The 144179-nt window shown below is 41.7% G+C and overlaps 7 protein-coding genes across 10 annotated transcripts; 3 read left to right on the plus strand and 4 right to left on the minus strand.

The window, feature by feature from the left end:
* Window positions 1–269: 269 nt before the first annotated feature.
* Window positions 270–13586, minus strand: faxcb (failed axon connections homolog, metaxin like GST domain containing b). Its single transcript, XM_073485861.1, has 6 exons — window positions 13327–13586; window positions 8323–8458; window positions 7430–7626; window positions 3052–3269; window positions 1123–1239; window positions 270–592 (listed from the first exon to the last, which is right to left on the minus strand). Exons 1-6 carry the CDS (start codon window positions 13584–13586, stop codon window positions 270–272), a joined length of 1251 nt encoding a protein of 416 aa, XP_073341962.1.
* Window positions 13587–16762: 3176 nt separating this feature from the next.
* On the minus strand, window positions 16763–25404 carry coq3 (coenzyme Q3 methyltransferase). Its single transcript, XM_073486101.1, has 6 exons — window positions 25112–25404; window positions 24002–24139; window positions 21278–21377; window positions 18960–19226; window positions 18016–18175; window positions 16763–17309 (listed from the first exon to the last, which is right to left on the minus strand). Exons 1-6 carry the CDS (start codon window positions 25288–25290, stop codon window positions 17134–17136), a joined length of 1020 nt encoding a protein of 339 aa, XP_073342202.1. The 5' UTR covers window positions 25291–25404; the 3' UTR covers window positions 16763–17133.
* Window positions 25405–25995: 591 nt separating this feature from the next.
* pnisr (PNN-interacting serine/arginine-rich protein) lies at window positions 25996–33487 on the minus strand. Of its 4 annotated transcripts, none has more exons than XM_073484908.1 (12): window positions 33409–33487; window positions 32775–32883; window positions 32419–32595; window positions 31847–32082; window positions 31299–31461; window positions 30279–30469; window positions 29931–30071; window positions 29726–29825; window positions 29074–29127; window positions 28457–28651; window positions 26905–28027; window positions 25996–26354 (listed from the first exon to the last, which is right to left on the minus strand). In XM_073484908.1, exons 2-12 carry the CDS (start codon window positions 32860–32862, stop codon window positions 26321–26323), a joined length of 2502 nt encoding a protein of 833 aa, XP_073341009.1. In that variant the 5' UTR covers window positions 32863–32883; window positions 33409–33487; the 3' UTR covers window positions 25996–26320. The 4 variants fall into 4 exon arrangements, with proteins under 4 accessions (XP_073341009.1, XP_073341010.1, XP_073341011.1 ...); XM_073484909.1 differs by lacking the exon at window positions 33409–33487 and adding an exon at window positions 33304–33322; XM_073484910.1 differs by lacking the exons at window positions 25996–26354; window positions 26905–28027; window positions 28457–28651; ... (1 more) ...; window positions 29726–29825; window positions 29931–30071 and having other exon boundaries at window positions 30381–30469; window positions 31911–32082.
* Window positions 33488–40309: 6822 nt separating this feature from the next.
* Window positions 40310–76986, minus strand: usp45 (ubiquitin specific peptidase 45). The gene is made up of 18 exons (XM_073485112.1): window positions 76665–76986; window positions 75910–76020; window positions 74045–74214; window positions 73015–73115; window positions 72463–72563; window positions 64053–64204; window positions 62622–62717; window positions 61715–61845; window positions 55259–55346; window positions 52670–52751; window positions 51692–51783; window positions 50861–50917; window positions 50513–50644; window positions 46502–47165; window positions 44538–44635; window positions 44319–44405; window positions 43896–44040; window positions 40310–42452 (listed from the first exon to the last, which is right to left on the minus strand). Exons 2-18 carry the CDS (start codon window positions 76010–76012, stop codon window positions 42322–42324), a joined length of 2430 nt encoding a protein of 809 aa, XP_073341213.1. The 5' UTR covers window positions 76013–76020; window positions 76665–76986; the 3' UTR covers window positions 40310–42321.
* Window positions 76987–77407: 421 nt separating this feature from the next.
* On the plus strand, window positions 77408–79781 carry tstd3 (thiosulfate sulfurtransferase like domain containing 3). Its single transcript, XM_073485200.1, has 4 exons — window positions 77408–77662; window positions 77800–77967; window positions 78511–78670; window positions 79180–79781. The coding sequence occupies exons 1-4, from the start codon at window positions 77524–77526 to the stop codon at window positions 79235–79237; spliced, it is 525 nt and encodes a 174-aa protein (XP_073341301.1). The 5' UTR covers window positions 77408–77523; the 3' UTR covers window positions 79238–79781.
* Window positions 79782–82255: 2474 nt separating this feature from the next.
* On the plus strand, window positions 82256–86334 carry LOC141012631 (desmin). The gene is made up of 12 exons (XM_073486156.1): window positions 82256–82479; window positions 82726–82879; window positions 83063–83212; window positions 83672–83791; window positions 83872–83967; window positions 84050–84184; window positions 84267–84377; window positions 84472–84582; window positions 84731–84855; window positions 84953–85134; window positions 85339–85843; window positions 86241–86334. Exons 1-12 carry the CDS (start codon window positions 82256–82258, stop codon window positions 86332–86334), a joined length of 2007 nt encoding a protein of 668 aa, XP_073342257.1.
* A 6236-nt stretch (window positions 86335–92570) lies between these two features.
* Window positions 92571–98217, plus strand: prdm13 (PR domain containing 13). Its single transcript, XM_073484556.1, has 4 exons — window positions 92571–92738; window positions 94241–94372; window positions 94506–94626; window positions 96728–98217. The coding sequence occupies exons 1-4, from the start codon at window positions 92571–92573 to the stop codon at window positions 98215–98217; spliced, it is 1911 nt and encodes a 636-aa protein (XP_073340657.1).
* Window positions 98218–144179: the final 45962 nt, after the last annotated feature.

Genomic DNA, 144179 nt, shown 5'->3' on the forward strand with positions numbered 1-144179 from the left:
CAGTTCTGACGTTACAGGAGGGGACAAACCATACAGTAGCATGTGTGTTATGAGGTTCAGTTTGAATGCTCTGCATATTAATACCCAGTCTCATCTGAAGGGTGCATCATTTGGAGTATTGAGGGTGGAGGGGCTGGAATAGTTTCTTCAGCTGTGAGAGCTTTTGTCTGGCTCACCTGTCCAGACTGCCAAGCTATCAAGCTAACCGACACAACTTTTCCCGCCTCCTGTCAGTCTCAATCTATCAGCCAATCAAGGCCATTCTCAGGTCAAACCTCCAGGTCGGGCATTAAGTCTTCCTTTAGCTGAATGTCATTGTCAGATCCCGTGCCCACGTCCGAGTCAAAGAGCGAGTGGTCAGAGTCGGGAGAGTGTGTGTGCGTGTGTCCGCCGGCTGAGTTGCTGCTGCCGTCGCTGTCTTCCAGAGTGTCAGTCCTGGAGAAGAGGCCAAAGTCCAGCAGACCTGTAGGGGAGCCGCCGCTGCTGGTCTCACTGTCTCCGTCATAGTAAAGATCCTCCACCTCCACAAACCACTCGGGCCAGAATCTCCTCCGCATCCGCTCGCAGAACATGGCCAAGTTGATCAGCTCTCCTGTAAAGACATCAGACAGAGCAGGTTCAGATGAGCAAGCTTTACCAGGTACAGAGGAAACCAGCAGGAGACATTTTGAGTCTGATACAGTGGCAGACAATACATCTGGGAAACTTTGCAAGACACAATTTGTGTTATCCCTTCATTATGAGCCCTTTCATAACAAATTACTTATCAAACTGACAACAGAGAGCCTTCATTTGTGACTTTACAAGCTCTGATTTTGCTCTCTGAAAAGATAAGAGACTCAAGTGTCTCCTACTCTGTGCAAAATATGAAAGCAACATTCAAAGCCTGTGTCAGCTACACTGCATTGCAGTAGAATATCGCTGCCATCTAGTGGCTGTAATAGACAAATACATCTACAAACCAGCAAGGAAAACTGTAGATGACAATGTATGTTATGCTCAGATACTGCAAGAGTATCTACAGTAACCATACAGTAATTTAATTCATGTGTTTAATTCATTTAATTTCTTATTAGAATATTCTGTTTCACTCATATCCGAGTCCTTTACAGACGCACTGACCTTTGATGAGTTGCTCTGGCCGTGTCCCCGGCAGAGTCCACATAGCCTGGGCCAGATGCCCAAACACTGTGGCGTCTAAAGTGGAAATCTTAGAGCCCATGAAGTACTTCTTATCTCCTACAGGACAGAGAATAAAAAGCAATTTGAAGTTTACTTCAGAGAGAATATTTCAGTTTACTTTTAAAAACATTTTCTTAAATGAACAAATATGGAAATAAACAAGCTAATGGTGGTTAACTGGAAATAAAAACCCTGTTTTGGTAACCAAAATAAGTTCTATCAATACTCTAATGCAGTGGTTCCCCATGTCTTTACTGCCAGATGCAGCCCTGCAGCCCTCTCAGATGAAGTCAAGTTTTATATAGTTTAATTTCCTGCCACTGCCTCTTGAAGTGGCAGAAGCTGGATCCTTGAATCATTTATCCATGACTTTTAGCTAACTGTCTCAACTGTTTATGCGCTACTCATTATTTCAACTGATGTTCCACTACTTTCAGAGAACTATTTGAGCCATTTAGCTATTACTTTTAGCTAACTATTTAAAAATCAAATCTGCCTCACAATCTTCCAATGTAGCCCCTGGCTACTGCAGAAGTACCCCAGGGATACTAGTGCCCCTGGTTGGGAGTCTCTTCTAATGCTTTAGAAAGGAAAACATTACCCCCCCCACACTGAAATGTAATCTATTATCATTTTTTTGATAAAAACTTGTAACCAATGTTAATTAAAGAGAAAAGAAATTAAACATGTGTGGCCTTTAATACAATTTATGCTAAATCAATTATCTTCTCCTTCCTGGTCCCTTCAGAGAATACACTTCAAAATAAGTTCACTTCATACTGAAGCTGGTACAGCTGCACTTTTGGCAGCAGCAACAGCTTTTACATTCACATTCCCGGCACTTGACTGTGGAACAGCAGAACATTAAAAGACTATCTTTATGTTTGCAGAGTGAACTGATGCTTTCACTCTGGGAGGAACTTTCCGTTTTACAACAACTGGTCGTCAGTTGAAACGGCACAAACAGATCGATGAGCATTACTTTTGTTTCCAGCTTCCGACTCTTTGTTTCCATCTGACAACACTCACACTGATATTGTATCCCTGTGGCTGACATCCACAACTTTCCCAGTTTTCATTCATGTCTCATATACCTCAGTACGAACACAGAGGTAATATGTCCTGTATGGATATATACGGTTATACATAAACCAAATAAACTGTATGAATGAATCTTTAGTATATCATCTGAAAGGAAATTAAACACATTTATATGCTACTTAATATATAAGATATATAAGATTATGTCTTCTCATGCCAGGATAAGGTTTATTAGTTTGCATATGCATTCTGTAATAATTTATCAGGGTCTATTAGTCTTTAACTGTAATTCCTAATTGGACAACATTAGCCTGCCAGCGCCATCAAACGATTTTCATGTTGGTCATTATGGCCTGGCAACGCTGTAACAAATTATCTTGACGCAGATGTCGCTTCAACATCACTCATATTAACACTTCCTATGTCTGACTGGACAGATGAGCTTTTCTTCAGGCCGTCACTGTTTTTACTGCTGATTTAAAGGCAACACAAAGCAACTCGTCTGGAAATGTTGGTACATTTCTCCACAACCATCCGAGTTTCTGAATATATTTGGAACTGGTTAGAAACAAAACAAAACTCTTTCCACTAATGGTTTTGGGATTTGTAGTAACAAATGCATGTAATTCTATTATCCTACATAAAAAATCTGGTAGCTCTGTTATCACATTATATAACAGAGTAATCCCTCGTAGGTTGCCGCTCATAAATTTGATGAGGAAAGTGTTCGTCCTAATGGAAATACATTTTAATGGCAAAGGTTTGGAGAAGAGGCATTAAGAATGCTCATCCACACACACACACACACACACACAGTCCTCTGCGTACCCAGCAGTGTGGCCAGCGTCCTCATGTCCTTCTCCATCAGGGCGTAGACCTCCTCCTTAGAGAAGCGTCCGATGCCGTGGCCGTACATCTCCCTGCGCACCATGCTGCCGTTCAGGTGGCTCAGCAGCCACTTCAGAGTGTCGCTCAGAGGGCCGCTCATCGCCAGGAGCTTCTGAGTTTCCTCCAGGTTGTCCACCCACTGACAGTAGGCTATCGTCCTGAGAGAACACACACAGGAGGCGACATCATGTTATCACTGGTTACCTTCCTGTGTCAGAGAAGGAATGGGTCAATCACAGATCATATTTTTCTCTTCGTGTCTGAAAGCTCTGTAAAGTATCTCTCCATTATATTACAGTAATCAGTAATACCTTTATTTGCCCAGTACTTATATCTATAATCCATGCAAAATGTTTTCAATTCTGTGTCATGTGCAGCCCATCACAGTTATATCACTCTGACACCTGTCTGGAGTGGTCTTTCTCATCTTGTTGCTCTTCCTCAGGTCTCGATTAAGATCCAATGGTTCCTAATAGAGCTTGACCAATACTCAATCCTTGGGGTCCATGCTAAAACAGCTATTAGTGAGTAAAAAATACCAATATACACACATTTTTTCCAATGAGCCTTCAAATGTGATTTAACTATAGACTTCTTTGTCTAAAATGACATCAGCATTTCTGCATTATAATCCACAGAAATAAACCACTATTTAGTTTATTTGAATTTTGTTCCGGCGACTCACTACATCGAAAACGGCCTTCTGACAGCCGCACCAATCCTCTGCATACTACAGCATCATGAGCATCTGCTCTAAAGAGATGCAAACCTACTTGTTACAAAAGAAAAACACTGAATTTTGACTTATCTGACTGATCTGATTAATGTTAGAAGACTGGAATCCCACTGTTTGGCCAGTAGCTCACCTTGTTGTACCAGATCTACCAAGACACCTTCACTCTTCGTCACTACTGCCTCCTTTAAATGTTACTTAGTTCAATGCCTAAAGTCTGCAGCCAGTTCAGTTCTCGTTCTGGCAGAACTTTCCTTGTTTTGTGTCGACCTCAGTAAAGATCTATAAAACATGGATGTCAGATATCATGCATGTTTTCTGTTCACTGCACATCGTCAAAAAAGGTGTCGAAAAGCTCTAATCCAAGGCTATTTATAGCAACATATAATGATATGCATTGTCCCACTGGGCAAATCTGTTTTCAGCCAATCTGCCTCTGTGATTTAAGCAGCACGTGAATGGACAGCTCTACCAGTTCACATCAGGGAACTCACCACTTACAGGTCCTTTTCTGGGCAGTGAAGAACATGGATTATAAACCATCAATCATCATTTGTAAAACGTCTGTCAATATACAACTCATATGCTGCTAAACTGCCCCGTTGCTTGGCCTAAATTAGTGTTACTGTTGTCCTGTTTGTCATATCTGTCTCTGCTAGAGTCTGTTTTGTAATTTGCTCTGCTTCTACTATTGCCCATATCTTTTTTTTTTGCTTTTAACGTAACTGACATCGTGACTGCTGTTTTAAACTTGTTTTGTGATTTCAGTGACTGACTGAAAACCAGCTAATTCTGGCATATTTACCGTACTGTTTCTTATTACGCACCGCCCCAGAGAAATAAACTGAATAAGAAAAAGGAAGTTATGGATACTAAAATCAATTCTTTTTGCCAGCAGACTACTCCTTATCGGTAATTTCAGTTCTGTAGTGTCAACAATAAGACTTTTTCATCAGGGATCCAGCCTGCGTCCTGTTGCAAACAAAGCTTTGTGTCCACTGGCAATTAACCTCGTCCCAATCAATAAAAGTGCACCGCCGCATCCGTCCCACTGCCCATTTATTAGCTGTCAGCTCTCAACCGGCTGCCAGAGGACAACATCAGATATTCAGCCCTTGAAACTGTCCGGCTGCTGTTATGCACAAGAGGAAATGCTCGGAGTCTGTCGCTGCCTCTCGTACAGAAACAGGTCGGAGGAGAAAAGGTGACTGTGCACACGTCCGAGAAATACCATTCCAGATTTGGATTAAAAACTGCTGAACAAAAGCATACACTTATTGCTGCAGCGCATGGATTCAGACTCCCTCTTGCTTGTGTAAGGAAGCCCGGGCAGCTACGTGAGCCGTCCTGACGTCAAGTAGAGATTTGTCTCACAGCAGCAGACAGACAGATCCGATGTGTCTGTATGCAAACAAGCCTGACTCAAAGCCTCAAATCCCTCTCTAGCTCAGCTTCTATTGAGCTGCATCTCCTCCTTTGTGACCATAATAGATTTAATATAGGAAACCAATAAGAGACGATTGTTTTACCTGCATTTATCTAATTAAAATACGCAAGAGCGACTGTCTCTGATGTAGGATTCATTCATCGTCCACTCTGCTCTGTTGATGTTTTTCCAGGCCAGCTGTCTGTGCGTGTAGACACTAACAAGATTAAACTTTATCCTTACACACTTGCACTTTCTCACACCAGCTCATCAATACAGACTGAGCTTCTGCCTCAGCTCGTCTGAAAGCCTTGGAGCCTCATGTCAAGTTTCTGGTGGTAGTGGCTAACCCACGAGCTGTGATATGACTGTAAAGGAGCCTGTGCCTCCAGCCTGCAGTCCTGTGGATCACTCTAGATGACCGGTCGCTCAATATAAATTGAATTAGAGCATCTGGCCCATACGACCTCTGGGAGTGGTGACTGCACAGTGGCCACACGCTACTTCCTGTTACACTGAGAATTACATTTGAGTCTTGGAAATAATTAAGTAAGACACAAATCTCACAGATTGCTGCTACAACAAAATAAAACATGCATCAAGACCAGATCTGCTGAATTGAAATAGATTTTAAGATGTTTCATGACTTATTCAAGAGGCTTCTTCAGTGGATTTTTCAGTATACTTCCTTTGTTTCCAGATTTGGAAAAAAAAAGGTTTGAATACAAAAACCCTGATTAGCAGAATAAAATATCAATTTAAGATATAGCCAATCACTGTGAGGTAGACAGGGGAGCAACAACCATGCATGTATTTATGAAGTGGATCAGAGGAACATGCTCTGTTTTCTTTGGTGATTTCTGCGCCGACAAGGTGCAAGCTGCACCCAAATCTGGTTGGAGAAATGGATGTATTAAGGAAAAATGACTGGCGCATAAGAGAGTCTCCTACTTACATGACATCATCAAACATTAACTGTATTTTTTCAGTTAAAAAGTGACCCATTCTCACTACATTTGATCCATTGTAAACCTATAACTAATAATTCATGTGAATTCTCAGATAGCAATGGTGGACAGCACAAGGCACAGAGTCGCTTGTTCTTCAGTTTCCTGTTATCTTATTTTTATAGCAGCATCAGTCAGAAGGGCGGGTGGGAAACTGTGTATGTATGACCTCACCATCAGTTGCTGCCGCTGGCCTGTAGCTCTAGAGCTCCTTAAAAGAGCAACAAGCCGCCACACTGCCCTTCCCTGACATAAATAATTCAATCAATAGGTCTATATGTGGGTCTAAACATGGAGCAGGGCGGGTGGAGGAGCGGTGAAAGGCGAGAAAGGAGGAATGGAGGGAGGACGTAGGTTACATGAATGACCCTTAAAGCTTTGGAGAAATGTCACATCTATATTTGACCCTATTACAACATTTCTAAACAGAGAGGTCACACATGTCACATCTTTTTAAATGCTCTTTCTTAATGGATAAAAAGCCTTAAATGTTCAAAGTTTAGTTCAAAATGTCTCCTGACATTATTAAATAGAGGAGAATGGGCCCTGTCACATTGGATCAAACAGTGTTAGATCAGTGTGTGTGTGTGTGTGTGTGAGGGAGGTGGATATGCGGAAGATGGATGGAGCTTTTAGGTAATGGAAAACACTCGGAGCCTCTCTGGGCGTGGGAGGAGTGGTAAACGATTTCCTAGCAGCAGCGTGTTTCTCACCCAGAGTGACTCACCACAGCGAAGGATGGCTGATAACCCAACGCTGATGGTAAGGGTTGTTTCAGACTGGGCCAGAAGGCATACATATAATGATCTTTAAGTAAGAAAATTAAAACAGGAAGAGCTTAAGACTCAACGTGTCTTTTTTTAGCTGTTAAAAGCGATTTTCACTGAGATCTGTGTGGGTGGTTTCTGATACAGCTTAGCACTGGGCTTATGCGTTAAAGCATGTATCTAAATATGTATATGTGAATTAAATTGTGCATATTCAAGTCAGTAAATGCGTAATTTTAGCCCTCATGCAGAACAGTTAGATTTGGTCCTTGTATTCTTTAAAATCAGCTCAAAGTTGTTGTCTTTTCCATTAGAAATCACTGGAGACTGGGACAAGATTAGAACCAAACGTTCTAACAGGTTCCCAAACACAGCTGTGACTCACCAGTAGAGGTGTTCCTCGACCATTTTGGTGACAGCTCGGGACACGGCTCTCTCCTGCGGGGTGAGGTTCTTGTTGAGGTTGACGCCCAGCTTCTCCTCCAGGAAGTCCACGATGAACTCGGACCCTGACGCCTGCTCGTGGTTGTACTCCATCCAGGGCATCTTACCCTGCGGCGACAGCTTCCCATCGAAGTAGTTCTGCAGAGACAAAGTGCTCTGTGTGAGAATATGCAGCCAGGAGAGCCGGGGAATTGAACCAGCGACCTTCCAATTACGACCCACTCTACCTACTGAGCCACAGCCGCTTTCTGCTGCACAGTCTCTCCTTGTTGTTCAAAATCTGTCAAGCCACCTTTACTCTAGTCAGTTCAACCTCCTTTAAGTTTTATTTAGTTAGTTCAATACCTAAAATCTGTGGCAAGTTCATTCCTCATTCTGGAAGGATTCTTCTTGTTTTGTTTGAAAGATCTGTACAATTCCTCGAAGTCCAATATTACGCATGTTGTCTGTTCACTACACTTGGGTACTCAAAAACTACATTAGACACAGTTTTTTCACAATAAATCCAAGACATTTTTTTAGCTAAATATGATTAGAAGCCATAACTTCAGCAGCATTAGCCTACTTGTCATTAACCAAGAGAATTATGATTGTATAAACATTGAGCAGTTAGCATTAGCATGAGCAGTCATGACTGATGAACAGGCAACATAACAGACTAACAGCTACACAAACTCACGTTTCACCAACACAAACAAGACACTGAAGGCTGTTTGAGCAGCTGGTGATCTCTGGGAAGTGTAGTTGAAAAACACCCCAGTGAGGAGCACGTGAGGGTCCTCTCTTGTATCTCTGTGTGTTTAATGAGCTGTGTGACAGTGTGCAGAGCGTCACCTGGTAGGGCAGGTCCACCATGCGCAGGTACGTCTCTATCTTGAGGCAGAAGGGTGAGAGGCTGGGCACGCCGTTCTTTGGCCTGGAGAACTGATGGAGGATGATGGCGTCTTTAGAGTCCAACTCCTGCTCCTTCCTGTACAGATGGAGACAACAAGATCTTCAGTAAGTAAACAGTGGCTTTTGGGACGAGTCTCCTGTATGAGAAAAACAGACTTTATGGTGTTAAAACCAGACTTTACTGCATCTGCCACTTTAGATAAAAAGACATTAATGTGACAACAATAATATTTGCTTTTGAGGAATTATCTGACTGACAAGAAGTAAAATGCAAAAGCTTTTTGTTTCCTTTGACGGATTTTCTCAATCTATCAATGTTGTGTTTCATGCTTTTTAGGAACAAACAGCATCAAAAGGCTGATTGTTCAGGGAGGAATATAAGCTTTGATATTTTTTAATTATGTCTGGACGCCAGCAGGAACAACAGCAAATGGAGCACTGACACAAACGAAATGGTATCAGTTGATTCAAATATGAAATTGTCACAAATGTGAGTGAGAGCGACCTGTATTAATACCTGCTTTCTAGGTCAGTCAGAGATGTGGGATAAACACAACAGGAAGCAGGACTTGCTGTTCGCTCTAACAAACCTTCCTGGGAGGAGAAGGTCGCACCTGTAGTTTATTATAGCGCGGTGACACAGCAGAGAGTCCCTGTGTCCCCGAGCTCTGCTTTTTTAAACCCACCCACCGGCAGCATGCACGCTTGTATTTTCAGCGACTGCGGGGGCTTCACTTCATTAACTTTCAGACAACAGCTTTGTGCAGCAGACCTACATTCTGTTGTCCTGGTTGAACTCTATGAAGAAAAAAAATCAATCCTGTTAATCTGCAGAGCTCAGTGGTTCACAGGGTGTTTATTTTGTAATATGTTAATGAATTCATATGTGTGCTTGTTCATGTTAAGCTAAGTTTAGGTAACCGATGGTATTATATTAACAGTAAGTGTTTAAGGGCAGATTGTCATTCGAACTGAGTCAAACTGAGTTCACGTGGAAAATACTGCTGACACTGATCTTCTGTATCTCTCCAGCTAAGCCGAGCGGCATCAGGAGCTTCTGTTAGAACTGAAATGATTGACTAAATAAATGAGTCATCACGCTGCTCCAAGCTACATCAAACACACTGCTGGACATTTCCCAGCGCTCGTCTGCAGACACACTGAGTGCCTGCTGTCCAAACACAAACAGTTATAAACTGTTCTACTGATGGGCTTTTTTTCTGCCTGTGATCCTGGACTCCTGTGAATGTGAGGTCCTGTTATTGGTGCCGATGTGTAAAAGTATTATTATCACCAGGGCAACATGCACTAGGTGAGTAATGTTTGACTTTGATTTATTTTAGACATTGATCATTTAAGATCTCATTTAAAACAATAAAAAAGGTAACATTTTTTGACATGAAATCAGATTACAAACCAACACTGATGTTTCTTTCCATGTCCTGTGTATTTCATTTACCTTCAGTTTGTTAGAATTAACATCAAGAGGGATGTAAAATAGGTCTCATACAAAACAAACAAACGAAAAGAAATCCAACATTGAAATAGACTGCACTATTTTCCTGATCATTACATGGGAACTTTATTTATTACCATTTTTAATATACTATTATATTACTACATACTACATCATTCAATACTTTAAGGGTAACAGCACCAATTTTGCACATTAAAGTGTGATTACAGGTATTTGGGATAACTATTGTGGAAAAAGTAGTGTGAAGCCTTTTGTGGCTCCAGAGGAAGCTCCATGTAATCCGATAAACTGCCTCCAGTGATGTCACTTTGTGGCTAAATTGCATTGTGGGTAATGTAGGCAGCACTATTACCCACAAAGAAAATGAATTACGAAAAACTGACTTGATTTTTACTTGACACTGTCCTCTTACATCTCGAGAATATGACCTGTGATTTATGAAGGCAGGGGCACATCTGTAGCAACAACTGAGTCGGTCAGGTGTGTATGGGGGGGATTCAAAACTGTGGCTTTACCACTTGATCACTACTGCCCAGACTCCAAATGACATCACCAACATCAAGCTGAAGTGGATATACAGTCTATGGTCTCAGTTTCTCACCAGCTGTTATTAAAGCAGCACACAGGAAGTGGTAAAAGCAGACTTTACACACCAGCATCAGCTTCATTTTGCGAGCAGACAGATCCTGTCTGGTCTGATTAGCATCTCTTTTATCACTGCCTCTTTAAGTCTGAATAATTTATTATATCTGTACAGGCGCTGGCAGTATGTGCTCTACTTTTTATATAATTTAATCTTATTTCCTATTTATAAATAATACAATCAGTTGTGAAGGTATTAGCTACAGGTAGATAAAAATGCTGCAGTCTAATACAACAGCCCTGCATTAACCCACTTTCATGAAGATTCAGTTTTTATTATAATTGTCTAAGAGAGGAAGATGTATTTAGTTCCTATCCAAATGACAACCTCCGTAAAGTTGAATCAACACAAATGACCATAAAGTTGAATCAACACCTCTTTGGGCTGTAACACGACTGGGTTAGATCTGTTGAGCTGTGCAAAAGGCCTCTGCTTAAAGATATGAATGAGAAGACACAGTTGGACTGCCCCTTTAATGTTATTTCTGCTCCTTTAAACTCAGTGTTCTGTTCAGAAAAGTGTTTCACCTGCCTTTCAATCTGATTTTGAACTGATGACATGTTTCAGAAGTTGGCTACAGTAAATGACACATTACTGTTTCAGATTTTCATATCCTCTATACATATATGTGAGTTGTGTTGGCTGTACTGTACATGCAGCACGACCCTCCCAAATCCAGAATCAGTCGATGAGGTTGTTCATAAGAGGTCTAACAGAGAGTCTGACCTCTCTGGGGTCAGGTAATATTTAATCAAACATAAACAAGAACACTGTACATACCATATAACACTACCTGTCTTTGTCTGTTAATGACTTTTGTGTCAAAAATGTATATATATTTGTTCATACACTGCCCGTATAACATATAAAACATGAAATACTTTCTTATTTGGTGTAATAATAACAGTTCTTTATGATGTTTTCCATGAACGTGCCGGCCCAGTTTGTCGCGAAGGGAAGGGTTTCTTCTTCAGTACTTTCACATACATATTGGGCTTTAATACAGCCAGATTAGAAGTGTGTTTGTTGTTTTCTAACAATTTACATTTACTAATATTACCTCTTCTGATGGAGCAGTGGGATCTGGAAGAAAATAAGCAGTCAAGCCAACGTCAACGACACACATGCTGACGTAGATTGGGTCTATTTGTTTGTTTGTTTACGGTGGTGGCTGTTTTTCACATGAAACTCAGTTGATATTTAATTATTATCAATAGGTGTCGGCCAGATTACAGAACCTGTGTGATACAATATCGTTTAATAGCACCATAAACTACATCCTACATCACGAAGTCAACCCTCGGCAGAATAAATGTGGGCAGTGTACGTTTTCTGCAACTTTGTTGAACTTTACATTTTATGTTGTGACAAAGCTCTTCTGTTGCTCTGGATAGATTTAGGCACAAATACCACTTGGTCAGGGTTTGGAAGAGATCATGTTTTAGCTTAAAATACCTGTTTCCTCAAAACTATCCTGTGATGCCATGCTATACATGTTGAAACACCAGTGACTCCACCACCATCCCCCCCACCTCCTGATATGACAGTTCATAAGGTCATAAACACGTCATGTCAACATGATATGACACATTTTGTGGAAATGTAAATATGGTATGTAGCCTGTGACACGTACAAATGTGAACTTGGAAGTGGTTTTCCAACATTTAATCCTGGCGACTGGACTGTATAAAGTTGAACCAACACCACATGAGGAGGCGGTTTACCGTAAAAAATGTTGTATTAGACTGCATTAGTTTTAGTCAGGTGTGTGTGTACAGTATGTGAAGTATGAACTCTTAACCGTGTCTCTGTCCTGTCTCGTGTTGCTGAAACTCTTCCAAGTCTTGTAAGTCACTGTCCACAGTCACATGGTGCTGAACCCTTTCCAAATCCCTGTGCAGTCTGCTCTAAGTCTCTCTGTCCACTGCAGCATTATGTCTGATCTGTCCTGTATCCTCCTTTTATGTCTCTGCCCATTGAAATGCAGCTGAAGCCTCCCTGCAGAGCTGCTTCAAAAGCTCTACGAACACTCTCACAGAGGGGACGCGGAGGATAGTAGCGGGCTGCTGTGGAGGAGCTGCTCTGCTGCCAGTGTCACATGGCAGGAACAGATGATGCCGGCAGGCTGCGGGTCCAGCCTCAGTAGCCCGCACGTGATCCGGCAGCAGCGCTCCTGCACGAAACGCAACGTTACAGATTACCAGAGGGGGGAGGAGGGAGGGGGGTGAAAGTGGAAACTACCAGGCCACTGTTACAGGATGTACTTAGATTCCGGCACCGGCCCAAAATAATCCCTCTATTGACAGACACGCATTTCCTGCACTGCACAGTCCTGAGATAATCACGATTAGGCCTCCATGGACCGGTCGCATCTCACTCAGCCGCCTCCGTCACAGCTGTGTGCAGATGTTAGGTGTGTTCTTTGGGTTCATTAAAGGTCGCAGTGGCTCCGCAGCGCCTGAGGAGCGCTTCCTTTAGACACGCTCAGGTGCCGCCGAGGCGGGCACGAGAGCTGGCACACGAGCGGACGCGTGACTTTTCTTTTATTTATTTTTTATTTTTTTCTCCTCCCATCTAGAGTCGTGTCCTTGGGAGGAGGAAAACACGGACTGAAACCTCAGCAAGCACCGCGAGATCTGCACAGAAATCACATCTTATGGAAGGGCTCCCATATACATCCATTCATTGTTTGATCACAGCCCGGTCCAATGACACCGTCAGTCACTGGCAGAGGGTGTGATTAACAACTAGACCCGCAGCTCTGAGGGTAAATAAAGAGGAATAAAGTGGTGGTGAGAAACAGAGCAGAGCTGCCCATCCCTACCTGATGGCGAGCAGTTCATGCAGTAGGTAGGCTGCAGCAGCCAGCAGCGCCCCCCCGGTGATGTACAGGGTCTTCTTCCACCAGGAGTCCGAGCCCAGGGCCGACATGATGCCTCCGTAGTCCTGTAAAGGGAAGGTGATGATATAGCCATACAAAGACTGCTGCTGCTCAGAGCCGCACAGCCCGAGGGGCAGGCTGTGATTCCGCCCGAGTTCAACCACACACGGCCGGGAAGAGGCGAAGCCAGCAGCCCAGTACATCCTCCCCTCCCTCCGGTTACAGCCACCCGGCGTCCTCCCTGCTGCAGTCCCCGTTAGGCTTCATCTAAACGCCCGGCGGGTTGTCTACGGCATGTCGGCGGCGGGGCTCAAATTTCTCCAGATAATCTGAAGGAGTAAACATCTCGGCTCCCCCTCCCCAGGACGATGCTCAGCAGCACCAGGCTCGCCTTCCTTTGCAGGTTTCAGAGCATCATCAAGCTAATCAAGAGTACAACACATCGACTTCCGGTCACAGATTTAAAAAATAAATGTCACTGATGAGGTCGTATTGCAATTTTAATCTGATGATTTTTATGTTCTGTAAACACGCCACCAATAATATTAACACTTCACACTGTTTCAGAGACATTTTATGTAAGTAGGCTGATGAAAACGTGTCACATCTGCTGAGCTGTACATTCAGATTCCAGCATAAACAGATAATTAACTAATTAAAAAAATAATGAAAGCATAAAAGGTCACTTTAATTATTTTTCTACTTATTCTTATTAGGACTGAAACTAACTATAATTCTAATGATCAACTAATCAACCAATTGTTTTTCGGATCAACTGTTTTCTCTCTGTCAGATGTCACAAATGTCACAATTTCCCAGGGCCAACAGTGGCACATTCATATTATTTGTTTTGTCGTAGGCAAAAGAAAAGCAGGCGATCACATTTGAGAAGCTGGAGCCAGACCATGGACCGGCTGCTTTGCTTGGAAAATGACTTAATTATCAGAAATTGATGATGATTAATTCTCTGTTGATCAACTTAGTGACTCATTATTTCTGCTTTAAATGTCAAATTTTGTTCAAGTCAGTTGTTGCCAGCAACGGCACCTGTGTCCATGATGCCTGAGACATTCATTTATACTATATAAAACTTATGTTTTTGGTCAGGCACATTATACATTTTGTATTAACGCCCTATGTTGTCCTGAGTCTCTGCAGGTCTTTCACACAGCTTTGTACAGACATCTTGTTATATTTGAGCATGAAAGCTCATTTTTTCGACCATGGACATCTGACAGAAATAGAAGAAAGAGGAGGACACATAGTGAAAGTTGTGGAGAGAGCTAATAACGACTGGACTTTCAATTATGGCAGCGATACACATTAGGATTGTGGAAGAAAACAGGAGTAACGGCTCAGTTAGCCGTTACTTGTCTGGACTTGGAGCTCAAAGTTGTATTATGAGAAGGGACAGGCAAGGGCTAGCTGGTTAGCATGCTAACTTCAGCAGCATTAAACAGATGTCTTTGACATAGCACCATAATTATTATATCTTCACATTCTGTTGATAATTTCAGTTAATTTTGGAATATTTTAAATTCTTAAGTGGCCTATTGCACCTTTAATGTCACTCGGTGTAATTGAGGAGCGATAAAATAAAGTTGGAAAAACCTGGACCTTGATTTGAAATTCATTTTTCATTTCTTTTAACAAAAATCTTATCGCATTACTTTAATAGTATTACATTTACATGGCTGCATTACTAAAAGAAACAGCCAACTGATCAGCAGTCTGAACAAAAATAATACCGTTCAAAAGCTAAAGACTTTTATTTTCCAGGCGAGCTCGGGTCAACATCCGGTGTGTGGACGCTAAACTGCGGCGGCTTGACGCAGCGGGCCTATTGTCTGCTCCAGTGGAGGAGTCACCCCGCCCTGACGAGCCTCCCGCATCCCGGAGAAAGCAGTGGCTCGCCGTGAGGAGCACAGTGTCTATTGGCCAGCAGCGCTACATGACGACAGGTCTGTGTGTTATATATAGTTTAACTACAGGCTGCTCCACCTACAGGAGGTCTGCTGCAGCCTGGAGCGGCTATTTGTTTACATTAGTAGACTTAAAGCAGCTCAAACTAACATGTGTCTGACAAAAAATCTTAAGTATTCTTTTAAAATAACTGTAATCGTGTTACAATAAACTGTGGGAATATACTCAGTTAAAAGCGATGCAGAAAACAGTTGATTCTAACTGAGCTGCTGCGCTCAGAGCAGGTGACAGATCACCTGCAGGTCCAGACTGAGGTCACACAGTGCGCACAGGTAAACACAGGTAAGCACAGGCAGGGTGTGATGCGTACTCACTCTGGCACAACTTCGGAAGTGTATGAAGACGTTCATCTTGACGGCTGAGTCCACCGGCTGTATGTTGGGTCTGCCTGTCGAGCATGCCGAGAGGAGGACGGAGACAGCTTGGAGGAAAAGCAGATTTGGGTGAAGGTCCTGCAGCTTACATCACCGGTGAAATCCTCCCGTCCGCTGCCGGCCAACAGGTGACTGTCTGCTGTGTTTTAAGCAGAACAAGCTGAACTAAATGGTCTGAGTTAAGTCCATGGCGCGGTGATGAGCGTTAAAGTCCTCCCTGCAGCCATGGCTACTGCAAGTTAGGAGTGCGTTCCCGCGGATTGAGGGAGCGCGCATTAGAGCAGGAGCGTTTGTTATTGAAGCCAGCTGAACTAGTGTGGGGAAAAAGAGTGCACTGCAGGCACCGTGCAGCCAAATGTGAAGTGTGTGGCAGCCCTCAGGGCTGTCCCGTGTCCCTTATTATATATACAACACAGTGGTTATCATTTAGAGCTGCAGAGATTCATTATTTTGATAATGAAATAATTCATTTGGGTAATTTTTTGGGTTGTGGACAAAACAAGACATTTGAGGACGTCATCTGGGGCATTTCTCACCATTTTCTGATTTTTTTTTAGACCCAACAACTTCTTGCTCAATCAAGAAAATTATAAAAACAATTAATATAATCGTCAGTCATCATCAATTGTATAGTCCTTTGAATTTGATCATTTCTACACAGTGAAATGAAAATCTTTGGTTTGCTGGGACCCACTAAACCGCTCCAGAACCCCTTTAGTCCCAAGATGCTATTTTTTGCATCAGAGAAATGATCATCTCGGCTTGCACTTACAGTCTGGTTATTAGTCTCTTTAAGAACGCCATGCAAGCATGACTTCCCCTCTGCCACGGGCCTGATTTGTATTATATAATACTTCCACATGAGATATAGTAATCATCCCAGAGGATGTGACTGTCTCATCCGCGTGTGTGGACACATGAGTTTCTAAAAACGCTCTCCAGTGAGCAGCAGAGACCCACGTGAAATCATGTTGGTTGTGTTGTCAGCGGCCAAATAAATCAGACTTTTCACTCTTCAGGAATGCAGCTGATGAAAGGAGCATTTTAATCGAGGAAATGGCAAATCACAAAATACTCAAGGTTAAATATAAAGCTGATTCAGTACGGTGTATACTGAAAATGATGAATATGAATGTTATGTAACTCTGCTGCGAGGGATTACAGGATATACAGATGCTTCGTACGGCTCACAGAACATTTCTTAAACAGCCTGTAACAACACAATGCAATCTGATTCTGAGGGCAAACCAGCAGCTACAGTTCATCTCTAACTCTGTCTCCAGGCTGTTTGTCCCTTTCCTTCAATAATCTCAGTCTTCCACAGGCAAGTTAGGACTCCACACATCTGCACTGATGGTTTTCTATGTTCTGACTTGTTCTCCGGTTGTTCGGCTCAGCTGTGTGTGGCTGCAGTGTCCTCCTCTGGGTGGGAGCCGCTCTCCGCAGCCTGCTCGTCTCTCACTTTGACAGCGTGGAGGGCGTAGTTGATGGCGGTGCTGTTAGTCCAGCTCCAGGCTCCTGACACCGGGTTATACAGCATTCCCTGGACAGACTGCACTGAGAAACCGTCTGAGAGTGGGTGAAAGGGATACAGAGGGTTAGAAGAAGAAAAAGCATGACAGCAACACAAACTCTCCACAAATTTTTCTTTCTTAAATACCTGTTATATAATAATTTCAAATCAATTCTTGCCACTCAGAATGAGTTAGTTAGTGACTGGGAGAGTCTTTTTTTAATTAAAGAAATCTCTCCAAAACTATTAAAGGTTAAGTTCACCCAAAAAATGAGAATTCAGTTAGAAAATTCAGTAAGTTTCTTAATCCACAACACCATTTGGGATCCCGGGGCTTCTGGCGACTTGGATTACACCATTATGGAGCCATTTCATATTTTTATTTTGACATTTTAAAACAAGTCCCCATCTACTTCAGTTGTTTAGGAGAATGCTGCAACACTGTTTTGCTGTGAAGCTCCAGAAATGTTTTGTGGACTATGAAACTTCACCTGACTTTCCATCAGCCAGGGGGTGAGTAGATCATGACTGAATTTTGATTTCTGGGTGAACTGATCCTTTAAATGTCATGTGAACATGTAACATGTACATGAAAAATATGTTTATTAATTTACATGTTAAATTTGTATCTGCTGAAAAGACTGGATTGTTCAACCAGGCCTTGTAAATGGAGTGAAACATCTTTCAGAGTGAGCCAGTGTTGTGTATCGTTTACTATGGAAACCACTCTCATCCCGTCATATAGATATTAGAGGGGCTTACTGGACTCCAGGAGGCGCTCCAGCTCTACTGGGCTGATGAACTTCTCCCAGTCGTGCGTCCCGCTGGGAACGATGCGCAGCAGTTGCTCGGCTACAACAATACCCAGCGCGTACGACAGGTTGGTTTTATTAATAGTAGTGATGAAGAGTGAGCCGCCTGGCTGCAGAGAGAGAAAAGGAACAGTTTCACTTTATTAAGTATTAAAGTACCACAGTATTTACAGGAAGTATTGCTTCAGAATACGCATTTGACGATGACAACACATCCCTGAAGGTACTAGGTGCACAAGCACAGTTCGACCTGGGTCATTTGGGTATTTATAGAATGGATTTAGAGCTTTCCGTGTACGAGACAGGAGAGAAACGATGCCAAATCTCAAGGTTCAACCTCGGTCAAGATTAAACAACTTGGAAGGAGAGTGGAAAAGATGGAAAATAAAAAGAGCCAGAGTGCAGTTCTGCTTTAAATTGAATCCAAACAAAACAAGAATTCATGTTTAAGCCTCCCTACATAGACGCCCTGAAGCAAAATACATTTGAAAGGTTGTTTGAGTAAAAAAAAAAAAACAGAAGAGAGAGATTTGGGCCAGAGAGAGAGAGAAAGAGAGAGAGAGAGAGAGAGAGAGAGACAGTCCAGTCGTGCCTAAACCAAATGCAGAGGTATTAAGAGAGGAGGATCCTCTGGTCCACTGACCCAGGAGATCAGCTGCTCTCAGTATTGATTTACCGCTTTCACTAAAGCTTGTCAACGTTCAATGTGACTTATAAAAACACATGCTAACCTCTCCCCAGAGACACACAACAGATGCAAACACAACAAACAGGAACGAAATCACCATAAGCACATTAGCATACGCTCAGATGAACACACAGACACGTACTGTACATGAGATAACAGCTGGAGGCAAACACACACACACACACACACAGTATCCCAGGACACACCTTCAGCACGTGGCTGCAGCAGAAGGCGAATGTTTCCAGGTCGGCCAGATGTTCCACCACCTCGGACGCCACGATCGCATCGAACTGGCCCGCCCCCTGCTCCTCCTCTCCTCCCTTCTCCTCCGCAGAGAGCTCCTCCAGAGTGCAGGCCCGGTAGCAGACCGCGTCGCGAAGGTCCGGGTCATAAGACGAATGCAGCTGGGCTGTGCCGATGCTGTCCTCTACTGGATCTATACCCAACACACTGGCTCCCAGGCGACCCAGGGGCTTGTAAAGGACAAGGAGGAGGGAGGAGAGAAGTCACACCTGGATCTACTGTGTCAAGTTTTAAAAAATGCTTTACAGAGCAAAACTTCACTATCAATTTCATTCCACATTGTAGAAAACTGTCTTCAGCTTCACCACACAGTGTTACAAACAATACAAGCTGATGGGGACACTCTGCTTTTTATCTTTTTATTGTCTCTAACTGTGTTTATTGTACAATTTTCTTGTATGTGAAAACCTAAAATAAATTCTGATTTTGGTCATGACTTTCATTCCTGTGAGTATTTTCTTTTGTTTGGGCGTAAACATAGCTGATTGTAACTTTGTATGTTTTTTTAATAGTACATTAACATGGATGGATGTAAAAGAGTTTTGGTGGAGGTTGAGTTTGAGGAAGAAAACAATTCATAAAATTTAAAGGAACAGGTGAATATGGTACATTTTAAACTCATAGTTATCACCACTAAACTTCCCCAGTTGATTACTTACATTAAGACAATTATTTTTTGTATTACAAGCTTTTTGAAAATGTATGATTAAATACATAAATGACACGTTATCTACTTAAAACTTCACTAATTTGCACTCATTCCCAGAGCAGAAATATAAACATTGGTTAACGCCAGGTTCAAAACTTTCATTTTGTTGCCATATAACCTTTATCAAAGGTTTGTTCAAAGGGAATTTTTGGGGAATCTCTTTTTATCACTCTACAAATCAGAATATACTGTCATAGCATACAGCCATTAAAAAAAATCACCATGATTTTAGGAAAATGTGAGATAAATCTATGAAATGGGTGAAGTATGAAGTGGACAGGGACATTTCTGGCTGAGAATATGAGAAAAAAAACTCTTTCTGAGAAAACAGCCTTGAAAAGAAAATTACATTTTCAGACAAAAAAGGTGAATAGGGTATAAAATTAACCAATAAATATCACCATGACTGAAGTTTTCTGATATTTTCTGTTTAAATATGCAAACAACATTATCTAATTAAATATGTACTCATGTGCATAAATGTCAAGAACAGAAATCTAAACACCTAAACAACACTTATGTATTATTTTATATAATTCTAAAATATATTCTGGATGTTTTGTTTCCTCTAGTATGAAAGATTTGTTATAGAAGCAAAATAGTGCAGAATCTAAAAGTTGACCAGTGCATGAACATATGGTGTTTTCACTGTAGTGTCTCCACAAGCAGTGAAAAGTGATCCACAGTTAAGTCCACATTAACTTTTGACTGTATGAATAGTTCTAAAAACATGAAGTGAGTGCAGACAAATGCTTGTAACATAACAAAAAAGGCATTTTAAAGGTGGCAACAGTGTTAAAAGTGGTTGCATGTGAACTACAACGCCCTCTTGTGGACAAAAGCTCAACACACAGGCTTCTGTGGTGAGCTGAGCTTGCTTGCCCAGGGGCCAATCTCCATCCTCCCACAGCTGATCCCTCCTGATGGGAAGGGTTGTTGTGACGAGACGCCCAGAGACACAAGCACAGCCTCAATCTTAACAGACGCTTTTTGCTTTTGTGTGTGTGTGTGTGTGTGTCTGAAAATGACAGCCTGTGTGGCAGAGCCTTATAAATACAGGACCTGATTTTGTCTTCTCAAATCACACAGCTGGTACGTCCTCAGTTCAAATGAAGGCAAAGACAGAGGCGCTGTCCTGGCTGCCCAGCTATCAACACTAACAAACAGATAAACAACTGTAAACGACCGGCTGTCCCATCCACCAAACCGAGACCAGTCAAATCAGAAGGGAACGAGAATTAGGCTGACGTTTAAATGTTTTTCTGGCCACTGGTATGTATGTGAAAGGACGGGCCACTGTAATGCACCGAAAGCAGAATCTTACAGTGCGAAAGACAAAGAAAAGACTCGATGTGATGTGAAAGGTAGCAACTGAAACTATTGGGAGTGAACAGAGAATGTATATGTGAGGGAAAGATATTTTTGACTGCATGTCCTTGTTTGTACTGTGTCGGCATCTTTCTCACCCTCCCACACAGACACGCACACACACACACACACACACACATTTACCTCTGTAAGCAGGCCTCCTCCACAGCCGACATCCAGTACTCTGAGTCCTGCGAGTGGTTTCCCAGGATGACGCGTGTTGTGCACATTCAGCAGATTATCCCTGAACAGGTAAATGAGCAGAAGGTTACATTTCAAAGTCTCTCCCACGAGCACACCTGTCCTCCTCCACCATACATCCATTGTTTTACAGACACTCATTTGAAAGGAGAAGGACTGAGAAAAGATGTGTGTATTCTTAAACAACCACAGCCTGCATAATGCTGCTTAGCATAAGGAGGTTGGAGACCACGAGAACATCCACATTCTGTCACATCTACCCTCATTTCACCATGAGCTCCGGCATCAGCCAGCTAACAAACACAAATATCTTCTGGCTACAAAATTCACCCGCGTTCTCCTTCCTCCCTACCTACCTTCCTTCCTTCCTTGCCTCTCTAACACACAGTCTGATGACTGTCTGCCTCAGGCAGTAAACATGCAGAACAGGCCAAGATCTGGGAATGCATCATCCTCATTAAAGCTCTGCTGGGGTGCAAGAGCCATTTGTGCAAACAGTGAAGGAAAGAAGATAAGGTGTTGGCAGACATCCACCTAACTAGCTCCCAGCCCCACCACAACACAGACAGACACAGACAAAAGCTACTTAGCACACAGTCTGAGGGGAATATCAAGCCATCTGCACAAGATTAACTATTATTATTTATAATAAGATCTATAATTCTATTGATACAAAAATATTCAAATTACTGTTGTAATAAAAATGAAGAGATTTATTTCATTACTTCTACGTGTCATCATCTTTCACTTGAAATCACATTCAGCTGAAAATCCTGACTATATTTCTCAAGGTGAACTTAATGAAGTACAGTATTTTACAATTGCTGCAAGTACTGACGACAGAGTTCCCATGTGCAAAACTGTAACGGCAAGAAAGCCAAACAGACTCAACTTTAAACACACAGTATGTAATTTCTGCTGCTCCTGTTTCTCAATCATAACAATTGAAACAAGGACGTGGTTCGATACCTCTGTGCAGCAGTGTGGGATCACGGCCACAGGGCGCCCCATGTTATAAAACGTTGAGTAAAATTATGGATTTCTCTGTGTTTGTAGAAAACCCAACAAAATATATAACCAAGGTTAAAGTTACTAGTTATTTTTAATCGTGGAAATTTTACATATTATATCTTTAATGCAAAGTGTAAACACTAAAGGCTTATTACCAGGGCCTGCAGACCTCTGAATCTATGCAACATGTGTCTGCATCCTTCCAAATTTGGCTAATGTAGGCATTACAGGGGAGAGCACTGCAACATTAACTGCCAATTTCTTTATTGCAATTGCCATTATTTCAAATGTGTGGCAATTGGGGGAAAGAGAAACAAAGAAGAAGCTTATTTTATCCTTTATGACTGCTGTCAAAATATTGCATTGGATTAAAAAGGTGCAATATGTAAGATGTAGTTAAAAACAATCAGGAATTAGCTACAATTAGCACCAGAATGTGAAGGAATAACAGTTATGACGTTATGAAATCTATGTGTTGTGTTGCAGAGATATCTACTGAAGTTAGCATGCTAATAAGCTAGCCCCGGGCTGTCCTGGTCCAAAGCTCCTGTGCTAGCAGTATAAACATCAACAGTTGTCCAGTGCTGCAAGCTTCTGGACCGGACCACTTGCTGCACGGCTAACTGAGCTAACTAGCTAACTGCAGCTAAGGTTAGCAGCGGTTAGCGGTTACTCTAGTGATATACTGCCTCCTGTTTATTCTAAGTATGAATCCGACATGTGGCCAGTTCTTACAAATTGCACCTTTAAGTGTTTGTTATAGTATTCAATTGTGGTTTAACATGATATACTTTACAGCATTACACTTATCACTTAGCTTGCTGCATCTTAGACGATTAAACTTACAAGCGATTCAATTACTTACGATTGATTTGGTCAACGAAAACACCAACTTTGTGATCGATACAGATCAGAAATAGTAAACAGTGAAGAGCCCTTTATGAATGTATTTAATGTGGAGTAAAGTCGGACTCTAGACTTAATCAGCTGTATTCCTTATCAGTAATGCAGCATGTTCAATAAATAAAATGAAAGCTTTCAAAAGTCAGGATTGGCTGCATCATAGTAAGATTCTGTCGGAGTCTACAAGGTATAGCAGCAACAGTAGCAGTGGTGCTGCTGCGTCTCATTTAGACACACCCTGAGGGCAGACCCATATCAGGCAAATCAGCCCCACTCAGACATACACTGGCACTGGATCTGTCATACTGTCACCATAAACACACATCATCGTCACCACCACCACCAACAGGACCACAGAGGGGGAAGGGGAGAGCGGCATCGGGCTCTTGGCTGGATGGGTAATGTAATGATGTTGTGGGGCCCCTCAAGCAGATCTTATCAATCAAAACAGCCACAGCCCCCAAATCATGCACGTATGTAGCGTCAGGGCGGCTGAAACGCTATTGGCTGAAACTGTGCTGATGTGCGGAGGAATCCTGTCACTTCAGATGTACGTTACTTCAGTGCATCCCTCGTGTTATCTCTGCATTCAAATAGCACAAGGCTGCTTCTCCTCCAGGTTATGTTTTGACACAGTTGCTTGACGCCTCTGCCAGTCAGTCCCGTGTGTTGACAGTGACTTGGGCGTGACATCTTGGCATTTCAAAAAATAGAATGAATATTAAAGTGCATATATTGTGTACAAGCACACACCGTATAAAAGGCACCCTCAGGTCATTCATGGCATGAAGAGCTGCAAATTCTCCCTGTTCATCCCACCACTTGCCGGCCAGTGACTGGAACCTTCTCACCTCATCTGGGTCCACTGTGGTTTGGGAGGCTGACCGCAAACTATGCATGGTGAAAAAAAAAAAGACAGGAACATATCAAGACCAAACATGACATCTGATGCAGGGAAGTACACAACCTTGGAAAAGTTGCTGTATTTAATATGATGCACCACAATCTTCCGGTCTGTGCTTAAATGATTAGTTCCTTTTTTCAACTGGGTTAAGAAAGAAAATACAGAACTTCTGATGAGCAATTAACCATTTCAGTCATTTAAATCTTTCTTTGGACATTTGCTGGTTTTTGCCTCTTAAATTTGATAATGTTCTTCATTTTATACGACTGAATATTACATTTTTGGGGGTCTTGGTTTGCTGTTTGGATAAATCGAACCAACTGAGTGAACTTGATAATAAAGGACATCCTTCTCAATTTAATTAAAGGTGCAATATGTAAGAATTGACATCTTTACACTCAAAACAAATAGGGGGCAGCATATTACCAGAATAACTGCTAGCTGCAGCTTACTGCAGGTATCATTAGCTAGTTAGCTGTGCAACTAGCAGTCTGGACTGGTGGCTCAGAGCAGTGGTGTTGTGTGTTAGCGTTGCTGTTTACACTGCTGGTACAGGAGCTTTGGACCAAGATGGGCTGAGGCTAGATGGTTAGCATGTTATCTTAGTAATACTAGATATCTCTGGAGCACAACACAACGCAACAACGTCAAAACTGTTATGTTGATTATGTCAGTTATATGTTATATGTTTGCTGCTAATATTCCTACACATTGCACCTTTGACACACACAGTTCATTGAAAAGGTATCTGACAGGTTGATTCATAATAGAAACTGTTGTCCTACTGCCAATCTTTCTTAAGCCCAGTAGCCTACATTTCAAAGCCCCCGCCCAGAAAAGATATTTGTGACTTGACACTTTCAGTAGATGGTGGGTGACAAACTGTCCCATTCACAGCTACTTCTACAGATTCAAATTTGACCCTTTCACCCTTGGGTCCACCCCCTTCACTGCTGTACCTGATGTGACAGGGCACGGCATGTTGCTGGGTCTTCAGACAGGCGCTCCTCTGCAGCCACAGTGTCCGTTGTTTACACACCGCAGTCCAGCTGAAGCCGCTCCGGGTCACACCGCACACAGCGCTCCGTTTACGGCTGTACAGCCCGAACATGAGGCGGCCGAACTTATCCCACAACATACTGTCATGACACAGTTGAACAAGCTACGCTAATTTTGTCCACCACATAATTCAGTTTGACCGAGAGTGCTCCCACATTTTCCACTCGGGTAGAAACACGGCACACTTCGGTTCCTACGAGTCAGACACCTGTTGGTTCCCACCAAGGACGTTACATTAAATCGGTTCCGACCGGAAACAAGTGGCTAAATACTTGGGGGGGAAGTTACAGCGATTTAATTGTTCAATAAACGACAAATTAACATTTTAATTATGGGTGTAGGCATGAAAAAAAAATGCTTGGGTTATTGTCACCACCACAGTGGGTGCTGCTTCAACTAGGTCCAGGTTCTACCGAAGTATCAAGTTTTTCATGCTGTACAGTAAACTAAGCCCTCTCAAAGGTTTATAACTGTCCTTTGAGAGTTCATATCACCTTAATAGGTTTTGTGTCCATGAACTCTTTTCTAATGAGAACCTGATTCAGCTGCTTCAAGACCAAATCTACACTGTAGTGAATCAATTCAACAGAAAAACCTTCAGCAGCACTGATGAATGGGATGACATTTTCAAGCATGTAGCCCTTCTGACCGTATGGGTTTTTCTTAACCATACAGCCCTCAGTGTGATTGTGTGTCGACTTATTATGTAACATTATGAATCCTCATCATGCGTTATGTTATGTTTTACTGTTTCACGCTGCAGTAAAGAGACATTGAGACAAGCCAAGGAACAAACAGTTTTATTGGACATCTTACAATAATGTTTGGGAGAAAAAGTGAGTCTTGTTACGCTTTAAAATGATACAACTTGAGTCTATAGTGTCCACAGAGTCTTATTAAGCTTTGCATAATGATACAAGTGAAAACTCCTACCATTCAAAAAAGTCATGTTCTTCAGTCACTTTAAAAATAACAACATATGTACAAAGATGAAAGAAATGTATGAGGAGGGGTTCACCTACACAACTGCCTCTATAATGAGACAAGCCTGTTCAACTCATGGAATTCAAAATGGTAAAGTGCACAGATCAGGACGTTAACTGTGCTCCTCAGCGTCTGCTACGACGGGAGGGGGATGTCGACCTGAAAGAGAGGCGTGGACATCACGTTAATACTGCACCAATCAAACGTGCCCAGGCAGACTACACAATACAAACATGCACAAATACCCCCTCCCACCAAACATACTGTACTCTTGAGTACAAAAAGCTATACAAGATCTTTGAAACTCTAGAAAGCAAATCTACCCTGCAGTGTAAGGCAAGACATTTCTGTTTTACTAAAGCCTTATTTAAGTTTCCACATTTTAACAAGGTGCAACAAAACAGCCCTGGAGTCTACAGAGGCAACAAGGGAGAATATTGAAACTTCATTTGACTCGTTAGAAATTCAGAAATGGCAAATTTGCATCTGATCAATAAAACCATCATAACACATTTGAACCATTTATTGCATCAGACTTTAAATTTACACAGTTAAGCAGATGTGACTGCATATGACAGTGCATTTCCTAACATTCAGTCCAGAATTTTGCTCTTTAAACGTATTGATTAAAAAGGACTCCAGAGAAATCACAATGAGACATACAATGAAAACATACAGTAGGAATAAAAGAGAAAAAAACGAATACTACCTTGATCGCGACTTAGACTTGTGTTTGCGGCTTGCCTTCTTACCAGACTTGTGAGATTTTTCCGTCGATCTTGAGCGACTACGTTTGGATTTTTTTGATTTCTTTTCCTTACTAACTTCAGGTGTAGGGGATCTACTTGAGTCAGAGTCTGAGCGCCTCCTGCTAGCTTTGGCGGAGCCCTTCTTGCTGGATTTGCTATCCTGCCGTGAGTGCTTGTCACTCTGAGAGTCCGTGCATGAGTCACTCTCTTTCCTTTTCTTTGATTTGCCATTCTCCTCGGTAACTGCAGAGCTTCCTTTTTCTTTTTCCCTATCCTTCTCTTTGGCTTTTGGCTTGTCCTTCTTTCTATCCGAATCTTTCTCTCTATCCTTATCCTTCTTTTTCTTCTCTTTCTCATGGCTATGACTCCTGTCCCTCCTTCTCTCTCTGTCTTTGCTGGAGGCCTTCTGTTTGTGTTTGCTGCTACGACTGTGACTGCTGTCTCTGCCATCCCTGCTCCTTTTCCTCTCCTTCTCCCTTTCTTTCTCCTTTTCTCTGTCTCTGTCTCTGCTACGACTGCGGCTGTCTCTGGCCCTGGCTCGGCCCCTGTCCCTCTCTCTGGATCTGGACCTGCTCCTGCGGCTCCTGTGCTCTCTGGAATCACTGCGGTCTTTCTTGTGACGGCCTGATCTCTCAGCACTGCTCCTCCTCCTGTCCCTGCCCTTCTCACTACGATCACTGCGATGTCTGTGGGAGCTGTGGCTGCGGCTTCGCCGGCGAGCCTTGTGTGAGGAGGAACGGCTACGCCTTCTTTTCCTACGAGGGGAGGAGGATCGAGAAGAACTGCGGGAAGATGCCGAGGAGGAAGAGGAGGAGGAAGAAGAACGGCGGCTGCTGTGACTGGAGGTGGAGCGGGAGCTGCTGCTGTGACCATTGGCTGGGGAGTCGCTGCTGCCTCGCCCTGATCGCTCCTTCCCTCTGCCGGGGTGCTTACTCTCACTATCCTCCTTTTCACTACGAGACCTACGCCTCTCTACCAAGGGCTCCGCCTCCCTCTCTTTTACTTCCTGTTTGTGTGGGTTCTCTGGCTGGCCCTCATCATATTCCCCCTTTTCTCTGCTCAATCTCTCCTTCAACATCTCTTCTGTAGAAAAAGAACAACAAAGACTCGTCTTAAAAATAAACAAGGAAACATCAGGAACAATCTACATGGCTGTCACATGAACTATGGTTGTAATCTTGAATGATGTTTAAGATGAGATCAAGTCAGCATTAGTTTGTATCTTTTAACTCCTGGTCACACGGTGAGCATTTGCATGGATTCACGTTTTCACATCTTATTTCAAAAAAGTCTCAACATAACCCTCTGCTGTTTGATTACTACTCTAACTTGAATGCAAACAGAAAAGAAAATTCAGAACACTACTAGTAAAAACTAGGCAGCAAGTTCTGGGGAAAAAAAATTATATCAAGTTTATTTTGATTCAGTGTTGTAGCTCAACATTCAATCAGTTTGAGGGATTCTAGCGTGTTCCTAGTCTAAATGTGCAGAGAAGAAGTTATCATGTTTTACCGCGTGCGAGCAGAGCCTCTTGTGCTTGTTTTTCTTGCTGCTGCAGCATCTCCCGCTCTTTGCGGCGGAAGGCGTCCTGCTTCTCCCGGATGCGGTGGCGCAACTCCTCCTCGTCGGTGTCGGAGGATTCAGACCCATGCACGCTGCGATCATCCTCATCCTCACTCTCATCTGAACCATAGTCACCAAGCCCACCTGCCACAACAGAGCCCCCAATTGTTGAGTTTTGGAAAGGACGAAGATCCATTCTTACAACCAGGTTTCACTTTTAAAAGCCCTCAGTCCCAACCCAAGGTCCCAGCACTTAATCCTGTATGACTTTATATTTCACACTAATAAACCCCTTTAACAAACCAATACATATCTCTCTTAAAGGAAAACTAATAGAAATATGTTGTACTCAAATGCATGCCTCTATCATCAAGGTGCAAAACTAAACCCAACTCAGTCACTGAGATTCCACTTCCATCTGAATGAATCTTTAAAACTGGATTGTGTATTTGGGTCTTTTGTCTCGTGCCAACAGATGTTCCCAGGTTTCTACAAACAACCCGCCATTAAATAAAATTAAATATTTTCCTTCCCTCCCCCCCAGTGACAGAAAAAGGGATACTCACTGAGACCAGTCAGAGAAGCCAGTGCACTTGACTGTGCCAGCTGTTTTGCAGGAGCTTTGATTCACATCAACAACAGGAACAACATGTTAAAACACATACTGCCATTTTCTCAAAGGCAAGAGAGTCGCTAGTGAAGGGGGTCACAGATCAAGCACTATTCACAAGAGCTGCCATTGGTAACAAGAGAAAAAAAAATGAAAAAAATGAATGGAGAAAAGAGAGAAGGTTAACAAACAAAGTTCCATCACACAATCCAAGTCAAACAGTCGGACCAATCTGTACTAATGCACAGTCTCTTCAATGGAGGAAGTCACTTGTATCTACAGGTGGATGCTGGTCACAGTCAGTGCTGAGACTTTATTCAGTCATATCATACAGTCTTTCAGCAGGACCTTCAATATGATGTACCAGAAGGTTTTTAAATAATGTTTGTGATAAACATGGCTCTGCTCTCTCCTTCTGATGCATTAGCAGAGAATGGTTGAAACTGCACATCAGACATACTCCCATGTTTGCTGTGCTACTTTACAGGGCTTAACTGAGTTGAATTTAAAGCGATAATTATGCACAAAATGGATTCTCTTCAGATATAAAATTAATGTCTTGGTGATAAGTATAGATGATGCATAAACTGGAAAAGACAAGAGCAGACCTCGAGTGGCTTTCCTGTGAGCCTCTTTGGCAACATGCTGGATCTCTTCATTAGTGACCTCAAGAAGGATCTCTGTTAGAAGTGTTTTTGTGATGATCATCTAAAGACATGTGGAAAAACATAAAATTCAATATTTTCATTAAGTCCCTCTTCAAGAAACAGATCAACTACATGCAGAAGAAATAATCTGAGAGGTCACACTGACCAGCTGGAATTCCTTTTCCTCTTCAGTCATTTCAGGTTCACTGTCCTCTGCAGGAGGAGATGGGCTCCGGCCAGAAAATTCTTTCTTCACGGAGGTCTTCTCGTCATCGTCATTGTCATCATTCCCTTCATCGTCACTGTCCTGATGCAGACAGAAAGAAACACACATATTAAATCAACAAAGCGTGCATCTTTTGTGAGGGTCATCATTGCTTCAAGTCTGGATACATGCGCCACAGAAACAAGTTCATGACTTTGGATGTCCTTTTATTTCAAACAAAACTCGCAACTGCAACCGGTTTCTAAAATAAAACAATTTTGCTGTCGAGGTCAGAAATGGGTTGCTTACAAATTTACTCTTGCGGGGCACACGTGGCCCATCCCCCTCCTCGTCTGCCTCATGGTCTTTGCCGTCATCTTTTGCCATTTTCGCACGCTCCTTTTCCATTCGCTCTCTCTCCAGCTTCTTCTGCTTCTCTCTGTCCATCTTTTCAAGACCCTCTCGGATCCATGCAGGTAGTGTGCGCCTTTTAACAGCATCTGAAGGTGAAGTCCGAGGTCAAAATGAATAACCCACATACTGTCATATTGTTAAGATAAATAAGGCCCTTTTGAGCCTCTACGTTCTAGTTTACAACAACTTGTAAAATGACCTCTTTTCTCATTGAAGAGAAAGAATGAGTTGGTCTGAAAACTATGTTACAGAGCTGCAACTAGTGAATATTTGTTAGCAATCAATCTGCTGATATTGTCTTTGATTACTCATTTTGGATAAAAGCATGTCAGTTAACAGTGAAAATGCCATTCAGAGTATTCCAAAGCTCAAGGTGAGGTCATGGAATATTTTGTATTGGAGCAAACCTACAAGAGCAGCAAAGTTTCACCACTGAAAATCTGCAATCAGCATTTTAGCTTAAAAACTGACTGAAACAACTAACTACTATGAAAATAGTTGCCAATCACTTTTCTGTCAACTGACTAACTACTAATTTCTGCTCTAATGTGATAACAGTACCATGATTTGACAGATAATGGGTGATTTTTACACATTTTACTTTTGATTTAAGTCACATTAGGGCAAACATGTTAGGGATGAAAACTGATACATAACAACAGAAAATCCAAACAGCACTTATCAGTAAACTGTACCTAACAATAATTTAAAAAATACTACTTATAATGGTACTTCTCATCTAGTCTGGCACACCTAGCAGCAAGTCAATCTCCGACTGTGTCAAAAAAGCACATTTTATGTTGCATAAATAATAAACTGAAGTCCCCTTCTTTGAGGTGTAACAAACTGTGCAGCACATACATGCACCTAAGGCAAACAGAAAGCTGCTTATTAGTTGAGTGCAAACACACTCACCTAGCGGTGCTGGGGCCTCCTGCTTGACAGGGAGCTGGATAGGGGATCTGGGCCGTTCTCTGAACCCAGGCGGCCTGGTATCTCGTCTGTTCTGAGGTGGACCCTGCCAGTACGGAGGATGGAAGCCTGTGGGTGTGGGGGCAAAGGATGACGCCGCTCCATGCTGTGGAGAGACAGCACAAACAGAAAATTAAAAAGGTAGTTCAAAGCACAGAAGGTCCTCTCTGGCATGCACTGAGTGAACAGGGGATTGTTGGTGTCTCCCAGATTTAGTTAGCTGACATTCATCATCACTTCTGACTGGGCTAGAAAGCCTGTTTGGTTTAGAAAAAAAGAGAAAGAAAAGAAAATCAGCTACTAAAGTAATACCAAACCATGCTGGATCCTCAACAAGCCAACACTTTCCTCTGCACCGCATCAAAGCAATGACTGATACACCTAGATGCTTGGACCCGGCACAGTTTCTATGGATTGCTCCTTCCTGTGTTACTTGGTAGTCACACTAAAACCCAAACGCTTCAACATTTTCTACTGTAGCATCTGCATACCTGATAATCAAACTGGTTCATGGCCATGGGGGCCATGGCGTAGCTGTCGGGCTGTGCCCCATACCCATGGCTGTTCTGGGGGTAAACCCCGTGGTGGGCTTCAGAGTTGAACTCTCCGCTGTCCTGGCTGTTGCTGTCCTCGCTGGGGTTCACCACATCCATCGGTCCTGACCCTGGAGGGATCCAGGCCTGGTCAGGGGGTGGAGGAGGAGGGGGCTGGCCATGCATTCCCCATTCTGTTGATGACAATGTAATTAATGAACAAAAGCCAAAGCAACATGAATGTCTAGGTGTAACCACAAGAGGAATTTCTACTGATCATACTTGTCAACATCTGCTGAAGTGGGACTTCCTAGTTTATCTAAGTATATTCACACCAAGCAGCACAAATTGTGTCAAAAAAAGAAGGAAATCACACAAATTCTCTTAACAAACAACTGCAAGTCAGCACTGAACTTACAGACCAATTCCTGTTCCATTTCCAGTACAAAAAAGGAAAGAGAATGGTAAAGAAGAAAGAGTCAATAGCAAAATATAGAAACTTGTTACAGTTCAAGGGGTTAAACTCATACCTGGCTGCCACATTCTGCCAAACGCTGGGTCACCCTGGAAGGCGCCATGGTTGCTCTGTCCAACAGGTTCAAGGCCTGGGATGTCCTGGCCATTGGGCTGAATGTTCTGCGGCTCTGATCCTGTCGACTCCTTTTGAGCTATCCATGCCTGTGCCAGGGCAGCCCAGTCCACTTGACCTTTACAATGCCAGAAAATATATATGCACATATTTGAAAATACACCGATACAGAAGGTATCGAACGACTATTTATAGCGGCTATTTGAGCAGTGGGTGGGTGTGCAGAGGCTGCCTGCAGATGCACATTTTATTTTTGACAAAAAATGCTTTCTTGGTGCATGTGCATCACTCACTAACCTGGATCTTGCTGGTGCTGGAAAGACTGCATCCACTGCTGCTGGCTCAGAGGCCACTGCGGCCAGGGCTGTCCTCCCTGGTCCCACATCACTCTCCTCTGGATTCACACCTGAAATACCCAGGCCAGCGAGAATTAGACTTTTATTTCGAAGCTCGGCATATAATTTGCAAACATGAGAAGAGCAGTAGCCGTTTATGTGCTATAACGTTACACCGGTGTCTCGTCTATTGGACCAGAAAAGAGCGAGCGTTAGCTTCGACATAAGTGCTAATGTTAACCGGCTGTCTGTAGGTTAGCGACTGCAGCTAACTAGGAACCCTTCCCTGTGTTAATGGCGGTAGCAAATGCTACTTAATATGGGGTCTTGAGTCATTACTGACGCATGATTCTGAAATACATTCGGGGGCCAGTGAAACACAACCTCTAATGCTGCCTCTGGTGAGCTAAGGAAGCTCACCCGAGCTAGCGGCAGCTAACGTTAGCTGAGCTTAAATTGAAAGCTAGCAGATAGTAGCACCATTAATTTACCGGGTGAACAAGAGTGTCTTCGCATTTAAGTTAAATTCCATACGAGTGTGAAAGTGGGATGGAAACTAATATCAGCGATGTGTTTTAAGTAACACAACCCCCCACCTTTTCCAGACAGTTTCTCTCCACCGTTGCGCTTCCAAATCAAAATGGCTGCACCTCCAGCAGCGAACTCCGACTCGGGGGAAGTGTGAACCGAGGCTGTGCTGATGCCTTCATGGCTACCCGGAATATTGTAGTTCAGTTGTAATGTAGTTTTAGTAAGCCTATAATTTTGTGACACTGCCTGTCGTATAAAAGATAACATCGTAGTTTCCATTTCCAAGGTACTAAATACGTACGTTCATCATATTTAGATCATTATTAGATCAAAATATAATGAGCACATTAATCAATCGGTAAACATATTCGACTAGTCTAGCTATCAACCAATTTAAACAGGGTCACCAAAAAATGTCAGCACTGTTGAATTTATTGCATTCTTGTGGGTAGTCTTTGTTAATTTTTGGGTGAATTACTTAGTTAAACTATCAGTAACACTACACCTGTGGTCCATTTCCCCACTAAACAAAGAGTCTCGCTACAACTTCTTCGTTTTGAAGTAGAAGCTTACGAGCGGTACGTAAAGGTAACACTGAGACGAGGCATCCCTGCTGAGATGAGTACATTTCAAGATTCATTTAATCTCCATTATGCAATAAAAGACTGTATGATAACATTTCTATTATACTTCCCTGAGATACATACACACAAAAAAATATATAAAGACTGATAAATAATCATCAAATCACAAATATAAACTATTCACAGTTGAACGATGAGCTCCACAGTCTCACAGCCTGAGTAGTTTGGTGGTATGGCAGCAGATACTTCTGTATCTTTCGCCACACAGCAGCAGGGTTAACAGACTGTGGCTGGGGTATGTACTGTCTTTTGGTAACTTTTGGACTCGTGCAAAAACGATGCCAATTTGTGGTATTTCCAGTCAGAATGCTTTCTATTGAATTATCTGCAAAGGTTGATGAGAATTTGGCTTTTCTCAAGCTGGTAAAACCACAATCCCGAAAAGACTGAACAGTCATTTTGGTGTCTGCTGTTATATTACATTTTGATTTATTCTGTAAATATGTGAAATGTGCTCATCAGATCTCACTCCTTGTTTCAAGTGTTGGCGGTGAACACCAGCATAAAGATAAGAGATTTTGACTTTGAAGCCAGAAGGCCGCTGAGCTCACCAGAAGCCTGCCCTTCTCAGTTTAAGATAAGATAAGATGAGATGTATCTTTATTGATCCCCTGTAGGAGAAATTGAAAGTTCCAGTGAATTACATTCAACACAGTTATTATCAGTTCAGGTACAGTTGTTGTGATGTCTCTGTGTTGTTCTGAAATGTTTTTTTAAAATGAGCTTTGAAAGACGGTTACCTACAGACTTCCCAAGATCATCAGCCAGACTCAGAAGTACACCAGGAGCCTGACCGAGCAGCACCAGGAGGCCCCCAGCTCCAAATTGCTCCATCCAAGAGAGATGGTGATGGAGATGGTTCCCAAAGTCCTCTGAGGCCTCTGGCTGCCTCCTCCAAACACCAACTTCAACATGCCCTCCCAGCAGCTCAGTAAAATGGCTGTTGAAGTCACAAAAACAGTTGAGGACTGGGTCTTGTTATAGCACCACCATGGCGCCCACCGAAACTCTGTGTGTATGCTCAGGAGACAGACCACGCACCAATCAATAGGGCACTTCAGTTTTGGTTAATACTTGCCCTTTGTCCAGCAGATTTTTAGATACGTGATTGTGGCATTTGTGGCGCCCCCAATAGTCGTGCTTAAACTGCTTTGTTAAACCTATTCCCAACCTTGGCCTGAAGATATCTTAGTTTTGTAGTGATTGGACCAATGGTTATTGAGTTCTGGCCAGTGTATTCTAAACCACACAGTGACCGATCTTGCTCATTTGGTGTTTGTTCACTCCAGGTGTTTATTCTCCAGAGGGTGTGGCTCTAATCCAGAATCTATAGCTGGTTATAGCTGGCTCAAAGCAGCTGAGCAGTGGCTCTTGTGTAAACAACCATTACAACAATGACACACTCTTATCTTTAATGGGAATAGATTTATTATGTCACATTTAACACCTTTAATACATTTCTTTCAAAATATCACTGTCACAATTACAACAACACATTATTATTGCGCAGTGGCGCCTTAAGACTCAGCGTCCTGGTTTTTGTGCAGCTACACAGAGCTGCAGTATTTTGTCAAATTAATATAACATTAATGTATATTAAACCTTTGATAATTCATGTTTTTATATCAACATGGGGTGTAAAACAAAAAACAACAACAGAACATTTGATTCCACGTGTTTTAAAAAGACAGTGCCTCTTCTGATGATGCTGATTTACTATAGCTGCTTTAAAATGACTGGTTGGTTATTAATGTGGATTAACAGCATGTCAGTGGTTGAGCTGCACACAGCCATTTGGCCAGTAGTCTGGCGTGAGTATTTGGCACCTGCCACAAGCAGCTGCTTGTGTCCACATCTTGTGTCGGACAGATTTACTGTCATGTTTACCACTTTAACTTTACTACTTAAAGTCAAATATGAGGCAGGGTTTTTCAGTTCAGGTACAAATTTGGGCAAATTTGTAAAGATGACATGCAAAGAAAGAAGATTGCACAATTTGTATTGCTTAACTTTCTGTGTACCAAAATCTGCATATGACAAGTACTATGAGCAATAGAGATTTTAAAAAAAGGAGCAATATGTGTCCGATAGAGGGCAGCATTGCAAGAGATTGAGGCCATAGGAGGGAAACGCTGATCTGAAGGACATAATCAGCAGTGCAATCACAACTGAAATTGCAATAAGAATGCGTAACTAAGCTTAAAATATCATTGTCCCATCACGATTTGTGTATTCCATCAAACTAAAGTATTGCTTGGACGCATTCTTATGATGTGTATGACAGTTTTAGCCTTATTCTTTCAAATGGACTTGGGAGCAAATGAAAAATAAAGATAAAAACATAACTCAAAGCGATAGAGTCATTGATACAGCGTGTTTCAATCTGTCTCTATTGTAAAATGATATTGCTGTAAAAAAGCACAATGAAATAGTCAGAGGGTTGTGTTGATCTGCTATCTTAAAAATAACTTGCTCCGGAGTTACCTCGTAACCACAATTCCTGCTTCTTAGCACAGACCTACATTGTACTGTACATGAAATTAAATGAACCTCTTTGTTCAGAGTTCTGTTCATTCAAATACCAAACCAAAAGAAATAAAAAAAACAGAGACCCAACATTCCCCCATGATCAAGCACTTGGCGACAGTGGTGAGGAAAGACTGCCATTTAATAGGCAGAAACCTTGGAGCAGACCCGGGCTCATGGTGGGCGGCCATATGCCTTGACCAGTTCTCTGGTTACTTCTTCTTGCAGCTGGTTCCTGTGCAGCTACTGTTGTTTTTGGTAGAACAGCACGTATGCTGTTTTCTGCCACAGTTGACAGATCGCTCTGGCGGTTGACTCTTTGAGTATGTTGTCATTGTACATGAGCCAACGAAAAAGTCCAGTTTAGTCAGATTGTTGGACTGGGTTGATGTGAATCTCTGGAGCTGGATGATCAATACAATACTGTGGCTTTTAGTTCATACCCCATGCAGGTCCTGGTACTCAGCATCTGGAAGGCCATGTGAGCATTGACGGGGCAGGTGTAGCTCATGGCCATGTCGAATGCTGCTTGTTGCAGATCCATGGACAGAGACCTCATCTCATTCAGCACACAGTGGAGGAACTCATACACGTCCTGCAGAGAAATGCACAGAACAGAGAGCTTCAGAAGGTGCACATTTGACTAAGTGTGGTACTGGGCTATGTGTTGTAAATAAAAAGCGCACAAACCTTCTGACTGTCGTTGTCAAACTCTGACTTTGACACAGCAATCATTTTTTTAAATTGTTTCTCCATCGTGTCACTGGAGGAATGGCAGAGTTCCACATTCTCAAACAATCTTGAGACAACAGAGAGGAAAGAGTGGAAGATATGAGAGATGTGTATATTCTTAGTTTTTTAGGTCATGTTGACCTGCAAAGTTAGCAGAGAAACCAAAGAGTGATCTAAGCGAGTGTGTGCGGAGGTGCTTCACCTGAGAAGCTTGGACTGGGGGTGGAAACTCCACACCCTGACATACATTCATCTTACAGTGTTGCTCTCGTGCTTCACATACAATTGAATGAATCTTTTGTCAGGACAAAAAAAAAAAACAAATGCAAAAGATATTAAATGCCATGTACAATAAATCCCATATTCTTGTTCCAGTCACATGGTCCAACCCTACATGATTAAGAAACCCTTGTCCATCACCTTGTTATGGTTTGAGTTTTTGAGTTTTGCTATTTCCTGTTTTATTTAAAATTTCTCGTCATGTTTTGCTTGTCATTTCCTCCCTTTGTCTGTTTTCCCGCCCGTTTTGCTCCTAACCTGTGTTATATTACTTGTCACCCCCTGTGTAATTAAGTCCTTGTCTTCCCCTCTCTCTTTGTCAGTTCTGTCTCTTCTGTTTTGCACTTCTGTTCCTGTGCCTCCCTGTCCCATCTTCCTGTTGAGTGTTTCCAGCTTTTGGTTCCCAATTGCTCGCATTATTTCTGGTTTGTACTTTGCTCTTTTGGTTTGTACTTTATTTTGCTTTTTGTTTCTTGGAATTCTCCTGTTTTGTTTTCTGCCTTTAGTTGCTACATTTTGGATTTTCAGCTTTTGTTATTAAAGCTCGCTTTTCGTTCCAATCACTTGCCTTCCTGTGTGCTCATAAGGTATGTATGACTTATGATTACATAAGATTGATGTAGAGTCTGATGCATTGATCAGTCCTGGGTATGACTTGATCTGACAATCTTAGCTTAAATCAGTTGCTACACTTGTCAGAAGGCCATCTAGGCACAAACATGACACCTCTATATCTAATCAATCTAATAAACATTAGACTATAAGTAATAAGAGGGAACAACAATTTAGATTTCATGTGTTAACAATTAAATTTCTCGTTTTCTCACGGTAACGCTTGTTTTCTTGAGATAATGAGATAAAGTAATATGCTTTCACAAGCAAACGATCACACGTTATCACAAGATAATGGCATTCAAAAATTTTACCTACAGCCATTATGGGCTTCGGCATGTCGTCCCTCATATATTGCTGCATACACAACAATATGAGCTCAAATTATCTGTAGATTTTTGCTTGATATTAACCCACAATCATACAGACATACAGGTACTACAAGGCTTTCCTTTGAGCAGCAGGTAGTCCCCTGATAATCCCCTTAAGTTTACACAGACCCCAGTGTGCAGCTCTCTATGAGCCTGTCCTCTGATCCCTGAGGAGGAGGAGGAGCAGGAGGAGGAGGAGGAGGAGGAGGCATGTATAAGAAAATAAAATCTCCCTGTTGCTATCAGGTATCCCAGTATGTCCACTTGTATCTTTCACAGGTAAAAAAAAAAGTGAGAAGAGGTACTGGAAACAATCACCTGAAAATACACTCAGAAGCACACGTCTTCTTTTTAATGTTTTTTCAACTTGATTTATTTCTTGCGCTCCATCTCATTCATGTGTGATGGCAGTGTTTTCTTTTATTTTCTACAGAGATGTTGTTGCTGAGCAGAAGACACACATCAACAGAAGGTGAGCCTCAATAAAAAAAAAACATCACAGCTGCCAACCACATTCACACTGGCCTGTGTGAAATAGTTTGACTGGCTACATCTGTCTAGATTGTAAGAGAGAACAGGGCGTTTCATCTGCAAGGGACCACCACAGAAAATTCAATAAAACTACTGATTTACTTTACCTCAGTCTCATGTTTATTTTCGACCACATGTTGTTCATCAGTTTTGGGCCAATGCTTATTGAGTTATGGCCAATTCATTTGGAACCCCACCCTTTGCGAGGATATTTTGATTGATAGCTGTATTTCAACCAGTCTTGCTCATTTGTTACAGAAATATGTATCCTAGTCCCACCAGGCTTTATATCCAATTTGGTGTTGACTGAGTATGGTTAAACAAAAACACTCCACCTACATCCAGTGTGAGTTGAAAGGCCTGATGTCCATTTGCTCTGTAACTCCTACTGGGTGTTACCATATCTGAAATAGGTTTAACACATGCTCTGTTTTAGGAAAAGGTTACGTGCAGGTGTTGTTCAGTGCTCTGTCGTGTGCTGTGTTGGTATTAATAAGCTGTGGTGATGTACATGCAGTGTGAGGGGCACAGCCTAAGGCAGTCTGAGCATGTGGACGTTTGCATGAGAAAATGTGTTTAGCGTGTTGTGTGTTAATGCAGGGTGTGTGCAGTGTGGTGTCAACCAAGGTGAGACTGACAGTGACAATGGCGTGCATGGTGAGAGCAGTGAGATTTAACCTCTGCTGCTGGTACGTTTGGGGACAGTAATGAGCATTCCAGCATTAGTTTCTTCCAACTGTCTCACACAGGGGGAGGGGTGCCTTTCATTAAGTGAGATTAAATCACATCTAATGCTTCAGCAGCATGTCCCCGAGCCAAAAGCCACCCTCTCCCCTCCTCCTGCTTTAAAAATAGACAAATACATTTCAGAGAAGATTTGCTCTTTTTGTTGGTGGCGGCTTGACAACCTGTTTTAATGTTCCAGCAGCATGACTGGGGTGTCACAGTGTGTGGGAACGAGAAGACGTGTAAGGCGATGTTTTTGGACGTTGCCCTTTTCCAGATTCCACACCCACCTCCTCTTCACCAGCTCGCGACATGTTCTGAAGCAGTGCTGCTTTGCACCCGTCAGGGCGGATCACCGGTGAAGATGGGCTGAGTTTGGCACTGCTGGATCCGCAGCGACAGCCGAGAGCATCTCGCTTAGAGTGAAAAACGGTATGACATTGAGTCCCAAGCAGAAACAACAAAAACCTTCTCTCTTGTGGTCCCTCTTCTGCTAGTGCTGTCGTACAAGAGAGGCTAAAGAGAAAGACGAGTCTTGTAGAATATTCAGTTCATAAATTAGATTTATTTTGATACAGTATGGAGTTATACTCATTCCAAATTTTATCATTTCATAACTGAAATTAAATGATTTTCTGGAAACCATTCTGTCCCTGCACGCCATAAGCACCATGATTTTGTATTGTTTCTAGTATTTACAATAACATATACTCCTTATTATTTTTGCTTACAGTATGTTATACTGTACATAAATATGCCACACATCTCCCTCTTTGCATTTGACTCTGCATATGTTTCTCTTCTCACCATGCACAGGTTTCTTAAACCTGAAGCATAGGCACTGAATTTGTCCTTGTTTCAAAAGAAAATAATAAACCTCTGATACATGTGTTTGACCCTTTCCCTTCTACTGTTTTGGCAAATGTCCGACAAGCAAGAAAAATGTTTTCATCTAAAATACTTTCATACAAAAAGATGAACAGCTCATTAGACATTTCAAGAATAGGCAATACATTCATTAGAACATCAACCCATGCACATTATAGCAAAGATGTTTTTTTTCTAGTTGGGCTAAAAGCCTTCTGGGTTCCTTTTTTTATTTAGTTTTTGCTCAACCTTACTGACAGTATGAGGGAATTAAAAGTCACAGCGCTGACTCTTGGTTGAACATCATAATGAGTTTGCGTGTGCGCCTGCAGTTACAGTAGAGCTGAAATACAATGAAGGCAGACAAGGTGCTTTGTTGGTCTGATAAACACCCGAGTACGTTTGTGCAACAACACTCGAGTATCGCACTGATGACCTTAAGAGAACCAATGTTAAAGAAACTCTGTATGAAGTAAACTCCTTGTGTGTTTGACTTGCAGCTGCAAAACTCGTCTTTGGCAAATGTAATTCACTGATAGTCTTACATTTATACATTCTGATGTACAAAAAGAACAATCCATTCAAAGTAGGCTGTAAAAGAACTGTTGTGCTACTCCTTGAAGGTGCTATGTGTAGCAATTTAAACCAGTTTTTCATGTAAAACTGCTATAAGTTGATAGCTTAATTATCATCATCATCATAAATAGCTCACAGGCTTTGAACATTACTAGCCATGGTTTACCACCACTGGTGCTATATTATTAGTGCTTGAGTTTCTGAAATGTACAACCATAATTCCCATAAACTCTGTCACCAGTGATATTGCTTCTTGTCACCATGCGTTATTCTCTCTGCTGAAAAGGACAAACATGTCTGAAGTCATTTTTCTCTGTGCATTTTTTACCATCCATCGTCTGCCTTTGCCAGAAACAATCAAGCACACTTCTTATCAAACCTGAGCCAGTGCCACACAATAAAAAACCTTGTGTATGATGCAGATAGAAGCAAATCTTCTTCATAATGGTCATGCTTGTTTACGTTAATTACACTTTAATTTAATTAACTTTAATACTTACTCAAATTTAATGTGGCAATGGTTTACTGATGTGCCAATGATACACATAGCACCTTAAATCTACATTCTCCCGTCTCTCACTCACTCATTCACTCATACATGTGTGCGCACACACAGTTGACATCAACTTTTCAGTGCTGAGCGCAGTTTAGCATGCGATAATTCTGCTTGTTTTCCTGTTAGTTGCTGTAGCGAAACTCTTTCATGCAGTTATCTGAGGCACGTGATCGTGACAGAGATATATGATAAACTGAGCTCAGGTTCATTAACTTGTTTCTCCTGACCTCTTTTTAAAGGGTAGGGGTTTTAAAACAGGAAACATGAATGAAAATCTGGGCTATACCAAAGCAGAAAATAATAACTTAAACATCTGATGTGTTTTATATATCTATATAAGATATTCAGAAGTCCCTATTTTAACCGAGAATTTGTATGCAAAAGACACATCAGTCTTTCCTCTCATGTGAAACAGGTGAATGTACAGTCAAGTCTTTACCTTTTCTTCCCTTCGCCTACTCACAGATGCAGTAAGAGGAGTATTACAGGCATGTACCAAAAACAATACAAAGCAAAACAGAGATCTAAGGAGAAAATACTTCTAGTATGCTAGTCACATTACAGCATTTCCTCGTAGAAGAGCAGGTATGCCTGAGAGTTGAGTACCCTTGACTCTGGTACCGTCTGAACGGTGGTATCACTGATGTACACCCACTGGCCCTGGGAGCTGCTGCTTGCATCCCTTGCACCTGAAACACGCACAAGGTGTTAATATCACGGGGCACAGAGATTCAATTGTGAAATAAGTAACTACCTGGTGTTGCATTTGTCATTTAAAAAACAGAAAGGCATTCATCCATTGGTGGTGTAGGTTAACAGTTGTGTTCAGTGTACAAATATAGTACATAAACTAGAAATGTACCAATACCATTTTTCCTCCCTGATACCTTTTCTGATACCTCAACTTCGTGTATTTGCTGATCCCGCATCCCAATCTGATACTAGTATATATTTTTAAATGTACAACATGATAAAAAAAACAAAACCTGATTGAGTATTTTTTTAAACGGACATCTCGGGGCATATGTCGGATTTTATGAACTTACTGGGAAGCATGAACTGGATGAGACCCACGCCGAGCGTGACTTCTGCCTCACAACAGTTACTAATCATGCTTCCAGCCATTTTCAGCCAGAGCTAATGTCTGCAGCCATAAATAATAACTGTTACAGCAAGCCCAGCTAATCAGCCAAGATCTGAGGAGGCCCTGTCAACATTGCAGTCCAACTGCAGCAGAGTCAATAGATGTCTTATCTTAAAGCTGCTATGTGAAAACAATATTACTGTAGACAAACGTGAAAAGCACTGCAGATGGATAAATGTTTTGTTTTTGTAATGTTTATGTATTGAGGAGTTGCAGGAGAAGAGTTGCAGCTTTTATTTTGTAGACTGCTGTCGTCTGATTATTGGAAGGACTTTCTGAATAAAAGGGGAATTTAAATGATGAAATATTAGCCATGTGCAATAACATAGATCATTGAGGATGCAATACACTGAGATGCATCGAGAATCGTTTTGCATTCAAATTGTTGACAGCTGAATCGTAATTGAATCGTGAAGCCGGTGAAGATTCACACCTCTAGTACTAGCTGATACCAGTTTCACTATTTCAGGCAGTATTGGAGGAATTTCGAATACCGCTATCAAATCAAGCATTTTGTGAACAAGCACAATGCCAAAGATAAAATAATGCTACACTAGTGGGAAACATTGGTGTAAACTTCTCAGAGCTGTGATGATGTAGATGTTCCAACAGATAGATGCTGTATACCACCCTTCCAGCGGTCGATCTAACATGTTTGATCCTTATGTCATTACCAACCAATGGATCCAGTGACAATATGTCAAGTCGTACATTATCTTGTTAGCAGCAAAGACAAGTTTTTCAACTTCCTTTCAGCTCTACTGTATACTGTGAAATCTAGACAATCTCCTTGAGAAGCAGAGAAAAAGAAAAAGCAAAAACAACATGGATCTACAGAAGACCTGTGTTCATGTTGTGGACGTCTTCAATGTAACACAAGTGAGGCCTTTACTGCAAAACACTGGCTGCTTTCATGAGTAGCACACAAACACAAAGAGACAGAGAAGATAGAAGGTCTTAAAGAAGCTCAGAAGAGCCAAACCCTGACCTGATAGATTCTTGTGGTGCTGTTCTGCCTTCTTCTGTGGAGCGCGCACTTTTACATACGCAGTGTAGTGGCCGCCCCGCATTGAGCCACTATGCTCAACAATCCCATACAGGCTATAGAGGACACGCTCACCGGCTGCAAGGTTCTATCAAATAATGAGAAAGTGGATTAGCAAAAAGGGAAACACATGCATAAAGGGATAGCTACAGAGGTAAAGGTCTCCAGGAACAGTAACAACCAAGGACATTCTATACAAACTCATCTACTGAAGAAAGAATAACAGAAACCTTAAGTGTTGTCACAGAAAAATAGTGTTAAAAAAGAGAGTTTGTAAACTCCTTTATCAGAAGTTTGACATGGACAAAATTAGTTTACTTTCAAGTATACTGAATATTCTTCGACCTTGCATTAGTAGTTTAATACCTTGCAGGATGCTGAGCAAAATGGAGCCAGATCCAAGATCAGGGGGAAGTCAACATGTCGGTTCACTTTTCGTAAGTTCATCCCTGCCTTAAAATACAAAAACAGAACCGCTATACATTAACATTTATGTCACTGTTGAGGATATGTTAAAAAAACACACACAACTTTTGACAATCTGCATGATAAAATGAAGGGCAAGAAATGGCTATGTGTACTCACCTGATGGAAGCGTTTAAGATGCAATGTGATGACAGGAGGCAGCGAGGATATCAGCATTTGCTTCCTAGCACTGGTGTAAATCTTCTCCAACTTCTTATCTATGCCAACAACAAAAAACACATCAGCATCAGATTTAACTGTTAAAACATTAATTCTGTTCTATTCAAAGGAGCAAAATCATGACGTGAAAAAAACTGGCATCAGTGATTAAAACAAACACAGAAAATAGCAAATGTTTGTTACAGGATCATAAAAACATCTGGAGCCATAGAGAAACTGACAACTGCAAAAACGAAAAAACAAAAATTCAATTCAAATTCGTGCATTCAAGTTATAGTTAAAATGTCTGTCAGGTTAATATGTTGTGAGGACTTTGAAGAAATTTTATGAAAAGGTTTTAGGTGTAATTTTTTCAGTGAATGAGTATGAATAATCATGCAATCTTCATTTCGGAACTACTTTTACAGAGGAGTTACGGAGAACTGATAGACAGCTTTGTCACATGGTGCAACGTCAATCACTTGAAGCTCAATATCAGCAAAACTGAATGAACTTGTGTTCGTCCACTTGCTGCATGTCTATCAGGGTGTGTAACGTTCATTGAGGAAACCAAAAAGCAGTCAAATTCCTGTATGTGTTCGCATGCATGGCCAATGAGGCTGATTCTGAACATAAAGTTGTACGCTGACATCAAGTGTACGTACATTAAGGACAACCCAAAACATAAGGCCTCCAGCCAGGTCTATTGCTGGCGTGGAAGCATAAAACATAGATGCAGATTGTTAACCTTCATTTTGTGAAGTAACACACGTTGCTACTGATGAACAGGGTCAGGGTCAGGCGTCTCATTCAACAATTGAGATGCAGATATATGAAAGGTTTGGAACATTGTCAGCACATAGCACAAAGACACACAAAGAAGTGAATTATGCTGCTCATTGAAAAGTTTCTATGGATGCTTTCATACTTTTTTCTAGAGCTAAAACTGGTTGTTAATGGAATCTATTAGAGCTGAAAAGAATTCAAGTTGGCAATGTCCGCCAGTCTCTGTTAGGGAGGAAATTACAAAAGTGTTTACAGACAACAATCAACCCTACAGGGGATGAGAGTGAAACATTGAAAAGATGGATTATGGGTGATGAGTGTGAATCATTTTTAGTGGGGGAAGCAGAAAAGGTCAGGAGGGACAGTAATAGTAACAGAGTTAAATAAAGGGTGAATAGACGGGCATTCACTTGATGCAGAGCGCTCTGGTGTGTCAAAATCTGTTCCCCTGTTGATATGTACTGATAAGATGAGGGGAAACCTGCCTACATATTCATACACCCAGATGTTTTACTCTGCCTGGGCTTCTGCCATTTGTTTTTGGCTTTGGACATTAGCCAGACTGCTAGAGGTAGCCATGTTGCTAATGCTGTTTTTGCAACAACGGCGGCAACAACCCGGACAAGCTAGGAGGGAAGAAAATGAAACAACTATTTCGGGAAGCAGTCTAACTAGCTAGTTAACAAAGATAATATGAATGAAATGCGACACAATGCTTTAAAAGTAACACCTGAATGCACCATGTAGAGCACAGAGCAGGCAGCTGTTTAGTGCTGGACATGGTTCAACAGTCCAACGAAGTTTGGTTTTAGGGGGTCAAACAGTGTTACAGTGCTAAGAGTTTTATGACATGTCAATGTGAATCAGGTAAAAGTTAAAGAGATGAAGTTGTGACATAGTGGCATCAGGTTGGTGGGGGTTGGGGGTCGCAGTTCCAGAAGCTGGGACTCGAGACCGTGGACGTTTGTATCGCGGCTTAGGTCTTGGTTTTAATCGTTACACCCCTAACTTTAAGGGTTTCCTACAGACAACCTCTGTCTTAATGATTAGATGTACATGAAACTGCTCTACATCAATTATTTGCATGTTAGTAACCTGCAGACTGCTTGCTCATCTTTAAGGCAAAGGTTTTGTCTTACCGGCTGAGCTGCTCTTGCGCAGCTGCTTCTGTCTGCGCTCTGTGCAGCACTCACACAGCAGCTTGTTGTTGCCCATGAGCAGTTCCACAGAGGTGAACTGGTGGAGGCAGGACTGGATGGAGCACTCCTTGGAGCTGGGTGTGTAGCTGTGCGACAGTGCTTGGAAGGCTCCCTGGTGGTGTTGATGGTGGAGGTTATCTCGTGACTGTGTTTCTCCCTGCTCCTCTTGAGAACAATGCGTAGAAGAAGAGAAGTCCCCGGAGGTGAAGCCAAGGTTAACTTTAGACACTGCAGTAACTAGCTGCTCTACGGCGCCACCTTGCCTAGCTGAGGATGATGACAAAGGGGAGGAGGCAGAAATGGGCGTAGGAGATGGAGTGAGGGTGGAAGAGGATGATGGTGTGGATGTGTGCCCGTGGCTATGGCTGGAGGATATGCGTGGAGCCCACTCGCTCTCTGAGGCCTCACTGTCAGCGTCATTACTGCTGTCTTGAGCACCCGAGTCTCTTTCACTGCCATCTGAAAGGCTGCCGGCAGCGGCCATCTTGCAAACTGAGACACCACGGGCTGATCCACCAGCTACCCCCTCTTCCTCTGGCCGCTCCGCACTGCAGCCTGCTCCCTTCTCCTCGACAGAGCTTGAAGACCTCCTGCTCTGCTGCTTCTGGAGGAAAGAAGAACAGATACATTGGAACTTTGCAGAGAGAATTTCCAAACTACATAAGGGCTGGGACTACTTTTTGCCCAACTCAAATATGAATAAAAGCATTCACACTGCAAGTAAAGGTGTGCAAAGGTTCTAACATTCTTATGTATGACATTGTAGACTAGAAAGGGATGCTTCAAATTCTGTGCATTCATCTAGAGCTGAAACGATTACTCGAGTAACTTGAATAATTCGATTACAAAAAATGGTCGAAGCAAATTCTCTGCCTCGAGGCTTCGTTTAAGTCCTATCACCCGCATTATGTTGCCTGCTTAGCTCAGGGATAATTTTTCCACACGGGCTGTTATTGCGGACACACACCACTACGTTCAGAATTGGCGCGATGGTGGAGAGCCAAGAAACCGTCCGTCAAAGACAGAGAATGTCCAAAGTTTGGGATCATTTCACACTTAAAAAAGAAGATAAAGTGCAATGTGTCTACTGCAAAGCAGAACTGGCGTACCACAACAGCACGTCAACAATGATTCAAAATCTGAACCGAAAGCATCCAGTTGTTAACGCCAGCTCACCAAGCGTCGCCGACACAAGGTAACGCAAACATTGATGTTAGCTAATTCAACGTAGCCTACCATCGCTAGTTAGAACGTATGGTATTTGTAGAGGCTGTAGCCTGATGTCGGTATGACTAGATATCATGTTAAGATGTGGAAACTAATTTGTGTTAAATTGCAAGAGAGTAATAGCCTACACCTAATAACTCCTTTCCACACACACACACTCAATTCAATTCAATTCAAATTCAAAGGGGGCTTTATTGGCATGAAAGTTTAACAACAATTTTGCCAAAGCATCTGTCTAAACACTTGGACAGAACACAACAAATAACAACACAAACAAAAAAGATTGATTTACATGAATTATATATACAGTATATACAGTGTGCGCGCGTGCGTGTGTGTGTGTGTGTGTGTGTGTGTGACAGTCACTCACTGTCCCTCAGGTTGTGGCATGCTGACACATATTGGGCAGCAGATATGCCCTATCTCCCTCTCCCAGGAGTATTTTTAATTTTGATATGTCGTTCAGCTCTTTGAACTCTGAGATTACGAATTGAACTTATTAAAATAAATGTTCCTGGTTTCATTGAATGTTTTACATTGTAGGAGAAAGTGCATCTCTGTCTCAACCTCACCTGTTGAGCAGTGACCACATGTTCTATTTTCTTTTGGTTGCCATGATTTTTTGTGTCTTCCTGTTTGGATTGTCAGTTTGTGGTCACTGAGCCTGTACTTGTTTAGGATCTGTCTCTGCTTTCTATCTCTGACAGTAGAGAGATATTCTGCTAATTCATAATCTCTTTTTAGGGCTAGATAACATTCTGATCTACTTTGGCTTTTAGTTTCTTCTTTCCAATGTTCCAGGTAGGTTTCTTTACATTGTGTTATAATTAGCTTTACTCTGATTGGTGTTTGGAGAGCAGTGTTGTTGTGAGGCTGGTCAGACTGTGTCTGAGAGGGGGCAGTTAGCCTCAGTACCAACTGACATAGGGGACTCTTTTCTGGGCTCAGCTCTTGAGTTTGGAGGGCTTTGGAGTGGAGGGTGTCTCGGGGGCTGGATTTCAGGTGGTTAAAAAAGTTGAGCGTTCTCTTTTGAATGTTAATTATCAGTGGGTATCTGCCTAATTCTGCTCTACATGCATTTGTTGGTGTTTCTGTGTACGTGTAAAATGTGTCTGCAGAATTCTGCATGTAAAGACTCTGTTGGATGTTTGTCCCAACGGGTATAGCTCTGATGACTGAGTGGACCCCAGACTTCACTACCATACAGCGCAATGGGCTGGATGACACTGTCAAATATTTTAAGCCAGATTTTGACTGGAATTTGGAAATTATAAAATTTTCTCGTACATTTTGCCCCCTATACCACAGTGTAGAAGCCTGTAATAGAGCCCTTCATGCCAAATAGAGTCGAAAGCTTTCTTGAAGTCAATGAAACAAGTGAATATTTTACCATTTTTTGTTTGGTGTACATGTTTGTTAATTAAAGTGTGAAGGGTATACACACACTCTCTCTCTCTCTCTCTCTCACTCACACGCACACACACAGCCCTATCTACCTCATCTAGGTACCTTTGGAAGTTTGTTTTGTGATTACAGCTACTAAGGCCAAATGGCCTGGAATTCTTATTTATATTTATTTTTATATACATTTATTTTTTATAAATTGTATACCTCTTTTGTTATTTTTTATTCTTACATTTTTGTTCATTCTTTATTCTCAGATGGGTTGTTGCAGGAGATACAATCCTTTTTCTCTTTGTCTTAAGAAGACAAAACTAAGGCCAAATAGCCTTTAGTTGTATTTCATAGTTTACATGTTATACATGTTTCACAGTAAGTTGACATTACTGTATTGTTATTTATTTGTTTCTGCAATGTCAGTTGACACTTAAATGCACTAAATGGCTAAGTTGCAATAAATGGGCTTAGTTTTGGAGCCAACAGTTGGAGTTGGAATAAATACCTGTAAGTTTTTTTCAGGAATAAAGGCCAATTGCTTGGTCTATTTAACAGGCCTGTCATTTTTGTTATGCATTATTTGGTATTGTTGTTTAATAATGCAAAATTATTTTTTATTAGATTACTCGATTAATCGATGTGATAATCGGTAGAATACTCGATTCTAAAAATATTCGATAGCTGCAGCCCTACATTCATCATTTTAAAGTGGCACGTGGTTCTGAAGAGAGACTTTTCAAAGCTACAATAGCGACAATACTTTTGTAGGCATGGCGAGAGTGAGACTGAGAAACACTGAACATAACTTTATTGAAACTTTTATATATGACCATAAACATTTCTGCTTGATTCACACTGGATGGTATTGCGTGGCGCTTGTTTAACAATGAAGACAACTCCCATGATCCCACACTGCTTCACAGCATCATCAAACTATGTCCTTCGTTTTCATTGTATTAATTGAAAGTCCACTGTATTCATTGAGGGATCCATCTATATATGTTAAAAACCTTTATGAATCAAATCTGACAAATATGTTATGATATTTGCACATCTGAAAATAGATCTACTATCAGCTCACCTACCATTGCACCATATTTGACTTATTGTAATTGTTTTGTATTTCTCTTAGTGGCAGGGTTACAAAGAGAATTTCACTTTGTGGGATCTAAAGGGCCAGGCTTTGTCTTTTATCAAAATCACACACAGGAGGAGGAAAAACTGAAACTGACATGAAATTTTAAAAAAGGCTAAATTTGGCCAGGTTTTGCGCATTGCAAAAATATGTATTTACCATCACATACTTCATATACAGTATATCCCTACCTGTCCACTCAGCTTCCTGGTGTTTCTGTTGACAGAGTGAACTGTAGATAGGACCTGGTCACTGTGAGTCACGTGGGTGTCCTGCTCCCGGCTGCCCTTCCCCAGCCTACCAGGGTTGGATGGTTTTGATATCTAAGCACAACAAATAAAACATCAGCAATTCTAAGGGGAACCATAAATAATATGATGTGGTAATTACTACCTTTTTCTCCTGAAAGAAAAAAAAAAGAAGAAGAAAGAAACGTACAAATTCTTACTCGTTAAGTTAGATGCACTGTAAGAGTGATAAATCTTCATCTTTTAATATTATTTGCACTGATTCTTTAATCAACATTTGTAGTATCTCACCCTCTCCTCTATGATTGGTAAAGAGATGTCTATGAAAGCCTCCTTCACTGTGGAGATCTGAAAGAGAAATCACATGAAAGTCCGTTTCAGCATGTACAGTATATTCATCAGCTTCCTTAATAGTCATAATCAAAGCCATTTGTTAAGAATAAACGTCTATTTTCAACAAGTCTAAGAAAAGATCTGGGAAGCGGTTGATTCTTTGATTTTTCCTCTCCAGCCCCACACCTGGTGCTCTCTACTTTCAAGGATATTCTTTAGTTTTCATAGTGCCAGTTGCTTTGTTAACAACTCTGAGCTCCCACATTTTATTGTAAATGCCTGCTGCAAGCCGTTGGTGTTTTGAGCTGGTCCTTGAAGTGCTTTTCTGTTTTTTTTCTGAGGTTGACTTCTGTTTTATCTAACTTCAGTAAATTGTCATCCTTTGGTTGTGGGTTTTTAAGTAAAAAAATGTTCCCTGGATGTGACAGCTAGAAGGGAAATTGTAACTAAATGTCTGTTAGCTTCACTTCAGGCCTGTGACAAGTATACCCAATGGAGAATAACAGTGTAGCTGGAAAGCTGCTGACAATCTATTGTACTTCCTTCAGTAGGAAAATAAAATGAAAGATTGAGAAAAAGTGGTGAAGGTTTCACAACAAAGTTTACTTGGGTTACACAAGTATTCAGAAGTAATTGCTGTCTCATAATAAGGTTGGGTAAAGAAAGTTTGTACACGTCCATTCCATTGTGCTTCATATGTACTCCACTGAGGGCAACCCATTGAGCTATGCTGAGTGGTTCACTCCGACTATTCAGATCCTTTGCTATAGTCCACATACATGCACTTACATGCTCACACTCCTCACACATAATTGTGTTGGTCAGCTCGCCCACAAAGATGCGGTCAACGAAGTTCATCCTCACACCTTCCTTCCCGTATGCTAATTGGAAAGAGAGACATCCATTTTAACTGATTGCATAGGTGAATTATGTCATCAATAGAATTCATTCCACTAAACAATTCTGGTCACTATTATATCGCCACTGAAGGCCAAAAGCTAATATTATTGTATTATATTGTACTGTGTTCTATTGCATTAACTAAGACTATTGAATAAAAAAGTGCAGATGCAGAATGACTTTTCTGACATTAAGATGACATTAATTGTCAAGCAAGTCTAAACTGTATTCAGACCAAATCAGGCGTTGCCGCGACTAGAACAGGGTTGTGCGGCGGTGTGGGAGGACACAACTAGAAGAGTATCATTGTTTGGTCTGCCTCCGCCTCTGCCTACTGTCCAGAGAGGCCTTCTCTATGTCTCACGACAGCATGATGTTGGTTTGGGCACCAAGCAACATATTAGAAACTCAGAGCCATTTGGTTTGTATGTGTGACTTTCATCTATTTCGCCCTGATACTGAATGTGTCGCATGAAGCAGCTCTTCTTATAAAAGTATTGAACTGGTATGCCGAGCCACAGCCGTGGATTCGGGTTGCGTTTCTCCGTTAATTCTGCGTTAATTCTGTTTTAACTTTTCACCGCAAGGCGAAAAGGCTGCCAATTTGGTGTTTCGCAGCAACGCCTGATTTGGTCTAAATGTTAAAGGTGAAACACAGGTTATTAAATCAAGAGACAGAGCCATCAGTGTTAACAATATGAATGAATATATGCAGGTAACACTGAAGGTTTATCTAACAGACTACACATTGTTCTCTCTCTTCCATCAAACTACCCTTTGCCTGATTAGTATCTGAGCTGTACTTCCATTAACTGCCACAAGATGGGACTATTGATCTTGGCCATCTAGTGCAGCCAGCCTATGAACCTTTGACTTGGCGTTTGGTGTCCTCATCTGCTGTCTTCTCTGTGGGATTGTTGAAAGCCTTCAGAATTCCTGCTTTCACCCTCTGAAAACACAAAACACACAACAATTCATATCTACAGTGATATTTCTAGATGCAAAATAAAATGCGAAATAAATTCAGATTTGTTTTCTTGAATTCTCTCCATTACATCCATTAGTGAAATATCAAATTCTAGCCTACAGCTCAGTTTGACAGGTAAACCTATTATAAGCATCATTAGTGTAAAATAATTATTGTGCTTGTCTAAAAACATTAAAATCTCTTAATTAACTGTGCATGTTTGTGTGCGTGTGTAGAAGTTCTTGACAGGGCGCTCTTATTGAAGGTGACATGGTCAGTGAGTGTGTTGGTGAGAGCTGTGAAGAGGCACAACCACAGTAAAGCACCAATCAATAGATAATTGGCCATGGTCTATGTCTGTGGACGAGACCAGTCACCCCCATTGTCCCAGGACCCACGCACTGGACTGGCTATTTAGGTCAAAAAGTCCTGTTAATCCCAGTCTGGCCAGCCTGCACCCCACTCAGTCAGCACAGTCAAACCAGGCTGAGGCTCTCCTACTAATTAATCACCAGTAACCCCCATCCTCCCTCTTCCCCTCCCAAATGTAACAGCGTGCACTGTCCCACACAGGATGGGCTGAGGGAGGGGGTGGGTTGAGGGTTGAGGGGGGAAAGGGGGGGTGGAGAGGGTTGCTGGTACAAGGGTACAGGGTGGAAACTAAAATGAAGACAGGGCGAAGAAGGACAGTCCATGCCCTGAGAGAGTAATACCTACCATCTCAGCTAATTGGTGATAATTGACTGGGGCCAAATTAGCATATTCAGATCTCTGATACTAATGGCCAATCAACACAAACACTTAGGGCCTCTAAAAGGTTGGTGGCAGCCACTGCAAAAATACCAGTGTCCTTCTCTGACACACACACACACACACACACACATATATATATATAAGAACACACACACAGGACAATGTGTTTATATTATTTGTACAGAATTTATGAGTTACTCAAACGTACCTATTCAAAGTGAAAGGGTTTTTTCAGGCTCACTTGGTTTAAATATTCTGAAAAAAATGTGTTATGTGCTTGAAGAAGCTACACTAACTTCCAAATCCAATTACATCTTGATGGGAAAGTTAGAAACAGGATTAATATTTGCATTCATTTAAAAATGCATTCAATAATGTAGGCTAATACAACACTGTATCTCTGAATGTGCTTGGCAGGATAAATGAGTTTCTGAGTGAATGAATAGAAGAGGGTGTACCCCCTCCCTCTTTACCTCCTTGATTGGATTGGGAGACGGGCTGATGAGTGTGTGTGTGTGTTTGTGTGTGTGTGTTTGTGTGTATAGGAGGGGCTGTGGGTGACCCTCAAGCACAATGGGACGGCCCTGGAGCTCATTCAGCAGCTGTGGGTTTCCCAAGATCACACAATGATGCTGGTCGTGCCACTTGCAAGTCCCCTAAGTGGCACAACTGTCAGCGTTCACAAGTTTGAATGAGAGCAGGGGAGCCCAGCCCGTGGCCCCCTCTTGGGTCTGGGGCTGACCACTAAACACACCCGCTAACTTCTCCTCCTTGGTTCACGTAGCCACTGGTGGGGCCATGGGGGGCAGCTCAGCCCTGCAAAGGGCTGCTGTGGGGTCTCCTAATTGCCCTGCAAAGGTTTTTTTTTTTTTTTTTTGGAGGGGGGGTACTTGCCAAAAACATGGCACCATGAGGTTAAAACACAAAAACTGGCTAGCCAATCAAAAAGAAGATATCAGGTTATGTGAGAGCACACAGGCAACCACAAGCCCACAGCTGCATGTCTTCCATTCTGACTACACTTGTCGAGGATGGATTTTAATAAAGATCTTTACTTAGCTACAGTATAAAATGCCACTGACCAAGAAATGACGTCACCACATGCCATAATTAACAAACCCAGAATGCCAGACATGGGTCTTAGATAATTCTGTTATGGGTGCTACTATCAAATTAAAGATTAATTTCAAATATAAGCATTAATACTACAGTGGACAGCCCTTGCTTTATTAACTTTTTATTATTTGCTCAACGTAGTCCATTAAACACAATGTATTTTACAGCAATCCAGATCTTTTAAAATTCAAAAACAAAATACAATTTGCTAAATCAAATAGAAGAAAACGAACTAAGAATCTGAAGCCATGTGCTTTGAGCTAAATGCTAAGTTAGCATGTACTTCCAGTAAAGTATAAGGGGCTTATTAGCATTATTGTGGCTAAGAATGATAGCCAGGTAGCGTTGTTTTAACGGGACTAAACTAGCGCATACTGTGTCCTCATTTTTTGCACATTTTCTTCTAGCAAATATTCAAATGCATTTGTAAAGAAACCACAAATACCATAAGTACAGGGGCTACTTTTTGCAGGTTTGAACAAAAAAGCAAAATTTGGCAAACTTGCAAGAATATAACAAAAGATCCCCAACAAATACTATGGACAAAGCATGTGGGTTTAAAGCTATTATAGGTTGTCAAAATACAGATGTATTTGTGTATTGCTGAGGAATAAGCTCACCTTAGTTTCCTCTACTCGTATGGAGTCCATTAGATAGTGCAGAAGCTCCTGGCTGTCTTGTTGTTGGTAGCCCTTAAAGCGTGGGGCCCTAAGAAAGAGAAACACTGATAAAAGTCAAGAACAGTAGAAGGACAGAATCTTATGCAATGGTGAAAGGAAGCAGAATACAGTTGAGAAAGGACGACCACCTACTTACAAGTAAACACAGAAGTCTTTGCCTACAATCGTCTAACAAGGTTACATTTGAACAATATGTGTGATAATAGACCTACATTATGGTGGGACTGAATATTTAAGTTCAAGAAAAAACCCCAAAACAACTCAAATGTTCATCCACAAAATTCATAATTTATGCTGGTAGGAACTCTTAAATGGGAGACATTCCAAGAAAGTGAGTATAAATAAAATATGAGTCAGCAGTCAAACAACAGCTCTCCCATTGTGGTAGTCAATTCATCTGCTTGAAATTTCGTGAAACTTTGTATTGGCATTTTTTTGGAGGATATATATCCTGGACACTGATGCCAGAGTGGTTAGAGGGGAGGCTCTCCTTGGGTCCGTCCCCTGGCTGTCCATGGTGAAGCAGATGTGAGGACAGATGCCAGGGGCAGATGGGCAGCCAAGGCTAGAGCCACTGCAACCTGTTGGGTCAAGCCAGCCACATAACCACAGGACAGGTTGGTCCGACAGGCACAACACACAGAGAGACCACTGGTTTGAGAAAAGTCAAACATGGAGGGTGTTCGGAGGGGGGAGTTTTGCGGTGATGAGTTAACTCCTTTAGTAGTACTATGGGAATCCTTAACTGGTACTTCCAAGGTTTACACCAGTGGAATCTTCCTTTGTTTGACGAGGTGTTTTTAAAATTACTTTAAGCCACAAATTCTTTGAAACAGCAGATAGCTGGTACCAACCTGATAATGACTTATTAATACTTATCATAGTTATAATACACACACAGCCATTTCAGGGTTTTTTTAGAGTGGAAGAACAATCTGGCTGCAAGGTTTTGCAGCTAATCTTTAAGGCTATTCATATTTCTACTTACAGGAAGAATACACTTAAAATGACCCTCGCTCTGAGACAAGCTGCCATGTGGCCCATGAATAGATGTCCGTGGTTAGGGAAGAGATGGCCAACCACCTGCCCTCAACACAGGTCATAACCAGGAGGTCTGGAGGAGCCTAAAGTCACCCCGCCCCCACCCTTACATGCATGATCTCTGTCTCTTATGCCCATTTCGTGCAGACACATGGGGAAGGGTGGGTGGAGGGCTAAGGATGGTAGAGAGCACATATGTCATTTACTCGCCAGCCCTAAAAGTGAACAGCATGTGAAGGAATGTCCCCCTGTTGTTCTGCTAACTAGTCTGTTGATCTCCCAAGAGAGAGGCAGAGAGAGAGAAATATAAAGCGAAACAGAGAAGGAAATGAGTGAGACAGTAAAAGAGTGAGAGACAGACGCCGGGCAGGGTAGAGAAAAAAAAAATTAAAAGCTTGGTTGGGATCAGTGGGAATGACGAGGTCTGGAAGCTCATCCCAGTGGAGAGAAGCAGAAGGGCCCTGTAGCGCTGCTCTCAATCTGGCCATTGCAAACAGCTGCGGTGCTAACACAATTAATAGCCGGATGAGTTAGTACCAGACACAAGGCCACACAAGCTCCCCCCACAAACACACACATGTATGCGCAACACAATGCACCCGCACACAGTTAACATAATAACATTAATCCAGCATTCACTCACACATTGGCATAAAAGTAGAAATATGACTCAATCATTTACAATATGTTCTTTAAAAAATGTATGTATGTACAGATATAGAGGGCTTTACAAAAGAATAGTCATACATATTTGACTTTTGTTTCTTGCATTGCTTGGCTGATTGTACCAGAAATAATATAAACCACCTCTCACCCTGGCTACCAAGTGTTTTTGGAATACAGTACCACTGTTTGGAGGATCATTCTGCATGATCCTCCGATCAGTCACTAACAATAATAATGTCATAGTCAAATTTCACCTTGTAGAAAATACTGGTGAAGTCAAACTTATGCATGTTGTAACATGAGGTGTTGGTGTATTCCAATGCCTGTAAGTCAGTGGCATATGAATACATTAAAATGAACAGATTTTTAATCAAAATGTTGTCCTTCAGACCCTCAGAAAGGTCTGTGAAAACACCTTGAAGAGATTTTTATTTTCTACTTGTTCATTTTATTTCTTAATGAATGCACAGACATAACTTGTAGGACTTTAGCTGCTGTTGATACCTGGGTCATGTTTCCTTTGTTGCATGTTGCCTCACTATTTAGAGAAGTGAAGCACAGAGATATAGTACAGAGCACCAACCGACACATCAGCCAGCCAATATTATCTGGTTGTATCTCAGATATATTGATGTGTATGTTGTCCAATATGCACAAATATTAAACTTTTTACATAACATTATACAAAACAAATGCTCTGGGTAATTTACAATCTTCTAATTATTATTTTTTAAAATTTATTTTTGTCTTTGATGACCAATTTTGAGGGATCAAAAAATGTCTCCCTAATATTGGCAGCAGCATTCATGACTCATATCCAGTACTTGTCAGGCTTTAATAAGGTATAGTATGTAGACCACATCCCAACACCATAAAATATTATCATACTGCAGATCACTGATATTTAACCACACTGTACAAAAATATGATTATCTGGTGTTATTGTATTCTATTTTTTCAGGGGACGGATGTTATAACCGTTTCGGTTCTGCTGACATATTTTCCTGTGGAAATGTGTGTCTTATGCTGCAATTTACACATTTTGAGGAAACAATACATAAAAAAGAAAAAAAAAGTCCACCTTTGCCATGGTATATTTGTTAACAACTTGTGCTCATTTGCACAGGTTTTATTTCCCTGTGTTGGACATAAAGCCACCATCAACATCCTTATTTTCAGGACTAATATTATTATTGTTATTATTATTATTATTATTGTTATCTAATCATAAGTCTATAAAGTTTGAATCCTCGGACTGAAGTTCTTGGCTCCTCATATGTGCACGGGGCAATATTTGTATTATTTTTTTAAATGAACTATGAACATCTGCTTCTTTTCTTTGACCTGAAAGAGGTCTTCATCCTGAGCAGACCTGTATGCCAGCCCTGCATTTCTGTGTGTGCATTGTGTGTCACTGCAGATGTGTGTTTGTGTCCTGCATGCCAGAGCACTAGATGGAATCCATTGTTGTCCTCTGCTATTTCTATCAGGGATATAGACTTCTCATAAAGGCTTCTGAACAACATTTGAAAGCTGTGGTATTTATTCACAGCACATGGATGGAGAAGACAGCCAGGATAATTCCTTTTTTTGCAGTACAAGAAAGTGTCCAGTGGCTGTCCTCAAAATTGAATCAGTTCTTGAAAGAAGCAGGTGAAGACGAATGCCTCTCGTGGCCTTTTTGTCCAGCTTATTTATTAGACATGCAGACAGAGAGCATCCCAGTAGACCGATAGTGATAATAAGTCTTAAAAATCTCAATAAATAGTTCTTTATAATGCTTTAGATTGACAAAAGAAGTTGAAAAACTTTATAAAAACCAATGTCCCTGTGGGAAGTGGATACATATTTAAGTCATTAATTAAGTGACATTTTCCCTGTCTTGCCACCACTGATTAACTGTGTAGTAAAACTAGGTCTGGGTACAAGCTGGGACCCTCTCTGGCACCAGATACAGAGTGTGGTGCTGACCATCCAACCCACATAGCTTGGCACTGGTCCAAGCCCAGACCAAGCCCCTTGCGCTGGCAGGAGAGTCAGGCAGTGGGATACTCAGCTGGTTGAGGTCAAAAGCATGTGTGTACACACATGTGAAAACACACAAACGCTCACACAAAACAGGGCTAAGTAGGCCTTCAGTGTGGCACAAAAACACTCTAACTGGCCCCAATCTGGGTCAGAAAGCCTTATTAACCTGCCTGTCAACACAAACATACAAGGAAAGACAGTGGCAGAGAAATGGAAAAGCACTCTCAGTCCCCACAGGCCAAGGGCAGACCCAAACCTCTTTGAATGGCAAGAGCTTGCAGTGACAGGTGAGGATGACGCAGAGTGTATCCTTCATAGAGGCCACTAAACTGGAGAAAAATGTCCCAGTAAACAGGAGCAGTTCTTGACCCTGCCCTTTCGGCTCAAAGCTTTAGACCTGACTGAATGTAGATGAATTGCTGTGTGGAAGAAGTGCTACTGCAATAATGCACACGTTGTGGATGTTAGAGGGAAGATGTAAGTGAATAAGACCTTGAAAATGCAATAAATCTCCAGTTCTCTATAGGGATGTTCCTAAAGAGTAATTTTCCTGACTTTTAAATGGAAGTTAGCTCAGACTTGTCAACTAGTGTAAAAGTAAGAAAACACTCAGAAAACACTAGGAGTGTGACGATACAGCTCAGAGAGATGAGACGATGCATGATTTTGGGTTCTCGAGAAAGAGACAATATTCAAACACTTTTTTTTATAAAACGTCTTAAAAATTCTATTTGATCGAAAGTCACAAAATGCAAAACAATACAGGTCCATTTTGAAATGTTTGAACTAGTAATCATCTTAAGTTCTACTTTCTGAGTATGAATTATCATATGCAGTAAAAGACACGGACAAAATGTAAGCACTGTAAAAGGTTTGGCCACAAACTCAACTGACTGGCTTCTCTCCTGTATGACTTCTCATGAGCCTCTTCAGACCTAATAACTGCATGAACGATGCTTGAGCTTCTAACTCAATACTCAATATTGATTCTTTGGTACTTTCACAGTCTACTTTCACGGGCTTTTGATCTGACACAGCCTTTTTAGCACACCAACTTTGTTGAATTCGGTATTTGCTGGTATCTTTTCGGTCTTAATACTTACCACTACTTGGAATCAGGTGCTCTTTTCAATGAATTAACAAGGTCACACAGAACAAAGCCACCAGTTATGAATTCTTGTAATAAGATGCTAAAAGAATTTCATCACCGACATTTATACCTCCAAGAGTGCAGCTCCTGTGAAGATTAAAGTAAATAAAATTGGTGTAATTGATCAACGTGTGTTTTTTTTTTGTCCTTTCACTCTAATGTTTTTTTATTAAAATTTTATCAAATGTTTCTGATTGATATTTTTGTTACTTGACAAACTGATTCAGCTCTATAACTATGGAACTATGTTTTTAATAGAAAAAAGGCTCTGAATTTTTAGGAGGGCTGTGCCATTGTTTTCAACTGTTTGTTACATGAACATTGTTTGATTGAGGTTCAACGATTATGTGATTCATTAGACTTTTGGTTGGACAGAAGAAGCTATTTGAAGATGTCACTTTTGGCTCTGGGATTTTTTTTTTTTTTTACATTTTATAGACTAAACGGTTAATTAATTCATTGCAAAAATAATTAGCAAAATATTTGATAATGAAAATAATCGTTGGTTGCAGCCCAACTTTTTGCACCAAACCAATGCATACAGACCTTAATAAAAGTTCACTTGTGGTATGAGTGTACCATATGGGTAATGGGTGCTGAGGCTTGAAGTCATATTTCTCTATTCAAATGCATGTCAGTGGAATGGATTAGCCCTACTTGATATTAGACACGTATGAATGCATAAAGGTGTATGCAATATTTGCTGTCTGAATGCACAATTGTCTGCATGCGTGTTGCAGGCTGAGGTGGTACCAGGTGAGGTGGCAACACACACACACACACACACACACACACACACACACACACACACACACACACACACACACACGGTTTCTGATGAAAGCTAGGTACCAGAATAACTGTCAAAGCCGCACCAGAGATGTACTCAGTCATCCAACGTCAAATTCTCTGGTCACCCACCTGCACTACTAAACAGTGCAGGACCCCCCCACTCACATACACATACACGAGGTGGACCCAACCAGCAGTGCACCATGCTCAAACAAGAACCCAGCCAACCAAACATTCACACTATTCATAAAAGAGAACAAAACAACTGCTCAGTTCACAAATGTGGTGCTGTTTCTGCCTGTCACACAACACAGCCTGTTAGACCTTGGCTCTGGAGCAAATATGACACAGGTGGCACAGCAGTGTGGCAAGTATCAGAAAGAAAAATAGCTAGCTGCTGCTACACATTTAAAAAGGTACAGTGCCTTTGGTGTGTTTTGTGTATGTTGAGCTTAGAAAGGCATTCAGCTGGGACCAGGCTACCTGGATCTGGCTGGTTAAAGTGGTCACTACAGTATTGAGGGAATGAAAGCAGGTGAAAGCTGTGGCTCCTGTGTTATAAACTGCAGCTGTGATGAGGAAGAACCACAATACTTACAATTAAGGCACAATCTGACGACTTCAATGCTCCCAGGATAAAATATCTGTCTATACAGAGTCTGATGCCGGTGTAACATCATGGGTGAATATATGACAGTTGATATAAAGAAGCGCCTTACTTCTGGCAGAGCTGGTTGAACAGGATCTTGGGATTGATCGGGCCTTTGCCTGGCTCTTTCATGCTCTGAAGGAAGAGAAACATGGCTGCAGTCAGGGGCTCTGGACTGGGCAGCGTTACTGTCAGTGGACTCTGGAATGTGAAGAGACCAAATAAAAATAAGACACTTTTTCCCAAATTTTGAACACATGAACAAAACAGGCTACACCTATCCACCTAACTTCCACCAAAGCAAATTTATTGTTCAGTTCAGTTCAGTTCATTATCTTGACCGCTTTTCCGTGAGGGTCGTGGAGATGTTGCCGCTTTACCCCCCCCTTTCAGGGGGTTGCGGGGGTTAAAACAGACTGGGGCCAAATCCAGTTTTCATAGGGCGGAGGCCAGGGTATATCACTGGACGAGTCGCCAGCTCATCGCAGGGCCCGCTGACGGCAGAGGCTGCCACACAAGGTGCCAACTGCGCGTCAGGAGCAGTTTCGGGGTTCAGTATCTTGCTCAAGGATACTTCGGCATGTAGCTCAGTTCTGCCCAGGGGAGCCGGGGTTTGAACCAGCGACCTTCTGGTCACTGGTCACCTGCTCTACCCACTGAGCTACAGCCGCCCCCCGCAAATTTATTGTGTATTTGCTTACTGAAAGTTGCCAAAATATATCAAAGAATGATGTTGCGAAGATCAATTTTCAGTTATTCACTGTGGTCAGTCATTAAAACTATAAATTTTTTGTTTATTTTCTAAGTGGTCTGACACTCATCTAATGAATGCTACAGATACAACGGGGAACAGTGAGTCAGACAGCATTACGATGATCATTTCCAAAGCAATGTAATTTGTATTTGTTCCTACTTTTGTTTAATTTAGAGATGAATACAACTTTAGGAAAGTGGAAGAGACGGACATAAAACTGTACCAGATTGGTCTCGACAGGGGGGCAGATCCTCAGTTTGTACCCTTTCTCCTTCACTTCCTGGATGAGGTCGATGAGCATGTGTGTCTGAGACAGGTTCTGTGGGGAAAACAGAATTATTTTAAGATTGCTTCAATAACCATAAATCCATTCACTGAATGACATCGTGTAAAGGTATTGTTCAGATAAGACATAACGTCAACAAATGTTAAGCAGCAAAATACCATTCACAAAATCAATGGATCATTAAACCGGTCGTGTACACTGATTTTATTATTCACTAAATGAATCATTCAAAGGTATAAAACTGTATCCACATTCAGCTTGTGACAATTCAATGTGGTCAATTAAAATACCCTTGTGAAAAGTTATCTCAATTTTAGTAGAATTTAGGAAACTTGTGGCAAGTTGATTATTCTGAAAGAGCCTTTCAAATCTATCTATGATCTGTGAGCTTGAAATGTGGAGAAGATCCTTGGTGAGGACGTAGCCTGAAGCAGTCATTGTCCCTTCATGTTAGAGAAACATCTTTTCCTTCCATTTCAAGAGATATTTGTTTTGTCACATCCTGGCAATGAAGACAGTTGCTATGGAAAACACACAATGGAACTGGCATTGTGAACGCAGACACAGCTCATCCTCTGACAATTATGTGTTTTCACCAGAAAGATTGCAATTTTCAAGGAGACAATACAAACAGACAGGGAGAGGGAAGGAAAAGCATGTAAAGCGCGCTCACTCAAATTTCAATCAATGAGGAAGGCCCTGAGGGTGATTAACAAAATGGCGGAAAAAAACAGCTTCATTGTTGAAGAGGCATGTCAGTTTGCAGTCACCATGACACGACCAGAGAAAGACTGGGGAGGCTCTATAGCTTTGTTGTATAGTGAGCATGCTCTGCACCAACTGAGTGCCACTCGTGTGTGGGTAGGTGAATGTGTCCCGGCACTGCATTTCCTGCTGCATTGAATATACTTCAAAATGACCTCAAGGACTATCCTGTTTATACTCAGTCATTCTAAGACTGTAATCTGATTTCCTATAGGTCAGACATCTAAGAAGTAGCACTTGTGAAGTATTAACTACTATTAACTATTCATATTGTCATGCCCAATGATTTCCATTCTATCACAAGGTCTCTTGAGAAGAAGCAAAGACTTGCAAGAAGGTCATCTGTGGTAAAAGAAATGCACTTTAAAATAATGTGACTGTGCTTCAGATTTATAATGACAACACCTTTTATCACACCTACTTCCATTATTTTCTGAGGAATAGAACCAATCACATGTTTTTTGTTAACAATAACTTCAAGGTAGAGAACATGCATCGTGCACTAGCTTAAATACAAGCTTGGTTTCTTCCCTAACAGTATTCAGGCACACAGATAAGGCACAGTTAAAATTTAGGTTTGAACCAACTCATAATTATACCAACCTGCATAACAGCGTTGAAAAAGCAGGTGTTACCGAGGTTATTTATGCCTTTGACAGGAACCAGGGTGCTGTTGATGGCTGGACTCTTGCCTTTGGGCAGGTCGGTGTAATCTGATGGTTCCTCTTGCAACTTGATGATTTTGGGTGCTGCTCCTGAAAGACAGACAAGCAAAACAGGTCAGTGATGCAAAGCAGTAAAAACTCAGAAACAATGTATTTCAGTAAATTCAAGACGTATAATTGGAAATTACACATGATGAAGATTCTGTTACTAAACCCTGATTTTTTTACTTTGTGATTATGTTTGGTACTAAGACTTGGCAGCCAAGCTTAAAGACACAGCTGAGGTGGTGGCTGGGTTGCGACTTGGTTGTGACTGAGGGTGGATGTTGTCCTTGCAGCTGGAAAATTTCGGCCTCCATTAAAATTTGGATTGTGGTCGGATCCAGAAAAAAATGGGCTTAGCCTTGAAGCAAGACTGGGGCTGGGAGCAGGGTGCTGGGATGGCAGCTGGAAGGAAAGCTGGGTCATTTGGGAAAGCAGATGACAGCTGTAGAAGTTTCCGCTGGTTAGTGAGGGAGGGGAGGGGGCTGGGGTTGGAGAGATGGCTCTCCGGAGCCAGCTGTTCCTCCTGATCATCAATGAAAATTAACCTTAAACAGAAACTCCGACACAGATGGTCAGAATCTAACAGTGACATACAGATAGTCTGCTGGGGACAGACTACAGTAGGTAGCATAGCTGTGAGTTGATTACGTGCCAACAGCTAACAACAAAGCCAACTCCATGATGACTCAATATTAATAACATGTATTTAATTCGAGTAAGTAGCTCCTGATTTGCCAACTAATAAGTAATCCTGAAAAAGGAGATTACAGTAGAGGATGGTCAAGCCTCCATGAACAGTTTTCTAAAAGTAATTAAGTGAATTCAGTCAAAATCATTATCTATCAGCTAGATTAAAGCTTTGGTTCAAACAAGTAACAAGCAACTCCTTGCCCATACTGTAACAGTTTATAAATTCAAAGCGCACCCTTAAAGTACAATTTAAGGGGCTTTGTGGAACTTCTGTGTTCTGCTGGATGCCTGTAGTTAGTTTATTTCAGACTCCATTTCTAAACTACCATTAGCTACTGTTGCTCTCTGTTGGTGGAGCGGAGAGAAAGTGCAATCCTTTTCTAAAAGAACTGAATGAGTTTTCTACTAAATGAAACGATAAGATCCTTTGTTGTACGAGGATTACAAGACATACCTGAGCGAAATGACACATTTGTACAGGGACAGATGGCAGTACCTAAAGGCCTATAGGCTGCAGAGAAATCTACTGAACACGAGCACTTCACCCATGTAAGCCAGCCAAGAGAGCAGGCTAGCAGGAAGGTCACTGGCCTGAACCCGCTGATATCCAAACTAAGGAAATTCAATTGAACTGTAAACCATCATTATAAAAACCTGCACCTTTACTCTTACCGTTCTCCTCAACACACAAATGGCCTTGCCTTACCACATATTAAATTTACAGAACCACTCCTTCTGCACAACACATTAATTGTAAAAGCTATTCAACCTACAGCAGTGGTAAACTCACTGCTGGCTGCTACCCAGCAAGCTTTTCCTCTTCAAGGCCAAGGCCATTAGCAGGAAGGCCCTGGTCACACTTGCTGGAATGTGAACTGTGGGCTTTTTATTCTTGGATAAGCGATTTGCATTTTATACTCTCAATCGGACTCCACTCAAAGGAATGAGGGTAATAGGGCAACTTTTCTGTGAAACACATTTGATCAGAAAAAAAAAAATCAAAAATCACTTGAACACACACACGTATAGCACATAGTCTCTTTCAGGTCTGCTGCATTATTGTATTTTTCTTGGCTGTAGCTTTAAAATGTACACTGCTTTAACTGAAAAACAACAAAAACAACAAAAACAACAAAGACAACGCTGATGATAAATGACGGGAGCATTTTTAGGCTCGTCCTGTAGTTTTGGGACTAAGAAGGGGTGAGGTTCAGCTTGTTGGGATGACATGGTTTTGTGGTGCTCCACCCAGTGGTGCTAAATGCATCTGGCCCTCTGTGCTGGCAACATCTGGAGGCCTATTTCCATCTTCAATATGCAGCCATAAGGGAGCTCCCATATGTAAACACACACAATGCATGGAAAACATGTGGTGTTAGGGGATGACCACAGCCCCAATCAGGAAAACAAACTTCGTATTTCTGGATTTGGTGTGAGACTGAGAAGGTGTGAAGAGATGTGTTTACGCAAGTGTGAACAACTGAGCAAAGAGAAAGTAATTGAGAAAGAGAAAGAGTGTGTTAATAAGTGCGTCTACTTGTTGTGGTGTTTGTGATCAGAGACATAAAATCAACAGACTTAATGCATCTTGAGTGTAAGAGCTGCGACTGGCACTTCAGCTAAGGGGGAGCAGAGGAATGAGGAAACTAACTGGGCGGAATGGGGATGCCGATGGACACACTCTGCATCTGGGACCGTCACCCAAGGTAAACAATGTTCAGGGAGCCATCTGGTTGAGACTGGGGAGAGGGGGGCAGAGGAGGGCGGGAGGGGCAGTGGGTGGAGGGAAGGGTTGCAACGAGCACAAGCATATGGAAAAGCAGATTTTTCCTCTCCCTGCAGCAGTTAGCGAAGGCAAATGTCAGCATGCGCTGCGTCCACGCTTGACTGTGCCGCACTCGGCACCACCACCTGGCCCTCCTTGCTCAGCCACCGAGTATAGGCAGCAGTGACACTGTGGAGCCTTTCCCCAGGGTAGAGGAAAGCATAACGGTGCTCAGGATCGCCCACATGCACGCATGTACACCAACACCTCCTGCACTCCCTGCTCTTTTTCACACAAGAGATACACAAAGTAACATTGGACTTGTTTACTTTTACAGAGGACAGTACAACAGTGCTTGCAAAAACACACACACACGCACACACACACACACACACACACACACACACACACACACACAAGCTTAACTGAAATCTTTCAAAAAGTGTAATGCTGATTGATTGATGACAATTTAATAAGCCAAAAAGTATATTTTCCACATTTTAGTTTTTTTAATGACATTTTCATATCCTTCTTTATCTGGTTCACAGTTGGGCTGAGAGGCCATAAAATTGTATGGCCAGTGGGCTTTGTGCCTCCATGTTCACTTGCAGTGCAGCAGTGTGGAGGGCCAAGGCCAGCTCCCTTCATGCAGAGCAGGCAGTCAAGAGGAAGGCCAGGCAACACCAAATGTCTTATTAATTTGCTAATTTGTTGTGACTGCAGGGCATGAAAAGCCTGTTTCCTTGCCATCTGAGGCCAAGAGAACCCAGTGCCATGTTACTTACAGACACACACACACACACACACACACACACACACACACACATATATATATATATATTTATACACACAGCTTTTGCTACCCACACAATCTGGCCTACTTTCATGTGCGGTGGTGGGAATAAAGACAGAATCACCCTTGATTACCTCCATGAAAGCACCACCAGGGGACAAGCATCTTACTGGCTACTGACTCACTCGGATGAGTTAAACTGACAGGAAACTAAAGACTATGGTTTCCAAAATCAACAACCACAGGCAGGAAACCAGGTGAATAAGGTGCAGAAAGTCAAGGTCTTAGAGAGGAGGAAAAGTCAAAGGAGATATCAATGAAGAAAATGAACACATGACAGTTACCTAAATTACTGTTAGATGCAAGTACTAACATGTAGAAGTAGTGTGTGTCCTCAGAGTCAAACAGTCAATGCAGACAAACAGCATGTAAACATACCATGACAGCACTCAATCCAACACACTGGGCACATGTCTGGTTTAAAATCTGAAACTTTGACAGCCATTTCAGCCAAAAAAACAAAACTAATTTGGTTGTGTATTTACTTTGATTAGGTGTACTGTGGACACCAAGACCAACACTGGCATTACTATAAACTGGTGACCTACAAAACTGATTCTACAGATAACTACATCAGCCTGTTGACACAACTTCCATGTGATGCTGGGACTCTGCTCTTTGTGTGTGAAGGTGCCTGTTTAGGTATGAGTGTGTGTGTGTGTGTGTGTGTGTGTGTGTGTGTGTGTGCACGTGTATGAGAAAGACACACAGTGGTACTTAGGATTAACGCACCCTTGCCAAATCTCTGCAATTTGACTGTACACTTTATTGTTGTCAGTAGTAGTATGTCACTATCTTTAAAGATATGTCATTGTGTTCGTGTTTTGCAAATGAGGGAACTCTGGAAAAAAAGGACAATTCTACAAGTTGAAGAAAAAGCTGTAAAGCAACAAATGCTGTGACTCACATCTTGCTTTTATGAATTTAGCATTGGTTATTTGCAACAGTACTTTGCAATGCCATACAACCCTTTAACCACGGCCTGATTTTATATAATTCTGCCTTGTGCTCATGTAGACATAAAAATATAGTTTGCTTTTATTGCTTAATTACTGGTGCATCTATATTTGTCAAAGTTACTTGAAAGATAGGACGGACTATTTGTTTAAAGTATATAGCCTTGTATCAAAATGTTTTGCCAAGACAATGTCATGAATATAATGTTTCTATCTACGATGTCTAAATGGACTGAAGACACAGAAAAACAATTTGAAAATATACCTATGGCATCAAGCTGAAAAGTTTATTACTGATTCTTTAAGTTGCAAAATTAACAATGAAAGAACACAATGATGTGGTAATATAGCGATTGATAATAATCACTACCATTAAACAAGACAGAATTGTCAGATTCCAATGAGAAACAAGCTCTGATGCCTATTCAGAACCAACATTTCAATTTGCTACACAAAGACTAGTGAGTGTAGCTCCCTGAGGTCAATTCGCTTTTTACTGGGACTCTGGTACTTGAGCTGAAGGCCTTGATGGTGAGAGAGCACAGTTAATCGACTTTCTTTCTACCCTGAGCTGTTGTTGTACAAAATTATTATAGATTCTGAAAAAAAAAATCCTTGCTGGGGATCTTTTGTGATGGGGTCTATAGGAAAAACAGTACAACAGCAGCTTCTTCTGAAAACATGGCCTTCATACTGAAATGCAATTTCACAAGCTCCTCAGCAGACAACAACCACTTATTTTGCTGCAACAATGGCTGCCTGCCTCTATACCCATTTGGCCGACCGGTGTGGAACAATTGGGTGGCAGGGAAGGTGACAGGTAATTTAAAGAGGCAAAGGGGAAAGCTGCAGATATCGACTGCCCAGCTTAGCAAATCGTTTCCCACCAACGTTGACCCCGGTTGGCATCGTGTCCGCTAAAGGGCAATTCCACAGGTATACGGACATACAAAATACACACTCATAGTGGTGGGAATCTCTGTGCAGCTCACTATTTGATATGATCATGATTCAGAGGGCTACGATGTGATAATAAAATTATTTAATGCATTGTGATTTGTTTTACTTCTATACATTATCTTTTAATGATCCATTAATAAAATTAACCAATGAATTTCCTTTTTCCTGAATTTCTAGAAATAGTCTATCTTAGAACATGAACACGACGCACATATCTATTGTATGTCTGTTGCATTTCAACCTTCAATTGGTTATTCCGTAAAAAAAAACGTACAGCCTGGTCTTATAATATTCTTACAGGTAATCACATAGTCGAGAATTTGGTTTAAATTCTATATTTTTGAATTTTCTTCATCGAGACGTGATCTTTCAAGAGAGAATCACAATGCATCTAACACCCCTTTTCCACTCGTCAAAAATCCCACTTAAACCCACTAAGATCAGGCTTTTGTGTGCAATGGGAATGTGTAAACTCTGCATTTACACCCGGTTCAATTGACTCTGCAGTAGACACAGGTTTTTATCACCTTGGCTCGGCTCGGCTTTGATCGTAAGACTTGGGTAAACACGCTAAATTTCACCGCGCAAAGTTATGGCACGTTATCAACATCCCATGGTGGCACGTAAATAGGGAAGGAATTTTGGATGTGGTCTATTCAAGGACGTTTTACTACTGGACACAGTGTTGGAGGTGGAGCCCTGTTCATTCTTATGAAAGCTGCTCAGTGGTGTTTTAAAGCCAAAAAAGCTCAACATCCCAGCTAACTTCCTGTTTGGCACCCTGCTAACTTGAATTGGGATAAATAATTTAATCATGAGGCTCTTCTAGACTTTCCACATTTTATTGGACAGAATGGCTCAAATTAAAATCATCAAATCATCAATTCAAAGACGGGCTGCCTTGCCTGCGGGAAATGGGGATGGGGTCAATACGCAATTTTTAGCAGGTGTACCTGCTTTTTAAAAACCTGTGTAGACCCACTAATTTTGGTTGAAAAGCGGTATTAGAATAGATTTTTTCCCCCGTCCCCTCAACACAAATTGCTAATGCATGGAGTTCTTCGCTTATCTAGCTCAAAAAACTGGTACTGTACACATGAGTTTATCTTCGAGTTTACATGAACATTGAATAGTAATGAGGAAAGTAAAAAAGTGATGGAAATTGGAAACTGCGTTAATGTCTGCATTCATCAACCAACTGTACAGCATGTCTACTTTCTAAATACCTAGGCAAGATATTTCTTGTACTCTTTGAGGTTTGTTTGTGCCCCAAACCCTGTGTGTCTGGGGTGTAGCTGTGTTTCACAAACTATATAAGCCCTCTAAAAACACATTTTACTCAAAGAGTCTGCAAATTCCTCGGGTATGTAATGTACTTGGCAAATAAAACGTATTCAGATTCTGTCCAGGGAGAGCTTGTGCTTCCATTACAAAGAATACACCGTGCCATGAGAACTCAATAAAGTTTATTACTTAAATATTAACTCCTTTGTAATGGCCAGAAAACGTAACTTACAAATAGAAAGAGTATTTGCTGGACTTGGCCATTATTTTCTACATTTTGTGTTTGTGTATCTGTGAGTGCGAGTCCGCTGAGAGTTTGTGCACTCCAGCTGTGAGGATCCAGTAGCTCTGACTTGTTGAGGACCCTGGCTCCCACTAGTGCAGCACACAGGCCCAGAGGTGGTGAGACATACAGCGGCTTGACAGAGGAAGCAAGGGACAGAAAGAGATAGCGATGGAAAGACAAAGAACGACAGAGCAGTGGCTGAACCCCACGCAGCTGCTCTTGTTCTTCAGGGAACCCAGCCGGGAAGCATCACTCAAGCGTCTAATTCCTCTAATGTGTGCAGTCATGCAATGTGCAGGGTGGGGGTGAGGGTTGGGGGAATTGCTGCAGCATCATCATCCCGCAACTCTAAAGCTGTGGCTGAGTGACCGATGGTGAACCAGCCGGACTGGGCCACGGCGGCTGGCCTCTGGCCACTGACAACTGGGCTTAGCAGAGGCAGCCAGTGAGTCTGAAAGTGGTGATGCCCACCACCCTGATCAGCTTCAGCCTGGTAAGAGGCCTCTCAACATGCCAGCAAACAGTAGGAGAGTTACAGAACAGAAGGTGTATGAATGTGTAAGCACAGCAAGGGGGTAGGGGGATTAATATCTATATGGTTGACTGACTGGGCGAGGAAGCTCAGGTGGCCTGAGTGAGGTGAGAGGACATAAGACTGAAAGTAGGGCTAAGTCAGGCTGTATCAGTATGAACACAACCTGCTACGATACAACTCAAATTGTCTTCAAACTCAAATTCTAGTAAGTGATATGCAATACATGAAGACAATGTGTTTTTTTTTCTTTTCAGTGACAGTTACACTGCTTGTCAATGTCAAAGATGTAGAAGTCTAATTTTCTGACCCTAAGAAGGCATGAAAAAAGGGCTCTGTAAGCCCTATGCAACTATAATAAATCAACGGAGAGTAGGTTGCATCCGTATGAAGTAATGCCTGTAACACCGAGTGGTCTCGCTCATCACACACACATAGGCTGTCTCTGTACTGAGGATGAAGTCCAGGGATTCAGATGATCACAGCCACCAGGGGGAGCAGGTGTACTACAGTCAGTTCCTGGTAAGTAGCTGGACCACTGACAATAACAAATTTGAACCTTTGTGATCAGGTAATCCAGTTCATCTGTCTAAAAGGTACTTTGTGCAACAGTCATGGAACTAGTAACAAGACACCCAGTAATAGTCTGGTATACAGTCATTGTGTTATTGTACTGTTGGTGCATAAGGACACTAAAGCACAGGAAACCCTGTTTGAGGTACACCAGTGCAGATTATTCCACAGAATGATGTGCCATTAATATCTGGTTTTTATTATAAGTTGTATGTGTTCAAGGCCAATCACTGTCTACTTTAACTGAAGACATGGCTACTAAATTGAAGAAATACTTGTATAAAACTCCAACTGAACTGAATTTAGCCTTGCTGAAATAGTAATAAGGATGTACGGTATGTGCCCAATAAAAGATTTTTTTCAACAATAGTAGGAGGCCAGACCTGGGAGGGAAAACACCTTACCTGATGTTGCCTTGACAGAGTGCTTTTGTAGAAAGTCCAAGGTCTGAGCCAAAGCCTTCTTGTTGCAGTGAGTGGAGAGCTCCTCATTGCATTCAAAACACCTGTTACAATAAGGAGTCATAGACAAACACAGAAAGGCTTTAAGTTACTGTGGAATTTACAAACTCACATTAATATTGAAATGAATTAATATTTGTGAACAGAAATACTTGGCTGAAATGGAAACCATTTGATAACACAATCAAATATAATAATTGAGTGAAAAAGTATGTAATACTAGTTTATTTATAAAGAATTGGTAATTAATGAAGACTTGCCATTCAAACATCTAAAATGATGTAAAACAGTATATAGCTGACTTTCAGACAGCAAACATCCATGGTATATAATGCACGTCAAAAACACCCATATCAGTTCTCTGTTGTTTCCTATATAAGCACAAACACTGGCGCCATCTTGATGCATGTCATACCAAGTTGACACACATTGGTAGCGTGTACAGTCATGGCTTTTTCATTAGTTTATAATGAATGCCATTCTGAGGTTTCTCACCAGGCCTTCCATGTGCTTAAGCTGATGGTGATGCAGTGAGACTCTGGATGAAAAGCTTGGTGGTGCTTGACAGCGTGCTGGATCCCTGACTGGTTACAGCCCTGTAAGACAGTTAAATTAAAACAAATCTTTTAAAAATCCCACGTCAATAAAGCCACATTTGTATGTGGAAGTGCTAAAGCTATATGGATTAAAAAAAAAATAATTCATGTATGCAAGGTCTCCATGATATTGTATTCCTTTATCAAAAATGTGCAGCTTCTCGTGATTTTGATATTGCACTTGGTCATATTAAATTTTGATAATATTTTGATTAATTGTGCAATCCCCATATATTCATATTTTCAAGCCCTTCTTCAATACACGTATACACTGTATATGGACATAAACATTTATGTATTTATCTCTCAAATCAATATCATCACATTTTAACAGACCAGGACATGTTTCCCTTCATTAAGTATTTAAAATAATAATTAGACTAAATAAAGTTAAATAACACTTTTTTTTTCAAAAACGCACATGTTCGATTTTCCAATGATTATCCTCCCTCTCCCCCTCTCTCTCTCACTCACACACAACAGTCACAACAACACATGAAATTTGCATCAAAGTCATGATTTTCCTTGCTGTTGTACCTGATTTATCTGCAATCATTCCAATGTACAAAATGTCCCTTTAATTCTTTTAAGTAAAGAAAAGGGAAGACAAGACTTGCGTCTTTGTAACTTCTGGGGTAATAAATCACTCGTCTGTTTATTGTGATGTGGGTGTCTGTAACATTCCCGCTAAATGTTTTGGTGGTGGACACACTATCAAACCATAAATGCTTCCTGTTACATATGCGAAAAAGCAAATAAATGGCAAAGTAAAATACACATAAGTCAATTAAATAATGCCCTTCTGTCTACTGGCATTTTGGATCGTTACAAATATACCAAATATTTGGTTAATGCAGTGTACTGCTAAGCCACAGTGTGCTGTGATGTATTGTGTTTGCACTTTTTAATTTTGAAGAAACAATCATTACCTGGAAACCACACTTTAAACACACCACAATGTCATGGGATGCTGCCGGCTCTCCATCGATCATTGTCCTCTCCTTTAGGCACTCAGAACACATTAACCACACGCTGGAGAGCACTGATTTCTTCACTGAGTTCAGGTCCACAGCCTTACTCACATGCTGGCAAGTCAACCCTGGTTAAAAAAACAAAATAATGATATTTTTACGTTCCAATCAATTTCAGGCACCAATTTGGAATTCTGAGTGATCTGAGACAAGACAAACACCTGTTGTAGACTATACATCTTTCACATGAAAGATAGAAGCAGCATATATATATGTATAATATATAATATATATATATATATATATATATATATATATATATAAATATATATATATGTACATACATATACATATATATATACACATATATATACACACACATATATATGTATATATATATACATATACATATACGTATGTATATACATATACATATATATACATATACATATACATATATATACATATACATATATATATATTCATTTTAAGATGAATTCCCGATAATACATATTCCACTACTGTCATGGGGATTCAATAACATACAGTTTTTGCCCTGGTCTGATAGGACACATTCATAAAATCTTGCAATTCTACTAAATTGATAGAAAGTACAAGGTTATAATATTTCTGTTGAAACCAATGTTGTGTTAATAATGCTGGAAATATTCAAGGGTTGTAAATTAATGAAGAAAAAGGAAGCGCACAGGGTTCCTTCAGGCACACTCACACCAAGACAAGGATGTCATTAAAAAGCCTTCATTTTAGGGAAGAAAGTCAAACTGAGTGAACGGCCGTGTATATTCCTTATATAGTGGTCAGGGAGCAGAACTGCGCACGCAAATCATAAAGGGACTAGAGCACAGGTAAAATATGTGAAGAAGGTAGTTATGTCCTTAACATAAAACCAAACCAGTACATCAAACAATGACAAAATAAAGTCACTATTACAAAAAAAAGTCTCAAGTCTGTTTCCTCATTCAGACCTGGGTATATCAAAGCATCAAACTTAAGATCCAATAAGTCCCTCTCTGAAGCAATTTGTTGCAGATAACCTCCTCTAATAGACTGCTCCACATGCTCAAAACCCTCCCCTTTAAAAGCCTATTATTGCTATTATGACATTTAAAGAAATGGCGCGCCATAGGGGAATCTAAGATGTTAGTTTTTTATGGCATATTTATGGTCCGCCACTCTATCTTTCAAATGTGTCTTAGTGCCCCCAATGTAAAAACAAAAACTTACATGAACGAGTGAGGCCGTACACCTCATATGTGGAGTTAAAATTTATAAACCATTGATTTTTACTTACCTCCCTTGTCTTGTAAACTGTAAACAATGATTACAACTAGTTTGCATGCACTAAAATGTCCCAACAGGTCTCTTGTGCCAGTGGGCTCCCTTGCTACCTAGAGGATAACTTTGAGTAAGTCTATCCTTAAGGATGTCTGGTCGGACAACCAGTCGGCGTTATTCTAAATAATGGCTTTTTAACACCATCCTTGGCTCTGTGCAAGTGTGCCTGAAGTAAGCCTATGTGCTCCCTTTTTCTAAGTAGATCAGTTTAACTTCAAGAGCATCTCGCCTTCACCTAGAAATGACTAATTCACACCTCAGAGCACCTGGTGCTGTCTCCTCTTGCTTCAGTAAATGAACGTACTTGGTAATTAATTGACAGAAAGTAAAGTAAAGTAATTTTACAGAAAGTCCTAAATAGACCTTGTTGTTAGGGCATAATCAAAAGAGCTAATTCACTACCATTCACTATCCACTGTGCTAGAAGTTCAGCCTGTCTGGTGCCCTGTGCCGCTTCATAGACTTACCACTGACTTCATCTGATGACTCCTCATCTCGAGGTTTCCGCGGTTTATTAGTCCGCTTAGTCATATCGGCGGCTTTCAAAGAGAAGGGGTCCTTTAGCCGCATCTGGAGCTCTGGATGGGAGGATGGAGGACCAAAATAGGTGTTACTACACAAAATGAAGCTACCTCAGCATAACTGTGTTTTAACAAAGATACTTGAGCGAAGCAGAGCTTGCACTCAGTCACTGTATTAACTGAAGCACACAATACTTTGAAATCTAGCTAGAGTGCCAAAGCATTTGTATAATAACACATCTGAATGTATTGCCTTTGTACTGGAGAACAGTGGATTTTAAGTGAATCAATGACTGTGAGTATACAGTGCCTAACTGAAGCTTTATTTTGAGCGTATTTGTATTTGCAGCAGATAAACTGTGAAGTATTTATAAAAGGAAAGTCACTGATCCCTCGTCAGATTACTATTTCTAAACCATTATACACAAGGACTGAGCCAAAACAGAAAATGTGCAACTGTCAAAATACTTAGGGACTGCATATGTCACTTAGAATAAATAATGTCAGTCAGGTAAAAGGTGACATTATATCAAGGATAAGTAACAACGGATAAGTTTATGACACAGTTAAGAAGCCTCAATTAGCCCCGTCCCTCCAGTTTAAGAGAGCATGAAAGGCCTTCATGTCGTTCAAGAAATGTAAACAATGAATGAGGAACTTTTTTCAAAGTGACATTTGGCAAAAAAGTGACGCAAACTCACCTCTTTATTTTGGCTCCTATGTTGACAATGTTACCTAACCTGAAGCCAACGGGGAGATGTCAAGTCTTCCTGGCTAGCAAACAAGCTAGCTACATTAGCTTGTCAGAATAAATAAAACATTAACACGTGTGCTTTATCCAACAATACAGAGATATATTACGTCATTTCGAGGCAAAGTACGGAGTTCCAACAACAATGGAACAGTTATCTCAATAATTCTTCGTTTTTTGCCTTTGACACTATACAATTTGCCAAGCTTTCGGTAGCATCAACTAGCAAAGCCTTAGTCAACATGTGACGCACTACGGCAGCTCAGTTTGGTCGGATGCTGCATTCAAGTACAATGGGAAATCTCACACAGAGGCATAGTTTCACCGGTTCCGAGGCATTCAAGGGCGTTTTTCACGTTTTATAATACAAGAGCACGCACAGAGTGATACGTTTGTTATCATATTTTAGTTACAGATACATCTTAAGAGAAATCTATAATGTTTGGTAAAAATGCAACTGAGAGCGACATGGCACGGCTGTGTTGTGAGAACTCATGATAAGTCAATGTTTATCATATGTATGACCTCGATAATTCTTAAGTGCACTAGATTGCGCTACATGTCGCTTATTTGTGTTCATAATTGTTTGACCTTTGATATTTTAGCTTCATGACTTTGCGTTTGAGTTTGACAAGATTTCAAAAAGAGAGATTATTTTTGTCCTTGAAGTGTTCCGTACTTCTGCGCACGCGCAGATCACTGTTGGCATCGGAAGTGGTGTGTGTGTTATGGTCGCCTCCTCACGCTGTATGCGCAATTACGAGTTTATGTTGAAGACGTGTTAATACAGGGTGTAACAATAATCACATATGGCTCTCAGAAGGTGTTGGAGGTTTACACGGGTTGTCCAGCGGGTGTTATGGAACAGTACCGTCCTGCCTGGGGCGTCCGTCCCTGGAGGACAAAGCCCTGTGTCCAGCCTTGACAACACTCACCTCTGTTACAAAAGTGAGTTTTACCGTTGTATCGATGTGCTAGCTCATCTCCTGTCCATGTGTGTGTGTGTGTCAACTCGTCGGCTCGTGACTCACTATAATGTTTTCAAGTCGTTCATGGACATGACATGTTGTTTGTTTTGCTTTCAGACACAGAGCTGCTGCTCCGCAGGTTCAGTTCACGACCGCCGAGCACAGATGTGAGTTATGACCAGCTGAAGCTGCTCCTGGCTGCCCGGAAATCTGTAGTTATAGATGTCAGAGAGCCCTGGGAGCTCAGGGAGTACGGCTTCATCCCCGGGGCGACTAACGTTCCCCGTGAGTGTTGCTCTGCCTAAAGTACACTTCAAAATTACAGATAGGTTTCAGGAATATGAGGTCAAATCGACTGATCTAAGACCAACTAATGTAGTACTCAATCGTTTGTGTTTTCTGCAGGTCACGAGTACATTTGAGAATGCCCTAAATCACTGAATTACACTAAGCATACATACATCAGATAACCCCTAGGAGCTGCGTTGAAACTACAGTTTCTTTGCTCTGTCTCAGCTTATAATTGCAGGCCTTTATTGTGGCAAGTTTATTCAATTGCAAATACTGAATTCAACATGGATGAGATTGTTTGAGGGAAGACATGTCTCCTAATTTTCTTCATGATTGACATTCCTTTAATAATCCTGGTAAGTGTATCCAGGTACAATGCTTTGACACCACTTACAAAAGTTCCCACAAACACTTAATAGCACATACTAAAAGTACTACTGATCACATTTGTCCATGCTATATTTTATATATGTTTTTTAAATATAGTTTGAGTGGCGTTTTATATATTTAAATATCTTTGCTTCTTTGATTTTGCAGTGGGACAGGTGAACACTGCCCTCCAGCTAGATCCGGAAGAGTACAAAGAAAAGTACGGTGGTGATATGCCCCAGCAGACAGATAACATTGTGTTCAGCTGTCTGGCAGGGGTCAGGAGCAAGAAAGCACTCGACACAGCCGTCTCGCTGGGATACAACGAGTGAGACATGTTTATCATGGCTTACACAGTATCTGTTTAAAAGAAATGTTTTCACCTCATCAAGTCCATAAATTGTTGAACTCTTGTAGCCATATAGCAAATGTTGAATAAGATTTCTTGTGTTGTTAAAGTTTACCATTTTTCTAGTGTAGACAAAGGCCAAAGTACGAGTACATTTTTTATGGCTGAATTTGGTTAACTGAATTTCATGTCTGTTATATTCCACCACGAGATAGTACTAAATTTCTCCAGCTGGAGGTTACTGACCTCATGTTGCATAATGCCAACCTTTCTTGCAGTTCTCTCCTGAGAGCACTGATATACCACATCTCCAGTATCTGAATGATAAGAGAAAGCTGGTTATCTTAAGAGGCTAGCAATGAAATTATGAAATTAAATGCAGCATATTAGTATGTGGTAATACCAGTAAAACTTAAATGCAGTTTCAGTTTTGACACTCTGTTGATGCAACAGTTCCTTCATTTGCTTCCTTTTTCTCTGTCTTTCAGTGTCCAGCATTACCCTGGTGGATGGCAGGACTGGGTGAAAAATGAACAACATAATTGACCCAGGGATAAACATTATGAAAGTTCTTTTAAAAAAGAATTGATCTGAGATCAGACTGGAAAGGGAGAATGTATAACAGGGAGTCTTGTTAAGGGTTTTTTAAAAGTTAATTCTCTTTTCTGGTGTTTTCCTCATTTGTGAATCCCAAAGACTGAAACCAGAGGGCTCAGCAATCACGTCTGCTGCTAAAAGATCTCAAATCTTTTGCAATATTCCTTGAAAGTACTTTAGAACAATTTATTTACCCTTTACAACTTCTTAACAATAAACAAGAATAATAAATAACCACTGTTTATTCTAAATATTACTGCAAATATTAACAACCAATGAAGTGCTAAAGTTTTTTGTTTTTAAATTATCTATGCAAATGACTACTAAACTGTGTATGACTGAGTTAAATTGAAGTCTTTGATTGCATAATATGAAGAGTTCAACATTTCAAGTTGATGTATTGTGAATATTCAATAACTCATAGATGGAACTGTCAGTGGAGTTGTTGCCAACATCGTTCAATAAATAAAAGTATAGTTTTGATCAACGGTAATGGTGAATTTGTGCTTTATTGTATTTGTTTTACAACTTGTGGACAATGTCCAACAGGTCTATTAAAAGGACATGAGACAATGGTTAATATGTGATATAAATAGGCACTGAGTGCTGAGGTGACATCCACTGGGGCTAGGATGATCTATGATGTTGAAGGGCCATGTCTAATATCCAATAAGTCTCAGTATGAATTTGCCACCCACCCTCCAGGAAACATTAACATGTCCCTTCATCATCCATGATAATGAATGTGTTTGTTTTCAACTGAGAAGAATACCTCTACTACAGTATGCTGACCACGGCCATGGACCTTTGTTCTCTATTAACTCCCCCTTTTACAGCTGAGGTTGAAAGTCCATACTGACCACATATATTAGATTCTCAGGATCAGTTTAGTCAGGATTTATAAGTAACCCAAGTGCCTTTATTCAGGTGATACTGAATCACTATCACCGAACAGGACTCTGACCTCTGAGTGACTTACCAGATGCATTCATAAATAATCTCAGAAGTGTTAATACTAGGGGTCGACTGATATGGCTTTTTCAAGGCCGATACCGATTATTTGAAATCAAGGAGACTAAAAACGCATATTTGGGACCGATGTTCATTCACAGTAAAAATTAAACTGTTGGTGTCATAATATTGAACAACCAGTCAGATAGTGTTGTGGGTGGGACATTGTGCGAGAGGATGCTGCATTATTTTAACAGAAAGTATCATAAAACTTGTAATACAAAATTGCAGTTGTCTTAATTTAAAGGTGCAATATGTAAGAATCGGTCACTTGTCAAAGTCATACTCAAAACAAACGGGGCACCATATCACAGCCTTTAACTGCTGCTAACTTTAGCTGCCCTGAGCTAGTTATCTCAGTAAGCCATGCTGCTAATGGTTTGGACTGGGAGCTCGGGGTCCAGGGGAGTGTTAGTGCTTGGACCAGGACGGGTCGGAGCTAGCTGGTTAGCATGCTAACTTAGGTAGATATCTCTGCAACACAGTACAGACCATATAGACATCATAATGTCAAAACACAAAACACATTCTGTTGATAATTTTAGTTAATTTTTGAATGTTTTCAACTAATATTTTGACATAATGCCCCTTTAAGTAATCAACTGAGTAAGTTTCATGGTGAAATCTATTAGTTAAATATTTGACTTTACTCACCTGTAGTGTCCCCCTTAGGATTAAATGTGGGTGGTGGGGCTGCGTTGGCATTTGAAATTAGGCGTCATTACTACGGTAATAGAAAATACCACAGTGAAGAGTTATTTAGTTGAAACATGAAGAGAGCTTGTTGGTGGAGATGGATTGTTCACATAACTGACTCCACCTCTTCCCAAAAGTCCCACACTGCTGCAAGAACTGAGGTCAATGGGAAATAATAGAAGCTCACATAATACATCGTGACAGGGTTTCACAGGAACAGAAAAATTAAAAAGCGTTCTACAAGTTATATTGGCACAAATGTGCTTTAATTACCTGGCTTTTGGACAAGTTATGATCTATGTTTTTCTCTCTGCGCGTACAAGTGTTAGGTTTTCTGTGAGGGTTAATGTTACTGGCAGTTTATGCTTACAGTACATGTTAAGGGCAGTGTAGCTTTTACTGACCCCTGACCGTGTGACCTTGTAGGTGTCGATGGAGAACTGCTCTGAAAAGACCTGACCACTGTTTTCTCCCCTCATATCACTGTGCCATGTCAACCGTAAACTCCAGACTACAACCCCCCTCCTCCTTGTCTTCTGCCTCCTTATTTTCCCTCAGAAGCAGTTAATTTCTTTTTTTTCCTGCACATTCTGCTTTTAATATGTTGAAAACCGACCAGACTAATAAGTACTAATTTATGTCAAATCTTGCCAGGGCTCTTTGTTCCTCTGCAGCCTCATCAGCTCACCCTCCAGCTTCTGCTCAGCATTCAATTAAAGTCCCTCGTCCCATCAGAGCACATCACATCAGTGCTGCACCTACTGGCTGCTCTGACTGACCGGACCCTGCACGCTCGCCTGCATGTCTGTCTGCTGCCCAGTGCTGTAGTGGACACTGAGGTGGTGGATGTACCATAAGCCTGGCAAAACCCATTACGCTTCTGATAAAGGAGAGACTGATACATGATCACACTCTGTTTTGAACAGAGACTAATGGGTGAACCCTCCAGTAGTGTCGTCAGTCACTATCCCAGCCCAGCTCTGCCCCTCACACGCTGCTGACAGATATCTGAGCAGCAGGTCAAGCCTCAGTTGATGCAGAGGTTCAAGATTCCACAAGTGTTGCTTCATGAACTGGGCAGTGTTTGACAGCTGTGACATGGCTTGCAATGGGAAGTATAAAACCTGAGACCGGGTTGATAAGCAGGGAGTGCAAACAAGGTGGAACAGCCGTGAAGTGCAGTAAACTACAGACAGATCCTGCTTGAGTATTTCTCTTGTTTCCCTCAGAGAACCAGAAGAAACATCCGCTGCCGCCACCATGAGCCGCAGCCCGGAGAGGATCTCTTCCTACCGCCGTCACTTTGAGGACAGCAGCAGCTCGTCCTACCAGGTCAGGGTGTCCAGCCCATCCCCCACCAGGAGAGACGTCCGTCATGCCTCCGCCAGCTACCCCTGCAGAGCCGGGGCCAGCAGCATGCGTGTGGAGTCAGTGGGACGAAGGACCGTGTCAGCTGCACGCAGGACTCGCATGATTGGAGCAGGGTAAGCTCTGTCAGCTACTGTACCTCCATATGGAAAGAGGTAGTGTTAATGAGAAAGGCCATACAGATATATTTTTCCTTATGTGACATATTTTACCTTATGTCAAAGTAATTACCTCTTCCTCAAGCTCTCTTTCAAGCAATTTAAAACTACTTTTCATGACATGAAACATCCCTTTTTTCTCATGATATGATGATCAAATTCAAATTTTATATCTTTGGCTCATGGGTGAATTTTCAGTGTGAGTGCAGGAGCCATGGTATGTGTTGGGCCCAGTGGAGAACCTGCCATGGATCTGAATGTGGCTGCAGCCGAGAACCAAGAATTCCTCAGCACCCGCACAAGTGAAAGACAGGAGATGATTGTCCTCAATGACAGGCTGGCTGTCTACATCAACAAGGTAAAACAGCCTTCAAACTCACCACATTTTACTTCATCCAGATTTTTCAGGCCTGGCTAAGAATGTCTTTTGTTGAAAAATGGGAGCATGTTACTCTCACCTCTGTGAGCACCTGGACAGGAAACATATTGTGGTGGTTCAAGCATTCTTGAAATCACAGAGGAGGTTTTCTTGTGCTTACAGGTTCGGTCACTTGAGCAGCAGAACAAGCTACTTGAAGCAGAGATTGAGGCCTACCAGAACCGCTTTGAAAAGCCAACAGGTCTGCGCCTCTTATATGAGGAGCAGCTGAGGGAGCTGCAAAAGATTGCTGACCAGATGAGAGTTCAGCGGGTGAGGCAGAATTTTCTAAGCAACACATCGCCTGTTTCTTTTCTTACACTTCAGGCGCTCAATAGAGCGTGAAGACTGAACTCTTTGTTTCGGGCGAGGTTTACACCTCACTGAGCTGTAGAGGATCCAGCCAAGCAATGATACAAGACGTCAACTTGGTGTTTTCAAGGTTCCTTACCTGGTAACAGGCTTATTTCTGGCAGGCAAATGGAGAGGTGCCTGAGCGCGTTAAGGTGTCATGGAGTACAGCTGTCTTCAGCTATGTTTTATGCACAGATGAGATGGCTTGATTATGCTTTGGCAGATGCACACACACACACACACACACACACATACACACACAAGAATGAAGTTAAAATATAAAATGCAAAAGAGGCTGATCTACATTTTGCACACATCCGTGCACACACCTCCAAATCTGATAGACGACCATATTTCTTCTGGCTTCTTGGTTTTCAGGACATCTCCTTGGCGGCTAAGGAGTCCACAGCTGCTCAACTAGAGGCAATCAAAATCAAATATGAGGAGGCAGTGGAGCTGAGGAGGAAAGCCGAGTTGGACATTGAAGCCTTCCGTCCAGTAGGTTACATTTAATAAGCCGCCATCAAATTAATTTACAGTCCCAAACTGACATGATAATAACAGTAAGTTTTCCTCAGGATGTTGACAAGGCCACCTCCTCTCGCATCATCTTAGAGAAGAAGCTGGAACAGCTGGAAGTTGAAATTGAATTCCTGAAGCGCGTCCATCAACAGGTGGATAACATCTTCTTGTAAGAATGACATATTTAGGTTGCCTGATATTTTTAATGTGTACTAAAGATTTCTTTGTTGCCAGGAAATTGATGAGCTCATGAAACAGATCTATGCAGCTCACGTCTCAGCTGAGAGTGCATTCACCCTCCCTGACCTGGCAGCTGCTATGAAACAAATCCAAAACCAGTATGACGACATTGCGGCCAAAAATCTCCAGGTAAACTAATCACACATCAGCACTGTCTGCAGTTAATTTCTCAAACTACATTTGTGTAAAAATTTCCATCCTATATTTTTAGGAGATGGATTCATGGTATAAAAACAAGTTTGAAGATCTCACCAGTAAGACTTCAAGGCATGTGGATAAGGTTCGAAGCATTAGAGAAGAAATAGCAGGTGCCAAAAAGGATGTGAGTATCAAAAGTAAAAATGACCACGTGAGAATTAATTGACAGTAATATAAAAATGACTATAATGACTTTAATCATATAAAAATGTTTCCAGATCCAAAGCAAAGAACGTGACTTGGATAGCATGAGGACCAAGAATGAAGCTCTAGAGGCCCAGATCCGAGAGATGCAAGAAAAGTACAGGAAGGAACTGGAAGACCTGCAGGTGAAGCTACGGTCGTGAAGCCCCAGGGTGCACACCTGGTCACACCAGAGTCAATGTGAACACATACACTTGTTTTCGTGCATGCAGACCCAAAGCCACCACAACAATCCATTTACACAGTGATTTTATGGCTCTGTTAACGTAACAGGCTCGGATTGAGGCCCTGCAGCTTGAGCTGAAAACCACCAAGGAGAAAATTGCGCTGCACCTGCGCGAGTACCAGGATCTCCTGAATGTCAAGATGTCTCTGGAGATTGAGATCACAACCTACAGGTGAAGGAGAACTTAAAAATGGATTTAGTGCCTTAAATTTATTTGAATCGATGTAAACAAAGGTTTTGTTTTTTAATTATTTATTTTTTTCTTACAGAAAACTTATCGAAGGAGAGGATCTGCGGCTCTCTGGCATGGTGCAAACCCTGTCTCTGACCGGCTGTAGCACCACCTCCATTGGTGCTGGAATGAGCTTCAGTGGGGGCGCCATGGGTGGTGTTGGTGGAATGGGTGGCGGAATGATTGGAGGTAGTGGTGGAGGCATTGGAGGCATGGGTAGTGGAGTCGGAATGGGTGGGGGAATGGGTACAGGGGGCATGGGCACTGGTCCAAGCAGTGGCGCTGGAGGAATGGGTGGAAGAATGGGTGCTGGAGGTCCAGATGACAAGAAAGGTCCTGCTGGTAGGGCAGGTGGGTCAGACGTGGTCGGTGGTCATGGATTAGGAGCTGGGGGTGCAGGTGGAGGTGTAGGAGCTGGTGCAGGGGGTGTGGGTACTGGTGGAGGAGTGGGTGCTGGAGGATTACATGGTGTTGGCTCTGGCGCTGGGGCTGGTGTTGGGGGGTTGGGCAAAGGGGCTGGAGGTGTGGGCACTGGTCCTGGAGGTGTGGGTGCAGGTGTTGGTGGAAATTTGGGACTTGGCACCGGAGGCAAGGGTGACAGCAGTGTGGGTGGTGCTGGAATGGGTGCAGGTAGTGGCACTGCAGGTTCAGGTGGCATGGGCGGCACTGGCATGGGTGTGAGTGGAGGAAATGGTGGTGTTGGTGGAGGGACAGGTAATGGAATTGGTGGAGGCATGGATAGGGATGGAGGTAAAGATCGTGGAATGGGTCCTACCGGAATGGGTAGCGGAATCGGAGGCAGTGGAGGAACTGAGGGTGTGGGTGGAGGTGATGTAGGTGCACTGTCAGGGTCAGAATATGGCGCCAACACTGATGCCTACGCAGAGCAGGCTGTTGAGCTGACGGAGAGACGGACGGTGCTCATCAGGTAAAGGTACCATCAGGTATCTTTTCTGTTTCTTTTAAGCATAGTTTAATTTATGAAAGGCAGGTGAGTGATACTGGAGAAAAAAAGTTGATTGATGAGTCCCATTCCCAGGTCATCAAATACTGACGTTTTGGGTTGGTGGTTCAGTCCGAGCCACATCAGTAACAACCCAACAATGTTGGTAAATGACGACTTAGGAAAAGATAGTCTCAATCTTTTCTCAAGAATTGCTCACTCCTCCTTTAAATAAGAACCGACTTACAATGTCTTAACCTGCTTTACGACAGGGTTAAATATAAGACCAGAATAAAGATGCTTAGAAGTCCATCATATTTAACGGTCATAACAAGCTTCTGTAGTCACATCAGCCCTCTCCATTTTCTTTCCTTCCCTACAGAACGGTCAAAAATGAGGACGACGTGCTGGAGATGGACCACCAGGAACAAACCTACACCATCACTGGTGCGGCCGATGACTCTGACAACGAGTGACCAGCATGAATTCCCAAGTGACCTCCTCTCGCCCTTAAACCTCCCCGCCCCTTTAAGCTTTAAACTGACCAAACCCCATGTCTGGACACTGACCTTTGCCCTTTGCCCTGGACAAGAAGACCATGACTGACCCTTTGCTACATAGTGAAACCCTCACTTCATAGGGTTTAAATATGCCTCAACATGGTCTCTAAACTTTTGTGTGCCTTACAACACCCCCTCCCTTTTTTCTATTTGCTACAAATAAAGCTATCAGCATTCAATTGCCTTGTCCTGTTTTATTTGATGTCTTTTTCAGTGTTTGATGTGCCTTACAAGAACACAGGATGCTATCCAATACCATTTTCATGAAATGCTGGTAAAAGTACATTTTTGTTCAATTGAGAGAGATGTTGCTTATTTTCAGAGCACTGGCTTGAGGGATAAAGAGTGAAAAGGGGAGAGAAAGTAGTGAGGGAACAGCAAAGCAGAGAGAAAGACAGAGTCACCTGAGGGTCAAGGCGGTCACCCTGACACTTTCTGGAGGGCTGAGGAATCCGTCAGTCACGATTTTTCTTGCAGCAGAGTGATGGCACGCAGCCGTTTCCTGTCCTCATTCCATCCACATCCACACCTTTCCCTCCTGCTGCTGATTGGGAGCGATTGGATCCGGCCAGCAGATGCCAAACACGCTCAGTGTCCTGCTCAGGGGCTGAGAGCAGAGACATGCAACACACCAATCCTCTGACAGAAAGTGCAACAAAAGACAGGCACAGCAGCAATAACATTACTTTACCATTATTATTATAATGGGACAAATCTGACTGAGGTCAACAAAGATAAAAATATTTATATCTAAATATAGATTTTTTTTTATAATTTCACTGTCGAGTCCTACATTACAACAGTGTAAAGCTAATATGAGTTTCTTTATTTGAAGGTGAAAATTGTCAGGATAAAGTAATTTTAAAAAAAGCACAAGTGTTTTCGCCTCAAATGTGATCAGACAACATTTTAGGATATGTGGAATACACACATTTCCTGCAACAAAACAATGACATTTACAACAAAAATTCAAAATATCTGAATAAGTGAGTTATTTAAATTCGCAATAAAAAAATGATTTACTCACATTTTAATATTAACAGACTCCAACTAAAAACATAATGAAATACAAGCAAAATGGAAAAAAATAACCCCAGCCCTTTAAAATCTTATCATTGCTTTGTGACTCATTTATGACGATTATGCACAGACTTCATGTTGCGGGCTAATAATCAATATTTCTCTCGGACATCATTTCCACAAGCTCATCCCACCCGAACAAACGGGGGGCAATTAGTTTGAACACAGAACTGTCAATCGGGGTAATAATGAGGAGCCGCGAGACGCTCACATTATTAGATTACATTTTCTTACAACGAATTATATGTAGGCCTATATATGTATATATATATATATATATATATATATATATATATATATATATATATATATATATATATATATACACACACACATAGGGAGACAATTGCATCAATATGATGGGACGGATTTTTTTTTCCTTTTAAATCAATAACAGACACGTGAGAGTGTGTATCTTTATGGTTAGTGTGTGCGGAGGAGCTCTCCATGGTGCTTCGTCTTCAGAGTGGAAAAAGACAACCAACGACAGTCTGGTTTTGTCATTAAAATAAATGAATAACTAACTAAATAAATAAATGAAACGTAAATTTGCTATAAATCATTCACGAAATAATGCCTTCACAGAGACAGTGACCAAAAACAATCTCTAAAAATGTATGTCATTTTCCGATCAGCAATTGTGACGCGGATTTTTTATTTTTAAATCAAATTATTATTGTTATTGTTATTATCATTATTATTATTATTATTATTATTATTATTGTTATTATCATAGATTACAGCAAAATGTCCGGAACAAACTACAGATCTCTGTAGAAATAACACATTTTTGCTGTCTAAGAAATGAAGTGGGGGAAATGTGTTCATTTAACAAGCATGACTTGGATTATCTAGCCTCAAACATATAGGCCAGTCAAGGTTACATGTCTTTAAACGTGCTCTTTGCCATTATAGTTGTTTTGCGGATACACAGCGCACAGCCAAATGGGTCACTAACCTTCATCCTATAAGAAAAATGCAGTTTAACTCCACGATCTTTCTTTGAGGGAAAGAGCTGCTTATATTCACCAAGAAGGGCAAAAGTTGTGACTTTCTTTGAAACCTGTGATTTTCTGTCACTTTGTGCGTATGCTTTTGGTGGCTAAATCCCAATTAGGGTCGGCTGACACGCTGCTCTATTCATGCACAGCCCGGCCTGCATACATTTGCCTAGGAATGAACTCCCCAAATAGATCTCCTGCTAAATGCGTTGGACAGCAGAGAGAATCGGCCTGAGTGACACGCTCTTTCTGAGGCGCTCGAGTGAGAAAAGGTATGAATTTATAAGGTACACCGAAACATATCAATTCCCGCAACTTCACACGCTTTTATCCGCGTCTCCTCATGCGAGACAAAGTGAGTTTAAGTCAGGGAAATGTGGCTTGAAGAAAAGGCCGGCGCAGAAACTTTGTAGAGACTTTGAATACCGAAACGGTGCAGCCCACTTCAGGGAGGAAAAAAGAGAGAAGGCATTCTGAATGAAATCACGCATGAACAGCGTTCAATCAGGTGCCGTTTATTCGGCTCCTCTCTAATGCGATCTTGAATATTAGTCTGGGTTAAAACCCAATCATGTCATCTGGTGGGAGTCCCATACAAGCATAATTACTATTCAAACGCGTCGCTAATGTCCCACCCGCATCAAGGCAGCTGGTCTGCCCTCGCTGCAGCTTGCATCTTTCCCCAGGTTTCTCAGAGAGTAAACACCTTAAATATGACCGGAGTGCCTTTAAATAAAAGGAAAGAAAGGCGAGGAATAAAATAAACAGGCCTGTCCAAAGCGTCCCTCTTTGTCTGAGAGCGGGCTCACATCTGAAAGGAATAATAAGAAGTTGTGGCTCTTTGGCTGCACAGAGTTCAGTCTGTCCACAAGACCAAAAGCATGAGGATTTAACTTTTCCTTTTGTCTTTGTTTTAATTAAAAGACGTGTGACCAAATAAATGTGACAGGTGCCGAAGGTGCGGCCTTACATGTGGAGAAATAAATGGATTTAGACAAACACGGCGTCATTTCTAAGACGTGGGAACCTGTGAGAAATAGGCCACATTGCTAAGTGGGACAATGATTGGGCTCTCCTGAATAGACCCAAACAAAGTTTATGGGTCGACATAAAAAATGTGTTTTCTTCTGAGCTCGGAGGGGTCTTAAATGGTAGGCCATTGAAACCAGTCCAGGAGAGGTGGTGGTGAACCCTTGGCACCCCTGAAGTATAGTCAGGGCGCATGAATGGAGATCCCTGGTGGGGCATTGCTCTCTGTATTTACCGCGTTGCTTTGCAGGCAGGTTGTTCCTCTATATTCATGGCTCATTAATGGCCAACCAGTTAAATCAGAGCCCCACCGTTTAGACAGTTAAAATCCGAAAAAGGCTGGCAAGAGCCGGGTAGAGCCGCCCATAAAAACGTCTCCCTCCTCTCCCAGCTCCGATTCTTCTCAGGTCGTTATTTAAGATTATTAAACACTTGCGGAATGTTGTTGATTGACTCCGCAATACTGTCCCAGAAGAAAGATCCGAGCGTGTAATTAATGTGTCTTTTTCTTTTCAAAAGGGAGGAGGAACAATACGGCCGGTCAAGCCATTTAATTTCATTTAATTTTCCATCCCATTTGCTCCCAACACTGTTTCCACTCTGACACCGAGCCTTTTGACTGCTCCGGAGCGCACAGCGGAGCGGGGATTCACCGCAGCGAAGGAAACGTCTTCGCCCCCTTCTTCCCCCTCCCTCGCTCCCTCCTCGGAGAATAATTAATTTCACTGTGGAGAAGTGCGGAGCTTTAAAGCGGCGCAGGGGCGGATGGGAACCAGCCGCAAATGGCGAGGCGTTAATAAATAACCTCCCCGCACAGCCAGGCGCAAACATTGCGCCTATTGATGAGATTGTTCGCGTGTCGTTCAGGCTCTTTGAGCGGCTGTGGAGGAGCGCAGGGAGAGAGAGAGAGAAAAGGGGGAGAGAGAGGGAGAGAGAGAGAGGGAGAGAGAGAGAGAGAGAGAGAGAGAGAGAGAGAGAGATTAATGTCTATTAGTTTATTTGTATACCACCTGGACTTTTTATATTATTTGTTCTATAGTTGTGACATCACGTGTATCTAGGCTGCTGCTCATCATTCAGAGAGATATTCAGAGGGTCCACAGCGGACAGGTCAGAGGTCAGCATGTTCACGATCTGAATTGATCGCCTGCAGGTTCTTGTTCTTCTCCCCTGCTCATGAGCGCAGCATCAAAAGGCTGCTGCACAGAGCCACATGTTGGATGCTGCCTCTCCTCTCATCACTGTATTTATCACGATTGAAGACCGTCAGTGAGAGACGTCATTTGACTTCCAATCATTCATTTGGATCCTCTTCTGAAGTACTGATATTATATGATATGAAGTGTATAGTATAGATAGACTGGTGAATCCATGAAGAAACTCAAAGGTTTTTGAATCGAATGTTTTGAATGTTGCATTTTAATATCTGTATGTGTGTATAATCATTTTTGCTTCCCCATTCTGTACAGTAACAGTACAGTTACATTATATAAATCATGGATTATCTGAAAAACACCATCACAAAGCTGAACACGGGGCTGCTTTTTTCTTAGCTCATGAAAACAGTTTTCTTAGGACAGAAATGTTTTGGATTTAGATTTTTTTAAAAATATATTGGAAAACCAATCAAGTCAATAAACACAGGCAACACTTTGAATCAATTATTCAATCTCAATAATTTCTAAAGGGACTTTGGCATGTCATCCTGGATTTCAATGAACGTATTGAAAAATCATGTAAACATTTCCTTCGACCACTGTTTCAGCTCTTCTTCTGATGTCTTTATAATCTGTTGCAATTTTTTTCTATAAAAGACCTTTTTTTTACATGTAATGTTTTGAATTGCCCTGTTTCGTAGGGCAGCAATTATAGAAAATAAATGAAAAGAAAAAAGATGAAAAAAAGACTATAAAAAAACAACTTAAAATCATTTGCATAGCTGTATTCATATTTCTTGCTCTTGCGCGTGAATGCAGCAGAACACACCTGAACTGAAGACAAGAAAACCACAAGTGTCCACACGATTACTTTCCACTTCTCTCTCTCTTCCTCTCCCTCTCTCTCTCTTCCTGCTGGTGGTTCTGCCTTTTGAGTACCTGCCTGATCTCAACCCGGCACACGCCGAGAGTCAATAGAAGTTAACAAGTCCTCTAAACTTTCCTGCTCCCTTTGTTACACTAAGGACACAAAGGAGGAGGCAGAATAAAGCGCTTTGAAGTGGATAAAACCCCAAAGAATGCCAGCCAAGTAGATTTAAAGTAGCCACTGATTTCCAAAACCTGGCTTGAAAGGGAAGAATGGGAAAGGGTGAGGATTTATGGATAAATTATACAGTGGATTTGTCAGTTAAAATATCGGAACTGTCTGGAGGACAAAGCCACATGCTGAGGATTAATGGTCGCTCTGGACCTTTGATTCTGCACCCTCTTTTCTCTGCCCTTGACAAATTGGATTTTGGGGATGGGAAGGTCGCCTGGCCCTTTGTGTCTCTTGACCGTTTTGGAGCAATTCATTATGCGGCGGGGTGAGGGAAAGTCTCCATGTGACCAGGCCGGCCCGTTTTCCCTCTCCTCACAGCTGCTGGGAGAGCCCAACTCTCTCACACTCACTCACTCACACACACACACGCACGCACACACACTCCTGCTCTGCTGCAGTAAACTCAGGGCCGATCCCCCTCCCCTCTAAACTACCTTACAGCACAGCATCACCTCTCTGCGCGCGCACAGACACACACACACACACACACACACACACACACACACACACACACACACACACACACACACACACACACACACTTGCATCCTGAGCTGCAGAGGTCGGGAGGGGTGGAGGGGCGGGCGGGTTGTGTGGGGGGGGTCTACCTTGCCTCTGCACCATCACTAGAAAAGCCGGAGAGCATAACGCCACCGCGTCACTTTGAGGGCGGATATCGGCCGGTCCTCATCCTCTCTTCTTCTTCTTCTTCCTCCTCCTCCACCTCCTCCTCCTCCTTCTTCTTCTTCCCTGCACTCTCCCACTCGGTCTCCATCAGTCTTCATGGTTCTGATCTCACCCCACGCCATGCAAGCCACCCGGGCGTCCACCACAGTCAGTGTGTTTGCGGACTGCAGCGTGCCGGCCGGGCTCCGGATAGGACCGGCACCGGGCATCTTCAAGCTCGGGAAGTACGTGTCGGACCGTAAGGAAGTTGGACCCAAAAAGAAGGTGAGTTTAGAGCACTTTTAAAAACTTTATCTCTAAGTTAAATGTTTAATTTTTAAAAAATGTTTTCATGCTTTTGGAGTGCAGCACAAAAATGCGTCTTATTTTGAAATATTTGCGCGTCAATCAGACGCTTTAACTAAAAGTTCCGTTGCTATATTTTTTAATTTATGAATTTATTCATCAGCAATTTATTTATTCCAGGATTGCATCAAAAAAAGTTTTAAAAAAGAAATAAACTATTCTGCTTCTAGTTTTTGAGTGCACATTTAACCAGCGATTGCACAAAAATAAAAAATAAAATATTGCACATCCAAAAACACAATTTTGTTTTCCCCTGTAAATTAAAGCGTGTCCAGTATTAAAAACGAGCGCACCGGATTTGGATTTTAAAGCTGCACTGTCAAACTCCATCGGGCCTTCGGTTATTAATTGGTTTGGCCTGTCAAGTTGGAAATAATTGAGCTCCATTAGTGGCCGACTTGTCAGTCTGTGCTTCTACTTAACCGGCCTAATGGGCGACCCGGGTCTGCTGTGTGGGATTTCATGCCCTCAGCCGCCTCACATTTCACTGCCTGGCGGGCCTGTTATCCCGATGAGCCGTTTAATGTTAATGTAATCCGGCCACAGAAAGATGCCACTGAGGCCGGGGCCCGCAGCCTCAGGCCAGGGGAAAATGAAAATAATAATATTGATAATAATAAATAAAATGAAACGAACTGTATTCATGTCATCAGACTGTGATTATTTAGATTAGCAGCAGTGTGGTGGAAGCGCACTGAAGGAATCAGAAAAAAGAGAGGAAATAAAAGTCTTCACACATTAAATATTAAAATGTAAGAACTTTAAAAATGAAAATCAAACTTGCAGCAGGTCATTATTTTCACACACAGAGGAGTAAACAATTTGCGGCCATAAACGCATCTATAACCTCACCCTGTTATTGTTGGAGCTGTCAGCGGGTTGTGATTGATGCGTCTAAATGCGTGGCCCCCGGGGCTGCCGGCGATCATCAGGTGCAATCTCTGTGTCAAATGTCGCGCTTCGATCTTTAATGTCCTTGAACAGTTTAGAAACGCTCTGACACTCCTTCAAATTCGTTTCCCATATCAACTCAATTAGGCCCGTGTGTCGTTCTCTTTAGTAAATTATCAGTAGAGCGGATAAAGACGCATTAAGCGCGCCGCGGTCATGCGTGGCCGCAGCACCTCCAGGTAATAAAGCAGGACAAGTCAGTGGGGAAGATGTTTGTGAGGAGATCCGTTCGATAAAATATGAATAAACAGAGAAATGCTTAATAACCGATAACTGTGATTCTTAAATGGAGTTTGGAAAAAGAAAGAAAAAAGAAAACCACTTCTTAAAACAAAACAGGCGCGTTTCTGTTTATTCAGATAGCCTTTTGTGTAAGACTTAGCTTTATTGTGGCCTTGGTGTTGAAATCTCTCATCATACTGTCAATCGTCACACTCTTGCTCACTCTAACCGTTTTCTTGCCGGCTCAGATCCGCTTGGTGCGAGGGGAGTTCGTGGACGAGTCGGGCTGTCCCGTGCCAGACTGGATCGGATTCATCCGCGCCGCCAGGAACAGCCAGGAGCAAAACCTGGAGGCTGTGTCGGACTTACCTGGTGGACAGGTGAATTCATTTTTCTTATTCTTTTTCTCTTTTTTTTATCATATCAATCTTTTAGGCCAGTTTCAGATTTTTTTCTTGGACACTTGAATTAACTCCAGCCTCTCTGCTTCTCTCCTTTTTTTCCTATTTGAAGATTTTCTACCGTGTGTTGAGAGAAATCCCCGCAGGAGAGGAGCTCAGTGTTTGGTACTCCAACGCTCTGGCCCAGTGGTACGACATCCCGACCACTGCCACTCCCACGCACGACGAGAAAGGTAAACGAGATTGCTAATAATGATGAAGGAGAGGAAGACGAGGAGGAGGTGGAGGAGGAGGGTGGTTTAAAGAAAGGGCCTTTTGTCTGGAAAATTAAATGATGGAAATTAAAGTCACATTATGATGTCAGCAGATGTGGAGCAATACGGATTTTAGTTGTAATAATAATAATGATAATAATAATAATAATAATAATAATAATAATAATAATAATAATAATAATAGTAATAACCTTGGGAAAGAACAGAATTTCAGCTGTTTTTGAGTATTTCTTTGCGCCGAAAAATATTAAATATTATCATTATTAATTCTGGTGTCAGTCAACAAACAGTGAGGACTGACACTGACACATCATCGACGTGCTGAGGGCTCCATCACTGCGTAGTTAAATGACTGCCAATAGCCGTGATGTGTCGCTCGGAGATGGAAATTGATTGGAAGTTGCTTTTTCCTCAGGCAGCCTATTTATTCACGTTTCGTCATCCGTTGATTCATTTAACGAAGGATCGAAAGAAACATCTACATTTTCCACTGAATAAAAATTGAAAGAAAAGAATAAAAAGTTATTCGTTCGTTTCGTTCAATAAAGGAACTACTGCTCCAGGCCGGCAATGATCGGGTCTGTGTTTAAAGAGATTAAGGTGCAGTATTCATTATTCTTTAATGCTGCTAATAATTTCATTTTGATTTCGATTGCAGGAGTATTAAAGACAACTCATGCCTACAGAGCCTTTTTTGGGGATGAGTTTCGTGCAGGACCTTCGAGTTCAGGACCTCTAATCTGTTTGTTTGGGCTCGTAATAATAATTTGGCGTCAGCGCGTGGGGATTATTCGCTAATCTTGGCAGAACACCAGCTCATCATGAACTAATCCGTTTTTTTTTTTTAAAAAAGGGAGAAAAGATTAATATCAACAGATACTTTACATGGAATTCCAGCAAATGACGACGGTTTTGGATTCCACATTTTATCTGGAGGAGCCTCTTAACTATAATAAGTATAAAATGTAGAAGCTTGAAATGATATCAAACTTGCGTCGAGAGAGAGAGAATGGAAAAATAATTGTGATAAAGTAATTAGGGTGCTTGAATCACGGTCTAAAAAAAAGAAGGAAAAAAAGCAATTAAGAGCAGAAATTGACGTGCCTCGGCGGCCATGGAAGAAGAGGAGGCTGCCGATTCAGTTGCGAGACGGAGGTTAACAAATGTCAGCGCGTCGTTAATATTCATGTATTCAAAAGCAAATAAATTCAAAAACAAGTGCTTCACGGTAAATTAGGTGGGTGCGTCAAGGTATTGTGGCCTAATGAATGCTAACTTTTATGTGGGGTGTATATTGCCCTGATTCTCCGGCCCTACACACCGTGTGCGCTCCTGGACATACGCTCGCTCCCATTATGAGGCGTCAACAGATGGGCCGCCGCCATTGTTTCTGGAGACTTGCGATTTCAAGCCACAGCTGCTGTCACTTCCACGGGAAAGCGAAAGTCCCGCATTCAATGCATCGGTTTGTGAGCGCCAGATTGGGCAGGGCGTTTGCTCTTTTGATGGCGATCATAAACAATGGCCCGTATGAGGATTACAAAATCATTACATCTATATTAACCTCTGAGTGCTCGTCTGGGGGTCATTGAAATGGCTTCCTGTGTCTATTACCATTTGGCACCAGATCTTAGAAACCGGATCATATCCATTAGGTCTAAATGTAAATCTCAGGTGAGCTGCAGCAGTGACTGATGAACATGATGCTCTTTAAAGGGACATTTTCAAATTAAGATCGCTCTGTTTTAATGTGAAAATCCCTCGATTTTAATGCAGTGAAAAATGTATGGATTTTTTATTACATCACACCCTCTATTCAAAGTGTGTCATGCTGCTAAAAGGTGAAGAGGGGTCACTTGTCTGTGTTGGCACTCGCAGGTCTTTTTTTCTACAGGTTGCCAAACCTGTTATTAACATTTTACGCACGGACGTGGACTTTTACGCACGAGGAATCAAATGTAAATTGTCATTAGAATTATCTGGCTTCACGCTGTGTTGTGTGACTTAATGACCCATATCCATCTGATCATTAATGTCATGTCTGTTGCTGTCTCTACAGGTGAGGAGCGGTACATCTGCTGGTACTGCTGGAGAATATTCAAATACCCGAACACACTCAAGGCCCACGTTCACTTCCACTGCGCCCTGAGCAACGGGCGGGGGTTTGTGAGCAGCGAGCAGGCCAGAGGCACGGAGACCTTTAGCAGGTCACCAAAGTCTGGAGACATCCCCAACACCTCCACCTCTCCGAGGAGCGGTCACAGTAACTCCTCCATCTCAGACTCTGGCAGGCGAGCCGTGTCCTCCTCGCCGTTTCTAAACAAAGCGGGACTGTCAAAGAAAAGCAGCTCAGAGGAGCAGGACAGGGCCCTCGACATGAGCGTTACCTCAGCCAGAAACCAAGGACACATCCTCAGCCTGGGCGCAACATCCTCAGTGCTGAGCAGCATGGGCTTCCACCCTGGTGTGCGCTCTGCCTTCAAACCGACCGGCATCTCCAAAGTGCCGGGCGCGGACTCCTCCAGAGAGGACGCCAACGGGAAGCTGAGCGGCCTGGGGTTCAGCAAGCTGATTGGAAACATGAAGCCAATCCGTAATGTGGGTGAGACTCTAAACGGGGGAGGGAGCCACCCTCCTAAGTGCGCACCTGCAATTGTGGACTCCTCATCTCCAATGGTGCCATGCACAAACGCTATCAGAGGCTTCCCGCTGCTGCCTCACGTGGAGGAGACGTCAGCTTTTAAGCACGTGGAGAGTCGGATGCACTCCGGCCTGTCCCCATCCCGTTACCCCCAGATGCCCCCTGGACTCCATTTTGAGAGGTTCTCTCTCCCTCACTTCGACGGTGTCAAGACTTACGGTGGAGACTGTAACATCCCACTCATGCCCTTCACCGTCTATAACGGGGAGCTTCTGTACAGCTCACCTTACTATCCGCTAAAATTCCACTTCAGCAACCTCCTCAAGTACCCAGAGTCCATGTCCTACTTTGGCGCGCCATCAATAAGCCAAGACCTGGGCTCCATCACCAACATCGACCGGGAGATCGCCATGCACACGCAACAGCTGTCTGAAATCGCCGCGGAGAAGAACCGGACGAGGCTGGACTCGATGCCCACCGGGAGCGCCAGCACGCCCGGCTCTGGCAAACCCAAAAAGGGACACCTGTGTCTGTACTGCGGCAAGCTGTACTCGAGGAAATACGGCCTGAAAATCCACATGAGGACTCACACAGGCTACAAGCCGCTCAAGTGCAAAGTGTGCTTCAGGCCGTTCGGAGACCCCAGCAACCTGAACAAACACATCCGGCTGCACGCGGAGGGGAACACGCCCTACAGGTGCGACTTCTGCGGCAAGGTGCTGGTGCGGAGGCGGGACCTGGAGCGGCACGTCAAGTCCAGACACCCCGGGCAGACCGTCAAGAAGCTGGACGACAAGCCGGGCGGCCTGTTCGAGGACGCAGAGCACAAGAGCGACAATGACAGTGACGTGGACGTGTGCTTCACCGACGACCAGAGCGACCAAGAGTCGAGCAAAAACAATGACTGAGGTGTTCTCATGTACACTCACACACACACACACACATACACACACACACACACACACACACACACACACACACACACACACACACACACACACACACACACACACACATACAGAGACTGCTCATTGACTCTCGATCTGTACACAGCAAAACATTTAGTCCTCACTTTTTACATTTTAGACACTGACCCACAGATGTTTCCAAACGAAATAATTCGCGGATGAAATGTCTCAGAGGGGACTTTTCTCTGCTGTTCCATTGTAGCATATTCAATAGAAAAGAAAATCACCCATAAATCCAGCTGTTCGGGCAGGTAAAATGTTCAGTGTCCTGCTCAAAGACACTTCAATAACGTTTCTCCGCTTCTGGAAAAAAAAAGAAGAATCTGAGGCCTTTGGCTAAAAACAGAGTCTGTTCGGGCTGTTGCAGACATGTTCGTTCGTTATGAATTACAAATGTATTGTTTAAATATTTTCTGACACAAGTGGAGACGTGTCTTTATGTGCTGCATTTAAAGGTAATTACACTCCAACAAAGCAATCAAAGGAACTGCACAGAAAACAGGAACACTCATCCAATCATCACTTCTGCTTTAAGAGGAAAAAGTCTTCAAGGCTGAATATGAGACTAAATGACATATTAAACTGAAGTTACGTCTATTTTCTTTTTTTCCCTTTTTGTTCGCGGTGTAAAAAGGTAACAGAAGTTTGTTTTGTAATGTCTCCCCCCTGAAAAAGGATTTATGGGTTTTGCAAAAGCTAATAAACTAAAGGCCTAATCCAAAAAAACAAAAAAAGGAGCACTACATTCCATCAGACTGGATAAAGGCGCATTGTGTGTAACTATGAGCTGCAAAAGAATACGATTCTTTCTTTTTTAATTTGGTTTTTATTGTGAATAAAATGGGCAACGGATTCGCAACAACCCCACACTCCCTTCTAAACTGTCAGTTGCACTTTAAAAACAGCAATGGGCATCTCATTCCCACAACACACAGCCGCGTCACGATGATTAGAATCGAATCGAGCCAATCCCCATGACTTCATTAAAAAGATCTCAGAGTCCCTGCGCCTCACCCAACAACACGCTGTACTTAAAATTTGCACTTTCTTGCCGAGGCGAGCTGCTCACACACACACACACACACACACACACACACACACACACACACACACACACACACACACACACACACACACACACACACACACACAGCAGCAGCAGCAGCGCCCACTTTATTTAAGGAACTATGTCTAGAGAAAGAAAATTGTATTGATTGCAGTTATAGCCTATGTAAAGACGTGTAAAGTATGATATTTCACATTTCAGTGGAGAAGTGTTGTATACGTTTGTTTATAAGTGATACTGTCTATGAGCACAATATTTTACTCCTGTCCATTAAGTCGTTGTTTTTTTTTTGTTTTTTTGAATAAATTTAATTTAAAATATCAGAAATGTCGTTTGTTTTTTTATCTTCATGTTTCTCAGCTTTAAAACAACGTTCTCTACGTGTTTCATGTCAAATCCGATTAAAGTTGGAGCCTCCTCTGCCTAATGGTCATAAAGTTTAGCGTTTTTGAATTGTGTGACACACTGAGCTTTAAGAATGCAGTGAAACAGATGAACGATGTGCAGGCAGGGGAAGACATTTAGTCGGTTTCAGTGTGTTACATTTGCTGTTATGGCGCAGTAATAAATCCGCATCGACGCTCAGTCGGTCGGGCCTGTTGGCGTCATCATCATCATCATCATCATCATCTTCTTCTTTTAATAATAATAATAATAATAATAATAATAATAAGCCCAAGCGGTTGATTTTGCTCTTCCTTAAATTTACTATCTCCATTTTCCCAATCATTCACTCTAAAGCCATTATACTGAATTGACAGGTAGGAAGTATTAAGATCCTTCACTTAAATAAAAAATATAGCAACAGCACAATGCAAATTGTATTTGCAACAACAAAGATGTTGGCCCCTGTGAGTGTCGCTTTAATATGATCATGCATTAATGTGCCTGAGACATTTCTGATGTCATGATGGAGCTGATTTAATTTTTGAAGCCAAACTCTAACCGTTTTATGAATGTTTGACAATCTGTCATATTTTATAAGCCCATCCTGTTTTGCATGTAAAAAATTGATTTGGAAAGTCAAATTAGTGTAGTGGATAGGAAGAAAAAAGTGGAATCAAATTGGAATACTTTAGTACAGTAACTTAAAGGTGCACTATGTAGTTTTAAGGAAGAATTCTTCATTGACTGATTTTTTTAATGCCCAAACAAACTTTGTTTTGGCAGACCCCGCCACCTTTCCAGCTTCAAACAGTGTTCCTCTGAGAAACAGCTTGTTTATTCAGTCAACGAAAAAAATTATATTTCTAAGTTTGTATTATTACCTCATTAATATGGTAAATATAAAAATTCTGAGTTTAATTTTCTTCTCCAAAACTACGGAGTGCCCCTTTAAGTTTTTCCCATAAATCCAGCACTCGAGTAAATGTACTTTACTAGTCTAACTAAACCCACAGAGGCATCTACTGTATCTACTGTAGTTGCTCTGGAGAATGAGAAAGCCAAAATCTTTTGTTAACAAAGTAAGTGCAGATTGAATGTGCCCACATAGGTCCATTAAAAACTAGAAATCAAGAGGTCAGACAAGAAGATTCAGGGGTTGTAAATAATCATACAAGAAGTCATTTGTAAAGGAAAATCCCTGAGAAGGTATTGAAAGACAATCAAAAAGGTCAATATTGAAATTCCTGCAGCGCTTCAAAGACTTTGTGTCTTTTTAATTGCTTGCATTTCATCTTCCTTGATATGCATTCCCACAAGCCTTTGCAGTTTTAAGTATCAAGGCTTGAGTTATGAGGTGGGAAAATAAAAGCTGCCACCTAATTAGATGCGGTTTACCCCAGCAAGCTTGGCATGCGTTCATTTCAGCCGTAGCCTTCCTTCCACTTCTACTGCGCTGACCGGTCGAACACCTTCCACCTCACATAGAACAGCAGGGAAAACATCTGCAGCCATTTTTAGGCATGCCAGTGATGTGGTACTTACTATTATAATGTGACCAAGTCTTGAATCTAAAGCAGTATAGACCTGAGAATGACTGACTTCTCTTCTTTACCTCCTGTTTTGTGTCTCCAATGTATTATTTTCTGTCTTGAAATGGGTTCCTTCCTCTCTACATTTACCCAGCACTTGTGCTCTGTTTTGCACACAATTGGCTTGGGTGTGGTGTGACAATGTAGAATAAATGCAAGGGGCAAATAAAGAGCAGACACCCCACATTGACAAGAAACACTTATATTGGCTGCTGAACGCCTTTCTACAAGATGGAAAGGTTGTAAACATAGGTGTGACCTTGACATGGCAGTGAAATCTACCTATAGTGTGCCACTATATTCAATCTCATCTGTCTCTGCCACTTCTGGTTATTATAGTGTCATGGTAGTGACACTAAAAAACACACTTCAGCTCACAGATACATATAGCAGGAGCCACAAACACATACATATCTTTTCACCTTTTTCCTTTCATGGTGTTCAGGTTGTTCAGGTTATACATGATATATATACATGTCCAGGTCTCATAAATCTCCCATTACTCACAATGTAATACGATCTATGCACTGTGTCCTCTATGGGACAACTTACACTGCTGGTGAATCTTTTGGTTGAGGTATAATATATTCACTTTATGAACTGGTATACTAAAAATGAAGAGACATGTCCAAATTGTATTGTAATCTTTTAGAAAATCAAGGAGAAATAGAAGAAACACTAGTGGTCAGTAACACCACTTGAGAATTTCAGTGTACGTAAGTTCTTCAGTCATGTAAAAATGTTGAAGACTCATTCACTCAAATGTGAGTGCTCCTGAGGAAATAAATATATCGGTGTTGGCGTATATTTTCTCCGATATGGGTTTTTTTTTCTCTCTCTTTTTTTTTTTACATAATATAATGCAGACTAACATGCTTGGGGTAATTTATAATTCCCGATCCAGTTTATTGTTTAACTGTGAAATATCCTGCCTCCATTAAGTTCACACCCTTGTCACAAGTATTCGATCAACACATTTGAGGAATCATTGCAAAAAATGTATGTTTATGTTCATATTCTGTGAATATAAGAACATCGGTCGATACTCATTACTCATTACTCATTATTTTTTACTTTTTGATTTACATTACCTCACTTGTTACGATACAGCAAAAGTTAGCTGTTAGATTACTCTTTACATTACTTTTGTCACAGCACCTACAGAACCTCAGCACTCACATGTCAAATATTCTGTATAATATTTAAGGACTACAAAAGACATCATGGTTGAACAAGCAGCAGCCTGCATATTCACTGAGCATCAACATCTAGGCTAACGTTAGCACACAGCACTCCTAAAGTTCCGTCGTTACGGTGAAGCCACAGGGTTAACACACCCTCCAGCGCTGAATGTAGGCCACTGCTAATGTTAGCAGGCCCGCTAAAAAGACACAACGTGTAAATACAACAACGTTGGAGGCTGCAGGAGTCACATTTCTACTTTTTTTTGTAGAGGTTAACTGCACCCCCCCCCCCACAGTTCTTGTGGGGACAACACCTACCCCAGCCACAGTCTGTTCACCCTGCTGCCTTCTGACAAAAGATACAGAAGTATCCGCTGCAGCACCGCCACACTACGGAGCAGCTTCTTTCCCCAGGCTGTGAGGCTCCTCAATTCATCCTCAACACTCCACTCTACAAAATAGTTTGTTTTGTTTTTCTGTGATGTAGCATAAAGGGAATTCAAACTCAGTTTGGCAACCCAGGTGTTGTAAAATGATGAATGAAAAATAAAAACCTTGAATCTTGAAACTCTCGATAAGACGGTGAACAGGCCGACCCCACAAAATGTCAAAGTAACGGAGCAGTACTGAGATTACTAACTGTAATCCACTGTCATTACTTACTCTCCAGATATAGCCCTACTTTTTGTTTTGCTGTTATTAAGTAGTAGTGATCTGTTACTGCTCAACACTGCTGGTAAACCACATGTACAAGTAACCAAAATGTTCTGGGCTCTGTCCATGGCAGTGTCAGTCCTGGAGGCGAGCTAGATCACATTTTGTGCCTCACATTGCTGCACATTGCTGCACATTTTTGCCTCCTTTGTTGACTCGTTTAAACAAGAAGTTTAACATGTATCTAATTTAATATTTAATATTTTGCCTGATGCTTACAATAGAAATAATACCTTCATTCATTAGAAAGTGGCGGCACTGAGAAAACAAGAATGACAGAAATATAATGTGCTCATACTCCGTACGAGCAACTACTACCCCAATTCAATCACCGCCTGTTTGGTCTCAATGGATTTGAGTGAAAGCTTTGACTCTGCCTCTGAAAAATGTGGCCTTTTCCTTCCAGATAACAACTGCCCAAAGTGGAGCCGTGCAGACATCTCGAGGTTTTTCCATTAGTGAGGGTGAAATGGATGGTGGGGTTGAGTGCGAGTGAGTAAAGGTAAAACTGAACAACAAAGCAGTGCTTTTGATTCATCGTTTGATCCTTGTTCACCTGCTGGTCACAAGCTTTGGATCGTTTTGGAAAGAATGAAATTGCAAGTGATCGAATCAGGGTTTTTTTTTTCACAGGGATGATGACCCCTGACTTCCCATTAGAGGAGCTCAGTAATTGCATACACAAGCTAGTTTGGTTGCAATCCGTGAGAAAAAACAGACACGTGGTTCTTTGCAGTTGAATGTAACGTGATGCATTTACTTTCTTTGTGGCTGAGGTTTACTCTGTTGCATTAAGTAAGCCTAAGACAAAAAGAAAAAAAATGCCAGTGTGATTTACTGTCAGTGTTTCCCCACAATGTATACCAAACATGTATTGTCATTATAATTAGCCACAAATGCACGCCATGACTTAACCTACAGGAATTATTGCAATTAACTACAAAATGTTTTCACTCTCAGCAGGCGAGCGGCTTCAGAGAGTCGGTGCTGTCTGTCCCTTTATGTGTCTGCTCCACTGTGTTCACTGTACCCCGTATTATATCCTCTCCTCTGTGTACAATAGTCAGGGCTCTCCGCTGTGGGCCCCCACATCAGTCTGGACCCGATCCAGACGCTGTTTGTGTTCACTCTCTCACACTATAACACCCTGCTCGCTCATCCCCTCCCACCAGCGTTTTCAATCAATTAGTGCCGTTCATTAGTGGGAACACTGGAAAAAAAGAGTTTGATTGAGAGAGTTTGACTCCCAGCCTAGAATTTGATCCAAAACCAGACTTCACCGGCAGGCCAACCACCACACCGACCTGTTTCCAGGCTACGATTTTGGTCTCTTCTAAAGTCTGATGTAGGTATCCTTGATCACTTTTTCTGCCGCTTGCCTCTACTGGCCAAGCAATGGATGAAACATGATAAAGAAAGCGAATGTGTCAGACCTGTGTTGGGGTTTTGAACTAACACATATACTGTCTTTTGTGTTCATCGTAAAGGGTGGACATGGTGAAAGGAAAAAGGAAATGTGAAGGTTTCAAAAGAATCTGTTTTACTGAAAGAATTTGGAGGAGTCTTGTGGAGGTGAAGTTTTGAATAAAGTCTCATGTCGAATTATTCAACAAGTTCCCTTCAAAAACAGGGGAACTATGCAAGATATTGAGTTTTGATATTGAAGGATTCCTTTAAAAATCAGTATGACTGTATATATTAAAGAATTATTCTGAAACAGATGAATTGTTGTTACTGATCTTTTCAAATTGATGACTATCATCCTGTATCTCACATAGCATTGGTATTCCTAAAATGAATACCACATTTAAGTCATTTAAATGGTTGAATGACATTGGAAACAAAGCGACAACAAATGAAATGAGTTGAGGAGATCAGAAGAGAGTCTGGCACCTTCATCTTTTTCTCTTTCCCTCCCACTGACCGTGCTGTGGTTTGAAATAAATGTATTCTTTATTCAGAATGAAGTTGACGCCAAAGAACATAAAAACTAGAAGGGTACTTGGAGAGCACAGGCCTCAAGGCCAATAGCCCACTCTTGTATGATACGCATATCGGCAATGGTGACCAAGCTTTGTGTGGATATGTTTCCAAAATGATGGTTGTCCCCTCCCCTACCAGCAAATTTGAGAAGTGGGAATTTGAGAACTTACGAGTTTAACGATGGGCATAGTCCGAGCAAAACGGGTGGAAGTAGGTGGTGTGTTCCCCCTTTGCCACACACACACACACACTGGCCCACGTACGTGCTTCTGAAAAAACACCTACTGCGGCGAGAACGACCACAGAGGTAGTTTGGAGTATACTTTGCCAGGTGTTTCTATGTCTCTCTGGGGAAAGATGTAAAACGCAGTAGTGAAAGTGATTCTCTGCAATGCCCGCAAACAGAATTGCCTGTACTCTGGTGTCAACTGCCCACACTTTCAGTCTGCCGTACAACAGATTACCAGAATACAGATACAAAAGTTATAAAGTACAGACATGACGGACAAGGTTACATATACCTCTTTCACGTGTGTTTTTTACTCTCAGAAAGGCAGAAATCTTCATGGATGATGTAATGTTTTCAATGTTAACAATGTCTCGTCCTCTGACTTCCTTTTCCACTCTCTGACTCCCTCCTAGAAGACATTCAAATGCAGAAAGGCTACATATGACACATATAAAAGCCATTTCAGTCTAAGTAATGGGGTATGCAAAAATATATTCCAAACTTTAACTCACCATTCCACAAGGTTTCACCAGTCTTAGTCTCATAAATCAAATGGGTATCTTCTAAAGTTACAGTCTATTCAGTACAGCAATTCCTCTCCATATTAGTATACCTCCAGCGCACAAACAGCACAAAATCTGGTACTAAAAAGAGCTCGAAGGATCCCCACTTGATTTGTCAAACTCTGATTGCTTAACCTTCAACAAGGCTAGGTTAGCTTCAAACAATCAAGCTTCAAAGTGTTCCAGTTCATTCAAACCACTCACCGGAGGCTGAAGAGTATTTAGTCTTCTGACACCGCCGCCACCACCACCAACAACGATAACAACAAAAATGTAGCTAAAAATGTCAAGTTATTTTTTAAGAATTCTGAAGGCAGCTGGATCTTTTCTTCAAATCAAGGCGTCTCAGGTACAATAACTTCCTGCCTTTCTTCCACCTGATACACAAGGACTGATTGACCAACACAGACAAAACATAGTTTGCTTTTGAGTATTCTGCAGCTCTTTATCCTCGCTGTTGAATATGAAGACTGGCCAGTCTGTTAGTTGGATTAACCCATCATACATATTTTCTCAGTAGCATCGAGCCACGCAGACGGTCCAGAGTTTGATTTTTTTTCCTGAGTTGTCTGCTCTCACCCCAGTACAATGGAAGTAAATTGAGTTTTGTCTTTTTCTGTGTCATTTACAGAAATGGTACACTTCTCACAAATAAATTCGGCAGCAGCATGTCTTTACACAATCCGAGTTACTTTGGATGATCCACAGACCTGTAACTACACATGTACTGACATGAAAATCAGTATATTTTTCAAAATGACCAGGATCAGCTGTTCAAGTGCATGCATTTTTTTCCTTTTCCTGTGCATGTGCATGCCATTCACTGCAGGAAAGGCAGACCTTGCCAATGACAATGCAAACTACTATAACAAAAGGTAACTAATGCTGATGATAAATATGGTTGGTTGTGACCTACAAAGACAATAACAGTATATCTTACATGCAAGAACTAACACTTGAAACCTGAAGATAAGTTACATTACATTAATAAACACAAACAGTGGTTCATAACTGTAGAATGGATCCAGACTTTGCTCCTCTTCTCTGTCTCTGCTCTGCATGCAGTGAGTACAGACACTGACAACACAACTATTCAGGCTTTCCTACATAATGAGCGTAAATATATTTAATGGCTATAGCAGAATAAATGCTGACCATAAATTGTATAAAACAATAGGTTTGATATGAAGGAAACCTTAGAGAGGAAACATATAGGAAATAAATAGAGAGTGGTATCATTGTTGGCACTGCTGTTGCACCGACAACCAAGATTGTTTCCATTTTCCTCAGAGTAGCTACGAGCAACAACACAAGAGAAAACATGACTTTATTCATTAATGTAGTCCATCATGGAGACTTGAAAGCAGACAGAAATGGTGCCAGGCTTTATTTTCCCAGGAGATTTCTTGTCTGTTGCAGACAAAATAGCAAAGTGAAATTGAGGCTGATGGGGAATCAGTCCGAGCACTGATGGTGTCATGATTCGATAGACATTACATTCTGCAATCAACTTTTACTTACTTCGCAAGTTGAAGCAAAACAGCTGTTTATTAGCAGTTTAAGTATTAAACATATACAGTATAATATAAAATTCTCAGCACCAAGAGAGCTGCTTTGAGCTTTTATCAGTTATCTGAGCTGTGACACCAGATGAATCGTAGTAACTTGATGATAGGAGTCTCTGGTTAGAGTATACAATATCTGCAATTCTTGGTTATTGAGAAATAGACTGAATAGTCCTTGTCCGCTGCCATTAATGCGTCTTCAGTCTACCGCAGCACCTGCTCTTAGAGCACAGAAAAAGAAGGAAGAACTACCAAACATAATGTGATGTTACACCGCTGCTATTTCAAGGCCGCAGTCCACGTTCTGTGTTAACAAACCTGTGCAGAAAAAATAAACTGTTTCTTTTTTATTCTGATGGAGTGTGATTGGTTAAACAAAAACTTGTCTGACAGAAAGGCAGCGACTGCTTGTCTTAGTTTCTCTGCCTGCTTTAGGTTTGACAGAGCTGATGTGGTGTGACTGCTCTGCTGCTGGCAGCCTGCTCTCCTGGAGCAGGTAGATCAGGAGACGAACGCAGGTAGAGTCAACACGCGCAACTGGTCAGATAGAGCTTGAGAGAGATGGAACAAATTGCTCCACATGCACACAAAGCCATACACACCAACTTCAACTGAAAGTGACCTGGCTGTACACCCAGCGTCTGGACATTTTGAGGTAGACTTGCAGTCCTCCTGGCAATAATGGGGGTCTGACAGAGTGGATGTGAAATGACGGGGCTGCTGCTGGCTGCCTGCTCTCCTGGAGCAGGTTAACCAGGTAGAGTAAACACACACAGCTGGTTTCACAGAAGGATGAGACACACACATACCAGGAAAATGAGGGCATAGAGGAACATGAAAAGACACTGTAATACGTGTTGTCATGCATGCATACAAATGTAGGGAGTTGTAGGGAAGGACATGAGTTGGACATTCATCTTTCACTGCCTGTAGCATAAAGGTAAGTAGAACTGGTTTTATTGAAAGGGGAAAATTAAGGAGGGAACTGCCCTGCATTATGCCGGGGCGCATGATGTACTGGAATTTTCAGTCCCTGTCACTAATCGAGGCCGACGCGTGAGCAGACAGGCTGACATGAAAGACAGCAGCGGGGGAAACAAGCTGACAATTTTGGTTCAGATGGATAAAGAAGCAGACATGAAGCTAACAAGGTCTGTGAGTGGGTAAAGTCCACCGCCTGAACTTCAGTCAGAGACAGACTATTAGTCCCTGGTCATGGCCCAGCCTGTCAGTTGTGATAGCAGCAGGTAGAAGGTTGAGACTGTGGCACACCAGCTGTGGCCCACTGGTACCCTCTCCTCCTCCATCCCTCCACCACCTCTGCAACACAAACACATGCTAAACAGGCCACTGTCTCCACTGCCTCCCACATTCAGCTGCAAATGAGCCTGCTTGGGCCCCAGCCCTGTTTGATGTTGTGAATAATGAGGATGAATTTTCATTTGCGCAGGTTTCTGAAATCTGTAACGCCTTTTGTTTCAGCCCCTCACATGAAGCAGTCAGGTCTGCAAGCTCTGCACGTCCAAGTTACATACCGACCCACACAATTCAAATCCACATGTTAACAGACAAATTTTTTATAAAATTGATACACCGACATTAGATAGCACACTGCCACTGAGTACAATAAACAATGCCTTTCTGAGGATTGGTGCATTCAGTATCTTAGCATGTGAAGCACATATTTGAGGTGGACCTCCTGGCAATGACTGACATATGAGAAAGTGGACGTGAAGTGGTGCCTCGCCTGCTGGCAGTCATACCAGGCACACACACACACACACACACACACACACACACACACACACACACACACACACACACACACACACACACACACACACACACACACGTACCAGGAAAAATGAAGCTCACAAAGGCAAAAAGCTTCCTGGTGATTCAGAAGAAGCAGAACTAAATGATGGATGACAAATATAATGGCCTGAGTATGCCTCAAATTAGTCAGTCCACCCACTCTTACTCCACCAATGTTTTCTGTCTCATTCTATCACCGACCATATGACATGAGGGCAAAAAACCCCAAACATGAATACATGTATGGGTAGACAACAAGCACACACCCACAGGACAAACGGCACAAATCACATCATTTCAGGTGCAGTGGGAGCAAATAGTCTCTGGTTATGCAGTATAGCACTTCTAAATGCACTTACTGTAAGTGATGAGATTGATGTGGCTTTCTGCATTAATCTGATTTCTTCTTCTCCATCTAAACAACAAACCTGGTTTTGATGAACGGGGTATTGAAGAAACATGATTTTCCCAACAAGACTTAAAGTCTGTAACTGAGCGTTAAGAAGAGCGCATGTATGTGACAAAGATTTTAACTAATGCTTTGACATTTTAGGAAATACGCTTCACTTTCAGAGGGAATACGTTAAAAATTAAGATGAAGCCAGGAAACGCTTAGCTAGCTTAGCATAGCATAAAGACTGGAAACGGATAGCCTGGCTCTTGCAAACTAAAGCTCATTAATTAACACATTATTTCTAGTTTGCTAAATAAAAACAATAATTTGTAATTTACTTGGGTTATGCACCAGACTATTTCTTGGCCGAATGCAGTCTTGTCTTCACAAGTTCACAAAGTTTTACAGGCACTGGTAGGCAGATTTTTTTTTTTTACCTTCGGACTTAGCCAGTCTAGCTGTTTCCCCCCTAGTCTTCACGCCAAGCTAAGCGAAGCTAAGCTAAGCTAAACTAAGCTAATGTAAGCTACAGTAAGCTCAGCTCAGCTAAGTAATGCTGTGTTCCAGTCAAAATCAGAGGATTGAATTTCCTAGTTGCTATTTCCAATTTCCGACCTTCAACATTCCAGGTGCACGATGCCAAACGTTAACAAAAAACATGGCTAACCATTACAAACTGATGTGTATGATGCAGGTGTACACACAATTGAACCCTCAGTAGTGAAGCCTCCTTGCATAAACGAAACAGAGAGGGAAAAACGACGATGTAACAGTCGCCATTATACGTTACTTTTATACTTGGAAATGTATCATAATACTCCAATACGTCCTTCCCCTCTCCACATGGGTGCTGCCATTGTGTGACATCAGACGTCTGCTTCACCATGAAGCTGGGGGAGATGCATGTGCTCCGAGTTAACAAGTAGAAACCACGACTTTGAGTGTTCGATGTACTTTTTCCTAGTAAGAGGTCGGAAAGTTTCGAGATTCAATCATCTGGAACATTGCATTAAGCTAACCTCTTGACTGTAGCTTCTGGACAGATTTCGATCATCTTATTTACCTGTTATGAAAGGAGATGTAATTACACATAGTGTTGCATCCCTGTACTGATGATAATTTAATGTGTGCAGAACTTTTCGGGTCAATCTGGTGCATTAAAATGTGTCAGTTAGATAAAAAATCTTCAGTATGAAGATGGAGTACTGTCTGGGTGTGGAGCAGAGTGAGAGAAACAAGTGTGAGGCAGTAATAGTAGCATGTCTAGCCCTCATTGACTAACTGGCGGGTTAAAAGTGGGATTTAATTGAAGCCCACAGGCTGCTACAAGCTGCTATCGACAGGCTGCTTAGGCCAGTCTATAAGTGAGTTAACTGGTCAACTTATCATCCTTGTTGACATTGCTGACGTGTGACTGAGCCGGCGCTCCGACTTGACTTAGTGGTACACGGCTGTTTGAAAGATGTTATTGGCATTGATTGTGTGTTTAAGATGTGTTTCAATGGTGTGAATCTGTGAATAAAGATGTGTTGAATGTGGCCATTGATTTCCTCATTACCCTCAGCCTACTAAACAACCAGGCGACTGCTAATGCACTAGTCATTACCATTCAACTGCAAAAGGTCTCCCACAATTCTCAAGGACATTCAGTGCTGTGTCATTGTATACTGTGTGTGTATACGCACCTTAAAAATAAAGGATGAGAATCAAAGTAGATATTTCACATTTTTTCAGAGAAAGGAAATCATTTCTGCTTTGCTTTAAATTATGCAGTTTTAATGGCTACCTCCTCACTATTTTGAAGACCTTCGGAAGGACTTAATTGATGCAGACCTCGTGATATTGTTGATGAATATCTCCTCAACTGTCTGATGGATTGGCATGATTCATGCTTCCCAGAGGATGAATCCTACTGACTTTGGTGACCCCTTGCCTTTTCCCCTGGCGTCACCATGAGGTTGACATTTTTTGAAATATCTAAACAACTATTAGAAGTATTGCTATGAAATTGTACACACATCCACCGTGCCCAGACAATGAATCCCCATGATTTTGGTGATCCCTTGACTCTTCCTCGATCGCTTGCCTTGCGAAGCAGCTGGATTTGTGAGATTACGTGATGATCTCTAAAATTGACCTTGCCAGGCTTCAAGCTTTATGCTTATGGCCAAACCACAGTGGTTCAACCAATCAGCATCCTTTAGGAACTACGTGGAGCTACAGCTGTGGTTTAGATCTGCTGACCAGGCAGACTGTGACTGTTAATTTTCTAACAACAATGGCGGTTCATCAGGAGGTTGGCATAGATGCTGCTATGGCATTAGAACTGGAGTGTACGGTACTAAAGGCTTTTCTCATAGGAAAATATGTTTTCACTCTTCTCCAGTCTGGCTTCGGTAAGAGTTTGGTTTACCAACTGGCTCTGCTGGTGGTAGTGCTCTCCTATTGTTGATCTGATTGGGCAAAGTTAGCCGGTGAAAAACTGATAGACAGATGGTTCGTCTAATCATCTGCCAAGTACTTTTTTGAAAGCGCTGGCCCTTTCCCAAACAGTTTCTAACGGCACCTTTCCAGATGGTTCGGCGTAACAAACCATCTGGCACATCAGGTTATTCTAGTGCCTCGAGCAGGTCAAAGTTGTCATTGTGAAATATGGCAACATCTACTGGATGGATCGACACAAAGTTTTTTATAGTCATTCATAGCATACAGAGGATGAATCTCACAGTGTTTTCTGACTTATCTCTAGCACCACTGCGCAGTTGAGCTTTCTCAAAGTCCAAAGACTAGCGGGTTAACTGAATTGAAAACTCTAAATTGCTTTTAAGCGTAAATGGATGCGAATGCGTGTGTCTGTATTTGTTAGGCAAATGCATGCTTGGAGAGGCTCCAGGGACCTGCGTTTATGAAAAGGTTAAGCATTACAGGAAATGGATGGACTATGACTTGCGGCCTGCTTTCACAGAGGACATTAGAACTGCCAAGGCTTCTATCTTTTCAATTACAGCGAAGTGACTTCAGCTTATTTTTATTTCCTTTCAAGTATATGTTTTTCGCTGTTTTATGTCTGTCACTGGCAGGGTCATTGCCATGTCGGTCTAAATTGTGTTTTTCTCAGCTGCTCAACTGGGAAAGGTCCAGGTTTTTACAATCATGCAGCAGCAGCAGGAAGCAAAAAGTCAAAATAAAGACATTTGGCATACAAGTAATATATAATTTTGATGAAAACAATCAAAGGTTCTACAAGGCTGTAAAGAACCGTACTCCTGTATTTATGACCTATATTCAAATGTTAATGTATAGGCAGAGTACATTTAATATAATATGTGTGAACTCTATTCCCCAGCTCTTGTCTATAATAACCTTGTGTGTGTGTGTGTGTGTGTGTGAGTGTGTGAGTGTGTGTGTGTGTGTGCCTAAAGGAATAAAATATTTTTTTCCCTCTAGCCTGTCTTTCACATCCCCAGGAGACAATCATTACCAAACATTACAAAGGCTAACTATTTAAACCCTTGCTCCTATTGAAAGCCAATTCATACCGACTGAAGAAGAGAACTTAAAAAAGAAAGAAAGGGGGGGAAAAAAGGAAACAAAAGCCGAGATAGACTCTGAGAGAACGTGGAGGAGAGAAAGAGGACGGGAAAGACAGAGAGAGGGAGAGACGGAAAGAGCAAGACACGTATAGAGAAAGAGACGGAGAAGAGGAGGCTCTTTTGGGGTGCAGTGGGGTGTGAGACAGGTCCATTCACTCTGATCTAAACACTGTGTCCCACTGTGCATCAGTGCTCTCACCCAGGCAGCCAACACTGTGGCCACAGACTCAAAGTTAACCAGTCAACTCCATTACAGTGCAGGGGGCGTGTACAGACCTGCCACACCAAAGAGATCACGCCGGACGGCCAAGAATATTAATTGCTTTTAAATGAAGTGGAAGTCTCTTTATTGGGTGTCTGGTGTTGGTTTGTTATCTGCGGGGCTGAAAAGGCCTCACTGCTCTTTGGTCTCGCCGCCTTTGAAAGAGAAACTGACTCTGGATGAGGTCATTGATCAGCAGGGGCTGTATACTCCCAGTGGGTTTTTGTGTGTCCTGCCCCTTTAACTACCGCTATTGTACTCTGCCCATTCAATCCTCAATGCACTGCGGTCAATAAACATATTTGTTAATGATGCTTCATCCCAAGTGTAGATTCAGTCCAAAGTATGTCTGCATACTATGGACCATGATATGTTTTTTAGACCTGCAACTTTTAATAGATAAGGAACTGATGCTCAGTGAAGCACTGTCACAGGTGCAAATGTTTTTTGCAAATTATTTTGACTTGTGTTCCACTGAATTTAACTCAGCCTCATTGTGAAAATCCAATGCACTCTCAATTCAAAGAGGCAGGAAAACTTAAATGAGGTTAATTTCAAGGTGATCCAAAATTATCTCAGCTCAGCCTGGTTCATTAACGACTTATTTATGCTTGCTCTATTTACACTTATGCCGCTATACCGTTACATTTCACATGGTTATGAATCCATGGATAGATCCAAATCTGCGCTAGAAGAAAGCACATAGCACAAAAACGTAACATAAATACTGGCACAGTCAATAGTGGTAAGCTAGCAGTAAACAGGATCATCCCTATGTTCCCTGGGTCCTATGTTCCCTGGGTCCTATGTTCCCCGCTTTGTATGTGACCGGGGAACATGGGACCCTTTTTCTAAAAAAAGGGTCCCATGTTCCCCGCTGTTCACCCAAAGGGTCCTATGTTCCCCGCTGTGTATGTGACCGGGGAACATAAGACCCTTTTTTAGAAAAAGGGTCCTATGTTCCCCGCTTTCCCCCAAAAGGGTTAGGTTTAGGGGTTAGGGGTTAGGGTTAGTTACTTAGGACCCTTTCTTAGAAAAAAGGTCCTATGTTCCCCGGCAACAGTGGGGAACATAGGACCTTTTTTTAAAAAAAGGATCCTATGTTCCCCGATCAGGGAACATAGGACCCGGGGAACATAGGTACGCTCCCGCAATAAACATGCTAACTGATTAGCTCACCGGTGGTTGCTTGTATACCCGCGCTGGTCGCGTGACTCTCGCCTTGCAGTTCATAGCTGCATTGCTAACACTTTATTTGCACTGCTATCATTAGCCACTAAGACGTTGGGCTTTACCAGTTTTGTTCGGAGTCGGAGGTTATGTGAACCATGAGGGCAGAATTTCTGGAGAACGGTGTGCAGTGACTTCAATGGGCTAACGCTGCGTTAGCTGTTGATGGTCAGTAAAGACCTCTAAAATGTTGGCTGACTGCTTGTTAAACCACAATGTCTTATTTTCTATTTCTTCACATAGATAATGTGATGTGTGGGAGGAAAGGTTTGGAGTTGTTTAAAGGTACCATCTAGCTTGGCTGAGTAATGAAAGCAAAGTAACGAGTGCCCTAATGCCACTATTTATTTTAATGTTTAGCAATTTGCTTCACACTGCTGATGTTCACTAAAGCACTAAATTTGATTTATCATCATCTAAATATTCTAATATTCTATTCTATTATAAAGATAATAAAAAATTAAGATTGTCCAATCACAACAGATACCGTAACAAAACAAATGTGAACACCGTGCACTGCACACTAGGCTTTATTATTTTGTCACGTAGGTAATTCCTCGCCGACTGGCTGTGACTGAATGCATTTCCACCTGTGAGCCCTGTCGGGACTACAATGGCTGCTGTAGCTCAAATCATGTACAGTGTGTCCACCTCTCCGGTCCCCACTGAGCTCTGTGTCTGAGGCCTAGCAGGCTAGCAGGGGGAGAGGATGGAGGACATTATCTATAATTCCCCGCGCTGTCTCTCTCTCAAAAGGGGCCCGGGTACCAAACAAAGCCCTGCTGCTAGACAGCTCTGGAGATGAAGACGAAGCTGAGGTTTCACATCCCCATGAATAAGGTTAGATATTAATCCAGCTAAGAGAAGAAAAAACATGCTACAGGTTGCTTTCTCAGCTTCCTTTGTGGGAGTATTTCTTTGTGTTGCTGTCTGTCTGGCTTGTGAATAGGACCCCCTCCTTCTTACTATGTCCATTGAAAAAATTGGCTTCTAAATACAAGCTATTAGAATATTTGTGTAGATGAGTAATAAGTTATTAGTTGCAATTACTGGTCATCTATTAGTCTTGTATAATAGACTGATTAGGCAGTGGGCCTTTTAACTTCTGAAGAAGTAATTTGGAAGACAGGCAAGGCTTTGACAAGGCAAAGAAAGGCTTCCTTTATTCAGGCCATATCTGGCTATTGTACTAACAGACATGTTATAATGGAATTACTAGCGACTACAGTGGACTGATAAAATCAGTGGCGAACGCATCATTTTGTATAATTCACAGGTACTGGAGATGAGAAGAGATCTGGGCTAGTGAGAGGGCACTTTAAACAGGATGAATAGAGAGTCGTATATGCGTCATGCAACCTATATTAAACGTAATTTGCTGCATATGGGAAATTTTACTCCATCAGTGTTTATTCGAGGAGACCTGAACACATTTTGACTTGTCGGGGGGCTTTTTGGAGCCTCAAAATGTTTGGCCTGTTTGAGGGTGACCTGAGTTTGACCTTGGAGAAATTGTAAGCATAGCCTCCTCTATACAGGTAGAACCGGTCCTTTGTCAAAGATGATGACAAAACCTCCATTCATATTCTGTCTGAGTTTTCCAAGGACAGCCCATTGTCGTCAAATATATCCAAGCCTGAAATCTTTCATGATAAAGAACAATGGCGGCTCTTGTGGTCATGGTACTCAGACTGTTTTCATCCCTCTTTCTCTTGGTTTCTCCATTATCTTCAGTCCAAGGAGATACTGGTTAATCTTTGCCACTGTATTAACCAAACTGTTTGCACACATGAAAAAAAATAAATAAAAAAAAATAAAATCCAAAAGTGAGGGCAGCTGTGTGGGGGAAAACCTGCGCTAACAGAAGGAAACTTGGGATTGAACCCCTCAAGGAGACTCCTGAAATACAAAATGAGGGTTGTCCCTGCACATAGCAGGATCAGTCTGTGGCGCACTATACAGATGAGCGGAGGAGGTTCTTCATGCCTCTCCTCCCTTCAGTTACTGGCTCAAGTTGTGCTTCATGCCCCCTATTCACCAGCGTCCACAGATGGAGCAAAGTATTGACGCTGGGCCAAATAACCAAGAACAATATCATCTTTCCATTTTTGGCAGACAAGACAAGTGTATTGCTTTCTTTCCTGCCCACTTGTCCCCTCTCTTTATACCTCTGCTTCTTCATAGCCTGTTGTTTATTCTAATGTGGTCCGGATGGAGCAGCTGGTGGTGACACGGGGTTGATTATGCTGTTCCCACAGTGACATATTCAAAGGCGGCCCGAGGAAGGCACCATTGTTGCCTCTGATCTGTGGATGACAGCCCTGCCTGTTGCACCAGCTCCACACTGGCAAGCTCATGGTGAGAGGGGAGCACGGCGTGCGTGCAGGGACGTGTCGAGGACATGCCAGGGTGTGACCGATACGGGCTTTTGAAGCAAAATACCAGTACCAGGACATTTGGTGTGAGGCTGCTGATGATCAGTGTTTTTGTGCCGATATCAAGCATCAAGCATCAAGGTTTACTACAACCCTCCACTGAAAGCCAGGCTAATTCAATTCTTTCAGACTGAGCAGCTTTTGAAGGGCTTCTCCGTGACAATTTGTAGCAATTTACATGCATCTCTCTCTGGTTGCCTATACAAACCTGCAGACGATGTTTAAGCTGTTGTTATCGAGTGCCTCGTCTCAGTGCCTTTCTCTTCTCTGCTAACAGGGAAACGGCAGTTCACGTTAGGTTAGAAATGGAGTCCGCTAACAAACTAACGACTGGCTTGCAGCACAACACAGAAGTTCCACAGAGCCCCTTTGAGGCCAGATGACTTACCATACGTGTCAAGTGGAATGAAAACTCAACATTTTTGCCTTTTGACAAAGATGTTTCTCACAATTCAATTCACAACATCACGCAACTCTTCTCTAACGCACCATTCTTTATCCAACAAAACTGTCACCAGGGTGGAATCTGAGGTCGTTACTTTTGTATTCAGTTCAATGTGATTTTTTCATTATTATTTTTTTACCAAATAAATCATACAATAATAGCACATTTAAATCAAGGTTGATAGGAAAAATATTAACATTACACAGACAGAAAACCCGACTATTGAATTCTATTCTCTTCACCCATCGACTGGTAAACAAGTTGTGTCTCATTGTGATTTCGATCACATCACCTCCATCACCCGTCTTTTAGAATTTAAATATTTCTCATCTCATTCTACCTCATGAATTGTTGACCCAGCTTCTGTTACTACATCCATATTGAGAAATTCTGCACCTCACAGTTTACTTCCAGCTCCAACAGTTTGCGTCAGTACATGAGTTCATGTGTGTGTGTGTGTGTGTGTGTGTGTGTGCAACATTTCTCAAACTTGTCCAAGTGTTTTAGTCACACATCTAACAATGTTAATACTTGAACATAACCTGGATTTTTACAGAACTGTCAAATACGGACATCCTGTCTGTTGATGGGGTTAACGTTGACCTCAACACTCTTCCTCCTTATTTTTTTCCTTTCCAGAAGCGGCTTCTCTAAATTTTGACCCTTTTCTTAATAAATATACAGTATCTTCTCAATTTTTATCAATTTAAGGAAAGACATTGGAAGATTAATTTTCATAATGTGTGCTTTTTGCATTAATAGTCCTTTTACGTTCTGCTGTTCTTCATCTCAGTTCTCTTGTGTTGCTTTCTCTAAATATCCTTTCAATGTGAACATAAATCCTGCCCCTTGAAAATTATTGTGAAAAAGCAAAAATAGGTATAAGTGTATTCCTAGTCCATGCAAAGTATGCACACACACGTGGACAGTGCTGACACACACACCCACCCAGCAGCTCTACTCTGTTTTAAAGTATATAGGACAATACTGTGCACACAAGCAGAGAAGAACGGCACGGCTATAGTCACTCAGTCAGTCCAGCTACTTCATCACAAGGCCCAGTTTGGATCATTTGGTCGGTAATTGCTGCCCACAAGTGAGCCACTCCACATGAATGGAAGTGCAGTAAAGCGTCAGCGGCCATGATCAGTGTCTACTCCCAGGTAATAGCCCCATCCCTCCCCCCAGGATAAAAGTATTGAGGGTGAGGCAGAGGGCTTTTGGAAAAAAAAAAGGAGGGGGGGGGATGTCCATAATTACCTGTAATGAGACTTTTGTCTTGCAGCATTACAGGGATGTTCTTGAAGTCACCCGGAGGTGGTTTTCAGATGGAGGAAGAGCCCTGCACGCTTCAAGTCCTCTCATCGGCCATCTCATCCATATGTGCAGTAATAAGTAATTACTGAAGTCTCATTGAAGTCCATGTAGAGTATTCTCCCTCTGTCTCTCTCTCTTGAGGCAGATGAATACCCGCCACTCACCTATTACACAAAGTGACACTCCTGGAGATCCGACATGTCGTCTCAATCTTCCTTTTCAGCCCCCTCTCTTACCTCTCCTCCAACCCCCCTCAGTTTGTGAAAACAGCTGGCACCCTTTGATGTCTGACTGGCCTCGCACTGGGTCACCTTCACTGCTGCATCTGACAGGGTATCTATTCATGCTATTCTCAGGATGCTGAAATCATTTTCTATATGGCACCATGCTGCAAATACCTATCACAGGCTTCCTTTACTGCTTCCTGACACCTAAAAATTGATAGCTCTCACCTAGAGACCGAAATTACAGAAATGCTTTGACTGTTGTCTCCGCTGGACGCCTTTTTTCTGTTTCTGCCAAAAGGATCCACAGGTTATTTTAAGGGATAAAAAAAAAAAAAATCCACCAAAATCATGTCTGTGTCTCCAGGTGAAACCTTTGTTTGTTCTCCATTTATTGTTTGAGTTTGAGTTATGTTTTTCTAGCTGTGCTAATTATATACATCACTTTTTATAATATGCACTTGGCAACAAACATTACATGATGCTCCACAATAAAGCAAGTCGTAGGCAAGCCACCAGTTCAGCCAGACTGACTAAGACATTCTGGCTAACCCTAAACAACAAATAGAAAGATATACAAAACTAAAAAAATAAAATAGGCTACATGATAGAAATTATAAAACTTGTTGGCTGCTACTAGTGTGGTAATCAATTTGACCCTTGAGCGTCTCTCTGAGCTACACCTGTCCCAATCAGCTACTTAGCTTTTCTTCATAGCCTGTTACTGTTGCAACTAGTTAGCTAACAATACAGCAAAAAAACACATTGCCGGAGAGTTTCTCTGAGAGGTAGGGGTCATTAAAGTCCTCTCATAACTTCCAAACGTAACATGGAAGTATGTTAATGTCTGATCAGAGATTTCTGCAACACTTTCTACAGAGAGATCACGCAACACTGCTGCAACGAAGACCTTTCTTCAGGCTTTTTTTTTTTTACACTGAACCCAAGTTTTTAATTTTTATTTTAGAACCGTTTCCACAAGCAAAAGTGGCACCGCAGGTTTGACTGTTTTAAATCACTGGTATGAGCAATGTAATGTTCTACACAATAACGACAGAACATGGCAATGACAATAATTCACTGTCCCTGTTATATCTTGACAATCTGGCTCTTTATCCTTGAGCTAGCTGCTAACTGCTACTAGCTGCTTTTAAATGCTTTGTTCAGGCTGCACTGCAGGGGGTTCAGTTGTGTTGCGTGTATGCTTACCAAAGAAAGATTAAGGTCGCGCACCTGGAACTGAACAGAAATTACAACCTATGAATAGCAGCATAAATATCTCGTATACACAACATGTCGTCAGACAGTAACACCTGTGTGTAACAGGCTGTAAATTCAGCATTTTCAACTGACAAAGTTATTATGACATTTATCAACATTCATTTGATGTCAAGATGCTGACCACCTGATGAATTTAAGCCCAACACTCCTCTTGTAGCTCTGATTTGGTCTCCACAACTCCTGAGGGAAACATCTAGCTCTTTAGTTGTGAATTGCTCCACTATGTTCACCAGCTACTCAACTCATTATGGCTTTTGGCTTGCTGGTGTCGACAGGTAGCGTACAGTGGGTTCATAAATGCTTTCTTTTCTCTTGGAAACAGCTCCCTGCTGCTGTTGGAAACATGGTTGATGGAAGTGAAGTAGTGAAGTTGCCTCCAAAAAATCAGTTTTTTGGAGTTGATTCATTATTAACAAAAACTAATTCAATAGTGCAGCCTTAAATAACACGAATGACATCTTAATTACGCACAGTCATGACTGGCTCTTAAATAGTAAGATTGCCAATTCAATATTCGTTGAATAGATATCAGAATGCAAAGATGTCATATTCTCATAAAGAGCTTTGAGGCACACACACGTTTACACACACAAAAACATGTTGTCAAGAGCTCAATTCCTCTCATGTGAACACCCATCTAATCTTTCTCATGGAACGGATCAACTTGTTTTCAAGGCCTCCAGTTCTTCACATACAGTACCATTAACCACAGACACAATTATTAAACTGAATCCATGCAAAACTTTAATGAGATAAACTGGAACATTATGAATGCCGCATGAAGAATCTGCACTGAAAGTAGCACACTTGCTATTTATATGAACCTGACTATGAAGCTGAAGGGCTGAGGCTGTATTGTCTGGATCAGTAAAAGATATTTTTCTGCCATCTTCGCTCTGCTGCCGTAAAAAGCATGAGTGGCATTTGAGGGGGTCACCTGTAGATACTCTATGCTAAGCTGTCTGGTGGGGCTTTAAAATGAGGTGTTATGACTGTATGTGTGTGTTTGTGTGTGTGTGTGTGTGTGTGTGTGTGTGTGTGTTTGTGTGCATTATGATAATTCTTGAGACTTCTGCAAGACTTTTTGTTGTTATAGCGAAAAATGACCCTTCGGTGACCGCACGTGCTTAGACTCACACACACACACACACACACACACACACACACACACACACACACACACACACACACACACGCACACACGCACGCACACACACACACACACACACACACACACACACACACACAGACGACACAGATGCACACACTCACACACAAACAAACAAAACAGCTGTGCGGGTGGGCCTTGTCATTAGTCCTGCTTGTTTTTCTTTTGATTGAGGGAAGTTGCATTGCGGTGCAACTCTCAATGCACGTTTGAGAGTGAGTGTGTGTGCCATGTGGATCCGTTCTCAGTGTCCACTCGGCACTGGGACTAATTTGCATTCCTTTGTGTGTGAATAAAGGACACCTATTCTGAGGACAGAGTTTACCAGCTGCCATCCAGGACTAGTCCTTATTAGAGCCCTGCTGTTCCTCTGAGAACGCCAGCACATGTTCAACACACGCTGCCACTCACACACGGGCACGCACACAAACACACACACACTTAAGGACACGTGCACCCCCACAGTCATAATCCATTGATACACAAATGAAAACACAGTGACACAGATGCACAAAAAGAAACAAACACATTCTTTACACAGAGGCACTTGAAGAGGGTTGGCGTAGTGATTACCAACACCAGTGTAATACTCTGTAGTTATCAATGAAAGGGTGAAGGTCACTGTCTCACACACATGTCAGATAAATCCCATGCAATACAGTGGCTATTTATGTTTACAGTGTGGTTGCATAAGTAATAGTGTTAGCTGGTGTGGTCTCAACAAACCTCTTCTGGGGCCACAGTTATTTACATTTTGGCAAACTGGTACCATTAAAAGTACGCCAAATTTTATATTAGTGGTTCCTGGTTGCTGGAAGTACAGACAACTACCACTGGATTACCCTCTAAGCAGATTTGTGAATGTTTATTCGCGATGGACATCAGATTAATGTGTAAGTCACAGTGAATGGCATCAATGCGTGTTAGGGTTGTCCCCTAATAGTCAACTTAACCATTAAGTGATGGCAGTAGTCAACCAAATTTTCAGCGGTGGGTTAGTCACATAAACCTCCACCCGCATCCCAAACTCCATTCATGAGCAGCACAGACCTTTTCTTCTGGTAACAAAGAAGTCTGCTGCTAACTGTAGGTGCAGTTAGCTAGTTAATTCAGTTAGCGATGCAGTTAGCGGTCCTATTACTGTAGCTCGGACCATTTGGAGAGCGTTAGTGTTTATCTATCTATCTATCTATCTATCTATCTATCTATCTATCTATCTATCTATCTATCTGTCTGTCTGTCTGTCTGTCTGTCTGTCTGTCTGTCCATATCCATCTCATCATCATTTGTTATCAGGGAATTTTTTCAAGGGTCATTCACAATTATTTCATGTTTAGTTGCTAAACTGCAAAACCTCCACTGGCTTCAGTGTCGGCTGATGTCATCTCTTATCACATGGGTTGTTGAAAACTCAGTTCGGCCCACATAATCAGACACAGGTGGTAGATATTTCATTCGTTGCACATCTTCTACTAAAAAGGTTAGCCACAGATTACAGACTACAGCTACAGTTCTGCTATAATAAAGCCTACTAATGTACTGTTACACATGCTACAAATGCTTTCACAACTGGCATCTCAAATTTCTGGTTGTGGCTTGAAAAGCATTTTAGTTTATAATAAAAATCAAACCTTATTTTAATGTCATTTATGTTCTTTCCAATATTAATTAGTACGTTGGGTTGCACACTGACCTTGGACAAGTCTGACTAGCTGCCCCATCTATTAAAAATAACATGTTTATATGTTTTTTCCATTTGTGTGTCTATTCTATATTTTTTTATTTTTCATCTCAATCTATATTTATATTTTTATGTTTTTTGTTTTGCACCGACAGACCACAGCAAATTCCTGGTACGTGAAAACGATTCTGATTTGTACATGGTGTATGCTTTATAGCATTAGTATGAAGTGTTGACTTGTCGTAAAGCTACAGTGAAACCAAAGTGTTGGAGAGGGGACAATTGTTACATATAATAAAAGTTTTTGATGGGAAAAAGCAGACTGCAACACAAAGCACCTTATACTCTTAATTGCCAGTGGTGATTATCAGCAGCACACTTCTGATGTGCTTGTGTTATGAAGAGCTGTGGTAGGAGGTCTATCAGTGTCACTTGCTGTCACCCCTCTGAATGTAAATGGCTCTTAGATTATGGGATGATTTGGGGTATGAAGGGAGAAACAAATTGATCAATTTGGGATAATTAGAACAGAAGATGTAGACAGTGACCAGCTCGGCCTTGGCTTGAATACCTAATTACAGAGTGGAAAAATTATCCAGCTTGCGCTCTCAAATTACAGTCAGGTTTAACAAACAGACTCTCACCCTGACCATCAGAGGGGACACACTCTCAATTTGTATATTTTATGCTGCTGATATAACGCCCACACTTCAGTCCCTCCTGAGATCATGTATCTATGTTTGTGTCTGTGTGCGTGAAGTGGTTGCTCGTGTCCATATAATGTGTTTTTCTGCCAATATTATCCCACTATTGTTTGTGTTTTCTTTATGCCATTCTTTTCACCAGTTCTCCTTTATCTATTTTGCATTAATTGCATCTCTCTTAATTATTCCTCTGTTAAATAGAGAGTTAGTATGGCGCACAACAAGTGAGGAAACGACAATGGCACTTCAGAAATGTTGCACACAAGCTAACGCTCGAGCACACTTCAGCACAGTGATAAAGTGCAGGTTTTAGTGCTTAATCAAAAATCATTTTAAAAATAAAAGATATGCTAATTATGTTTGTTCTTACATGCTAAACAATTGTTTTAGACATGCTGGTCACTGAAAAGGGGAAGATAGAGTAAGAGCGGCAGCAAACTACTAAAAATTCTCTGTAGATGCTACACTGATATTCTTTTTTCCATTTTACCAAAACTCGATGGATCTTTGAGGCTGTGAGGCATAGATGTGGGTGAGCCACTGGGTTGTATAATCAAGAATAAAAAAAGAAATTTTTCCCCAACCTGCAGCACCTCAAACCGTTCATGTACCCTCCAGCACGACATCTCTGAAGGTCAAAGGGTCCCAGCTGCAGAGATGCTTTGCCCTTGTTTTCTGGGAGTACATCCGCATAAATGTGAGTTTTTTTTTTCTTTCTTTTGTTTCTACAAACATAATTTGAAAAATGAAAGGAATCTTACACATTATTAGTGGAGTCTTCTTTGAGTTAAATAGGGGCTCGCAGTTCACAACACAAATGGATAGCAGCCATCCAAGGCCCACGTCTAGTTTCTTGGAGCTTTCCTTGCAATTTTACACATAAACCAGCGAATAAAAGATTTAGACTCTTGTGGCAACACTGCTGCAAAAGATTAATTGTGAATTAATCGCAATTCATTTATTTAAAAATGATCTTTGAACCACAGCTGAGATGAATGCAAATGAAAGGTAGTCAGTGAACTGAACCTATTCTTCTATTCACAAGCTAAAGGTGGTATGGGACTGCGTAGTAAATAGGCTGTTTCCTCTGCTCTGATTTTTCTTCTTCTTTTTTTTTCACCATTACTCCGATTGTGGGATACTCATAGCTGAGAGAGGGGCTATGTGATGGAGTATGACCGCTGTCACAATACAGACAACAGAAAGGCTTGGTGAAAAATGTAATTTCCCCTCCTCTGTGGAGCTGCAGCAAAGGGGAGGAAAAAAATGAACCCGGCAGAATTATTTGCCTGCAACTACTAGAGCTTGTGGTAATTACTATAATGATGTCTCCAAGTCAAGGCGCAGCCAGTGCCGCGATCACACAGAAGCTGATCAGAAAATACAAATTTCAGGGGGCACACAAGGCAGCTACAGTCATCTCATTAATGCATGCTAAATAAGGAGAAATGACAGAAGGATGCGTAGTGGCCTTACACAAATATGAAGTGAGGTAGACAGCTATGTTCTTATTGTATTCATATAAATGATACTGAGGTTGGTAGGTTGTTACATGTTGGAGATACCATTTTTGTGCCTTCGACAAATTGAATGACTTGTGTGACTCATAACATAATTATAGTATATCTGCACTGCAGCAGTTATATTAAGGACACCATGGTTTTTTCTTGGAAGCAGATTCTGACATTTTCTTGACATTTATTTACACAAAATCGGACACTTTTAGGCAAAAGAGAAAATAATAATTAATTTAATTAAAGTACTTTGTGTATTCTCTACCAGCACCACAAACCAGGCAGAGTGGAGAAAGGTTCGATACAGCTTTTGAGACCTTCATTTTGGGAAAAAAATGAATAGAAATTATAATTGGAAAATTTAAATTAATTAAAAAAATAGCATGTGAATAAGGTGGCATTTTGGTGGGTTTTATGGGTCATGACCTCTATTGTCTACATGTTGTATTGAGGGCACTGAGGCCATGTTGTCTGTATTTTTTCTGTATTTGTGAGTTTTTGCAGTCTGGACATACTGTTGGTCTATATCTGGGCGATTTGATATTTTTTAATTAAATTAAAATCAGATGTATTTATAACACTTGTATGTAGAAACATACAACTTATAAAAGCAGAGTCTGTAAATGACGTGTAAACAAAGACAGGACTGAATAGCTGTTAGTCAGAGGCTGACAAAACTGTGATTTTAAGTAAAAAAATGTGACTCCATTTTTTTTATCACCTGTGTATTTGTCTCTTACATTGACAAATGAATGCTGCCCTTCCACTATAAAACTCCTAATTTCAAAAACAAATTCGAGTGAAACAATAAAACTACCGGCGTGCTTTACCCTTTAATCCTGCGCACAGCCCATCACCAACAACAAAAACCACCTTTGACAGCAGGGCCAGTGGATAAGCTGTGAAAAAACAGCAAATATTAACAGTGTGGACACTTGAGAAAGTGTTATTTTGATTAATTTAAAGTTAATTTATTTGCATCTTATAATTGGTTATTATCAATCTATTTACCTGTGTCTGTATGTGCTTGTCTGTGTCACGGTTGTTATTCAGCACTGCTCCATTGCTCTTTTAGTATTATTTGAATGACTTGAATACATGTTTTGAAAGTATTCTTCTTCCTCCTCCTCTGCACCCTCTTGTGTTCCTTAATTACATCTAAGGAAAACTTTGTAATATAAAAGGACCTTCAAATGCCCCACTCAGTTCTTCTTAAGCATTCACAAAGCACCTTGATAAAACACAATTTTTTTTAAGAATTGTAGGACAAGGGCTTTCAGGTGAGAGGAGCTGCAACATACAGAAACAAGGCTTCTCGAAGGAAGACAGTTCTCAGCAAACAATTCTGTGGGCAGAAGCAATTTCTCTGTGACTCTGCGACTGGCCCGAGAAGACATGGTGGACATGCAGGGAGGTTGCAGGCTGCTGATATGCACAGATGTTCCCCCTCATATCCACAAGCGTGTGACCACAGTCACTGGTTCGCCCTCGCCTGGCGCACGGTTACGCAGCTTGCCTCTTGGTCCCTCCACATTACACACAGGCCCTGTTTGATTCTGATGGGTCCTGAAAGCCAGGAGACATACGTGGCTGTAACAACATCAATGCGCTTCGCCAGGTTTTCAAGTCAGGGACATGTCTTATTATAATTACTACCTATGTATTGTTTATTGTGCTCCAGAGAGACAAATCGTCATGGTGCTCCCTCGACAGTTTCGTGTTTTCCTCTCCTCCCTCCCTCCTTCCTGTCCTCCTTTCCAGTCCTGGGAGAGGAGAGAAGACCACAGTTTGGGAAGAAGGCGAGGGGGCGGGGGGAAAATGGTGGGGGCAGCAGTGATCTGCAAATCATTTATTTACGTTTGGCATCTGCATAATGAGGCAGGGAGCCAATGGCAGCCCTGGCTGGCTGGAGACAGGGTGGCATGCCTTCAGTTTTAATGGGCACGCTGAGGAAACTTCCAATCCTTCTTGACATTTCTCATAGCGAAATAAACGTGCTCTGGGTCAGAGTGTCTATTAGGAAGATAAGAGACGAACAAGTCAATTATACTTCAATGACTGCATAGCCAGGGGACCTCATTAACATGATCAGGGAGGTCCATGCTGCAGCAGCCCTCTCCTGTGTGTAGCTCCTGATTAAGTTGTGGAAGAATGACATGGCCCTTTTTTTTCCTGCTTCATGTAGAAAAAGACAAAAAAAAACACAAAGACATAAATATATTCAAACATACATATGTACAAACACGCGCATATATATACGTGGTTACACATATACACACAGTGGCGCACACACGCACGCACAGCAGACATTGCCAGGACGCCGTGTCTGGCCAGCCAGCCAGAAATTGTTGACACATTCAGAAAAGTGAGAGGCACACTCCATCAGCGGTTGTGGGGAGGTTTTATCTGCTGATAGGGTCACGGAAGTGGATGCTTTGGGAAAACATTTGTGGCAGGGGATGTTGCGAGCTGTCATGCACAGCCTGGACTCATGGCCTAGGGTTGCAAGTGGAGGGTGGATGAGCTGTGGGGGGGTAGCAGGGGAGCGGGCAGGGCACGAGCAGAAGCGGAGGCGCGGGTTTAAAAAAGCAGAGCCTGGGGTTTGGTGGGCGGAGTGGTGCATGTTCTTTCCCCCCTTTCCCTCTGCGCTGGCTTGTTTTCTCAGCGAGGACACTGCGATCTGCTGACGTTGATGGGATGAGTGCAGACAGGGTACAGGAAGCACTGGCTTGTCTTTTCTAGTGCTTGCATAGTGTGCATCATATCCAGCCACTGCATGGCTAAGGCTCTAATTAATTAATCTAAGTGCCTATTTGGACCAGTGGGAATTGATCAGCAGTCATCTTATCAGGGAGAAAAGTGTTCTACTGTTGACTAGAAGAAAAACATTTATTCATCCAGCAACATGATGTCAGCTGTTCCATTCCAGCTTGACACCCATCCTATGCAGTCTTTTTTGGTTGAACACATATTTAAGCAGTATTTATGAGTAATTGTGGATTTTGTTGAAAGGGGAAAACGAATGGAATTGGATGCAGTTCGATTTTAGTGAAACATTTTGTGGCTTGTTGAACACTTGCTGAGTATTTTTGAGTGACAATTGTAGTAAAGCCAAGTCAAAGTGTATCTATGGAAGCACCTTTCTAGTATATAATATAAGACAGCAGAGAGACATAACATAAAGAAATTGAATACAATTAATTAATAAGAGATAAAAGTGAGGAAAAATAACGGGCTAAACATTTTCTGACACAATCTCTCACTCAGTTTCGACTTTTTGAAATTCTCCTCTCAATATCCGATTGTCCTCTAATCAGCTTTACTCCGAACTGGATCTAATGTGGACATAAAACTGATCTAATTTCTTCAGAATCCTCATCAGAATCCGGCTTGTTTGCTGTAATTTTCTCTGCTTTGCGTGTTTTGCCGTGTGACCGTGAAGAAGGAGAGGAGAGGAGATAGTAACAAGCCTTTTGTCCACAGGCACACCAAGCACACACAAAAGGCGTCCCACTAGAAAAGGTCCCGGACATATCTGCTCACGTAGCTCCATTATTGCTCTCTGAAACATGAATGATTTGATTATTTGATGACAGCTTATTTCTTAAATCTGTTTCGGCACCATATGTGTCTAATATGCAGCTCGCCCGCCTTATGAATGCCTTGCCCTGGGGTCTGTGGGAGGCCAGTGCAGTTTTCCAACCTGGAGGGAGGATTGGCTTGTAAACTCAGACATGCATACCACACAGTGCAAAAGCGCATCGGACTGGATTCAAGTGCATGTACAAGGAAACATCTTCCCATTGCTTTGCCCCCCCATGCTCTCTCTCTCTCTCTCTCTCTCTCTCTCTCTCTCTCTCTCTCTCTCTCTCTCTCTCTCTCTCTCTCTCTCTCCCTCTCTTTTTTTGTTGTGAATTAATAATGCTGCTTAAGGCTATAAGTGCTGTTTTTGAATATCTTGGCCTCAGCAAACCAACCAAATGAAGCAGAATAAAGCTATGGAAAGCCTCTCTTTCATTATTTCCATTGCCTTCCTGAGGAAGTATTCTTGTTATCATAATTGGTTCCCCAGTCTTTCCCCTCGCAGGAATGTTAAAACATGACAATGCCTCGCGATTCGAAACTAACTTTAACCAGCTTTGCAACCTGTGTCTCATCACGCTAATTGGCTCTTCAGCTGATCTGACTGGACGACAGTGATGCCCTGATGATAAACCGTGTCCATACTGTTACACACACTCCTGATTAATTGAATTAATTCGTATTTATTACAGAATTTAATAATTGCCTCAGCCGTGGAGCAGGGGAGAAAGAAAAGGCAGTCTTTGATGATTGATAATTTTCACAATTGTGCCCAAAAAATGGGCACCCCTGCACAATTAAAGAAAAAGGCACAGTTGTCCCTGAAATAAGTTGAAATTCACTTTAGATTTAATATTTGGCAGCACAGCCTCTGGAGAAAAAAAATTAGCTGTCAAGTGTTTCCCATGGACTTCAATGAGATCTCCTCTGGCACTGGGGCCCACTCCTCTTTTGCAGTCTCTTCTTCAGGTGATACTGAACGTATCAGTGAAAGTTCAGGTTTTTTGTCAGTCAAAATAGTCAATCTGGAGGGACACTATCCACTCGTAGAGACTACAGACTGTGGCATTATTCAGCTTGCTCTGACAAGCCTGGACTGTCCTGCAGTCTTTGTATGCCACCCCATCCACCTCCTTGCGACTCAAGCGCAGTACATTTTATTCAATCAAAGAAACATTGTGTGTGAAAATAATTTAGCCAGCCATCACATTCAGAACAACTTGGAACAGTTGTACGCTGTGTCTGAAGGTCAGCTTGATAGTGTTTTGCAGCTGTCCAAGTTCCCTCTCTCCAACATTGGAATAATCTTTCGCTGCAATCTTTGTCCAACTTTACTTTGGCGTCCTCTTCCAGAGAGTTTGGCTACAGTAACCAGGCCTTCAACTTCTTGACAACATTGCGCGTGGTGGACACGGGAACAGCAAGGTCTAGTAGCCTTGAGATTTTTTCGTGCTTGTCTATGATCCTCTGTCTGACCTCCTCAGGCTATTCTCTACTCTTTTTCCTTTTGTCTGTGTTCATTGTGGTACACACAACAGCAGACCAACAACAACAAGTACTTTGCTCCATTTAAACTGGCTGAATGAGTGATTATTAGATTGAAGGCACCTGTGACTCAGCACAGGTGAGTTAAAGGTGGATCACCTGCTTCAAAACCAATTATGTTTTGCAACTTCAAAAAATATGAAAATAATATTGTGCAGACCATTTTTATGTGGAATAGCTGGATACAGTTTTTTTTGTCCCTACAAACCTATAAACCAAAGAAAAAGATAGATTTTTAATGTTCTCTGTTAAATTACGTGTACTAAATTACTTTTATCACTTTCTTTCTGCAAAGACATATATCATTGATTTGTTAAGTTATTATAGTATTTATATTAAAGCTGCTGTAAGTCATATCTTTATTAAAATAAACGTTCTATACCAACAGTTATCACCGTTATAGTGTTGGGGTCAGTAACCCATGTCTCTCCTCCTCCTGCTCATGCAGTATAAGAGAAAAGAAATTTTCAGGTATCCCTGCCCACTTTATCCAATCAGGAAAGAGAACTCCTCTCTGCTCATTAATATGCAGAGAGCAGGATCCTCCTGTTTGCTGCTATGTCACGAGTTCATGCGGTGACGCAGAGAGGAGGGAGGGGACTGCTAACTGCAAAACAGACAGGAAGTTAGCAAAAACACCAGCTTCAACTCTGATTTACATCACTGCAAGAAAATTAAATGAAAAGCCACTATACAAATTCTATATATAATTAGAATTGGCTGACAAATCGCCATAATGTACTAGCATAGTTAGTACAAATATTTGCCAGCTCTTGCACATGTGCACCACATAGAAACATTATTTCAAATGATCCTTTTGCATGAAGACCTTCCTTTTGTGAATTGTGTCTACATTCAAGTGTTAGTGAAGTTTGTGCGTTGCCTCCGGGGCTTTAAGAGTCGCGGCTGATGAATGCATGGGTGCAGCTTGGGGTCACAGAGGTCAGGACACTGAGTGGACTGTCCGTCACCGCGTCCCCTTTCTCATTCACACCTCATGGAAGGAAGAACCTGACGGCTCACCATTAGAAATCATTCAACAGCAGGATATCAAACGACTTGTCAAAAGAAATCTCAAATCATACTGAACTGGAAGCTGAAAGGACTGGCACCAAGAAATGCAAATGACCTCAGGAGCAGTCAGAGTCATTTAAACGCATTCATCCCTATTGAAGTGTGCCATACAGTGTATAGTGGTATGGACAAATTGCAATTAAGAAATTGCAAGGCAGATGGGCTATTTTGATTATTTTTCTGCTCTCTCAAAGAACTTTTCGAACAATTGACACTGGCCTTGCTAATTCTCCACTTCTGATTAAAATAAATCCATGAGCTATGAAGGAGGTCACACTGTGGTCTTGGGATGCAACTATTCCTTTATCTAACTGCAAATAAAGCTCACTGCTACTTCAAGGTTTGTGCCACAACAACATTTCCAGAGGAGAAAACTACAACAATGGCCCATTCAGATACTTTTGGCCACAGGCAAAGATTTTAGCAGTTAACAGGGCAGCATTTCCAATAAATGTTGTTTGTAAAAATAGGTGCGAGGTGCCAGAAATGGACTGACTGAATTTATGTGGTGGTTGTGAGGGCTTTGGGGGTTGCTGTTGTTGCCACCAGGATTTTTCCCGGCCATTTAGCCTCGCTAATAGCCTCTCTGCCACGCCAAATCACACTTCTTTCCAAATATCTAGACCTGAACTCCCAACATCCCTTCGGGGGACAGAACAAGCTCTTTAATTGATATACTGAGCATCCCCAAACCTTTGAATTCAGAGGAAGGAGGAAACTGGTAAACTGGTGTAAATAGGAGAACAAAAGGCTGCAGCACAGAGAGAAGGATTTATCTTCTCCTCTGTGTTGCTGGTGTCGTACTGAATGTCCCCGCTCCCTCAGATCTCTGCCGAAGAGATAACGCTGGCTGTGCCCTAACAAGATGTACAGTTATGGTTGACTTCATTCCTCTCAGGTCTTCTCACCAAGGCGGAAGAAGAAGACTCTATTTTTCCACTGTGATGAGGAAACAGTTTATCTGTCTGCTTGTTTAATTGACATGTGAGAGATGAGCATGCAGGCAAAGAAAGTTCAGATGTACCAAAGACCAAAATCACCAGCAGGAATTAATATGCTGCCTTTTTTGACACAGACTTTCCTCTGGATCATCGGCTTGTCTGCGACTATTTAACGTTGCTTATTACTGTGGGGAAGTGAAGCATTAAACGTTCATCCCTTCAATAACCTCTGAGCCATACGAAAGCCGTTATGTTTGGAACAGAGCACAGCACGAGTGCCACTATGCTCCGTCACGGCAGGTAGTTTTACTCTGACTCTCCAGACAAAATAGATAATACAAAGACTTTATTAGACTAAAAATATTGCTAGTACAGGTGATTTATTACTTTTAAGTTTAATATGAACAATTAGCTTTGGAACAGGCAGTAAAAGACAACTGCAGAACTTTACACACTGGTGTTCATGTGAATCCAAGATGGCAGCACAAAGGTTTCCAAGTGTTTTGCTGTGTTTTTTATTGACCTCAAGCTTGAAATAGTCCACTCTAAGCCTCACAACACAAAGTCAAGACATAAGCAACATTGACAAGGGGAAAAGCTAGGGGATTATTGTAGTATTTTAATGCTAATCACCTGTCCTGTTTGCTGCCTACAGCTACCTGCTGCTCAGTCTGCAGCTTTTGTCTCTGCTTGTCTGCTTCAGTCTCCTGCCAGCTTCTGAGTTTATTCACTGTTGTTTCCATACTACACCCACCTGCCCTTGCGTATGGTCGAGTGGTTAGGATTCCTAGCTTTCTCCCAGGCAGCCTGAGTTTGACCATCAATGTGGGAACAATTCTTTGGGCACTGCTAGTTAAACTGACCAAATATAGGTTGGTTAGGTTTAGGAAAATGCCATTGACAATGACCTGCCACTCCACGCTTTATGTTGCAAATATACATTTCTTTAGGTTAAATTATCTATTGTATGTTGTGACAACGCAGTGGTTATGCTCTGGTAAGGTTTAGACACAAAAACCACTTTGTTAGGCTTAGGAAAAGATCGTGTTTTGGCTTGCTGCATATGTTGAAAAGCTATGATCCCTCATCAAAAATGTCCAGTGGTTTCACACTTCAGCCTTCTCACCCGTTACTCGAACAAACGTTCAACTGCCAACTTTTTATCATGGCGACTGGGCTGTATCATTATAAAGTGTAATAAATGTTTGTGGACTGTGGATGCAATTATTCCTTTATCTAACTGCAAATAAAGCTCACTGCTACTTCAAAGTTTGTCCCACAACATAATTTCCAGAGGAGAAAACTACAACAATGGCCCATTCAGATGCTTTTAGCCACAGGCAAACATTTTAACAGTTAACAGGGTGCAATTTCCAAAAAAAAAGCAACCCAAGGCTTCGTTGCTTCTGGTTCCCTTTGTGACAATCTCAACCATCAGCGAGAGAAGGGCGCTGTTTGTTCTGATGGTCAGGTAACTGTTTTTATTTTTAAGCCTGTTGCTGCAGGCACACAAAGCCCTGGCCACCCCAACCTCACTGGTGAGCCAGTCTGTACAAATTTCATAAAAGATACCAAATGCATCAGGCTGGATTTTGTAAAAATGTGGATCAAATTATCTTTGATTGCATGTTGCAGTATATGTTGTATATGTCATAGAATTTGATGAATTTACTGATTATCAGACCACAAATGAGACGTGAATAAGACTGGAAAAATGAAACACATCATTGCCAGAGCTGAGTGTTTCTGGTGGCTGGGCCTCACTGAATACAGTGAGAGTTTCCTGAAGGACAGACAGCTTTACTTGTTGCGTAGCTAACATGAGTTAGCTCAGTTAGCCGTGCAGCTTCTACATCAGTTGACTCTGCTCAGTCTGCTCAAGCATGTTGATGATTACACCTCTGGCAGGTGAGCTTTGGGACTGCTAAATGCATGGCTGACTAAAACAGTGAGTGAAAAGGGGAAATGAATGCAAAGGTTAATAAATACTGAAGAAATATTGAAACAGAAATATCAATTTATGTCAGATTTTATGAATTAAAGGGACTTTGTGAAACTTTATATTAGCGGACTCCATTTCCAAACTAACATTAGCTACTGTTGCTCTTTGTCAGTGGAGCAGAGAGAGGCACTAAGTCGAAGCACTCACATGTTGCACCTTTACATTGCAACAAAAAAGTTACATAGAGCCTCTTTAATTAAAGCCTACATTTATTTTATTTAATGTTTTTTGCATTAAATACAGAGCTACAGATGCCTCCACACCCCCAGAAGTTTAAACATTTAAACCTGTATTCTTCAGACGTAGCAGACGGTGACTCAAGTGACATGATTTGAGACGATTTGTCAGAAACTGCTCCCTCTGGAGCCGCAAGGCCTCATACTAAACTTTGTACACGTATGCAATAGCACTCCTCAACACGTTGAAACAGACTAGCAAATCGGTGGAGGTCTCCTTTTGACGTAATATTTGACATGACACGCTTTTCACACTAGAATTGTAAACTTTTTACAAACAAACATGGAGGGAAGTCCTTGTCGCTCCAGAGAAAAGACTGTTTTTCCTTTTAATGCTAGCCTTGAGTACCCCCTCAACTGAGTCACCAGCCAATTGTAAGTCCCATGTAACCTTGGGATCCTCCATTTGAAAATGGGTTGACACTTTCTAGTGAAGTTAAAATGACCATTATAAAGATTGTGTTTTTAGTTAAAGTTTAGGAGTTTAGTTTTAGTTTAGATGTTGGAGAGTTGAAGGTACTTTAGATTTTAACTCTGTGTATGTGTGTCTATTGAGCTGGTCTGAAGTCTGCTCCTAAATGTCCATTTCCCGCCTGAAGGCTAAAACAGGTCACAGTGTCAAAATGCTCATTTAAGGATCACAGCCTGCTATAATTTTCACACTTCCACACATGCTGGCTAATTCACCATAATTGACAAATGAACTGGTCAGTAATTTAATTTTAATTATTCTGTTTTTTTTTTCTCTCCCCCAGTTCCTCCCCTTTCCTCCATGTTGTTAGATCTAAAGACAGGGCCTGTTGGGACTGTCGGGTTCAATGAAGTGGGCTGGGATGGGAGCCAATTAATATCATGAGCTGAACCCTCAAACAGGAAAGAGAAATGGGAAGCTAACGGGGACATTTCCTCAGGACATAATTGAATCTGATTACATCAGCTTTAATTTGAGCAATGTTGCCTGCAGGGTATGAGTTTGTCTCAAAGGAAGAAAGTCTTAAATCACTAAACATACTCACCTGTAAGGTCCTTGTTCAGCAAGAAATATGGGTTATGAAATGATAGTTTGTTCATTTGACCCATATGCTACCAGATATTATTAGTAGTACACTAAAATACTGCAACAGTAAATATAAAAAATAAAGGGCTAATTCACTCAAATCGCCAAAAGTAACAAATATACAATATTTTCCCAGATAAACAGATATTTCTGGTTTTATTTGCCATTTTTTGGGATATCAAGCTCTGACTTAGGCTTCCTGAGTCATCTGCTGACTGTGGACTATCCTGAGTAAAGAACCAATTTCTAATAAAACATTCACTGTTCACTGAATTGTGCTTGAAACAGAGGTCTCATTATGGACATGGGTTTTTAGTAAAAAATATCACTGAGGATAATCTATAATGACCTAAATTAAGCTTTTAAAAATACTCCAGACATTACTTGATTTGCTAAATAAAGATATAAAAAGTAAAATATAGAATAAATGGATGATTGCTACTTTAAGTGCTAAATAATACACAGACATTCATTTACTTTCTTAGTGGTTCCAATTAAGTGTCACTGGGATAGTTGGAGTTTATCCCATCATGCACTGGATTAAAGACTGGCAAACACCATCAACAGATCTCTGATCTCTGGCAAACACACTGTCAAAGACACATTTAGGGGCATACTGTTTATCATTGGGCTTGTTCAGTATTGGACATCACAAATTGGAGGTATTTTTTACTTTACTTGCGCATTTCCATGTGTATATACCATTTTGTACTTCTACTCCACTTCGAGGGAAATGTTATACTTTTTGCTCCACTGCATTTCTTCAGTAGCTGTAGTTTCTACCTACTTTACAAATTATGATTTTATAAGGGAAAATACCTCCACCTTGACCAGGGTAGAACAATAAAATGCTACAGAAATGTATCAGCAATAATAATATAACATAGTATATATAGAAACACTAACAGGGGAAGTGTTTTTGAGTGCCTTCATTTTTGATACTTTTAATGCATTAAGTTAATAATACCTTTCTATTGTAACATTTTATTCTTACACTGCTTACGTTGCTACTTTTACTAAAGAAAAGGATCATAATAACCTTCAACAACTGATAAAAGCAGAGGAGAACATACAAGACTCCACTCACAATGTACAAACCCAGGAGGAACTTGTTATTGTGCGAGTTAATATAATGCATTACCTAAAAACTTGCACATGAATTACTATACATACTAAAAGGTGTTTCTTGAATGTTCCCATCACTGATCATTCCAGAAGTGTGAAGTTTGTATGAATGTTTTTCAGCTGTACTTCCATGTCTGAAGAATCCTCTCATTTCCTAACCCTCCCACCTCTCTCTCTCTGTTTGTCACTGCTTAATAGCTCTTCTCCACCCTGGTAGTCTTAAGAGTATCTCTGCGCTGTGGACCTTCGGATCACATTACCCAAGGCTAGTCCAGACTTATGATCCTCCAGGCCAAACTTAATGGGACACCAGAGTCCCAACCCGCCCCAACCAGCCCAGTGGATTAGTGCTACTCGGATCCGATCACATCCAGGCCCGTCACAGAGGGCCTTCAGACCAACTAACTGCAAATCTGAGGCGGCATCTCTGGGCCTAAGACCTGCCTGAGTTTACCCATAGCCTCAGGTCATGTGGCCTCACTGACCAGACTCGGTGCCCTCAGGGAAGTGAAACAGCAGCAGCAGAGAGGGAAAGAGAGGCCGACCGACCCAGAAAGACCAGCATGGTCAGACACATGATGACCCCTCCCCGTTTTGTGTGGACAAAGACGAACTGAAGAACATCTGGGGAGCATCACAGCAAGTAGCAGTAGCAAGAGGCATGTCTTTGGCTAAAGTGGGGCTGGTCAGTTTAGAAAAGGGGAGGGGATGAAAGAGAAAGAGACAGAAACAGACAGACATGGACAGATAAAGAGAGAGAGAGAAAGAGAGGCCACAGTCTCGGTTGTGTTTCAGTTCAGAGGAACTCAAATTCTGACAGCAACAGCAATGTCTCTTTCCAGAAATCACGACCAGGTTACTCAAGATAATCCACAGACCTTGTTGTGAGCAGTTTCATGTTGGAACTGTTTTCGTTCTAACAACTACTAGTATCACTGCGCAGAAGGAAGCTCACATTTACTCATGGATGAGAGGCTTGTTCTCATGACAGTGCAGGATGGAAGCATAGCGTCTTCTTCTGCTTAAGGCTGATTTATGGTTGCATGTAGGCTCTATGCAGAACTGACACTGTAGCAAGTGTTTATTCATGGGCGCTGGTGTGTCTGCGTTGCTGGCGGTGGTGAGCAGTTTGCCAGCCGTTCTTTCCCCTCTGAACACACCAACCCATTCAGCTGACAGCGGTGTTGCTGGGCTATGGAAAACAACTCGGTTCCGGCAGCCGGTGTTTGCCACCAGGCTGATCGTGGAGGGGCATAAGCTGTAGTTTTGTGGGTAAACACACCAATCTCTTTTGCCTCTCTCCTGGTCTCCTGGTGCTGAGGCAGGCAAGCCCAGAGGCAGCCTGTCCTCTCTATCTAACGAGCCCACAGACACTCTGACAGTGATGAGCGACTCTGGAGGATGAGTGACCAAATCAAATAGAGAATGCAAAAAAACCCCCAACCAATTAGAGGTGGAGTAGGGCGGGTCTTGTGAGACCATGAGTGGGATCCATAATAATGCTTAGCTGTAATGTTACAGTAGCTAGCTTAGTTAGCTAGTCTCTCATCCATGAGAAGGCTAGATGTGTGCTTCCTTTCGTCCAGTGATACGGTTGGTGGGTGTAGTTTGGTAGAAAGAAAGTAGTTTCTACATGAAACGGAACAAAGTTAACATATAAATTGACCATTTGGTAGGTTCGGTTACTGTCCCGATGCCTGTCATGCTTTGCACGCAACAGTCTCAGCTTAGAAGGATAACGTAGCAGATAACACTCAAAATTCGTAATTAGTTTCACACAGAGGCAGACCAAAGCAGGCCTTTCACTTCTGGACAATCCAGTTGTTGAAAAGTCTGTCCCCAACTGAATGAAAATTCAGTGAGATGGTCTTTAATATGCCCTTGATGGATACATAATAATGATAAAAGACTGAGGCTGAAGCTATAGGTCTCATCTTCATCAGTTGATTGAGTCCATATACACGGTGTGATATGGACACATTTCAGGCAGTTTTTTCAATCTGACAAAACCCACTTGACATAAAACTAGTCAAGGACAAGCAACACAGAGGCTATGAAGGTTATGAGATTAATTGTTTGGATTTTTCATTCACTGTATGTTTCACCTTTAACGTTTCAGGAGAAAAGAATGTCAGAGGAAGACTAAACTCAACTGATGTGTTGGGGAAATTGTAAGCATCCCCAAACCAGGACAGAGCTGCTAACGCTCCACTGAGGTCTGGTTGAGTAGCATCCAGAAGCAAGTAAATACTACACAGTTAATGTCCCAGTTATGAATGGGTCTTTTTCTAATGTAACCGTGGATTATACCCCACAAAATAATTGTGTTATCTGATGTTATGTTGTGTGGTTTTGAAGTCAACATTAGCGTTAAGCAGTAAACTAGCTATGGCCTGACATGCTAATGATTGGGCTACTACTTAAAGGTGAATATATAGGGCTCATTTCTCAGTATGAAGCATTTCAAATGACTATGAATTGTTTTTATTGATCCCTGAGCTGTTTTTATGCTGCTTTCCTACCAAGGTCTCTCTGGACATGTTTTATTTTGTTAGCCTACATAAATGAAAAGGAAAATAGAAAAAAAAAGAGAATAAAGTAGAAGCCTATATGCATTAAAGGGATAATTCAGAGATGTATTACTGCATTTCCAGAAAGAGACAGATTGAGCAAGGAAAGTAGATGGACAAGTCAAACTGATCTTCGGTGGATTGCCCCTGTAATGAGAACATGTAGCCAGTTCTTCTTTACAGTACAGTAAATATACTGTCGGCATTCAGAATGAGCATGATCGAGCTTTTCATTCTCACCTTTGTTTCACGGGTGTTTTAAAGTCTGTTGTCCATTTCACTGAGCTTCAAGACAACCTGTCAGTGAAGCTCAGCAGCTAAGCAACAGCTTCCACGAGACACTGCTATACCACAATAACCAGTCTATGGCTTTGAAATCAGGCTCACTGTACAAACAAGGACAAATAGGAACAAGCATTGGCAGCCACTTGGCGACAGAGAAGAAAGATATATGGAGACATGGAGGGAGACGCGACTGAGGCTCTTTATTGCGCATGAGAGGAAGCAGAGGCAGAAATCTGAGCCTAATCGCAAAACCCACTTAAAGAACAGCGTCAAAAGAATTAGGTCCATAGCGTCAGAGCTCAGTGTAATGGAAGCCAACAAGTTGACAGGGAACTAGTGAATTTGTGGTGGGCACGCAGCGGCTGAGATATCCGGCAAAACTTGTATGTTGACTAGTCTTTTATCCGATTGGATTACCGTTACTTAGACCACATGCAGCCAAGCGCGAGTAACGTAAAGCTCTTTTTATAGATTCAATCCCTCTCTCTCGTTTAGTTTAAGATCCTGGTGGGTGGAGGTGATGGATGGATGTAGACTCACTGACCTACATGAAGGGCATTTCCACTCATGTATGTCATTTAAAGGATGCACAGGCCTCATTTGGAACATACAGGACGATTATATCTCTGATTTCAGTGCCTAGAGGCTCATAGCACGGGCACATTGGTACCAATCAGCATTAGGGTTAAATGCATTAGTGAGCCGATGCATAACATTTTAAAAGCTAGCAAATCAATGCTGTGCGTCATCTGATTCTGTTTTCCATGTTGGCTAACATGTCTAATCATGACTGTGCTGTTATTGAAGTTAATGGGGTTATTTATTTATTTTTTTTAACAACATCCACTTTGAAATTAGTAGCGATAAGAGCACCTGCAGTTTGAGAACCAGCCAATAAATAAATAAATAAATAAATCAGAGAACTTGTTTTAAGGTTACACTCACCGCTGCAACCTTTCATTTGGAAAACACTCCCACCTTTCGGCACATAAAGCTTTTCTTTTTAAAAGCCCACCTCCCTATTCATCAACCCAGTCATTGTGAGACAACATGGTGATGCTAGACTCTGTTTTCAATTAGGTTGTTCGCTGTTTACAGGTATTATACTGGGGGCTGTGTGGCCAGCGTAGCCTGGCCTCCAGGCCATTGTGAGTGCAGACAATAGATAATGAGCCATCCACCCATATACAGTCAGCAGAAGACGGACACACACATACACATGCACACACACAGTATGATATTACTAAGACAGGTACACAAACACTCAGTGAGTAATGTCCATCGATTGATCTATTCTGCTTGCATTTATTTTTTTCCATGATATAATCTGACCTGAACTACATTCTCTCTCTCTCTTCATGGCAAACAGGGTTTGGAGTGGAGTAAAACATAGGGAGCATTCAACTCAAGGCCAAGAGCCTGATCAGGTGCTCTTTACAGACCTGTGAGACATTCAGTGACCAGCACAACAGATGACTATTTTAAACAACCTTTGGGGTTGAACGAGTGTTACCTAAGGCTGTATGGTTACAGATTATATTATGGAATTCACTGTAGAGAAATAAAAGTTACATCATAAATATCACAGCAGTCCTGCCTGTTTTATGATGGGGAGTCAACTGGAGAGTTGGTTGTTTTAAAATGACTGACTTTTAAGTCTGGATTATAACACAAACCTTTATTAACCTTTTTCTGGCTTCATGGGGGGCAACAAAAAACAGGAGTAAACACAACACCTGATAAACTTACAAAATACATTTTTTTAGCTTTAACTTCTCATTCTGAAGTAAATACTGATTGCAGTGTAATGATTGTGGAGAAATGACAGCATCTCATATAGATTGGTTCCCTATAAATCTCACAAAGGAAGCGAGCACAACCAAAACAGAAAGGGGCGTTGATTTCCCCGGTCACTATCTCAAGGCAACAGTGGAAGCACTGGAATAACTGTGGACACTACACTGCAAAAGAAAAAGAACCGCGCTGACACAGAAGGCAAAGCAGGTGAAGAGAGTGAGTGTGAGAGTGATAGAAACTGAGAAACTGATAGAAAAGTGACGGGCATTCACTCGCTAGTTACCCCACATATCAACATGTTTCCCCTTACCACCGAGAAATGATTCAAAACCTGCATTATTTCTACCAGATCAGTAAGAAGCAAAACCTGCCTACTTTTTTCAACACAGCCAGGTGTTTAACTCTACTGTCCCATACTCTCTCAGGGTTTCTTGGTCAAATTGGGATTCTTATGGTTGTTTTTTGGCAGTAGCCAGGCTGCTAGCGCTGTCCTTGTGATGAGTTATACCAAAAACATTTGGAGGGTAATGTTGAAAAGTTGTTTTTCCACTTTAACTTGAAACATTAGCATTCATTTGAAGCCATTCTTCTGCCCATCATTTACTCTCCTGTTAGCACTGGTTGGGTATCCACTTACTGCTGAGGGAAATCCTTTTGCAGCTAGGCAGCTCCACTGTTTTCACCAGCTAGTTGCCAGCACACAGTGCTTTTCAGGTAGCTTAGGTTGGGGTTTATTGATTTTGCTGAATACGATGAGACCACGACAGTGAACTAAAACACTGAAGTTATCGGCCATAAAACCAAAAGAAATAGCTGAAAGATGCTAAAGCACTCTGCAGCTGAAGGGAACTGCAGAGCTGGGGATATATATGTGGGTTTGATGACCTTTTTCACATTATGGTACACAGCCATTTGATCAATTGTTTATATTCAATCACTGGCAGATTTAAGGAAAAGCAAAAATGTACTGTATGAGGAACACTAACACGCATTGCCACAACTTTATGGCGGTGTACGCTGAATCACTGAAGCATGCATTTACCATCATTTACATCACTGTGGTCAGTATTCATTCTGTGCAACCTTTGCACCAGATTTCCAAACAGTGTGTGATGTTAGCGTGGCACTGTGACATATTGATCAAAAAGAAAAAATACAGCCTTTGTAGGTTCTTTAATTTATCCGTCAGGTGGACAAACTCAGGTGGACCCTTGAGCAGTTAAGGAGATAACACAGCAGGCGGATTTACATGCTGCAACCGATGCAAAAAAAGGGGGCCACCTCGCTCATCATGGCCACATCAAAGAGAACCTGGTTATTAATGGGCAAGGAGAGCCCTGGAGGCTGCATTACCATCACATACACCTCGCTGTCCTCATTTATAATCAGCAACACACACATACAGACCGACATACGCACGGCAGTATAAACACACACCATGACCGCACAAGCAGGATAAACTACTTTCCCATAACAACCAGAAGCTGTTGTTGCCTCTCACAATTAATTAGGCAACTTATTTAGCTCAAGATGCAATATGCATGCTAACTTAATGGGTTATGTCTGGTTTCAGAAAAAAAAAAGAGAAAATGCTTTGATGTTTACAAAAGTTGGCAGTAAATCACTGGCAGCAAACAATTGCAGAATTAATGAAGATCCGGAAAACAATAGCCGCGGCTGTTGTTGCAAATACATGCATGTTAATATCTTCAAAACGCATGCATGCTAAATGTGATTTCGGACATTAGTGTGCCTCAGAGTGTATTCAGGCTTATTATCAGTGCTCTCTTACTGGTCTTGAGTGCCTGGAGTATGGAGTGATGGTTGGCTCAGCTTTTGTTGTCAGTCCATCAATTCAATATATTTTGGACCACGGCCCGTTCTTTCTGAGACAAAACTCAAACTTTAAAAACATCCATTTATCACATACAATACAAATTACATGAAAAGAAACATACTTACATACATGCACATATACATACTGAACAAATTCAACAATGCATTATTTATAGGCCTGTTATTTCTCTACCTTGTACAAAGTATTTGAGTAAAGCTTTATATTAAGGTCCTTGTAATAAGTGTTGGTTAATAAATAATAAGGCCCTTAAGTCTGAGTAGATGCTAATTAACTGGCTTTATAATAGTATAAAGACTGTGATTTATAGATATATAAGAAGACATTCCCTAATACTCAACTCACTCATGGGTTTCCTACCGTTTCTGAAAACGTCCTCGTCCGTTTCTGAAAACGTCCTTGCAGCACCACGGGCCCTCAACTTCAACATTGCGCATGGTGGACACAGGAACATCAAGGTCTGTGGAGATGACCCAGTAGCCTTGAGACT

The sequence above is a fragment of the Pagrus major genome, chromosome 17 (genome assembly GCF_040436345.1).
Source record: "Pagrus major chromosome 17, Pma_NU_1.0".
Lineage (NCBI taxonomy): Eukaryota > Metazoa > Chordata > Actinopteri > Spariformes > Sparidae > Pagrus > Pagrus major.

What these genes read in the sequence shown, in the direction of transcription:
- LOC141012631 (XM_073486156.1), top strand. Translation starts at nt 82,256, where the DNA reads ATGAGCCGCAGCCCGGAGAGGATCTCTTCCTACCGCCGTCACTTTGAG. An exon ending in AGGAACTGGAAGACCTGCAG is followed by an intron (nt 84,583 to 84,730) that starts GTGAAGCTACGG and finishes TTAACGTAACAG; the next exon opens with GCTCGGATTGAGGCCCTGCA. An exon ending in AGGCATTGGAGGCATGGGTA is followed by an intron (nt 85,135 to 85,338) that starts GTGGAGTCGGAA and finishes GAGCTGGTGCAG; the next exon opens with GGGGTGTGGGTACTGGTGGA.
- prdm13 (XM_073484556.1), top strand. Translation starts at nt 92,571, where the DNA reads ATGGTTCTGATCTCACCCCACGCCATGCAAGCCACCCGGGCGTCCACC. An exon ending in CGGACTTACCTGGTGGACAG is followed by an intron (nt 94,373 to 94,505) that starts GTGAATTCATTT and finishes TCCTATTTGAAG; the next exon opens with ATTTTCTACCGTGTGTTGAG. An exon ending in TCCCACGCACGACGAGAAAG is followed by an intron (nt 94,627 to 96,727) that starts GTAAACGAGATT and finishes CTGTCTCTACAG; the next exon opens with GTGAGGAGCGGTACATCTGC.
- pnisr (XM_073484908.1), bottom strand. Translation starts at nt 32,862, where the DNA reads ATGTGGGACCAGGGAGGACAGCCCTGGCCGCAGTGGCCTCTGAGCCAG. An exon ending in CCAGCACCAGCAAGATCCAG is followed by an intron (nt 32,596 to 32,774) that starts GTTAGTGAGTGA and finishes GGCATTGTAAAG; the next exon opens with GTCAAGTGGACTGGGCTGCC. An exon ending in TGGCAGAATGTGGCAGCCAG is followed by an intron (nt 32,083 to 32,418) that starts GTATGAGTTTAA and finishes TGTCATCAACAG; the next exon opens with AATGGGGAATGCATGGCCAG.
- coq3 (XM_073486101.1), bottom strand. Translation starts at nt 25,290, where the DNA reads ATGTTGTGGGATAAGTTCGGCCGCCTCATGTTCGGGCTGTACAGCCGT. An exon ending in CTGAGGGTGCCTTTTATACG is followed by an intron (nt 21,378 to 24,001) that starts GTGTGTGCTTGT and finishes TTACCTGTTCAG; the next exon opens with GGATAATCTGCTGAATGTGC. An exon ending in GAGGAGGCCTGCTTACAGAG is followed by an intron (nt 19,227 to 21,277) that starts GTAAATGTGTGT and finishes GTCCTTTACAAG; the next exon opens with CCCCTGGGTCGCCTGGGAGC.
- usp45 (XM_073485112.1), bottom strand. Translation starts at nt 76,012, where the DNA reads ATGCGGCTAAAGGACCCCTTCTCTTTGAAAGCCGCCGATATGACTAAG. An exon ending in GTTTAAAGTGTGGTTTCCAG is followed by an intron (nt 73,116 to 74,044) that starts GTAATGATTGTT and finishes ACTGTCTTACAG; the next exon opens with GGCTGTAACCAGTCAGGGAT. An exon ending in CACCAAACGCCAAGTCAAAG is followed by an intron (nt 51,784 to 52,669) that starts GTTCATAGGCTG and finishes CTTTCCAATTAG; the next exon opens with CATACGGGAAGGAAGGTGTG.
- tstd3 (XM_073485200.1), top strand. Translation starts at nt 77,524, where the DNA reads ATGGCTCTCAGAAGGTGTTGGAGGTTTACACGGGTTGTCCAGCGGGTG. An exon ending in CACTCACCTCTGTTACAAAA is followed by an intron (nt 77,663 to 77,799) that starts GTGAGTTTTACC and finishes TTTTGCTTTCAG; the next exon opens with ACACAGAGCTGCTGCTCCGC. An exon ending in GTCTCGCTGGGATACAACGA is followed by an intron (nt 78,671 to 79,179) that starts GTGAGACATGTT and finishes TCTGTCTTTCAG; the next exon opens with TGTCCAGCATTACCCTGGTG.
- faxcb (XM_073485861.1), bottom strand. Translation starts at nt 13,586, where the DNA reads ATGTACTGGGCTGCTGGCTTCGCCTCTTCCCGGCCGTGTGTGGTTGAA. An exon ending in GTCGAGGAACACCTCTACTG is followed by an intron (nt 3,270 to 7,429) that starts GTGAGTCACAGC and finishes GTGTTCTCTCAG; the next exon opens with GACGATAGCCTACTGTCAGT. An exon ending in GACGCTGGCCACACTGCTGG is followed by an intron (nt 1,240 to 3,051) that starts GTACGCAGAGGA and finishes TCTGTCCTGTAG; the next exon opens with GAGATAAGAAGTACTTCATG.